Below are 144179 nucleotides of genomic sequence, written 5' to 3'. Positions count from 1 at the left end.
AGCTTTGGAATCTAAAGCACCAACCCCTCTGACCTGAAAGTCGAAAACAGGAGAGACAAACAATTGGTAACAGCGTACAATTAGAATAGCTTTGCACCTCTCTATGTTTAACAACAGCCAATAGAAAAGGACAAATAAATACTTGAACATTAACAGAATATCAGACTATTCATATGTTATGCATAAATAGTAACTGTTAGGCTGCTTGTGTGCTGAGATCATATTGAGCCATACCATTTCACTGTTACCTTATACTCTTCTGTCTGTTGTCTTGTCTTATCCTCAGACGTCAAACGCTTTGGAGCAGGGACCATCATTTTGCTCTGTGTATGTACAGGGCCTCACACAGTGGGGTCCTGGTCCATGACTGGGGCTCCTAGGTGCTATGAATATACAAATAATAAATAATAATAATTAGGTGTGTGAATACCCTGGCCGGGCCTGATCTTCGGCTGGAGCAGTGAAGTCAATGGAGTGTACTGATTTACACTAGCTGAAGATATGTCCCAGTGATTTTTGCTCACATGAACAGAGCTAAATCAACTGCCCAATATGGGTTCAGGAAGCCATTTGTATTGAGAGGGAGCTTGGTTTTCCTGCCTGCCTTTGGAATATTGGGCAGGTGTTACTTCCTACATGATTACCATCCTGTCCTGACATGAGGCTGCAATGTTGTTGGACCTCAGGAGTTTGCATCACCGAGGTATCAAATTTTAGAAAACAGAAAAGGATGTCAGAAATGTATAAAGTGTACAGAGCATGCTTGCGCACAGACAGACAGACAGACAGACAGACAGACAGACAGACAGACAGACGTCCTATTTTTACCATTCATTAAGAAAGAGTGTTTACATTTATGTGGTCAGAAAAAGATCTGAGGCCTTTCTTCTCTGCCTCTAACCATTTAACCCAGCCCATTGACCTTATCTTTCATTTACAATTAATTTTTTAAGCTGGTTCACTTCATTCGGCTCTTAGATACCAAGGTGCTTTAGAAATGGCAGACAGATAGTTGGTTTCCTTATTCCTCTTCATCTTCCAGATTATCTGGGATGCTACAGAGAACAATTTAAAAACAAATTTTTAACTGGGGCCAGCCAATTACCAGCCAACAAAATTGTGCAAATCCAGAAGGAACAACTGGGGTCAAAAGAAAAGCAAAATTGTCACTGACATTCCAGCCTAAAATGAAAAGCCTTGCACTGATTCTGGGCTCAAAGGGAAAAAGCTGAAGCTTCAGCAGAGTCCCAACACATTATGGTCCAAGATATTAACAGCAGTATACCATAGGCCTTGGATCAGCAAAGTACTTAAGCACATACCTGACTAAGTATGTGAAAGTCAGTAAGATCACTCATGTGCCTAAGTGCCTTGCTGAATGGGGGACTTTGGGGTACGTCTTCACAATTAAAAAAGACCTGCAGCAGCGAGTCTCAGAGCCCAGATCTACTGACTTGGGCTCACCCCGCCAGTGTAGACAGTCAGGCTCAGGCTGGAGCCCAGGCTCTGAGAATCACCCCTCTTGCCAGGTTTCAGAGTCCGGGCTCCACCCACAGCTCTAATGTCTAACACTGCTATTTTTTGCCCCACAGCATGAGCCCAAGTCAGTTGACTCACTGCAGTGGAGTGTTTCCACCCCTTCCCCCCATATATAGCTCCTACATAGCCCTTTTCAGTCACAGATCTCAAAACACTTTACAAGGTGGTTGGTAACACTATCCTCATTTTACAGATAGGGAAACTGAGGCACAGAGTTGCTGTGACTTGCCCAAGGTCATTCAGCAGGCCTGTGGCAGACCTGAGAATGGAACCCAGTTCTCCTGACTCCCAGTCCAGTGCTTTAACAGGCCATCCTGCCAGAATTATTTTACAGTGTCCTACCTGTGTGTAGCACTAAATTTGAATGTTTAAGGTGGATTTTTAAAAAAAAATCAAAATGCATATGATGGTGTATATGAAATGAAAAAGCTACATGTGTGATTTGGGGTTTATTTAAGGTTTTCCAAGTTCTCTGATGCATCAGCTGCAAAATGCACAAATCGCCACTAGGTCTCTGTCTCCAAATCACTATTCATATTAGTTGTTTCTGCTACCTCTGAAATTTTTCTATGAAGTGATGTCAGATATAATCTATCACTTTAGTGTTATATAAAATTATATGCAAATATACAAGATAGAAACTTACTTGTGTAAGCTTGAAGCAGTTGTTTCTCCACAATAGGCTTAGTTTATATATTCTTCCCATCTGAGTAGAATAGAAATGCAATTCATCTTCAGTCTGGTCCAGAGTTTGTGAGGCATTTAGTAGTCAGCATTATACTTTGATGTAAGCCCATGTCATTTTACCTTATGGTATAAAAGAGCACAGTGGAAAAGGCTGGATTTGTATTAAATGTGATTATGAACTTAAAATGGGCAATTACTCCCATCTGCTGGGAAAACAGCTACAAATTCATTCATCAATTGTACTGAAGAGACAATGAGCAATGTTGCTGTAGTCTAAAAGCTGCCTAGCCCACTCAGTTATCGCTCTGTTCAAGTGGAATCCTTGAGTATCATTTGATGTCAGTGGAGTTGTACATGTGTTGTTGAGGGCATACTCTGGCTTGCAGTATATCTACTATTGGTGATGATGACAATTAAAATGAAGATTTGGGGGGAAATTTTTCTTTTGGGCCAACACTTTCCAGTTTTTAATCAAAAACAAAAAAAAAATGATGATTTTTTTGGTAAATAATTTCAGTTCTTGGTAATAGTGTTTTAGTTTTTAATTTTCAAAACCTGAATATTTTTATGGAGAACCAAAACATTTTTTTTTTTTTAAACCAAAAATTTTTTTTTAAACCAAAAGTTTTTCTGTTTTATTTAAGGAAATGCATACATTGCATGTGTGTGTGGGAGGTCTCTGACAGAGTTCTCCACTCTGTTACCCATGCCGCTGAAGTGCAGAGGGGTCTGACTAATGCCTGCTCTGCTCTCCTCTCAAATCATGCAGGATTTTGGGTGTGGAGTTACTAGATCCTGCTCCTCGCCCATCCTGTCAGCTGCAAAATCGTGATGCCGACCCATTTCTTCTACATACTCATTCTGGTCAGCACCTGCTGTCACTATCAGGGAGCCCTAGATGTCTCATGTTCAGATATCAAAGCCAGAAATGTGGGGGGGGGGTCTTATTCCTGGTTTGGAAGGGGGAATCCCAAGGGCCCCTAAATCTCTCCCTCAGGCTTTGCCGTTCAAAAAAACACACCATGCTGGGCAATTATTAACTATCTGACTCTTACTTTTTTCAGGGGAAAAATGGAAGTCAACCATCCTTTAACAATATTATTTGTACCTGAATAATGGCAGACAGCAGCTTGTGTCAAGTGCTACATTATCCTACTAAGACATTCCTTTTATATGGTAGAGTCACCAAATTAAATTCAGCCGTACGGGCTTCTTCACAGTTTCAGACATGACAGACTCAGCCCCAGCCATGTGGCTGCTTTTACAAATACATTATTTGTGCCAGCAAAACTTTTGTCGCTCAGGAGTATGAAAAAACCCACATCCCTGAGCAACATAACTGTTGCTGGCATAAGTGCTTGTGTGCACAGTGCTTTGTTTGTGGGAGAGTATCTCCCACTGACATAGCTACCCCCGCTCGTTTAGGTGGTTTTATGATGTCGACGGGAGAGCTCTCTCCCGTTGACATAACGTGGCTACACAAACACTCAGACACCTGTGCTGCTGTTAAGCACTAGTCTACACTCAAAACTGACTGTCCTATCAAGATTAACCTCTTCCCCATTTAACTCGTTACACCCACCCACACCCCCCAGATTCTCACAAGAGTTGCAGGTGTGTAAATTTTCATTGTATTTCACTTCTAAGCTTAAATACAACCTTTGGAAAATCATTCCCTAAGTCAGGGAAAACAGCCGTCTGGCTGCCGCCTCACAGACAGATGTTTGAGTCATCATCAGAGAGGGAGAAGTCTAACAGCACATCTCTGTTTGCTGTTTACAATAATAATTCAGGTCGTGTATGCCCTGGTTTTCTCCCATGGAAAATTTGACTGTTTAATAATGATTTCTGAAACTATGGGGAAGGAGGCTGTTGTTTTAACCCCTCTGTTCCTTCAATTAAAGAGATGAGAAACTGCCAAATCCAAAGGAGACCTCCAGCAAAAATAGGCAAAAGAAGACTAGATATTCCTAATATTTCAAAGGTAAAAATCAAGTAAGAACACCCTCCTCTCTCCCTTTTTAAACTGAGTCCCATTTCACTTGCCTACCTAGCATAAACATTAGCAATTTGTTCCAGAGGGGTAGCCGTGTTAGTCTGTATACAGCAAAAACAACGAGAGTTCTGTAGCAATGTGTTAGTCTTTAAAGTGCTACAGAATTAGCAATTTGGAACACAGTGACTGGACTGGGAAAGGGAGGTGAGAGTTTCCCTTTGAAACCGCACTGCTAGCATGACATAGGGCTACATTGTGTTTCAAGATTATGGTGTTTCAAGACTATTGGATGTCTCTGAACATGATGACCCTTCTGAGGCACTTTGATAGTATGGTATAGAGCACCACGTGGGTAGATATAGTTTTAGTTGTCTGAAACCTAGACATGAACGGACTCCAAGTAACTGATAGTGAGAGTAGGGGAACAGTTTTTAAAACCCATTTCACAGAACCTGCTTCTGGGGTCGTAGAAATTTTTTAAAATCCAGCATCAAGGCTATTTTGCTGTGAAGAATCCCAAGATCCCAAGAGGAAAGACACAACAAGCAATTTCAAAGATGCAGCTACACCCTGATATAAACAAAAAGTCAGAAATCAGCACACAGAAATTAAAAGGTGACCTTCCTGGATGTCAATAAGCTTCTGTCTGTTTATACAATGCTCATCAACTATGTACCGTCCTAAAGGCTTGTCTTCCCTTGTGTGTGGGAGCTACTTGTTTACCACTTAAATTCAAGGTACTTAACTTGTTTGCAAAGGCTAGTGCAGACACCCCCATACATACGTTCCAGGATACACACAGGTATAGAGCAACTGTTTGGAGAAAAGTATATACAGTAGATAGTGATTCTAGATTTTATAAAAAATTATGTGAAGTGTACACTCCTAACAGCTTTCCTTGCTGCTGCTGTTCATTTTGATGAAGAATGTCAAGGAACTCTACAATATGTTGTTTTAAGATAGCAATAATGAATTATGCTCTGTTAATATAATTGCCATTGTTAGGGATAGATGTGCCTTTGACCCCCCTTCACTTATTCTTGTCCTTGGCACCCTTTTCCAGTGACAGGCCCAGTGCTTGCACTTCTCTCAGAGTAGAATCCCATGACTCACCCCACTTTTAGATTGGGTCTCCGAGCTATAGTCCCCATATTTAACAAATCATATTCCCCTCAGCAGATCCAACTGGATTTGTCCCCTGCTATAGACTTCTCTTTAGGACCTGTAATCAGTAGATAAATGCCAACTCAGAACAGCCTTGTCAAAATACAATATTATGTATTTATCCATAGGAATACAGCCAACCTGCACCTCTCTTACTTCTGTGGTGAACATGAAATCAGTCTGACTTAAAGCTCCCAGTGGTGCCATGTTTCACCTTCCTGGGAAAGTTTATAACAAAGGATGCTCCTGAAATCACCCTCCAAAAGAACAAGTTAATTGTCATCCACAGAAAGATCTATAAATGTGTCTGGAAAGATCATGGACTTAAAGACATCAAGTTAAATGTTCATCAGACTAACCACTCTGCTTGAGATTTTCAAAATTATTATTGTTTTTGGATGCTCATTTTATGACATCTTAAAGTGCTGAGCACTTTCTGAAAATCAGGCACCTTTAAGGTATCTGAATTTGGAGGCCCAAAAATTGAGGTTCCCAAAAATCACCAGTCGCTTGGTTCTAGTTTAAATATATTAAAGACACCTTGTTGTGGGCTGGTATGCCCCGTTGTGGGCATCAGATCAATTGAGCTAGGAAGTCAGGAAAAAAATGTTGAGTTGGGGTCAACAAAGTGGCGCTCCCATTCAGGGCAGAGCGGCCTAGCAGTCAAAGTCAATAAAACAGCCCTTTAGTTGGGGTGGTGTGGCCTACTAGTCTTTTGAGGTAGTGGGGCACCACCAAGGGGGGGGGTGCAGTGCCCAGAGTAGGGAGGTTCGGGCCCTTCTTGCTCCTCCGAGCCCCAGCCCAGGACCCTGTCAGGGGAAGGGTGGGATTACAAACCAAGGGGGATCCTCCCAAAACACACTGAGTGGTATCCCGAGCCACCCACTCTGTCTTCAGTGGCAAAGGTCCATGATTTCCCAGGGTTTTTGGGGTCCCCATCTTGGTCTCTCTTTGGGGTTCATCTAGCAGCCTAGGATGCACCTGGGGCTCGGCATAGCTTAGCTCTGGGACCAGAGTCTGCAGCAGCTCCCTGGAGAGAATTGACAGTCTGAATCCTTCCCCTTCAGCAGCCAGCCCACACTGAGCTGGGTTGTTTCCTTTTATACTTGTCTTCCAGGCTGTGCATGCCCAGCAAACATGGAGGGACATGGCCTCCTTAGCTTGCAGTGCATCTTTAACCTTCTCCAGGCCAGAGCAGGGCTGGTATGCCCCATCACACACCTACCCAACTGTCTCAGCCTTCTTCAAATATTAAAAGCACAACAAAAGGAGACATTCTTACATTTTCTACAGCCCAAGCCATTTCACAACACAGCCTACTTAACATAACTGCTAAAAGCCCATAATAGTAACACACCATGATCAATCCTAGATCCTTCAAACCCTTCCGTAACAGTCTAAGAAAAATAGGTGAATCTTGTAGCATGCTCTGAAAGTTAATTATGAAATAAAGGGGGGTGGAAGTGAGTTCTGGATTAAAGGATTCTTTCTGGAAAATGCTTTTCCACTTGCCCCCTCTCTATTAAATCATGGGACTAACAGCACAAGGGCCTCCTCTAATTACAACTGCCAGATAGCCATAGAGTTTGCCAGATAACCAAAGCCCACGTCATCTGAAGCTTTATAGTTAAAAACCAAACAACCTTAATACTCTGTCTGTGTAGGTTTTTATGTTGCCCCATCACCATTTGAACTCTTCCCAAGTATTTTAAATAAAAATCAAACCCCCCGTAACACCTTTTTCTTCCGTTCGTGTAAGGAATCAACGGCTAGCTTGATGAGAGAGGGGTGAAGGAGAAGTAGTGTTTAATTTTTTTGCAAGTGAGAGACTGGTATTAGATGAGGCAGGAAGTGAGGAAACAGAAAAATGGTGGAGAAGGTAGTCTGGTACAGAAAGAGTCCTTAAGAAGTTTTTACAAACCTATGCCAGTCTCCTGTTTGGAAGGACACTCCTTTTCCATGGCACACCATCAGCAAAATCATGCTCCATAGAACTTTTCCAGACTGTAAATTGCTTCATAAACCCAGTCTTGCTTCCATTCAACTCCAGAACCTAGCATCTCTCACTGTAAGGAACTAGCTTATTTCACTGCATCTGGAAAGCTCTCATGAGTTGGGAGGGGGTGCCTTGGCCAATTGCAGTAGTCTGCTAATGGTTGTGGTGCTTCACTAAATCTTCAGCTTTTCGATCTCTTTGTTGGGCAGAGTTTACTATAAGTAAATTTTCAAGTCTAGCAGCGTCCAGGTGGATTCAATGAATGGTGATAGATTACTCTTGCTTGGCAAAGGGAAGGGAGGGTTAGATTTTCAGAAAGAAGATAGTTTTACCAAAAGGTAGGTTAATTTGTTTTAAATATATCTATATCCAGGCCAAGAAATTACTATCAGAAAGTAAAAACAACTAAAGGAGACTTTTTCACCATAAGGCACTTCTTCACCTGTGGAGAGAAACAAACCAACAGCTGAACTTAGCTATGTTCTCCTTTCTCCACAGCCTAGGGAAGAGCTCATGGCTGGCCATCATCTTGAATCTAAATTTATTTTCTTAAAAAGCATCTTATTGTGTCATCTGTGTCCAGGTTACTGTATCTACGACTGGCCTGAGGAAAACTTCCGTTTCAGGATGAATTTTCAAAATTAGGGATGAAATCTTGGCCCCAAATGAAGTCCACAGGAGTTTTGCCATTGACTTCAATGGGGCCAGGATTTAACCCTGGGTGTAAACGGCCCTCTCCTATATGCACTGAAGTCAGAGGCAACGTGCAGAGAATGTTGGATCAAGTCTGTAAACTGAACCTGCACAAATAGGTGTATATTTAAAAAGAGGCAGCCTGAGCATGCAAAATGAAAGCTGTAATCTTGGGAATTACTTCACAGCACAGCAGGGATATGAATTGCCCCAAAGATAGACACAGATATTGCACGTGTTTAACTTCATTGTGCTTCTAGAAACAGACTCACACCACAAATCTGCTCCTGTAACCAGTGATTCCATGGTCTTATAGTTTGAAGTGTGTCAGAATTTTTACTTGGCATTGGAACTCTGTGAAATTCAGCCACTTTGGTTTTCCAGGATTCATACTGACTCATTCTTGGGCTTTGGTTTATGTGGATTCTCATCACTCCAATTCTGCTTTTGAGTCTGGGGTTTGAACAAATCTTGGAGCCCAGCTGGAACTTGCCAGGCTTTGCCTGGTTTTAAAATTCAAAGAATGCAAAACCATCATGGTGCACAGTTTGAAAATTGGCTCAGGCTTAGTGAACAGTTTAACAACATAATGTGGGTTTGCAACATAACCTGAAGGGTGCAAGATTTTTGTAGTGCTTTACTATTTACATGCACTTTTTAAACTCTGCTTGGCTGTAGTGATTTTATAAAGTTTGTGGTAGGCTGACTAGTCATGAAACATACTTATCCATTGTTTAAAAGTATATTAAATTAGTTTAACCAGTTTAAAGCTATTGCAGAGGAATGTAAAATATGCATAAATCTACCAATTTAAAATGTGCTTTTTTTGGAGGATTAGAATTCTTAAGTAAGGCAGATGAAGAAAACCCCAGTTTGCTATTTTAAAAATAAAATGAAACAGAGCTAGGAGACCGGGACTTTAAAAACACACTGTGCATGTGTAGTAAGTATTTGAAAGTTAGTTTTTCAGTGAATTTTATGCTCATGACCATGGACGTATAATAGCACAGGCTAGAACACAAAGATACTGCACCAAAATGCTACAAACAGCCCCAAGCCTGCAAACACCTATGCATTCAAATTAATGAGACTACCCATGATAGTAAAGTCAAGCATGTGCTTCAGTGTTTTCAGGATCATGGTTCAAGATGCCCCATACTATTCTGCCAATACCTCTCCTTAACTAAAATGGGTCAAAACAAATTTGCAGAAAAAATTCCAATTCTGAAGTTTTAATTTTTTAGGCTCAAAATGGACCTGTTTTCCTTTTTTAAACATAGTATTTAAAATATTTTTGGTTTTTCTTTTTATAATTTTTTTCCTATTTTCCTTTTTCTTCCTTCCCCCAATCATTTTTATGAATTGATTTTAAAGGAAACAGAAAAAAATTTAAAATAGATTTTGCAAAAAAATATTACACATCTTTTAAAAAATGAAATTTTTTAGCAAAAATTCCTATTTTGAAAAAAGGCTATTTTTAATTGAAAACTTGTGTGAAAATATTTAGCAAGCTCTAGTCTGCATATCCATCCACTCTAATACAAATATAAATAATTACAACAATAAACATTACAGAACATTGCTTTTAATAAAGCAATAGAGGTAAAACAAAATCACAAAACAAACATCAAATGTTTTTGGTAATTCCCTCATGGGCATTTAATCAGCAGAGGAAGTAAATGCATAAGATAAAATTTACCTTATGAATTATTCATTTGACTTTACTACCAATACTGGATTTTCCTTTACAGTAATTTACTAGAGGTCTATCTAGCTTGGTTTTAAACGGCTCAAGCAACAGAGCTTCCACTACTTCCTTCAGAGAACAAAAATGTTCCACAAACTGATATATATGTCTTAGGAGAATTCTTGTGATGTTCAGCAAAAATTCCTATTTCCAGTACTCCCTAATACATGTTATTATACTACCCTGAATAATTAAGTCATGTTGCTGTATACACCACCTTGAAATATTGCATACTATTATGTCACACTTCAATTATCTCTTAGCTATTCTATTGCACCCTTGTATTCACACCTTGCACACTATTGTAATAATCTTTATACAAAATATACCTTGTGAGATATCATTTGAAAACTAACAACTTACTGGTCAATAATGTCATGGTGAAATGTGTTTAGCAATGTTATATGTAAAGTTATGATCATTGGAAATTATGACTGAAATGTGTTTACCAGACAAACCTTGGGAGGGATAAACCTGTTTTTCAAAGACAGAGGACGAGCTGATGCCTCTAGCCAGCTCAAAGTGATTGGCAATCACTGGTCAAGCAGCCACTCTTTGGCAGTGGAGTGGGGCAGAAACAGACTGAGCTGCATGTTAAACAACAACATGGAACTTCTTACAATGAGACTCCATGTCTCGGTCCTCAGAGTGTGAAGGAACTTTATCTACGGGTAGCACTCAGGAAAATGCATTTTAAAAGGTGACTGGACTATGAAAATGAGGGGTAAAACACCCAGAGATTCTCCCTTTTACCTAAGATTACAAAAAAAAAAACAAAAAAAAAACAAAAAAAAAAAAAACCAGCCTTTGGACTTTGGGATGGGTTTTGACCTGAGAATTTAGTCAACCCTATTGATGGGAACATGTGGTAAGAATTTTACCTTGAACCAAGTGTAGCTGGTTAAATTTTAGCTACTAGAAAGTGTTTTATCTTTCCCTGGTAACCATTTTTCATTTTATTATCTTATACTTGCACTCACTTAAAATCTCTCTTTTTGTAGTTAAATAAACTTGTTTTGTTCTTTAATCAAAATGAATCCAGTGTTGTGTTTCAACAGAATTGTATGGTAACACTAATTTAAGAAGCAAGCTGTTAAATATTGCCTCTTACATGGGCTACAGACCTCTAAATAGTTGAATTGTCCAAGAGAGGGCAGACACTGCAGAAATTACTTTTTGGGGGGAAATCCAGGATTGGGTGCATGTTGGGCTCATCAGGCAAGTGATAATAGAGGCTGGTGGAAGCCAGAGTGTTACTGGAGTGTTGCTGGCAGGCTGCAGCTATACACAGACACCCAAGGAGTGCCCTGCATGCTGTTTGGCTATTATGAGGGGCCCAGGTTGGGAGATTCAGCAGCAAAGCATTGTGAGGCAACCAAGGTTGCAGGGCAGCTGGTGACACAACCCGTCCCAAGTCTGGATTGAACCCCACAACATGATAGCTATACGTATTTATCTATTAACTTTTCCATATGTCAACATCTCTAGCTTCAAGATCTTTTGTTCTTTTCTCAACTCCTTCCAGTTTGTCAATATCTTTCTGGTAGCGAGACTGCCAGAATTGAATACAATATTTGATGCATCTGAGCTATGCTGGAGAAGTGCTATTAAGTCAACTCTACTTTTGCAAAAAAGCATCATGGAATCTTTAATGATTACAAATATTCAGGAGCTTAGGTTTGTGTGTCAAAAATGGTACCACCGGCAGCACAGTGGACCTTATTGGTTATTAGTGGAAGTCGACTTCTCTAGTTTTCACCAAAATCAGTAGGATTCTGGCTTTGATGCCTAGAACATTCCCCAAAGTTTTGTAAAGGTTCTTTTTCAAAAGTTATTGCATCACAGACAGACAAAAAGTTGAGTGCAAGACCTCACTTTCCTTGGCCAATGATGACCTGATATCCTCTGTTTCAAGTGTCATTTCTGGGGCTGCATCTGCCAAACAGCACATACAACCATTGTGGGGTTTTTTTTGGTCAATAATATATGTAGAATAATAAACGTGTTTTTAATACGATTTCTTTTGGCTTTAGCACTTCATTTTTCTAGAGGTGGAAAAGGCAAAACTTTCCTTACTTTGGAAATAATGACAGCAGCAACTTTGTTTTGAAGCTATTGCAGGCCTCTGCATCCTTTAAGCTCCAGATATCTGCAGCTTCTTCCACTCCAGGCCATGGCCTTTGAAAATCTTAATTTATCAATAATACGTTCTGTCCCTGCTGTGTGCTGCAGGGGAACAGATATCTTTCACAGTAAACTTAGCAAACTCCCATGTGCTTATCTGCCAGGAAAATTATTGGGTTTTTTTGACTGCTCTCTCCCTGTGATACAAAGTAGATCCCTGAATCTTTGAGGACGGAACACATACTTTACTTGTTTCAGAAATAATCAAGTACAATCACTCTTTATGTTTCCTAAACAGAGACCCCCTTCTTTCAAGTAAAGAGCTGGTCTTTCATTTGCTCCCAAGAGCATATGTTTAGTATCATGATGACTAAATGGCTGCCATCTTGTACAAATCTAAATACCACAGGTTTACTTAGCAGAGTTAACTCATTTCATGAAAGTGTTCCCCTTTTCCAGTTATGTCATTTATTACAAAGACTAGGGCTGACTGTTGATCACTTCGATATAAATGGATGTGTAATTAATATACATCTATGTATATGCCAGACCACTCTCCCCCATCGATTAAAAAAGGAATTTTTAAAATGATCTATCTATTTAAATAAATGTGACCAACTCAATAGTATCTAATCACTGTATCATGATTTGTCTCTAGAAAGGCTTTGCCTTTCCACCAGTCCCAATCTATGCATGTCATACAGAAATTCTCACGGTCTCATCTAACATTGTGTTCCCTTCCATTTCCCTTTTTCCCTTTGTTTTTCCAATTATCTAATCACTTATTCACAATGGATCAGAAAATGTAAACAACACTCACAAAGGCACCAGGATAATTGGGCATACCTACCAGGGCAAAACTGCAAGAGTGGTCATTTCTGACTGGGACGACAAACTAACATAACTCAAATGGTTGTACATTCTTAGGAATATTTCACAGAAGTAACTCAAGAGCAAGCACAACTTTTGTTTGTTAATACCCTAGGACGTATTTGGACCCTAAAAGAATAGCACTGACTAAACAGGAAATCTAAAAGAACGATTGGATTCAAAGTCAGTGGCTGTAGTGTGCAGCGACACTGGCACAAAACTGCACGCCCAGACATCTTTGGACTGAAAAAAAAGCCTTGTGAGATAATCAAAATGCAACATCTTTACATTTGTAGCTGCAAAAGAACAACTTCTCCCACCATCTAATATATCACCACAATGAAGCAGACCCAAGAAATTAATTTCCCTAAGCTTATATAAAACTTTACATTGTATATAGTGTCTTTAAAAATATAACCTCTAGCTCACTCCCTGCCCCACCCAACCTCACATAGTAAATACAAAACCAAACAGTCTAATGAGGAAGAAGTGAAATAAAAACTTACAACATAATCTTTAAAAGAGACTTACCCCAACCTTTTAAAAATAGCATTTGCTTGTTTTTAAAGTTTTGCCTAACTGAATTGCTCAACCTGGAAATAGTGTCAAAAACGAAAGCTTCGCTAAATGCAGTTTAGAAAGATGGAACATAATTGCATTGTGTTCTCATCATTTTTAAATTGTGAAGTGTTTCAGATTGCAGAGAACAGTATGCAACTCCCTCATTTACAAATGCCTTTTACCATTTTTTTTAATTGTAAAACGTAAGTCATAGCTTTGTAACTGCATGAAGGAGAGAGATAAAAGCTGTAGACTGACATGCCCCTTCCTCTTCTCTTCCTGACTCTCTTTCTTGATCTAAAATGGTCATCATCTTAACTTTAGCCAAAATATTCAAAGCTAGTTGGTTATAGAATGCAGAACTACTTTTTATTACCATGTCACAAACACTTAGGCATATGTTCTATATCAATGTGGCAGGGTAGTTAACATGTTAAATAATCAGCATTACTTTTCTTTTAGAGATCCAGCATGCCACACTACAAGCTTACGTATTTCAACCTGAGAGGAAGAGCAGAAATCATTCGCTACCTGTTTGCCTATTCAGACATAAAGTACGAGGATCGCAGGATAGAACAAGTAGACTGGCCCAAAATCAAACCAAGTGAGTAAAACAAATTCTTGCATCCAAAGCTTTACTAGAAATCCAGTCAGCACACAAAACAACATAGGGTGGTGCCTATTTGCTGATTTAGGATTGGAAGAATAAACAAATGCTGAAACTCCTGAGGTAAAATCTTGGCTTCATTGCCATCAGTGTGAATTTTATTTCTGACTTCAGTGGAGCAAGGATTTCACCCCTTGTCTCTCCACCAGGGAATATGAGCCCAAAGACCAGATCCTCAGTTAATGTAAACTGGCATAAATTTCCATTAACTTCATTGAATATGCTGACACCAGTTGGGGCTCATACCCCTAAGTTTTCAAATGCTGTCAGCTAGAAACTGATGGAAACAAGGTTAGTATTAACACACTAAGGCTCTTAGAAAAATTTGGTCCCAAAGGCTACACTAAAGCCCTTAAACCAATTTCAGAAACAAACTGAAAATGAAAGCAGCAAGAGGGAACTTCTCCTTGTGACCTGACAAGTTCTTTAAGAGGGGAGGCAACAAGGGAGACTAAGAAGGATCATGTGACCTGGGCAGAAAAATCAACTGAAAAGGGAAAATGATAGAACACAGCCTTCCTCTGAAAAGCAATATACAGCCTACTGAGAAGCTAACAGTGCACAGAAAGCTACAAGACTCTTTTGATGTTTACATTTAAATTAACTTGAGATTGACAGAATGAGAATAAAATGTCGAAAGCTCAAAGTAATTTCACGTATATATTTTGTGGAGAAGACACAAAGCCCTTTGTTTGCATGGCTTAATTTCTATCCTTTAAAACTGTTTAATATCTCAATTCATCAGTGAGTCTTACTCCTGATAAGACTGACCTCAGGCTGGTAGTTTGGAGATAAGCAATCAGAGGCTTTGCCAATTTCTTCAGTGTCCTCACTTGAGGAAATTGGCTTCTATTTTGTTACCTTCAGAATAGAAGGCTGTAGTGCTTTCTTCTACATGAGGCTGCACCTTAAGATTAGAGAAAAACTTCAGTGGGGGAAGAATGTGGCTCTCCATTTGTGAAGCGGTATTACCTGGTAGGAACACATTACATATCAGCACTGGCTTCCAAATTCTTTCTTGGTGCAATCAAATGTTATCTGATCATAAAAAAGCACAAATGGTTTGAATCTTGAATGCTTTAGAAGTCATTTTCTCCTGAGTGATACTGAGACACTTACCATTAACTGGCTAAAATAAGAAGGGGCATCAGGGGGGTAAGAAGGGAACAGAAATATAGACAGTTTGTTTTCAGTGAGGGGCCTTGGATTTTGGAGACTATTTCTCCACCAGAGCCTTATTCTGTTAACCATTATGGCATACAGTGTAAGTTGGGTGTCCCAAAGGCATTTTAAGGGAAGGAGGGGAGAGAAGTGGATGGTCACAAAATTGGTTTTGGAGGGATTTAGGAGGACTTTTAGGGCAGGGCTTTTGGATGTTGAATTTGTGTGTGTAAAATGAAGTTTATAGATTGTTCACATTTTCTACATGTATCTAGAATTTTGGATAAGTGATTTTTAAATAAGACTAACTAAAACAGAAAATCTAAATGGAGACTTAACTATTACAAATGCATTTACATCTTAAAATATATGAAAATCAGACTTACCCGCCAAATCCTGAGTTCAAGGTGTTGTATCTCCCATGCGGCAGTAGAAGACATCACAAATAAACCAGTTAGGCAGCAGGGCAGGAAAATACCTTCCAAGATACTTTTAGCATTCAGGACATGAAGTCATCAGTGACGAAGCTTTCACATTACCCAGTGTCTGTTTGCCACTATGCCTGACTGCTGTCCATCTGCACTACCACCACCACCATCATCGAACGATTAGGGAGGCAGGGTGTGTTAAAGAAGAAACTGGGAATCAAGATTTCTAAGCTTTTCTTCCTGGATCTGCCACTTACTCTAGGGCCTTGGGCAAATCACTTAACCTTTGTTTCTCTATCTATTAAATGAAAATAATACCTACCCAACTCACAGGGGCATTGTAGGATTTGATTCAACTTGTAACATACTTTGGGAATATATGTGATGAGAACTGCTAAATATATATAAATACATACACACCCACCCCCCCACACACACCCTCCCCCCAGTAATATTACTGTTATTACTATGACTCTTACATTGGATTCCAAGGTACATAGAACATTTGGTAAAGTGCAGGGGAAGGAAGGTTTAGCAGGTGTCCCAGCTGGCGCCAGATTCCCTTTGCTTGGAACGCCCACCGACTTCAGTGGAGGATCTATGTATGGCAGAATCAGGCACAGAGTGCTTCTCAAGGTCACATATTTATTTTAGAAATACAAGTGAGAGTAAAGAGAGCAGGGAGATTTGACAAATAGCGGTGATTGTCATGGGAAAATCTAAGCCTAGAAAAACCACCGGACAAACACCTGAAAATGCCATTTCAACCAAGAGTTGGATCCTGAATCCTTGCCTCTGGATGGTTCATGGCTCTCATTAAGGACAACTGGGTGAGGGAGAGCTCATGCAGAGATAATGGCACCATTCCACCTGCACTATGTTTAAAAAAAAAATAGTTGCATAATTTTCACTTGTATAAATGAATTTAACACTGCTCAAAATATTGTCAGGAGATCAGCCAGCTACAGAATATTTGCGCAGTATGAGAAAATTTGCTCCATGGGAAATCATAATTAATTATTCACTCTTTCAATGTTTCTAAACATAGCATGATGAAATGTGTCATGTTGTATCACAATGGTAAATAGGTGCTGATGTTTAATGGATATTTAGGTGTGCAGGCAACACAATCTTCTCTCCGCTCAAATGCAAGTGGGTATGTCAGATTCAAGATTCATCTCTCTGAAGAGAGAGTAGCTCTCTGTGTGCAGTTCTGGTCTCCCATGTTTAAGAAAGATTAACTCAAACTGGAACAGGTGCAGAGAAGGGCTAGTAGGATGATCTATGGAATGGAAAACCTGCCTTATGAGAGAAGACTCAAAAAGCTTGGCTTGTTTAGCCTAACCAAGAGAAGGCTGAGGGGAGATGTGATTGCTCTCTATAAATACATTAGAGGGATAAATACCAGGAAGGGAGAGGAATTATTTAAGTTCAGCACCAATGTGGACACAAGAACAAATGGATATAAACTGGCCATCAGGAAGTTGAGACTTGAAATTAGATGAAGCTCAGGGGGTGACGTTCTGGAACAGCCTTCCAAGAGGAGCAGTGGGGGGCAAAAAACCTAGATGGCTTGATAAGTTTATGGAAGGGATGGTATGATGGGACAGCCTAATTTGGCAATTGACTGATCTTAGATTACTAATGGTAAATATGCCCAATGGCCTGTGAAGGGATGTTAGACAGGGTAGGTTCTGAGTTACTACAGAGAATTCTTTCTTGTGTGTCTGGCTGGTGCTACCTGCCCACATGTTCAAGGTTTAACTGATCGCCATATTTGGGACTGGGAAGGAATTTTCCCCCAGGGCAGATTGGCAAAGGCCCTAGGAGTTTTTTGCCTTCCTCTGTAGCATGGGGCACAGATCACTTCCTGGTGGATTCTCTGTGCCTTGAAGTCTTAAAATGATTATTTGAGGACTTCAATAACTCAGTCTTAGGTTAGGAGTCTATTACAGGAGTTCCAGAGGGGTAGCCATGTTAGTCTGTATACAACAGCCCACAAAAGCTTATGCCTGCAGAAATTAAATTTGTTAGTCTTTAAAGTGCTACAGGACTCTCGTTATTACAGGAGTGGGTGGGTGACATTCTGTGGCCTGCGTTGTGCAGTAGGACAGACTAGATGATCATAATGGTCCCTTCTGACTTCATAGTCTATGAGTCTGATGCTGTTTAGTTGTATTTATGAAATAAATATAACCTCTAGTGAGGTGCACATATATAATTATCAAGATATACATACAGTAAAAGGTTACAAAGCTGATTGTCAAATCAAGAGAACTCTCAAGAAAACCCCAACAAAAGAAACTCAAACAGCCCTTCCAGCCAACTCCTCAGGCAAACATTCCTTCTCACTTCTCCACAGGCAAAAGCCTGACTAGACAGGTAGGTCAAATAACATCTTGGAGGTAAACAAACTTGGGCCGTGTTTGTCTAGCAGAGGAAGCAAGTGACAGACCAAGGGTCCTTCAATGTAATTGCACTGCCTCCATCCTCAACAAATAGTCTCTAGAAGAGTCTAGATTTGTATCAGAAGAACAGCTTGTGACTCACCCATGCCAAGGGTAGCCACCTGAAAATGCCAAGGTCAGGGCAGGCTGAAAAAGGAGAGCTAATTTTCCCAACACTGGTGGGTGACACTGAAGTCAGACTTCCCAACCAGCCACAAACAGTGCTTCTGATTCCCCACACTGGTTATCTAGAAGCCAAGACAAAAATACACACAGTCCCCTTTACTGCATTCCAGTCTCTGGCTTCCAATTGGCCACTACATCCAGTAAAGAGATCAGTTATTTAAACTCTATGCTCTTTACCAAAAAGATTTCTCCTGACCCCAAAGGGTCAGCCACAGTACCAGATCAATATAAGTTTGGATCTTATCCAAAATACCACGCTGCCAGCCAGTCCTTTAGTAAATAAAACTAAAGGTTTATTATAAAAAGAAAGACACAAACTATAAGAGAAATGTTAAATAATTAAAGCAATCAGACACATACAATTGATTTGAAAGTCCATATATATCAGGTTTCTAGTAGAATTGTGGAGTTTGCAGGCTTGTATAGTTCCTCTGGTATACATCCAGTACATGGATGGGTCTCAGTCCTTTGTTTCACAGCTTCAGTTCAGTTGTAGATGAGTTGATCCAGAGGTAGACTGAAGACAAAATGGATGTGGTGCAGCTGCTTTTTATGTTCTTTGGTCTTTGCCATGCTGCTTGTGGAAATTTACAGGAATAAGATGGAGTCCAGGGTCACATGAGTGACTGGTGATTCATCAGGTATATCCCTGGCTTCTCCCCCTGGGCCCATTTTACCTGTGAATTTCCTTAATGGGCCATTAAGCAGGCTAGTGCTGCAGCCATCCTGTCTGGGGTGTCACCCAGAAACAGTACAATATGAAATACAGATAAAAACATATCTGTAACTTCCATTACACACATAACACATGAACATAAACATCATCATCTTACTTAGCACATTATAGCCTTTCTAACGGTACCTGACATGGCATATCTCACAGGAATTATTATGATTCTGACGTATTGATGTTAAACAATATAAAATGTCCTCCCCCCCCCAAATCCAGCCAGCGTGACACAGCTCAGCTGATTTTAAACATCAGGATGGAGCACAAAGAAAGAGGCTGTCTCTTAGCTGGGACCTAAGAGGGCTTCATACATCAGAATGATAACTCTAACAACACACAGAATCAAAGTGGAAGCCAGTGCAGTTTTCAGAGCACAAGTGTAAAACTCTCCATGTGAGACACAACATAGCCATGTTCTGCACAAGCTGAAGTTTCTGAAGTGTATTTTGTTTGAATAATGTCAAGACATAATTAGTGAATGTAATATAATATAAATATAGTAATATAAATAAAACAAGACAGTCAAAACAAAATAGCCTTGGCATGAAACAAAATCAAAATTAAATACTCCATCTTGCTTTTCAATTGTTTCAAAACCTTTTTGTTGAAAATGTCCAAATCAACACCTACACACACAAAACATTTTGATTTAGATGCAACAGCATTTTCTGATGGAACACTGTTTTATTGAAAAATTTTCCACCAACTCTACTTAAAAGTAGTCTGCCACAGACTTCACCTACAAAGAGAATACTGACATTACCAGAAGATATGCCCATAGAAATCATATGCTGTATGTTCTTCCTATACCCTCTTCTTAAACTGCCTAGCCTAAGAGTAGAAGCAATAAAAACAGTTATATCCTGGTGTTTCAGCTAAGCATCCACAATAAATCCTGGATAAAGCAAAGTCACAATGCTATGTAACCATTAAAGACCTTCTGCTCTAAAATATCAGCTTCACAGTTGTAATGGTAAGATGACTGCATCAGCTGAAGTGAAAGGCTTTTACCAACAATTAGCAACTGCACTAGTTCTGTGGTTATCATGCAGTTTCCTCCTTCACATCTGCAATATTTTGTATCTCAGTTCAGACAGGTCTTTAAATATTAGGAGACTTTAGAAGACTACAAATGTCAGCAAAGGGAGATAGAGCAGCAGTGTGGTGCATGGCTTATTTGCAACTCTCTGAAGTATTAATTTCATTTATACCAGACAACAAATCCTACATAGATCAAAATATTTTTGTGCAGATGCCCTTTTTAATCACATAAAAATTATATCTGCAAAAAATAATCTATACAATATTGCAGACCTCTGTATTTCTGGTTGCTACAAATTATGTAATCAGATTATTGAAAAAAGGCTGGGAGAAAGCACAGAAGCTAAATTTCCATGCATGACAACATACACAAGAATGTGTGTGCATTTCTACACTTAATTATGTGCACAAATCAGGGCTCAATTGTGAATGCTGAGATCTGAAATCAGGCCTACGGTCAGTGACTCTTAAACCATTCTTTCAAGGAAAGAAAAAGGTCAAACTATCCAGGGGAAAGAACAGCATCTCTTCTCTCCTCCCATAATTGTAGACAAGGAACAGATCTTGTGATTCAGAATTTAAGGGAACTCCTCAGGAAACATTTCAGATTTTAAAAAAATGTTTGGAAAACAACAGCAGCCATGGAAGCATGAAATACCACAAAGCAGAATTTTGTTTCATTAATGAGGATGATCCAAAAAATATTACAAGACTTAAAAAAATAAAATACAAAAAACCCCAAACAAACAAACCAAGCATGTGACAAAAAAATTTACTCCCCCAGCCTCACAAGCTGAAAAATTACTGAAAAATAGCATGCACACATCTGACTAGAATAGAGTTTGAAACTGCCTTGCCCAGAGTTAGAATGCATTTTAATTCACCTAGGAAGACCAAAGCAAATGAACAGTGCAGGATGTTGGGAGTTAATCTTAACATGCAGGACAGGAATTTAGAGCACTGCAGCCTTTACTTTTGAACAGGATTAAACAATATGATGGAGCAGTTTGGCAAAAATGGCCACTCAAAAATCACAATCTTTGAGCATTTCTCTTAACTCAATATTACTTTCAGCAGCTTTGGCAGGACAATTTATTCCTTACTCTTAATGCTATTCTCTCTCTCTTTCTTTCGCTCTGATTACTGCAATGTGTTCTTAGTCATAAACATGAAAACTTTGCATGGTTTCATTTAAGTACTTTGGCAACAAAATATCTATAGTTGTACATTCCATTTCTTTCCTTTTGTCACCAGTCAGACAATCTGCTGTAGGACTTCAAAGTAGTAATTTCAGGCAAGAGTTCCTTAGCATCAATATTAAGCTAATTCAAGCAGACCAGTAAACAAGCAAAGCTATGGAAAAGCAACTCTTCAGGATTGCTTTTCAACAGAGCTGGCCAGAAATGGGAATCTCCATTTTGCAGGAAATTCCGAGTTGCCAACATTTAGTTTGGTGTGGGAATTTCTGACAAAATGGAACAATCCATCTCACTGGCCAGCACACCTGCCAAGTGGGCAGTTGAGAAACTGAGAAGACCCTAGGCTGGCAACTTGGGAACCAACAAGGCAAACCCCTGCCTGCCAGGCAAGTAAGGACCCTGACTGGTTTCCTTCCACCCCAGCCAGCAGATTGGTTTGATGGTTTCCATCAAAAGGTTCAATGGAATTGACACACACGAAATATTTCAGTTTCATCAGATTAGCATTTTCCAACCAAAAACTGTTGCATTGGAAAATCTCCAAGCAGCTCTCCTCTTCAATGTCCGTCTCAGAGCCAGTACAGACCACCTTTAGGCTAATATCCCAAAAGCGGGAAAGCGTGTGAGTGTGAGGCATTTGATCCAGAGACGCTTCCTAATCTATGCTGGAGCCCCACAACTCGTCATAAGCAAATAAAGCTTAACACTTACATAACACTTCATTTTCGACACGCTGTACAAAGTCTAATGGGCTTCTGGGCATGATGATTTAGGGACAAATCCTGAGAGAAGCTGATCCCTGCAACTCGCTTTGATCTCAATGGAATTATGGGCTGTCAGTGTCTCTCAAGATTTGGCCTGAAATCATCACACATGCAGGCTCAGCAAGCACCAGGCACCCCACCTGTCAGCCTACCTCCTCTCTTGGCTGCCACTCTCTCTTCCCTGCATGGAGACTCTCTGAGCGCCATGGTAAATCCACCCTGACAGCCTGCTGAGCTGCTTCTGAGACCTGCCTCCTCACTACTGGGGATCAACCAGGAACTTGCAGCAGCGGGAGGCATTTCACATAGGGAGTGCAAGTTATGGGAAGGGAGACAGATCCAAGACTGGGCAGACACTCCTGTGTGGCACATGCACTATCCTAGATTCTTAACCTGATTCTGCCTCCAGCAGTCAGAAATCCTTCCCATCTCCCCAAACGGTGCCTCTGGATAGCCACCAAAATCTTCCAGAGAAACTATTCACGTCCCACCTGAAAATGACCCAGTTCCCAATGGCTTACATCCACTAGGAAACTCCCTAGCTCACAAAGGGTTGAAAATACTGCCGGACAAAGCGGCAGAGGTTTGAATTGTGAATTGTGAGAATTTGAATTGTGAGAAAAGAAAACAAGAGCTGTGGTTTGGATCCAGGCTCCAGTGTATTTGAACCAACAAGGTAAAAGGATCTTATTTTGATCTGTCCCTAATTAAAATAATGTAAATTGCTAACTACTGCTAGAGAGCAACGCAGTTCAAAGTAGATGCAAAATGTGGCTAACTGCAATTACCGCCTCACAAACTATTTTAGCTTTAATCTGAAGCCATATCTAGACGGGAATTTTTTATCTGAGCTCTATCTTCATAGTTCATTGAACCAAAATCCCGGGTCCGTATACTCCCACAACTGTAGGGTATTTGCAGTCTGAAAAACCCATTTGGGTTAAACAATCTGAGCTCGCCTTGTATCATTCATGCCCTTTTAAATAGGTACAGAAATTTAAGTCTGGAGAGAGAAACTCTTCATTCTAGATCCTGCAACGCTTGAGGAGCAAAATTGAGAGGGAGGGTTCTTCAGATTTAAATGTAGCATTTAAATGATGGAATTGAAAATATTTCTATCATTAGCAGAGGTGTACTCAATTCACGACCTACATTGTCACATAAGAGATCCTTTTAAAAACATTTATAATTCTTTGGTTTGGAATACATTGTAAAGGAATGTGTGTTACCATTTCATTGAGACAAAGCTAGCCGCATTTGCGGCATGCTACATGAACAATTACAGTGCATTTGCACTTCAAGGGGAAAGTAATGAAAGTTAATAGGCACTTTCTAGAAGTAGCAAGGGATATTTTTATTTCATTCACTGCTAAATATTTACCATCTCTTCCCAGGGAATGTTCAGGGGTTGGAAATGTGCTTGAAAGGTCCAGAGGCATGTTTCTGCATGGGTCATTATTGTGATGAAAATGAATTCTGCAGCAATGAAACAGATGAATCTTCAGAGATTTAGTATCTGACAGCAGAAGGCAGGCAGGAATTCCTCAGGGGATGCTCATCCATTTTCCTGAATGACTGTTGTGGGAATGCCATAAAATAGCTTTACATAACACTCACACTGAACAGTCACCTTAAGAAAAACACTTAGTATAGTATTACTTGTATTATAGTAATATCTAGAGGATCCCAACTTCGATCAGGGCTCCATTGTGTTACAAACATATTTTAAGGGTTAGCTCCTGCCTTAAATACCTTACATTTTAGGTACACAAGACAGACAGGGTGGAGGAAAATAGTATTATCCCTTGTGAAGTACTCGCAGCACTCACCACCGGACTGGTGCCACCTGCTGGTGATCTGGGGAGTAACTCAAGCAGCTGACCCATCCATGGCCTGGGCTCCCTCACTCTTCCCCGGGGTTCCCCGGTAATCCTTCTCGCCGCTGTCAGGACCCACAGCATCTTCTTCTGGACTCAGCCCTCTGGCCGAGCCACAACCCGTGTTCCCCCCCTTCTGGGGAATTTGACAACCCTGACTCTGCCACTTACTTCAGTGGCCACTGCAGTCCACCATCACTCCATCGGCGGTCTGGAGGAGATGGGGAGGGACTCGGGCCCGCCCACTTCTCCAGGCCCCAGCCCAGGGACCCTGTGTGCAGCGACCTTGCACCACCTCTTCCCCCAACTCCTTAACAGACTTCCCTGGGCCCTAGTACCTCTTCTGCCCTTGTGTCAGGGCCTTTGGCTCGTGCAGAGCCCCAGCAGTCAGCTATTGCTCTGTCCAGGGTGCTGCCTTCCTGTAGCCTGCAGGGCAGCCAGCTTTCCCTCCTGGAGCTGCTGGGAGTGACTGCCCCTGCTTTGCTTGGCAGCTCCCTTTTATACTGGGTTCCCGGGCCCTGATTGGCTATCCTGCAGCCCCTTCCCATTGGCTGCCACTCCAAGGGTCCTCTTGACCCCTTCCTAGCCAGTGCGGGGCAGATGCCCTGCCACATCCCCTTTTTACAGAAAGAGAGCTCGAGCACAGAGAGATTAAGTGACCTTCTCAAGGTCACACAGAGAATCTATACCTAAAGGGCCAGGTAGGGAGCTGTTCTTTATCATTTGTTATGAGTGAGTTGTTGTATCTTGAGTTCCAGATTCCTTCCTTTCTGTCCCCTCCCTCGGAAATGATCCTTTCCTCGAGCCAAAGTGCTTATTGGAAGTCACCAGGTGTTAGAGCCTGTAGGAGCTAGCAGATGAAGCACCTTCACATCTTATATCTGAATTGATGCACACCCAGCTCCCAAACCCCTGTGAGGTGCACTCAATGACTTCACTGGGTGGGAACAGTTACACATCTGCATTTGTTTGTAACATGCTCATTTGTCATGCACCACACCCTGACCTCTCTTCTTGGCATCTGGCACCTAGACCTACTCACACTGTAGAAGTTACAAGTGACTAACCAAGCTGGAGCCTCTGAGGCTGTAACTTTGATGTTTTTACAAGTAAACTAATCCAAAGCTTGGAAAACATGCCCCATTCACTTGATGCAGATGCTTCAGTGTGCTCTTCCTAAAGTGATGAGAAGAGAGCGCAAAGTTCAATTGTACCATGAGTTGCACTCACGCAACCTCCTGGACTTCCAGGCTTCCCACGCTGAGACTGACTGTTAACCCAAGATTTCTCTCTGGCTCGCTGAGGCCCAGAAACCTCATCTCCAGCCTACGGAGGCTTTCCTCACCTCACACTATCACTTACCAGCCCTGCCCCTCATATTATAGCTGGCCAGCTAGCCTGATCCATAAAAAAGTTGATGGTTAGTGGGAGGGACTCAACTTGAGTAGCAACATTTTCATAAAGCTTCTGCACAAGCCCAGGCAGTACAAGTATAAATTTTAACATGCTCCTTGCATTTTCATCTGTTTTGTGAATTCAGCAGAGCTATTGTGAGGGTCATGCGAGGCCTGGAAAGGTCTCACGGTTGGCCATTAAGAGCTATCTACACTGATGTAACAGTAACTTTTAAAACTCTTTCAAGCAGTGCTTAAACTCATTTGCCGTTGGATCATATTCTATCATGTTTTGGCCTGGCCCTGAGAACGGGGTCCAGTCGTGTTTGGACCGGTGCTCAAAAAACATGCACTAGCTGCAGTGCCTCTGGAAAGCCGTTGTACCATGCCTGGGCTAGGTCTTCAGCAGCCCATTAAACTGTGACAGCACCTGAGTAAGCTATTGCTGATTTTAAACTGTGTTTAATCACAGTTTAGAAAGTCCATTATTCCAGCCCTGTAGATGGGGCCTTAGTCCATGGCCTTGCTCGTTTGCAGGGTTGCTGTGTTCTAGAGTAAGGTGTGACGCTGTCCGGAATAGAAGTGATCATTTATAACATTACTGATATCAATATTGCAAAATTACAATCAGTCTTACAAAATATGCTGTGTCAGGTACCACTGGAAATGTCCATATAATAATATTGTTTACGTGTATGTATCAGTTTTGTATTACAAGTTCTAAATGTGCATGGCATATTTGTATTTCAAACTTGTGCTGTGTTTCTGGGTGAACCCCCCCCCCACAGGATGGCAGCAGCATTAAGCCTGCTTAACGGCCCATCAAGGGAGCTCAAAATGTGCAATGAATCCAGTGAAAGAACCCAGGGGCTTATAAGTCACAGGACATGTCAGAACATGCCTAGGGACAGGGGACTCTGAGGCTTTTCCATGCCATGTGCTGTGTGGTTGTGTTTGGGACAAAGGAAGTACAAGCCCCATGGCAGAAACTATAAAATGCAGCTGCACCATCTCCATCTTGTCTTCATTCCTGCGTCCTACCTCTGGATCAACTCATCTACAACTGAAGCTGTGAAACAAAGGCTGAGACCTATCCAGGTATTGGATGTACACCAGAAGGACTACCCAAGCCTGCAAACCGCACAATTCTACTGAAAATCTGATATAGATGGATTTTCAAATATTTTGTATGTATCTGATTGCTTTAATCATAACACCTCTCACCTTGTTTGTTTCTTTCCTTTGATAATAAATCTTTAATTTTCATTACTAAAGGACTGGTTGGCAGTGTGATATTTTGGGTAAGATCCAAACTTATACTGATCTGGTATGTGGCTGACCCTTTGGGGATCAGGAGAACATTTTTGGTAAAGGGAATACTTTTAATAATGTATCTCTTTACTGGACCCGTTGCTGATTGGAAGCCAGAGACTGAAATGCAATAAACGGGGCTGTGTACTTCTTGTTTTTAGCTTCTTGATAACCAGTGTGGCAGATCAGAAGCACTGTTTGTGACGGGTTGGTGAATATAATTTAAGTGTTACCCAGTACTGGGAGAATCTGCCCTTCTTTTGCATTTTACCTTTTACCTTTTGCATTTGACCTTAGCATTTTCAGGTGGGTTACCCTAGGCACAGATGGGTCACATAAGGACCTGTCTACACTGTAAAAACATGCAAGTGGGATAGATCAGGGCATGGTCACAGGACACCGACAAACATCACAAGGTTCCATGCATGCTAGTTTTTTAATCATGTTGGGGAACACTTGTATTGCAATCAGGTTCCCTGACAACTGCTTTTACAAAGAGAATGGCCCTGAGACAGCTAAAATGAAAACTTTGAAAGCAGGGTCGAGAACGTTTCTTTTTATTTCAATCACTTTTGAAAAAAGATCCCTTTATGGAAAGGAGGAAGAACAGAGAGGCAAAAGTGAGGGAAGGGTGAGTGCAATAACCAGGGGCGGGTAGGTTGGAAAAGTCTGACACCAGGAAGGAGGGGAAACAGCTGTTGTACAGAAGGCAAGTGGTGGAAAGAGAGAAGGAAGGGTTTTTTTTGTTGTTTTTTTAAGGACCAAATTTGGCCCTCTGGTACCACTCCTATTTAACATCAATGGGAAAAGTGTCTGCATACCTGACAGCTGAATTCTGCCCAAGCTGCAGGTGATAAGAGACATGAGAGAGAGAGAGAGAGAGAGAGAGAGAAGGATGTCAGAAGGAGACAAGCCAACTCAGTAGAAGCAGGGCTCTTGTCAAACAGGCAGGAATTGTTGCTTCCAGAAAATCTAATTCAAGCAGCAAAATAGTCACTTGACTGAGAAGAAAGAAAACTTATAACAAAGGAAAAAGTTCAAAGGAAGCTGCAATAGGAGTAAAACAGAGTTGGCAGCAACTCCATAGGAGATGTCTCCATCTTTCTGTAGCTTTAGAGCATTAATGCTGGGTTTACTGAAGAGTAAGGTGCATTTTTAAAACATCTTCTAGTAGTTTTGGCTTGGTCTGCTCTGCTTCTTTGGACTGTAGAATCACAGCAGAAACCATTCTGGAGCGACCGAGGCAGTTTTGGGTGTGCTGTGGGGAGGCAGCTAATGCTGAGGGGCTTTTTGTTTGTTTGTTTCTTTTTACATTTGCCTCTTGTTTTCCTGAGGATGGAAATGCCATCAGATTTCCCCATCCCATCCCAGCTGAAGTGGGACCAAGGGGAAGCCATGTTGATAGAGCTAACAGTGTTAAAATGCCATTTGCCCTGTCTATGCTAGGGCTTTCAAATATGTTAGTTAAAACATGTTAACTTATGTGTTCTTTAAAACCACCTTTTCTCTTAGTGTGGACAGGCTCTGTGAGGGCAGCAGAAGGAGAAACAAGATCCTAGGATGGAGAGGTTGAGCAGTTAATACTTCACTTGTGGGGGAAGGGCACGAGAGCCTGCTAAAGCAGAACTTACCCTAAGTGCTGAGGACAATGGTGCTGGTGAAGTGTAGCTGCCATAAAGATCCCCTAGAAGCAGGCTGCCTGAGGGAAGTTTCTGGGTCAGAGGCACGAACAGAGGCAGCAACAGAGCCGGCCATCTTGTTAGTGCGTAATGGCTCTCAAAGATAGGAGAGAGATTCCTTTTCTCTTCCTGTGGATGGAGGGGAGAGGAGATCTGAAAAACCCTGTCTTGGAGCCCTAAGATATGGAAGGAGGAGGATTAGCTCTATTTGTCTGGACCCTGGGAGTGACGGTGGCAGAGAACTCAAAGGCAGAGATACTATCCTGTTACCAAATCTCTCCATCTGCTTCTCTCCTTTATTCTTCCTCTTCTCTTCTCCCAGGAGTGGGGAGGGATGGGGAAGAGGCAGAGTTAGAAAAGGAGAGAGCTGGGTAAGAAGACTAAGGCCACAGACTCCATCCTTCTAATCACAAGGAAGCAAAAGAGTTGGAGGGAAATGGATGCATTGTGTGGTATTGGGGACTGTCTTTAAGGAACTTCCCAAACACAGTCTGGATGGGGTGCAGTGAAGCTATTGTTATGCACAGCCATTTGGTAGCGGTCACAGAATAAAGCAGACCTCTTGCAAGTTCCTAAAGCACTGAGTGATCACTGAACACTAGGATCCAGGAATAAAAAGGGACTAAAATTCCCTACATGGAAGAACAAAGCAGATAAAAGCTCCAGCCAGACTCAAAACTAGTGGAAGACAACTGGAGAAGGTTTAAATAGTGCTTCATCCTGCATCGTCAAGCAATTTGTGCCAGCAAAAAGACAGTCCCAAGGTCGCCTGATTTCTGACCATAGCTGGTTCTGAAGCACTTAATATGTTCAACAGTTTTCAGTTAACTCAGGCAGAGGAGGATAACTATGAAATTGTATTACAGGGCTTGATTGACAGATCTCTGGTCTCCTTGCTTCCTGGTAGGTGGAGGCATAACTGGAGGCACTGTGTTCCAATGGGTAGGTCACTGGATTACTAATCAGAACTACTGGGTTCTGCTCTTGGGTCTGATCTTATCTGCTGTGTAAACTTAGTCCATTCATCTAACTTCTGTACGTCAGTTTACCCATCTGTAAAATGGGGGTGATGATGCTTAGTCACGTTGGAACATTTTGAGACTACTGATGATGAGCTATGAATACTGCCTGCCCTTTGCAATCTCTTAGGAGGGTAAAAGAAGAGGGACACATCTTTACTAGTGATTTATCATTCCGCATATAGGTCACCACACTTTTACAATCAACTGTCTAATAAAAATATACTACAGGGGAGAGAGTGGAGCAATTGCATAGTTTAAAAAGGGGGTCCAGGATGTGGGCCAAAGAATTTGGGGTGCTCAAATGATTTTTGCTCAGGCTGCTTATATCCCAAGAAGCTGAAAAATATGAAAAAAGCCTCCACATTAGTTCTCAAATATAAGTTCAGTGAATCTCTCTCAGGACTGAGAATTTTGAAGTGTCCCAGGATATATTTAACTCATAGATAAAGGAAGTGCTTTCAGATTCAAGTGAATACTCAGCCAGCAGGGAAAGTTTCCTTCCTCTTTCCCAGCAGTGAACTATATTGCTTCAACTCACTTTTCCTCACTGGTAAATGGTGATTTAAGACTCCACATGGCGCCAATCTCTGCCCACAAAATTCAGCTTTACATTTAAAACTATTCTCCGGTGACGTCTGGATTTTATCTGGACCAGAAGTACCCTGTACAATTAGCAAGAGAGAAAATGTGTGTGTTATTTCAGGTGTTTAAAAGCTCTGGCATTTCCGGTTTTATCTTAGGTCATGACACTTCAAAGGAAAAAGATGTTTAATTTTTCCAACATGAAGTTGAAAATATACCAGAGAAATTTGAACTTTTATAGGTCTACCTGTGCCAAATTATTTGAAATAATTGCATGTATTGTTGATATTTTATGGCCCTTACCAAGTCCCTGTTATTCTGAGGGAGAAAACTGTAAAGCAATTGAAGTATCTGCCACAAACTCTGGCTTGATACACTACACAGGGAAGGATCACTGACGAAATGCCAGACCTTTACAATGGTTTATAGCATGAACGTGTTTGTCTTCAGATGTATCAAATTAGTTCCTAAATGTGTGGATTAGAAGAGAATAGATTGGTTATCCCTACCAAACATATATAGTGCATAATTCATATTTTTGTCATACATACACATACTAGAATCACAGACAGGAAAAATTTAATGTTTTCTGCTTTTTCCTCTTTCCCATTGTTTACACAAAATCACATTTTGAAGAATATAATATGCTGCTGATTCAGACAAATCCCTTATATTTAAGGGTTAGATGTTAATATTTTCTGTTTTCTTTTTTTTTTTTTTTGGAAGTTCTTAATTCATATTTGCTCATTTTAGGAGGGTCTGTCATCCTGTTTATGTCCTTAGATAGTTGATTTTTACTGATGGCGACGTTATCTGTAACATATCCTGTACAAAGATCTACTCCTCTTAAATTCTGATTTTCAAAATGGTAAAAACATTTACAACAAAACTATTCAGAAGTGATGGCTTTTGTATTTGCACTACTAAAAAAAATGGTCCATTTCCCATATACGAAAGAGCCATATTTAAACAAATATAGAGCTCCAAAATGCACGTTTTTCCAAGAAAAATTAGCTGATATCTAAGCAAAGGTGCTTTACAAATGTGAAGCTTGACATTCCTCATGTTTTCAATGTGAAAATAACCAGTTCATGGAAATCTGTGCGTAAACAAAATTTGAGGCTCTATGAATTGCCTGAAACCAGCAAAACAACAGAACTTCAGTACTTACCAGCTTTGCTTATCTCAAGAATTCCAGTGATAAACTGCATTTCCTGTATCTCAGTCTACATTCTCCAACTGTCAAGAAGATAATGCTTGTATGAATCATGTTCTTTTGTACCAACTGACATAATTTCAAAAGTGATTGACCCTTGTTTGTAATTTGTGGCATAGAACAATTTTTTCAACCTTTTTTTATTTGCAGACCTTTAAAAAATTTCGAAGAGAGGTACGGACCCCTTTGGAAATCTTAGACAGTCTGCCAACCCCCAAGGATCTGCAGAACAAAGGTTGAAAACCATCATTCTATGGTAGCCGACAACCTTTCATGGACCCCTTATACATAGCCTGTGGAACCCTAAGGTCCAAAACTTTCATACTGTGCTATGCAGAAAACAGGAAAATCATTCTTTTCTCAATTCAGTTTCCAGATTAATCAACTCTGGTTTCATAATTGCCAGAAGCTGGGGCTGCACAACAGGAGAGGACTGCTCAATAACTGCCCTGTTCTGTTTGTTCCCTCTGAAGCATTCAGCCTTGGCCACTGTCAGAAGACAGGGTACTGGGCTAGATGGACCATTGGTCTGACCCAGTGTGGTCTCTCTTAATATTCTTAGGATTTAAATTAAAAAAAGATCAGTTCCACTGTATTTTGTGGCTTTTTTTTTTTTAAAAAACATCAACTGCTAAAACTTAGTCACACTGATCCACTCATGTACTGCATGATTTCAGACACGTCAGCTGAAATCTTGTGCCTCTATCATTTCTTCTGTTAACTCCTTCGCTGCTGATCATCCCCTGCACCCGATCTGGTACTGCTGTACTATTAACACCATCAAACATTTTTGAATGTAACCACTTCCTCAGGGCAGGGAAGTATTGTACAGTGCTGGTCACTAAGTACACAACAACAATGAATAATAGCGGCCTTGTTCCACTGCCTGCAGCACGCTCTGCCTGGATTTACTTGGAAGGTTCAACAGCTGGTACTACTTTTCCAGTTTATCTCACTGACACAAAGAGCTTTCTCTTTGTTATTCCTTGTAGATAAATCTGTTACTTGAATATCACACAGCTTTAAACATATTGGCAGTTAGGGAACATTGCATTGCTAGTGCTCATCACAAGGCCAAGCACTCTGTCAGCTTCACAATCATGGGGTTTTTCAATTTAATATGCAAGGATATGGCTTTCTCTATGATTCTAAATTCAGTAACACATTGTTTTTGCCTGGAGGAGCTTGCTGCTCTCTAGCTAATAAACATAGGAAATCCTGTTAGCAGAACAACTCTATTACTGCTTCAGTAGTAACTAACAGCATGTGCTTCCTCAGCGAGACAAAGCAATTCTAATTTTCTCTTGGCCCTCCTCTTTCTGTCAACAACATCATCATCAAAATTTGTCCTGGCACCCTGCGATGCTGCATTCAAAAAAAATTGCGGTCATTGGTACTGTGTACCTGAAAACTCTTGATGTACCTTGTAAAAGTGCATACAGGAGCCCTTGAAGTTCTGTGCAGCTGCCAGCTGGGTCATGCAGAGGTAGATTTGACATTCTCTTACCCAATGTGATTTGTGCACTACATGCTAAAAACAGAGCCATGAGGTAAATGTTAATCAATTTTCATATCGATTGAATCTTTGGTTCTTTTCCAAAGTTGGAACAGTAGTTCTGAGTTGTCTTCCCATCAGGAGTTATGCTGAACTACATCCAGCAGCTGCTCTTGGTTTGATCTGTAACTCAGAAGAGCAAGGAATGGATCTTCTTGCTTGTCTGTACAGCTCTCTTAGCCTTTCCATTCACTTGTGGATAATATGGGCTGCTAGTAATAGGATCAAAATCATATTTTGTTCGGAATGACAAATTCTGTTGCAGTGAATTGTGGTCTGTTGTCCACCACTAGTTGTTCTGGAACACTCAAGTGAGCAAAAGTGCACTTTAGTTTCTTGTTAACGGTTCAATGTGTTATTTCCTTCAAGTATCTTATTTCTATATTCCTGAAAAAATAGGGCACGACAAGCAAGTAATGATGTTCTTTTAATTAGCATAAAATAGCAGCTAGTCTCTTCCAAGGTCTGTCTGGTAGAGGCGCTGTTATTAAAGGTTCTTTGTGTTGTGTTGGTCTGTTAGTTCGACAATGGTCACACGCAGGTACTTTATTCTTAATGTCCTTGCTGATGCATGGCCACTCCACTGACTAGTTGGCCCGTTCATGGTATTTAGTCCATCAGGGATGCGGTTTAGGATTTCTCCTCCCATTTCATTTGGAATTATGATGCATCGACCTTTAATCATGAGTCCATTTGACTTGTTTAAATTGTCCACGCACCTCAAGCTAGTCTCTTGTCACTACCTTAGTGTCCTTTGGATACTTGGGCCAACCATCTGTAATGTAACTTAGAACTTCTTGAAGTTGCATGTCTTTTGAGATTGCTTTTCGTAGCTGGAGTAGTCTCTTGTCTGACACTGGTCTGTATGTGTCAGCAGCATCCATTTACACCCTTATGTCATATTTGAGCTCATGGGTGCAGTTGAATGTGTGCTGGACTCTGTGACAGAATGTATGCTACCACTAGATTTTTCTCAGGAATTTATTTAGCAATTCGGTTAAATCACATTAATCTTAGCAATAGACATTGGAAGCTCAGTGGTGCTTGATCCAGGCAGATTATGGTCTGTTATCACGGTAAATGAATCCAGTCTACACAGATATCTGTAAAAATTCTCATGTGCCCATACACTTGACAGGCACTCCCTTTCAATCTCTACATATTGTTTTTCAGCTGATGGAAGCATATAAGAGAAAAATGCAGTTGGCTTCCACTCAAAGCCATGTTGTTGCAACAATACACCACGGAGGCCATAGCTGCTTGCATCTGCACTGACTATTGTGGGTTTGTGCATATCGTCGTACTTGAGAACTGGAGCTGTTGAGATAATATCTTTTATCTTTTTAAAAGCAATTTCTTGATTTGGCTCCCATAGCCAAGTTGTGTCTGACTTTAACAATTCACTCAATGGTTTTGTCACTAAGTATCAACCAAGGTCATATACCACCCCCAATCTACCTATCAGCTCTGGTACATTAGTTGGTGCCTTCAATTCTTGAATTGCTTTTACTTTCTCAGGGCTAGGACTGATTCCATATTTGTTTATTCTTTCTCCCAGAAACTCAATTTGGGCTAGGCAGAAAATGCATTTTTCCTTGTTTAGCTTCAGTTCAGACTGACTGATTAGGCTTTGGACTTTGTTGCACTCTTCCATCAAAGATCCATATAGCAGAATATTGTCCACAAAAACTACAACTGCATTTGTGTTCAACAAGAGTTTTGCGATCTTTCTTTGGAAAATTTCAGGTACATTGATAATCCCAAAATGTAATCTTCGAAAGCAAAATGTCCCAGAGGCTGTGATGTATATAGTCAGTTTAGCACTTTCTTTGTCTAAAAGAATTTACCAGAATCAGATTGAGGCATCCAGCTTGAAGAATACCGTAGCTCTTTTCTCTTTGTGAAGCAAGTCATCCAGGTTGGGAGGATATATTTTTCTCTCGCTTCATTAAGCCTTTTAAGATCCACACATATTTGTATTTTCCCATTTTTCTTTGTAGCTGGTACCATTGGGGCACAACACGCTGTAAGCTTAGAGGTTTTCTCAGTTATGTCAGTCCGCTCCATTCTCTTCAACTCAGTTTCCACTTTATGAAGCTTTATGAAGCAATGGGATAGAAATCCTGCAAGGTTTGTATACACTATACAGTTCAGCAATGTCTCTTAAGGTTATTTGTACTAGTTCTGCTGTCAAAAGTCCTCTGTCACCAAATATTCCATTGAGTTCTTCCACCTTTCACTAGGTCCATCATGGCTGCCACTCTGTGGCTGAGAAAGTTGTTCTCTGTGGTCCTCTAATCTGTGGTCCTTTGATCACATATGCTCTGAATGCATAGCTTTTGTCTTTGTAAATTATTTCTGTGGTGAACTGGCCCATGCAGTTCAGATTACCTCCATGGCTAGTCAGAGTTGTGTCAGGTGACTTCAGCTCTGGGAGGGCAATTTTAAATCCCTTCTGAGTTGACTGTGACTTCCACTCCTAAGTCAACTTTAAAGTCAACAGTCTCGCCATGAATATTCAATTTCACTTTCCAGGCTTGCTCTTATGTCATCACAAGTGATAGATCCCTGAAACAATGGCTCTTGATTGTCTGTAAGATGAGTCAACTCCCTGGGCTGGTTCACACTGACCGCGCGAGTCAGCGGCAGTCGACGGGAGTTATGCAAACTACACAGAGTAGTCTGCGTAACTGACATCGACTGCTCAGCTTCCCTTCTGTGCGCTGTTTTCACTGCGCTGAGCCGATGGGAACAGCGTTCCTGTTGACTCAGCGCTACACTTCTTGAGGGGGTGACTTACTCAGTCGACTTCCTGATCGATTGAGTGGGTCTCACTGACCACTCAGTCGATCCTGAAAGATCGATCTGGCAGCGGCAATTTTGCCGCCGTCAGTGTAAACGTAGCCCCGACTGCTTTGGCGTGACAAACAGCAGCAAAATTTCATGCATGTATTACACTCTGTGCTTCTGTCTGGACATGAATAGTCTCTTGGGAAATAACTTCTTCTGCACAGCATGCAGATCAGCTGAAATTTTTCCCTCTTAGCCCAGGGGGTTCTCTTTCCTGGCCTCAAGGGTTTTATATAAAGACTTACCCCTCAAGTGTCTGTTTACAGCTTCTACACTAGTTTCAGGTTTTTCAAGTTGCTCCTGCCATTTGTTCTGTTGTTTGACTAATTTCAATTGCTTTGCTATCTGTGTAGCTGGAGCTAGGGTTCAATCTCTCTTCAACTGGAGTTGCTGTGAAAGGTTTTTTTCTGTTACCCCAATAACCCGTCTCTGATATTTTCATGTTTTGCATTCACAAAAAAACCCAAAAAAAACCCAAACAAACCACCACACTTTTGAGCCAAGTATGCAGAGCTCTTATAAAACAGTCAACATTTTCTCCTGGTTTTTGAATTCCCTGGTGAAAATGTGCTCGTTCATAAACCATGTTTTTCTGGGGTATAAAGTATGCATCAAACATAGCCAGATCCTTTTTGTAGTCATCTTTGTGAGCGTCTTCAGTAAAGTCAAAGGATTTAAAGATATGCTCTGCTTGCTTTCCCATAGCATAAATTAAAGAAGATACCTATATATCTCCAGTTGCTTTGTGGAGTTTGTTTGCAGGGCAAAATCTTCTTCCCAGTCTGTGCATTCTGAAGGGTTCTCAAAGCTGAAGTTCTCTGGGGGCATGGAAGAGTGGCATGCTGATGAATCCAGTAACCTTTGTTGCTTTGTTCTCCTTCTGTTTCTGTTCTTAGTTTGCTCCAGACACCACATCCTGTCCTTCTGTACCAAATATAGACTGCTCACAGAGCTTGCTTATACTCACTAGATGCCCTTTAAATGCTGTGCCATGGATGGCTGGGGTTAGTTTAAATATGGCACTTTATACACAGAGCCACCTAGTGGCTCAATATTATAATACAGTTTAGTATTCCATTCCATTATTATTTACATGATGATCTCTTTACATTGTTCTGACAAGGCAAAGAGGCTGTAAAATGAGCATATATTATGTTTACACTCACTTTAAGGATCCCTAGTGTAAGTGAGAATCAGACCTAATGTCTTTTGCTATTATGAACACTGATGTAAACTTGTAGTTTACCTGAACAGCATTTTCTGTAGTGCTTGAAATTTAAAATTCCTTTGGTAGGTGAGCTGAGAGAATGGTGTTTAGATCCCCACAGGCAGATTCTTGCCAGCTTAAATGCTTAGATCCTTGTTTTAAATATTGACACCCACACTACTGTGTAGGAGCAGGGTTTCCCTCAACTTTACATCATGTAGATAGAGCATTTCAGGAGATCCTCTCAAGGACCATCTCTCCACATCTCTAGTTCCTCAAATTTTGGTCCTCAAAACATTTTATTCTGTGGCTCAGAGTTTGACAACCTGCACCTCAGAGCACTGAAGGCTACTATAGTGGTCAGTATAGGCCAGGAGAGTACACACTACCAGTATCTCCTCCTCCCTCTCCTAAAGAGAAGAAATCCATCTCAACTCCTTAGACCCTTCACTCAAAGCCAAAAGGTAGGGGGCCCGCCTCCTCTGGACTGCCTCATCTTATACTTCAGTCTCCTTCCTTCTCTTATCCACCCAGCTACATCCTAATTCTTCCCCATTCCCAGCTTAACTGAATCTCCAAGCTTTTCTATCAAACAGGTTGAGTCTTCTGGATACAACAAAAAGAGCCCGAGTTTCTAGGTACATTACACTACTGGACCAGTGACATTTTTATTTAATTATTTTTAAACACTGGTCTCATCTAAGTATGAGTTGCACTGTTGATGGGGTCAGAGAATAACCCCTACCACCCTTCATAATAGCCACATTAATTTTGTTTTGGTTACAACTTTGCTCCCTCCCAATTTCCTAGACTTTGTGGTTGTCCTGTAGTTGCCTCTGTTTTTTCCAACAGTTTCTGGAATGGAAGCCAGGTCATAATGTACTGCATTAGACTTGGTATTTGTGTCTCCGTGTCAGAAGCAGCTTGCCCTTAACCCCTTTCTGCATCCGTTATTCCTCTGTTGGTGGACTGTCAGCTGAAATGCTTGATATATTTCCTACTGCAATGTATTTTTTGGAGGAAAAAAAAAAAGTCTGAGTCAGTGCCTCTGAATATGATTTTTTAATCAGTAACAGCATAACAAAACCATCTGTGTTAAGCCCTTGCCCTCTTCCCCACTGGCCCCTCATCTTCCCCAGAGTTATAAAGCCTAGACTGGCATTTTGTCTAACATCCAGACTCTGTCTTATTAGAAGGGGAAAATATTAGAAAATTAAACCCTACTGAAAGGTCTTCTTGCATGCTAGTGCATCTGCAGAATTTCAGACGTGGTAGCATGGCTAGTTATAAGAGGAAAAAAACAGGCGCTTTTCCCTGCTCTACCATTACTTCACAGAGTGACCTTGGGAAAGTCACTTAACCTTGTACCTTTGTTTATCCATTTGTAAAACAGAACTTTATGGGGTCCTGTGAAACAGTTAAGTGCTTTGAGATTCTCAGAGGGAAGGCACTATTATTATAAGTGCAAACTATTACACGGGTGTTAAGTTTAACATTGTTCTAATGTTTTCCATTTGTGATTTTTTTTTTTTTAAAGCTATCCCATTTGGAAAAATTCCCATTTTAGAAGTGGATGGCGTTACCATTCATCAGAGTCTTGCCATAGCCAGATACCTAGCCAAAGAAACAGGTAATTTAAAACTGCTACTCTCTTCCTACTTTTGACTGCTCCTTTGTTTAATGCTATCTACTAGTGCATGTTGAGTCATAACAAAGCCCAGCCTGACAAACTGAAATTAACAGAAATTGATGTGAACAGGACAATATAGACACAAGTGATCTTCACAGAATGTACCTGTTGTCAACCTCTCCTACTGCAGCTTCATTTCATCTATCACAGAAATTTTATGGACATGCTGCAGGTCCTGATGTGGTGTAGCTGTGTCAGACCCTATACTAGATCCTACAGTTGATAGTGATGGTTTAAACCAGTGGCTCCCAACACGTGGGCCAGTAAGTGGCCCATGGGGTTTTTCAAAATGGCCTGCCGCTCCCCTCCTGCTGGTGGCAGAAGGGAGCCGCTGCCTAAGGACCTAGGTGCCATGCATAGCCACAGGGCTACAAGACTAGTGCAGGCTCCTTGATGCAGCCAAGGGGACAGGAGATCAGCGCTCCCTCCCCCTGACTGTAGCAGGGAGCATGGCAAAGTGCTCCACCTGGGTCCATAGGCGCTGGGGTCCCTGCTGGAGCCAGAAGGAGGGGAGAACTGATCTCCTGTCCCTCTGGCTGAAGAAGGGAGACACTACCTATGGATCCACGTGGAGCACACGGGGCTACAAGATGCATGCGGTTTCCTTGCTGCAGGCTGCAGTGGGGGGAGGGGCCTGCTGGCAGAGACTGGTGGCCCTTCAGGGTTGTAAAAATTATGTCTGTGGACCTCCAGCCAAAAAGGTTGGGAACCACTGGTTTAAGCTAAAGTACCTTTGCACCCAGAAATGCCATGTGTATTTGGCAGGATATGCTTCTATAATTGTCCTATAGGATGCTAATCAATGTTAATCAACTCATCAGCTCAGTACCAATACTGAGTTTACTTACTTTATTGGAGTTGCCATGGCATTTCAATGTGGCCTCAAATAGCATCTGCTGCACTCCTGAGATCTGAAAGAGAAGAAAAACAGACAGAAGGACATTAGTTATAGGATACACAGCAAAACTGTAGCCCCCCTCTCCCGCACATGCCTCCATTGCTCCCAATCCATTTGTCTTGCCATTATGCTCAAGCACCCATTCTTCACCTGTCCTCCAAGGAGCAGTAAATTATTTGTGTGGACAAGGGGATGTTAGTGGAACCATGTGTAGGGGGCCTGGAGGGATGTCTTCCTCCTGGATCTGGGCATGGACCATTCCCATATCTGGATCTCAGAGGGAAACAGGAGAAGAAAATTGCTACCTTGACTACCAGTAAATAAAAAAAGCACTAAACCAGAATAGGAAAAATCATTAAAAACCTACAAAGCTTATAGACAAGGTGCTCATCCAAAGAGACCTAGAGTGGGGCAGCTCTGCCATGTCTGCTGCATTGATAAGAAGAGAGCATAGATCCTGCCCCTCACGATGCACATGTGGTAACTTGTGTTGGATAGAATCATTTGCAGCATCCATTGGAACAAACTAAACATCGTGACCAAGTGCAAAAAGGTACTCTTATACTACAGAGGATAAAGATCTGCTCCAGAGTTAATACAGCCAATGGTTCAAACAATAGGGAGATTTATGTATGATTGTTACTAGCACAGCTCCAGAATAGTTTCCTGACCAATGCAGATAGGATAGATTGCTTTCTATTAGATGTGTTAGACTAGTCTAAGGCACATTTTTACTACACAAATATCAGAAGAAATCCCAAGTGTTGCCAGCCAGGAGAACTATGCTAGAACTCTGGTATTAAATCAAGCTTAACTACAGGGGTGTGCTAGGTGGATTTAGTGCGGGTAAGGTTAAAAAGATATATATACTCACAGACTTCTTACACTGGTTTCTATCTTGCATAGAATTTAGAGAAAGTACAATCCCATTACCCAGCTCCCAGATAATGCCAGTTTTCTCTCCCACTTATTATAACAGAGTACTATGTCTGCTATAAGTAAGGTTAAATTTGCTAGTGTTTTATCCAGTCTAACTTTAAAATTCCCAAGCAATCTGACTTCCACAACTTGCCATGCGAGTCTAGAACTATCAGAATCCAGTCCAGTTAGAAATCAGTGCACAATAAATGAGTGTGAGATTTTCTCACCAACGTCAAGATAGGCTGATGCAATTTGGAGAAAACTAGAGTAAACTATACTAAATTAAGATGGTAAACTCTTCAAGTCAGGGACTTATACAATACCTAGCACAATGGACTTGCCAATCCTGACTAGGGCACGTAGGCACTAAATAATACAAATAACTTCCTTCCTTTCTGCTGATCATTGTTCCATCTGCAATGCAGACACATCCCATCTGAAATTCCAACCTTCTCCCCTTTACAGCAATCAGAAGATATAAAATTTGTAAATTCTCCACAGTTAAATTGCTTAAGGAATTCAGAACAACTGCAGCTGTCACCCAGCCAAGTGGTATTGCCTCTGTTTTTCAAAAGCAACATCACCAAAGCATCCTCTGACAAGATCAAGCTGTACATCATCTATAAATTACAGCTACACAGTGAAGATCAATGAGATTATTAAAACAGTGTTTAGTGGCCATGCAAATACTACAGGAATTAACAAGTGCCTGACAGCAGTGTCAAAATGTTGCTGTACTTGGTGTATAAACTCTATGCCAGTGGTACGCACTTTTTATGTCAATCTAGATAGCTCCAAATTTGCATATAAATTTACATGAAAAAAAAATCAATTATAAATGATACCCAACTTAATATCTGCTTGACCTTGTATCTCCTTCAGAGATAAGTACAGTGCTTATTGTCTGAGTTTCCCAGAAATACAAATCTTACAGCTTTTTGTCCTCAATTTTGCTTTTTTAAGATGTTGTGGGCTGTATTCCATCAGGCTAGTCTTTTGGGTTCTCATGCTGTTAGTATTGGGGGTTAGATTGGGTACCCCTAAGTGCATAGTAGTGTGGAACTGTCTTTCAGGCTAGAAAGTCTTGTCTGTGGAAACTGTTAAATTAAACTAGATAGAGCATTTAGAAAAATGCTTGGGGCAAAAATCCCACTCTGGCTAGATCACCTGATAAGATCACTCTTAACTCTAAATTTTATGTTCTATGAAAGAGATTACTCAGCTGCCTAGATAATGTGAAATAAAGTGCTTGAGTAATATCAGTAATAATGAGAGTTACAATAGCCAGGGTTTGTTTTAGGAGTTATCCATTTATCATCATTCAAATCTATTTGCAAGACTAACATGAATGAAAGAGGATATTCTCAGCGTGCACTGAATTTATGCAAACAGATAATGGGAGCTTGAAAACAAGTAATACATTTCTGTTGCCTCTTTCATATTGTGAGCAACCATATGTAATCTTCCTTTTTAAATATTTCCAAACACTGTTACATTTTTAATCTGGAAAAAATGTACAATAAACTCTTTAAAATATAGTAAAATATTCTTACCCATGTCTGCTTTCTTGAGAATGCCTACAGACCCCTACAGAATTCCTTTTTGATTGATAAAATTGGATCATTTTGAGAGAAGCACTAGCATAATCCATAAAATACACCAAAAATGCTAAAAGATTAGACACAATACAAGTGTTATAATAAAAAGATAGTAATCTTGTATTTTAATGGTTAATACAAACAGGAAAAGGAAAGTAATATGATTGCAGAATGGAAAAGCAAATAGGATTATAGATTCTACCTAGATTATCTATAAATCATTACAAATTAGACAGAAGAAATTAAATAATCCACCTGATCTGGTAAGAATTTTAGCTCTATGTAGGCATCTATGTCATACAGCACCAACCATGGCTCATTTTCTTTACAAACTGCCACTAAACCCCATACAGGACTTCTAAAAGGCATACATGGCATGCTTTGCATATGGTATCAAATAATTCAGAAGCGAAGAGGATAACAGTAGATGGGATGGAAGAAACCAAGTGACCTAAAGGGCTGATAATGAATCAGTAAATACAGTTCAAGGGACCTAACCTCTATGAGTCATTTTAAAATAACTTTTATAACCGCAGTAAGATCCCCAAATCTGTGTTGATTGCACTTAACCCTTTCACCTGGTACCTAATCTCATTCTCAGCATCAACAAACAATCAATGCCCTGCCATTTCTTATTGCTTAAAATGTCAAGGGCAAATCTCTTTATACATAAATAATATTAGAACTCTTCAAAATGTTCATCGCAAAACCCCAAACATCCCACATGTCTGGGCCAGCCCAGAACTCTCCTTCCTCCCTTTCAATCACCCCCTTTCCTTCCAAAAAGCCCAAGGTTTCCCCTCAATTTGAGCAGTTTTAAGGAGAGCACGAGAGGTCATTTGGCCTTCTACGTCTCTCACCTCCAAATATCTTCAGAAGATGGCCCCCTTCCAGATCCTGTGACGCAAATGTGGCAATTTCCTTAGCCTCAGTGCACTTAGAGATCTCTTAACCCCAAAGCTGAAAAACAATGCTACAGCAAAAACAGTATGCCTAGGACTGTTTCCAGTGCTGATATTTTGGAACAGACTGCTGGAAGACTGCATATGCCTGAGACTGACATATGAAATTGGTCTAAAACCGTCTCTGCTCCCTGCAAAAACATGTACCGGAGAGAAGACTGGACCAACTAGCTATCATCTGAAAGTTGAAGGCCACTGGCTTCTTCCTTCTCTCCTACAATTGAGGAGCTAAAAGTAAAGAGAGAGTCTGTGCTTTTCAGGAGAAGGGAGGATGTCCTTAAGAGTTTTGCTGTATGATTCCAGCTGCGTTTCTCATTTACTTTTTGAGTTGATTGGAACCCAAAACTCAAAGTGAAACTTGCGGGGGCTGGAACTGCATTAATCCAACCTATCAGTAAGGTTTGCTGACACCTGTGAACCTGAAAGTAGCAGGAATCAGGCAGAAGAGAGGATTTTCACAGGAGCAAGTCTAGGTTATGGAATTCAGGATCAGAAGAAATAAGGATGACCTGACCATGGCCAGAATGAAATAGAACTGCTTTCTTAAACCTATTTCTTCCACAGTAAGTATTGTATGCCTGTCACCCCCCCTCCGATTCCACACACCAACGTCAATCTTAATTCTATTCCAGCATTTAAGTCTTACCTGCTGGGAAATAAGAGCAGCCAGTTGTCGTCTTTTTAATGCTCAGACACTGCAATAATGGCATCAGTATGAAAGCAGACAGGATAAACACACAAAAGAGTACACTTAAAAGTACTGCTAGGATTTTCAAAGCAACCCCAAAGAATTAGGTGTCCTAACCATTATCAATTCAATAATGTTTTCAATGTTGCCAAGCTGTGGTTTGGTGTTTTTCATAAAGCCCCTGCTCCTGGACTCAGCTTTCATTAATGCAGTAAGTTTCTAGACCTCAAGGATGCAGAGATAAGCTTCAAAATGTAATTCCTAACGGCTTCAACAACAGGAGGCAGATAGAAAGAACACAAAATGTATTATTTTAAAACATCATGATATTTTGGGGGTCTAACCCAGAAAGTCTGAATGCTTGGGGTGGCAATAAACTCCTTCAGAAACCCCAGCCTGCACGTAAATGTACATCTTAACATTATTTCATATCAGTTTCTCCTTCACTTACCTACTGGGTCCTGTGTTCAGGAGTCTAAAAGTTTTCTCTGCTACAGCTGTTGACCTAGCTCACTCCAAGCAGAGAGAGGGATGCAGTTTCCAGCTCAGACTGGGGTTCTAATGATGCTGTTAGCTCTGGCAGAAAAACACATGGAAAGTTTTTTTTGTTTTGTTTTTTTAAAAAGCCTTTCAGTTCATATTGAAAATACATCACCAGTACCTGTTAAGTTTACATTAATCATTTTTAATGTAGGAAACAGCATTTCATGTCCCTTTTATTGCTGAGATTCATTTATGTCATGATGTAGGTTTACAAGGCTTTACAAACAAAGAAAGAGGCATGTCCCTGCCCCGAAGAGCATGAAATCTAAATAAGGCAAGAGAATAATTCAGCAGAGGGAGGATGTGATGTGAGGGCTATGGGTGGAGAGAAAAGGGGAAAAGAGGTTGCTTGAAGAGAAATTTTCAGAAGGAATTGGGAAAAAGCAAGATGAAACTGGGAAGTCTGTACCGGGCAGCCTGAGTGAGGGCATAAGGCTGGCAAACAGGAAAAGAAGACAAAGGGAAGAGTAAGGTGAAAGGGTTGGAAAGACCACAGGTGGCAGGAAGACAATGGGGGACAAGGAGAGCAGAGCTGGAGAAGGGGACACGGTTAACCTAAGGAGCTTAAATATAATGCATTAAGACACAGGAAGCAGGTTTCAACCAGGAGGTGACATCAAAATGAACGGGAAGGACATGGACTTGAACGGAGGAACTTTGGGGGGAGGCAAGAGCCAGGAGAGTATGAGAGTACTGGCAGTTGGGACAGGAACGGGTGGAGTCTGATGATAGTAAAAAAAAGTCATATCAAGGCTTTGTGAAGGTCTAGTGGGATGGTAGGAGGAGAGGAAAGACTCAAAGTTTACAACAAGATCGTGGGGCTGGGGGACAGGAAGGACAGACTTTTCAGTGAGTGAAGATGGAGCAGAGAGGCAGGAAGAGGCAAGATAACGAGTTCAATTATGGAACAAGGGAGCTGAGGTAGCTACTGGCTGTGAGGGCTCAGACGTTTGAAGGATTGAAGCTAGGAAGACTGAAAAAGGTCTAGAGCATTTGAATTTACATTGGCATGTGCACAAACACCTTGTTTTTAGAAATAATCTATTTGGGCAGATAGTGCCTCTACACCCTCCCTTTCTCAATTTGAATCCCGTAGGTCTGGCTGGTCAGACGCTTCTGGAACAAGCTCTGGTGGATGCCATTGTGGACACCATTGATGACTTCATGTCAACCTTTCCCTGGGGAGAGAAAAATCAGGATGTGAAAGTAATGTGATCACTGATTTAAATCCAAGAGAAAAATATAAAGGGTGGTTGTATAATTGCCAAAGTGTCTCATCTGCAGTGACAGCTACACACTGGTCTCTGATGTCACACTGTCACTCACCCAGCTCAAATGCCATTCAGTAAGTGAGGTTTCCTCTGCAGTTCTACCTCCAGACTACTGAGCCAAGGATTTCTGCTTCCTCCCACTTCCTCTCGCCATATAACACTGCGGGAAGGATGATGCGGCCACACCTTGGCTTATCTTGGATGGAAGATGTTATCTAGACAAATGCCAAATATTATTAATACATTATTATTAAACAGGGAAAGACAGTGTGAAGCAGAAAATGCTCCTTCACTTCACGGACTACTCAGGAGCTGTATTTTGGTGCAAGCTAGTAGCTAGAAATAAATTGGATTCTTTTTTAAAACTAACTCAAAAAGCATAACAGCTTTATACCATCTGATTCTTTCTGTACTTCTGACTTGCTACTACTTCTGGTGTTCGTAAGTATGTATTGTATTCCCTCACTCCTGCTCTGGTCAGCTAACTTTAATGACAATATAGGTTTTTAATTACAAGTGCATGTTAAAAAGACAATTAGATATGATCAAGTTCTATATCCACAATGTAGTTTAGTGGCCATGGATGTATTTAGTACCATTTCCATTAGCTTCTAACTATATTCAATTTTTGGTTTGTTCAAATTTACAAAATAAATAGCATTCCAGCTCCCTCAAAGAGAGCAGGAAACAAAATCCACACCTTAGCCAAAACTCTGGAAATAAGACAATTGAGGGATACTCCCTAGTTAAAGTTGGTCTCTAACCTCTGTTCTTCCTAAAGCTGTAATGACTGGCATAATACAATGCTGTGTCAAGGGTAGTTATTAACAGCAATAACTGACACAGGACGACAGATCTTGATAGGTGCTATATAACTTTTAAAGATGTCCTCATGACATTTCCAAGGAAATGAAGCAACATTTTATATATCCCTTTTGTTCTAGGAATTAACTGAGCCTAGAGAGGGTTAACGGCTGGACACTGAACTGAACAGATACGTTGGGAGGAAGTTGAACTGACTGGAATGAATGGTGGAAGGAATGTCTGAAAAATAAGTGGGACAGAAGGGATGTTCCAAATTATTTCAGACAGCAAGCATTATGGTGGAAGCAAAGTATAAAGTGTCTTCTAATCAGTATTTAACCCGCAACTCTATCCCTCCAGTCCCCATCAGTTGGGAAGTCATCTTAATGTGAAGAATCACAGGTCAAAGATGATGGTAGGGAAGACTGTAGGATGGATAAAAGGAGAAGAGTTTATGAAGCAGTTACCTTTTAAGTTTACACTTTAACACTTGCTTTCCTGTAATGCTTGGAGATCGTTTAAAACATCCCTATAGTATCTACCGCCATTAAGTTACTAATGTGTACTGAAAACCTTATCTCCATTTTACCATGATTTTTATCTGGTAATTTCCTTTTTTTTTTTTTAAATTAAAAAAAGGAATTTGTGAACACCAAATAAGAAAACCAGAGAAAATTTTACCACATGAAATTTCTAACCATTTGATGAGAAGCATCAACCTTAAGTCATGTGTTTTATTTTCCCATAAGGGACCAGATTCAACATACTGGTCTAGCTGATGAACACCATGCTGGAACAGGGCAAAACATTCCCAGCATACTGGCTGGTTAAACTGGGTTTACAGTTGCTTTTCAAAACAGTTCAAAACAGCCAAAGTGAACTGGTGAACCCAAAGAGATGGAATGTTCCCAAGTTTCAACGTTTAAGGGCCCCTCTGCCTTGCCACAGCTCATCTGGCAGTGCTGCCTCAAGCACTGATGCCCAAACTAACATGGAGCCAGGGAAACTTTAAGAAGCAGTCACAGTTGGGTCAAATCCTCCACCAAGGAGAACCTCTTGACAATTCCAGTCTAGCTCATACCATTGACTCATTACAACCAGAACTGTAGCATACAAATTAGCTGTAGAGGAAGGGTGATGAATTTATAAGCCATCTGTGGCGTCACAATAGCTCTAGTTAAGAATGACCCAAGCTCTTGATCTGGTTGGGTAAATTTCAGAGGAGGGGAGCACTGTATTCTTTGTATGTTAAGAGGTTGAATCCCTCCTGGAAGTGCAAAGCTTTACCTCAGTGTTGTCAGCTATCATGATTTTTTACTATAAGTCTCATATTTGTGCTTTCCTCAAAAGCCCCAACTGGGAGTCCCATGATTATGTGAGAATGGCAGCTTTCAGTTGAAAGAAAAAGTTTCTAGCAGAGAAATGCTTGAAAACATGAACCCCACAGGCTCAAATTCCAGAAGGCAGAACATCCTCAATCCCAAATTCATTCTTTTAAAACATTATTTTGGAGGGGGGATAACATGTTTTTTAAAAACCTTTGGGTTAGCAGTAGTCTTGCCTGAACTACTGAACAATGACCACTGCTTCCATAATAATTGTGGGACACTTGCGTGACGCTGGCCTATACTGCATCTGTTTTGCGGCTGGAGTTTTTAGGCTTCCAGGGCTAGCTGTCATGTTTATCACCAGCACTAAATTTGCTTTAAAAAAAGAAACGCACACAGTGCTCAATTTCTGTGCGTGTAGGAGGGAATGGGGCGGTGAGTGTGAAACAGGAGAGATTGGGGGTGCCAGAATATTGTTTCTTCAGAAACTTGCTAGAAGAGCTTTTCTTCCTTCAAGGCACAGCCACTCTTCCTCCCCATTCACTTTCCAAACTTTTTTTTTTGGGTTGGACTGCTGCCACCTAATGGTAGAAACAAAGCCTAACACATACTGTTGCCAAAACAATTTTGTGCTTTCTGGAATGTCTTAGATTTGCACCATCTAAATAATTTACACTGCATGGAACAACACTCATTTTACAATGCACAAAACCAGGCAGCATTCAGACACCTGAAAAGGAACTGTAGAACAGCATACCCCTTGGAGAGCCTTATTAATGCTATAGCATGGATGTGTTAGGGAAAAACACCAGTAACTAAATACGGGCACTATGATGTAGTGAGAGGTGGCTAGGAAAAGCCCTGATTTACTGCTTGTGATTTGTGTGCACAGCTTTTTTTCAACCTGTTCTCCCACCAATGCTAATGTTACTGCAGCCGTGGTGAGGATGGCCTTGAGAATTAGGAAGAGTCCATTAGATGGTTGAGCATGCTGACTTGGTCCCTACCATCTTAGGGAGTGAAGGCATCTGGTAATCATGGGCTGGAATAAGCTCACATCCATAGGCAACCCACAGGTTTTAATGGATGTAGTGCAGGGTACTACATAGTAAACCTGTGAAATTGCTTCATCACAAGTGCACAGCTATAACTCACTATCAGCCCATAGAAGCACTCAGTTACCTAATGCAATTTTATAGTAAGTATATTAACACTGAAGACATTTCCTATCTGGAGCATAAATATGTGCAAGAGCTACTTATTTACTTATTGGCCCATTTCAAGTAAGTGAATAAATAAAAGCAAGCGGAGCTGAGGAAATGTGCATTTTATTCCACGATAATACGATATAAGCCTTCAGCATGTTTTTTTTTTAATCTAACTTTGATCTATTCTCATTACACTTCAAAGCTTTGGAAAACAAATCCATGGTAATAAAGTGGCTTATCACAGATCATTTCCCAGTCATTTCTTATGGATGATAAATAAGGAGAACTTTTTGGTAACTATATCAGTTCATTTCTTTCTTCTTCTGCCTAAACAAACATACATCCCTTCACAATTGGTAGTAGGATTTCACCTACTAGAAAGCAAGTAAACAAAAACTACCTCTCTAAATAGCCTCAACCAATGACTTGTCAGTTACATTACTTGAAAAATTAAAAAAAGGCCACCAAAATACAAAACCTTAAGGTTTCTTCAGAGGACAGCAGGAAAACAGAAGAATGGCTTGAACAAACATCATTACCAGCAAATAATTTCTCCTTGCTGTACATTCCCTTTCTTTCCCAAAGGAGAACAGTCCTTACAAATGACAAAGACAGCAAGCAATATTATATGAAAATGAGCCTAACTAGCAGCTTATAAAGCTGGTAAAGTCTGCATCAGAGAATGAAAGAATTCCAGGAGTGTAACACCATAAGCAACGCTGAGCAGGACTCATGTCTTTACTTTTTATGTGAAATGCCAGGCACAATCAGGGTGCTACTTAACAAGGATCAAAGAAGAATAAATGAATACAAGTAATAAGAATTTATCCTTCAAAGCATGTATTATCAACACCTCAACCCTCTTTGGCAAGGAAATATGAAAATGCCTAGTAAACACAAATGATAGCTTGAGCCAGATTTTTTCCTCTGACAGCTTCTGAAAATCCAAGTTACCAGCCCTTTTCTTGTCAGACAGTAATGGAAGGTTAGACTCACTGACTGCTCCGTTTATCAATGGCCTGGGCTGTTAGTGTTATGGCTCCATCTCTCAGGATCTCCTCATGTGCAGGACTCTTAGCTAACTTTGGGTTTGAGACTGCAGACTATTGAGAAGGTTTAAGAGAAACCTTCCGCGCTCCATTCTGCAGCTAGAGCAGCTGAGCCAGTGATGTTACATCAGACCAGCAAGTTAGGGGTCCTCATTGAGTCCTCTGCCTTGATATCAGCACAGCCCGACACAGGTGCTAAGCCAATAACTGCACAAAGTTCTGTGTCTTGTCATCTGCACAGCACAATATGAAGTGACATCACCCAAGCCTGAGCCCGCAAATCTGCTCAATAAGGTGTAGCAGGGGATATGAGAGACATAAAACAAACTGGTATGGGAAAGGATTATCTAGGAAGTTGTATGGCCCAATCACCATGGTATGTGATATCCAATTAAAGTTCTTTTTTTGTTTTTGTTTTTTTGTTTTTGTTTTTAAACTGATAAAGGAAATATTTTTTACCCAACATATCATTAACCTATGAAACACTACACAAGATATTATCATAACATAACATTAAGCTCAAGAGCTCAGTAGGGCTCAAGAAAAGATTAGACATTTATGAGAATATCCACTAGTATATTAGATAGCATAACATGCAAAAGAGATACAAACCTGCATGCTTCAGGGAATAAGCCAAGTGTTAGCATGAAGAAAACTTCACTTACAAACAGGGTATTCCAAAATCATTTATTGCAGAGATTCTTGCGCCTTCTTCTGCAGCTGGTGGTTGGCCACAGGCAGAGGCAGATGACTAGACTAGCTAGACCAGCAGTTCAGCCCATTTCGCTTGCCGGTCCGACGTCAACGGATAAGCTTCTGTGACATTCCAGAGTTGTTGGTTTGATGGCAAGGTGAAGGTCTACGAAATCAAACCCCTTCTCTAGGTGTCTGGCTTGATATCAAGGCAAAGGACTCGCTGAAGCTAGATAGGCTCACTGGTCTTATGTTTAAGGAAAGGACGCAGTGCACAAACGCCCTTTTTGACATCAACGTATCAGACAGCTCATCAGTTTAGCCTTAATGAATATTGCTGTACCTCCTTGCACGCTCAAATGAAGGTACAACTACTCATTTTTCTTCCTCAGCTTTGAGACAGAGTTACTTTGCTTGCTTCACTAATCCTCAACTGTATGTTAATGTTTTTGTACTGTAAAGATTAGGTGTAGAACCACTATATAATTATCAGATTAGGAAATATCAGTGAATATTTTTCAAGCCACACTTATCAAATCAAATGAGTCCACTGCAATTAAGTTTTCCAAATCCATATTTATGCTTTATCTTTTTGTTTCATAGTGGAAAAAATCAGATTTGACGATCCTCTCTACTTTCATGTGCTTTTTTTGCAGCAACAGGCATTTGATGACCTCCTCACTAATACAGCTCCTGGACTACTACGAGATCTGAACAGTTTCTTAGGGGATAATAAGTGGTTGGTTGGGAACTCTGTGAGTATCTTTTTTTAAATTTCAAATCCAGTTGCCACTGTAGCAAAGTAACTGGAAGAAATTAAACAATTTTCACTTTCACAGCCAGAGATCGGAGAACATCCTTTGTTGTGTGTTCATTTTAATTCTTTGCTTTTCCTTATGCTTTCAGGCCTTGACAACACTCAGTTTAAATTCCCATTAGCTACAGGCCAGGACCCATGTTTGCTGAACCAGTTTTGAACCAAATCATTTTAAACATAGCTCCACCCTCACTAACCAGTGGAAGTAAGCTATGTTTGATTGGAATTTAGAATAGTTGTTCTAACCTTTGCTTAAAAGCCTCAGGATTCTACACTAGAAATTTCCAAAGTCAATTTGCAAAGATTGATCCTGTCCACATTGGCTGACCAAAGCATATTTAAGTTGATTATGAACCAAACTGGTTTAAAATCACATTTTAAAATCAATTCAGCAAACAATTTCTCAACAGTTCAGACTAAGACCTCTATCTATAGCTACAACCAAGTCAGTGGATCAAGTTGCAACACGGTTACAATTTATAGCATGGATAGGATCTAAACATATCATCTTAGGCTAAAAGCATTGGACTGTACCCTAATCAGGAGATAACTGTTTAAACTAGATATAACTGGCTGATGTAGAAGGGGCCAAACCAAAAGTTAAAGTGTGGTTCTCTATCATCATTTTAGATCCATTATAGACCAGGTCTTGGATGTTAATGCTTCCGCTATTTGATTGTATATACTAATTTAGTTATTTTGTTTTTACCTTTTTCATTTTCACCAGGTAACCTGGGCTGATTTCTACTGGGACGTGTGCAGTACTACACTTCTGTTCCTTAAACCTGGCCTGATAAACAACCACCCTAAACTTTTAGCTCTGAAAGAGAGAGTACAAGCCCTTCCTGCTATCACAGCCTGGATTAAACAAAGACCAGAGACTACGCTGTAGATCAGATTTTCTGGTTCTGAAGAACATGTGCATGTGTATTTTTTCAGCATAACTCAGCACCTCTAATTTCTTCTAAAGTGACTAATTTACAAAAATTAAAAAAATACTCAATGCCCATTTTGATTCAGTCTGTCATACCTGCTTAGAAAATGTTTGTGGACAGATTACATTCTTTCGCTTCTCTGCGTTTCATTAAGTTTCAAGGGTAAGGAAAACAGTTGTCAATACAGAACAAGTTTAAGAGTACTTGGCATTTAATTTTCTTATGCAAGTGTGATATTGTAAGATGCAGATCAAATTAAATACGGCTGTAATTGATTATAAAATGGACTAAAAAGACAGACTATTTTTCCTCTATGACTGTAACATGGAAATATATACTTTGAATGCATTTCATATTTGTTTAAGCATATACTGATTTACTATATCTCAGTGATTGATTATGCTACACGCTGTACAAAAGCAACATGATCAACAAATTAGCTCTGCTTACAAAAGATGCATGAAAAAGTCAACATGGTAGACTGGGAATGCTATGGTGAGTTTGGCAACTACCAGCACTTTACATCCCTTCCCCCCACATCCAAAGATTTAAAATACAGCAATTCTGAAATTGATCAGTCCAACTTTGCATTTATTGCACTTTGCAGAGAAACATGTCGGGGTGGGGGAAAAGGCACTGAGGAAAGTTTCATAGAACGAAATCATTTTGGCAGTACTATTCTACATCTTTATGAGTAGCTCAACACGTGGAGTATTAAACTAGTTCAAAGAGAGGGAGAAAAGTGAAGGGAGGTAGGACTACACAGACCATCAGTGTGGATAGTGAAAACTTCAAGAACCCAGAGCCCTGTGCATACACAGAGCACACACTATTTGGTCCGTAGGTAAAGCAGGTTACTCTTTAAAAAGCAGCCAATTTTACACATCTCTCCTTCCACAGGAGAAACTCATATACAATGCTGCAAGCTGAAGGTGCAGCAGCCAAGATTCTTTTTAGCACTGGGTGGCACCAACAGACACCTCTCCTCCCCCCCCCCCCCCCAAGGGCACACCATGTACCTGTCTGATGAGTGGGGGAAGTGGAGCTGTAAAAGGAGGGGCAGAGCAGCGAGGAGAGAGAAAAGCCAGTAAAAGAAAGGAAGAAAAATAAGGGAAAAAAATTATGGAGAGAGAGAGAGAGAGAGAAGGAAAAGGATAGAAATGAAAGACATACAAAATAAAATGGCAGCAATCACTGGGAAGAAGGGGCACACTGATTTGTCAATCCAATCCAAGATGGGGCTGCAAAAGAAGCCGTGAAACTGATATACACAATGCCTTTTACTTGGAGATTCTTAAAGCACTTTACAAAGATGAGCTATATCCTCATTCTACAGAGGGGGAAACAGAGCTCTGAGGTAAATGACTTAATCTGAGGCTACACATTCAGCATTTGGCAGAGCGGGGAACAGAATCCAGATCTCCTGACATTCAAATCCCCTGCTTTAACCCTATGTTCCCAATTTGGTCTCACTAGCACCAGTAACTTTTCTGAAGATAACCAGAGGACCAATTATCCCTCGCTGTTCTTCCATCCTTCTGCCAGTTTAACACTGCAGGCCACAAGTAATGAGGCATGTTTTCCCCAGGATCCTCAATATGTTTATTTATAACATCTACAGGATCACCACTTCACAGTATTCAACAAAAAACAGAAGCAACAAAAACTACAGCTTTGAGCCTGTCTACAACTAGTCTGATGCAATAGGCAGTATTAAGTTAACCAAAGAGATAGGTAAAAGATAGCTTGAATGAAAGCCTTACTTCTCTCACATATCAGCTGTGGCACCAAACTGGACTAGAGCTGAATTCTCCTTCAAAGCTAAGGATTTCCTCAGTACCTGTTAACCATTCATTCTGGAATCTGGTAAATTAGGTTCAAATAACTATTCTGGAGCTGTTTTAGAGATTCCTTAATCTAAGATGTTTCTTTTAGATTACTACAGATGGGGGAGCCAGCTCCTTCTGGGAAAACCTCATTTGTACTACTTCTGGACTCCCACTCTAGTCTTTTCCTAAACAATATGAAGCTCAGTTTTTCCTTTCAGTGGCAGGTTTTTTGTTCTTGTTTAATTCCAAGATTAAAGGAAAGACACAGTAGATGTCAGAATAGGTTAGGGCAGCCCCTCCTATTGCAGGTAGGAAACAAACCATACACCTGCCTCAGTTTCCCCTACATCCACCTATGCAAAGGAATATTGTCTCTATTAGCAGCAAATCACAGATTCAAACCCTTCTGATCACATACAGGGCTACAGTCCATATGTCCCTTGCAGTAAAAAAAACAAACACCAAAAAAACCACAGAACAATTCCTCTCAAACCCTCAAAGTAAAACAAGGTTACCACACAGCAGCTCTTCAATCCCATTCAGAGGTCACTGTCCCAGGGCACCAGCCTGAGTTGTGAATCGCTCTTTCACAGTTCCTTTAGTCCCTGTTCCAGGGCACCGCTCTCCAGGTCCCGCTTCTCTCCCACAAGTCTTCTTCCATAGCCCCAAGTCAGCTTTTCTGCAATTTAATTCCCCCAGGCCTCCCTGTTCCTCCTGGGCTCCTCTTATAGCCCTTCACTCCAGGTCTTCTGCCAAAAGGATCCCTGCAGTGTTACACTTCCCGGATGTCCTTGCCTGTGAATCCTACTCCTGCTCCTCTGGACCTCCCTCTAAAGTCACCCTTACTTCTGGACCTGGCTTACACTGACCAGGCTGGTTTTTCCTCCTCATTCCTAGGGGCAATTGCACCAACCTTCCTTCAATGTGGCAGGGTTCCCCAGCTCTAATCCATCTTTTAGCAGTTTCCTTTGAACTCATCTCCAGCACTTCTCTCAGTTACTGCTCTCCTTAAGCTTTCCTGCAGCTCTTTCCCTTAAGCAACTTTCTGCTGCTCTTTCTGTCTCTTCTGTTCTCAGGCTTCTCATCTGCTCTTTTCTGTCTTCTCCCAGGTGTCTTCTCTTAAATCCAATTGTGAGGCAGCTGTTGAGACACTGGTGCACTGCACCTCATTCCCTCAGGCTCGCCACCCAAGCACATACCCAGGAGGTCAGATGGGGTTGCACTTGAGTGGCTAGCGCAAGATACTGTTCATACATCTGCAGCTACATGGCTGTTTTTGGCATGCTAGCTTGTGCAGAGGTATCCTGTGTATGTCTTCCCTGACCTGGCAATCACACTGCCCAGCTCCTGTATAGACATACACTTACAGACTAGCACTAATGGACTAGTAACTATAAGGCAAGACTAGGAATTAAGGGAGTTTGGATCAAAATGCTATGAGTTTCCCTGGACATGGAGAGGTCAATGGTGGCAAGTTCCAGCCTCAAACTACAGCAAGGAAGGAAGTGAAGTGGCATAACGTTTTTTTTAAATACTTCCTCCAAAGAGCACTGTTTTCCAGAAGGTTCCCAAAATTTAAGGTCATCTCAGATGCCACTTAAAAAACCAACCTTATTCTTGTAATCCTATTAGGATTCCTTTGTTCTCTTTAGCTTTGGTTGTTTATCTCACTTGTACCGTTTATAATCAAGTCTTTGCAGAATCTGGGCCTTACATGCATCATTTTACACAGAGCTGTCCCACTGAAATCAATAGAACTACTCTGTACTCACAGTGCATAAAGTCTTTACAGGAGTATGGCCTTAGGTTGAAACCTCTATAGGGCAGGAACCCAATCTTTACATCCATGTTTCTCAGCACAATTTTGAGTGCTGTATAAATGAAATATTAGCAATAATATTTCATTTAGGAAAGATCAGTTAGAGTAGAATGTCTGAAATAGTTTGAAAGCTGCTACCTTTTATTTTTTATTTTGTTCCTAGTGGTAAAGTAGAACATTGTTTCAAATAACAAAAAAGACCCTGTTCATCTAGACAATTTTATTTGAACAAGTTGATACAAAAACAGTACGGTACTTCAAATGAACAAAACAAGCATAAACAGACATGAGCATTGTCAAATAAGGCACATGTAAAAAAAAATCTACACACATTATCCAGTGAAACAGACAGTTCTTATATATATTTGGAGGTAGAAATAATTACAAAAATACTGACAAATCTTAAGCATTAGCAGATCTGGTAAAATGATCACTAACTAAGTCCCCATTTTCAAAACTGCTTTGTAAAATATGGAATATTCAACATTTTATGCACTACATATTTTTGTGGCATTTGCATCTTTTGTTGTCAAGCATCTGGAGAATTCTATCAGTGTTAAAAATCTTCAATACCATGAGAAATACAGTAAAGGAATTACAAAAAGTTATAAATGTTCATAAAACTTATGGTCACCAGTAATGGAAAAAATCATGGGTGTACCACATTGCCTTTTTCTCCCCAATAAAATCCATAGCTAATTTTATTTACATTTTACAGACCTAACAAAGCTTTTAGTAATGTGGCTATATCTGCTGGAATGGTTCCTTCTTCTCCTGCAGAATAAAAACAATGTGTTAGTGATGCATTAATGAAAACATTTCACATGAATAAACACTGTTCATCCATGCAGATAAGGCCCTGTCTAGTTTTTCACTTCAACAAGAAGTCCCCCCTCTTGACTTGGCTGAAGCTCTTTCAATATGTATAACACCATGGTTTTTCACTACTAATATTATCATCAATTAATCACCCATCATCAGGTTCAAGGCCCAGTGTATTCTGAAGCGAGCTCGATTTCCATCCCCAGCATAGTCCCTGCATTTATGACATTCTAGTATTGACTTCGGGGGCAGCTTTCAGTGAAATAAAAATTACTATTTTTATTGAACTAACTAGGGAAGCAAATATAACCAGTACAGTACATCTTGTAGTATTTTTAATATTAATTACTATTTTCCATAAGTGCATTGCAGAAGTTAAGAGAAAGCTAGATGACAATGAGATAGGGAACATAGGAAGGAGTTTGCATTTTTAACACCAAGGACTCAGTTTTCAAAGTAAAATTGCACTTTAAGGAGAAGTACTCATTTATTTAATTCTATACAGAGGACAGCTATGAAGTATGAAATGAACTAGTATGAGTAAAAAAAGACTTACCTGAATCTACTGCAGTCATATCTTGTTCTAGCTTTAACTTCTGCTGACTGATTTTGAGCATAGATTCCTCAATAGTTCCTTTACTGATTAGCTTTATGACTTGTACTTCTCTAAAAACCACAAAAGAAGAGTATGGAGTCAATTTCTATCACTAGTACGAATTAAGAGTTAGTGCAGTGGTATTATAGGTGAGACTTGTTACTTTCCACAACAGTTGTTTTTTTTTTTTTTTTTTTTTTTAAAGGAGGAAATGATGCCACTGGATATTGTAAGTTCTTTGTTTGGAATTATTTAGCTTGACACCTCCCAGAAAGCTATCCTGTCTAACCAAGGCCTCCCAAAATCTCTCTAAAATGTTTAGAGAGCCTCAAAAAATTGTAATTTGATAAAACAAACAAACAAACAAACAAAAAAAACCATATGCAAAGTCATACTGCACATGCATGAAAAACTGATTTTAAAAACAGGTCAACAATTGTTTTCATGCTTGCTTATTCCTCCTTGAGATTTACAACGCAAGTCAATTAGTTACTTTCTAGCCTGAGATGTTGGTGTTTACCGGTGCACAAAGTTTCTGATCAGAACATAGAGGAAAGAGTCCTTTCCTGCTGCTTTCCCCCCCTCCCGTCCCTGGTCATGCACAGCTCAAACTGTCCCAAATGGTTTCACATTTTGTCGGAAACAAATCACGCTATTAACAAATAGCGTATTTCAACCCAAAAGCAATTTGAGAAAGTTATGAACTGAAAAAAGAAAACGAGCTTAAATTCAGCTTTACCAACAACATATGTCATGTCCATTATACTTATTAATTGGTACAACATAGATTTGGTATAGAAAAAATGATTGAAGATTCAAGAATTTGCTTGGCACAATTTCTTAGGTCTTGGAATGCCAGTCTTTTTCTCTTAAAACTTCTCTTGACAGAGTCCTTCCGTCAGATCCTCAGTCTTCCACAGCTCTTCTTGTCATCTTCCTCCCATGCTTGGCTGATCACCCTTCTCCCATTTTTATCACATGTTCAGTCCATCTCAAACCTGCTTTCTCCCTAATTTATTCCATGCTCACTCTGTCTACCCTCTGCTTGCCTGCCATTCTCCTCAGCATGTTATTTTCTACGATCTGTATCTTCTTTTCTTCCATCTGCCTAAGACCCATCATTTCCAAACCACAGAACAGGCAGAGACAAACACAGGCTGCATACACTTCTTTCAGTTTATGTTTTAATATAAACTAGTGTATTAATTAAAAAAAAAACCTTACCTGGTCTGACCTACTCTATGGCATCGATCTTCTGCTTGCTTGTCATTGTAGGGGTTGCAGTCAATGTCATGAAGAATGACAATATTTGCTGAGGTCAAATTTATTCCTAGGCCACCAGCTTTGGTCGAAAGCAGGAATACAAAAATACCCATATCTGTATTGAATTCATCTATCAGATGTATCCTACAAAATTAAAGCACAAATCATGCCTTGGGAAAAACAATATTTTTAATTACAATAGCTGTTTTCCAGACAGAGGAAGGAAGGGGGAGCGGGGGGGAAAATCAGCATACAACCAAAGCAGTCAGGATGAAGAGTGACATCTTTTCAGTTCCACTTTTTAAATATAAATACACTCCTCCTGCCCCCATTTAAAAATACATCATTCCCAAAAATCTCACATCCTAACCAATTTTAGATGGCTGAAGACTAAGGGAAGAGAGGTTATTGGCCTTGCAAATCATCTCAGAAAGGGCATTCTACAAATAGGAGGTGACAGAAGAAGGAATAGAGAAGATTGTGGAAGAAGCCAAGGAGGGCTTTGACTAGCATCAGTGAAAGGATGATGCTTAAAGAGACAAAAGGTTAGATAGGAAAGAAGAGTATATCAGGGGACCAGATGGTAAAGACAAGAAACTTGAATTTGGTTTAGTGGAGAAAGGGGAGCCATTGGAGGGACAGAGAGGTGAGTGATATGGTCAGATCCACGGCAAGGAAGATTATCTTAGGCCAGGTCTACACTCAAAAGTTAAGTCGTCCCAGCTATGTCACTCAGGGTCGTGAAAAATCATCATCCCTGAGCAACTAATCCCCCAGTGTAGACAGTACTAGGTTGACCAAACAATTTTTCCATCAACCTACCTACCATCTCTTAAAGGGAGTGGATTAACCCTGCTTACTGCTGCAGTGAGTGGAGTGTCTACACTTGAAATTCTAAATGTTGTGGGAAAAAAAAGTTGCCCATGTGCATTAACTTCCTCTCACACCCTGCTAAGAAAGTTTCACTTACCTTTCAGAAATCTGTGTCTTTCCATCCAACCTAATATATCGGTGCTGCTGCTGTTTTAGGAGAACTTCTAAAATGTCCAGCATCATAGTAAACTGGCTAAACAATATAACTCTATCACCCTGGGGAAGGAGAAAAAAAATTAGCTAGGGAAGATATTAACTACATACGTGCTTTATTAGAAAATCACTTACTTGCCTGTGGGCCTGAATTTTCCAACTTAGATGCCTAGGTCAGGCACCTAAGTCCATATTTAAGCACTTAAATACACACGGTCTCATTTTCAATAGGAGGTGGGGTGTCCAGCACCACTGAATAGCTCACTTTTATTTAGGTGCCTACATATCTATTTAGATTACTAATTTTAGACACCCAAATTTGAAAAATGATGTTCTTTGGGCACTAGCAGTTAAACGCAGAGATTTTACTGTAACTGCAAACACACAAAGAAAACACAAATAATACTTTTAGTATAAAAGAATTATTTTGAAATGGTCTTCTTTGTAACAGAGACATAGCCTTGTTGGTCATTCCTGTCTGAGGCTCACGTACAAAGGTCTAAAGTAATGAAGAGCATAATCTTGTCTTTGTAATCCATCATCTTCTTCACCCCTCCTTCCTAGCTCCATGACCACTGGGGCACAGGTAGTAACTAGAGCTAGCCCCTCAAGTACAATGCTGCCTGACATCGTGTGCACACTTGGCAGGTAGTCTGAGCTGTCACCCGTGCTACCATGGTCATGCTGCTATGTTTAGTGAGCTAGCTCGAGGACAGCTAGCACAGGTATGGCTACCCATGCTAGGAATTACACCTCCCAGTTAATGTTTAGACATACTCTAAGAGGCTATGCTAGTGTTCCAGTATGAATATTCTAATTATGAGAGAAAACAGGGAAAATATTTTAGTTTCTCCTAAGTTTTAAGTATTATTTTAGCACAGTTTTAGATGCACTATAATATATAATTCCATTTATTATTACAGTGGTAAAAACAGCTTTTCAAGAAAAGCAACATGATTCACTACTGCTAGCACCGGACATTTAGCAACCTAAACACACTTGTTTCAACATGTCTGCAGGACTGCACATTGAAATAGGCATTGCAAGCTTCCCTATCCAACCAACTGCATATGTGACACTGCATAGCAGTGCAGTTGTATCAAATATGTGCCACAAAGTCATAAGATACACTGTAGTATTCTACAGAAAAATCAAGTTAGCATGTAAAAGCCGCTTGTAAACAAGGATTCAGTAAATCAGTTTTTTAATGGTGGTAAACTAAGTTGTGAACAGTAGAAGACATTTAAACCAGAATATTCTTTTAGTGCAAACCTTTTCTTTAAGGTCAGAGAGGATGCGCTCTAGTGTTCTAAATTTTCCAGAATCCAAAATTTTATCCATCTCTAAGGTAAAGTCACTGATACTAGCATATTGTTTACTAAGCAAATGCAGCTCAAAATCTGTCATCACGGACATATCTTCGAAGATGAGGTCAGGATTGGCATCACAATGTGTGGGTTCCTAAAAGCAAAAAAGGTAAAAAAAAAAAAAAAAAAAAAAAAAAGTAATATAATGCATTTCACTATTCCAGGCATATTCATATTTACATTAAGAGCTAGTAAGACTATGCAACTATAATTGCATCCTATAGTTTTGCAGAGAATGAAAGTTCCAGAAACTCCAGACATTAATTTGGTTCACAGAGGTGTAATAAAAAATGAACTCTGCAAGTTCTGCTCATAGAAGATGGTGAAGGATTGATGTCTCTCATCTGAGGTAAGGTTCTACAGAAACCTGAATTGTGAAGAACTTCTGAGCATACCTTTTACTTCACTAGTCACCAGTCACTCACCCTCAAACCCTGTAACTCTTTATCAGACCTTTTCCCTTGAAGAAATATTTCCTCATGGGGAGTCCAATCCTTGGATGAATGATAGCAAACTTGGGAAGCTCTGCCCAGGATGCAGTGCGGATAGAGGTATGTTGTGCTTGGACAGAAGGAGGAAAGGAAAAGAGCCATATCTATAATGTGGGAAGGAGAGACTGGGGGAGGAGAAAAGGGACAAACAGCTTCATACCCCTAGAGCCATCTCCCGACATTAGGCTCTAGGTGTAGCTGACGTGCACATTCAAATCTGGTTACAGTCATACTTTTATTATGACAGCTATTATATTTTCAGATTGGTTCTTAACTTTGTTTTAGAAAGGCATCTAATCCAAACACTGTGTGAGTTAATCAAAGCCAAGTTAGGAAAAAGACAGTTCATATTATATGTATATATATATATATATATATATATATATATATATATATATATATATATATATATATATATATATATATATATATATATATATATATATATATGCTGTCCCCACTTCGGTTTTCCACAGCCCACATTTGGTGACCTTCGGGAAATGCTGGTAGACCTATCTGTTCTCCCAAGTTTTTCAAGTGTAAGGAGAAGGGTCAATTGAGAAAATGAGGGGGATGATGAAAAATAATCTAATGTGGGGCCACAAATGTCTTCTCCTAAGCAAGTCTGTTCTCAGCCCTGGGCTACACTTACCTGGAAATTCAGCGGCAGTAGCTTGCGTAACTCCCGTCGACTACTGTGCTTCCCCCTTCTGCATGCCATCTTCAGTGCACTGTGCCGACAAGAACACAGCGCTATGCTACTTGAGGGGGTGGTTTTACTCAGTTGACTTCCTGATTGAAGGACTGGGTCTACACTGACCGCTCAATCGATCCAGAAAGATCAATCTGGCAGTGGCGACTTTGCCGCCGTCAATACAGACATACCCTCAGAGCTGATTTGGAAGTTTATTTTCAAATTTTAAATGCTTACAACACAATTTGGACATTGGATAGATTCAATTGGAAAAATCTAAAGAAATAAAAAGTTTTACAAATACGTACTTTTGATCAAGTGATTGGCACCCAAACCTTTTTATTCAAAAAGCTGAAATGAAGAATTCAGAGAAGTTACAGTGTGTTTGTGAATCCTATGAGCTTACCTTGAGCATAAGTGTTGACATCATCTTCAGTTTGTCAGCTGTGTAATACTGGCGGTGTAAGAGAGGATGATTAGCCATTTTTCGAAGCTGCATCATGACATTGCGCATTTCTGAGTTCTTTTCTATGACCAAAAAACATATTGCAATAATCATTTCCACATATTTGACTTAATGAAACAAATCACAAAATTAAACATTTAATCTCTATAACTATGACCTGAGCCTGTAAATTTTTCTCAAAACGAATATGTTTATTTTTAATAAGTAGTGGATGTTTCCACAAATCAAAAACTTAGTACAATTTAAGAGACAATTTGGGGAAAACAACCAAACCCTCACATACCTTGGCTGTCAATAGATTTCTTTAGTTTGTTGAAGAGGTCATAGTATAGCTGTTCCTGTCTCTCTGACATATCACACAGCTCAATAATATCTTTTTTGGGGGGTAGTTGTTTAAGGACCTGATGAGACAAGATAAAAATTTAAAGTGACGAACGATTACTATGAATTGTTTGAAATTGTGCATTGCCACAAGATGAACTGCAATGACATGTATTTTAAAAACTACTCTTTAATTGGCTATGGATCAGGACCCTAAAGACCATTAAGACTTTTTCACTGGCCACAATGGACTTTGGATCAGGCCGTAAGAATTCAAGTCACAAACCGTAGACTTCAAAGTTGAAAAAATATTGTAAACAATACTTGGAAAGTATTTTTCTCCCTATTGGACAAATATCTGCTGAGGGTTCATTGATTAACTAGTAAAAGAAGACACTAAGCCGTGAAAGGAGCACTCTAACACACAGGGAAAGAAGAAATATCAGCAAAATTAAGTTCAAATTTCTATAATTTAGAGTGCTAATGCTGTTGCAAATTTGTCCATTTATTACATGCAGGCAACCCTACATGGAAGGGGTCAGCGAGAAGCTACTTTTACCAGGAACAGAACCAAGCAGTCTAATAATCTTTGGGTTTTTAAACAGAACAAAAAAAGCCTTGAGGACACCAAGGTATTTTAAATCCACATTTGCAGCTATACTATATATATACGCAGTTAGTCTTTTGATGAAAATGGTGTTCCTGTGAAGCTGAATAGGTATTTGTGATAAGCACGCTTAGCACAGCAAATCTCAGAGATGCCATCCAGACCATTATTTACAATGCTGTAAACAGACAGAAGCAGAAAGCAATGAGCATCAGAAGCAGAAGCAGCAAAAAGTAAATTTCTCACAGGAAGAGAAGAGTGACAGGAGACTCAAGGAAAAAGAGAAGCAGCTGAAGCCTAATTATTTTTGGAGACAAGCTTTTGAGTTTCACAATGACCTGAGGAAAAGCTCTGTGAAGTTCAAAAACTTGCCCTTCAACCAACAGAAGCTGGTCCAATGAAAGATATTGCCTCATCCACCTTGTCTTTCATATCCTGGGAGCTACACAGCTATTATACCACTTCATGTTCATTAGCATAGCTGTAAATTAACAGAGATTTACCTCATCCTTTACTCTTCTCAAGATAAATGGCTTTATTATCTGCTTTGCATGAGCAATCCTCTCCTTTTCATATATACTGTGTTCTTCAGCGGTTTTCTAAGAAAAAATATTTGAAAAAATTTCCAAGTTTTAGAAGGTGAGAATTCTCAACTCTATTAATACCATTATTAATACTTCATTTACTTGCTGTAACCCTGCAACACAATTACCCAGGAGCTAGAGAGGGGGGAAAAATGTCCTCCTTTGGTCTAATGTAACCAAAAATAACAACAGTTTTGGGACCCCAAGATAAAATATAACCTCACCCCCATTTGGTTTTCTTTGTACCGATGTTTTCAGAGGTGTACCAAGTTCCCATAACAGGTTAATAACTAAACCAAACCTCATTTAAAACAAAACAAAACAAAACAAAACAGTAGGACCACAATAAAAGTATGCTTTTGAAAGGAAGAGTATTTTATTGCTTACTGTTTTTGAAGAGAACATCCTCCGGATTTCACTGGTGCTACTACTGAACATATGTGGCATGATAAAATTCAATAGAGACATTAATTCCAACAGGTTATTTTGGACTGGAGTTCCTGTTAGCAGCAGACGATTCTTTGCCTATTCAGCCAATATGAAAAAAGTCAGAAATACTAGTTATTAAAAATAAAATGAAATAAATACTAGAAGGAAATTCTTTTCCTTCTAAAGAACAGCTTAGGGAACTTTTGTGCTGAAAAGTCACAGAAGATAGGAATTTAACATTCAGTTCTATCTCTTTTTTTCAACTATATATTTAATGCCCACAATATGCATCAAATAAATTAACCTCCCTTGGAAACTAGTCTATCAACAAAGTAAGCAGAGCATGCCAAGTGGATGTTTTCACAATGGCCCATCCTAGTAACATGTCACAATTTTTCTGAATGGGTTATCTTTCTTACAGCCACATTTTGCTTCTTCTTCAAGAAATGCTGGGTAGACAAGAACTTTTAAAAAGGGTTATGTTGCAAATTTACCTCATGAGCTTTGCTGTATACACCTTATCTACTGATTCCACTACCTTGCTTAGTTATAAATTATGTACTTTCTCAGTTGCAGCAGTAATGCCAATTAGACAACAGATTCAAATAAAAAGGAGAAAAGAAGGTGTATGCGTTTGTTGAGACTCTCAACTGTAGTAACAAGTGGCGCTCAGTGGCACAGCTCTACCTAGTGCTTCAGTGAAGATGCTACCTATGCTGATAAGAGGGCTACTCCCATTGGCCAAGGTACTCCACCTCTGCAAGGGGCAGACGCTATGCCAACAGGATATGGCGCTGTCTACACTAGGGTTATGTCAGTTTAACTGCATTGCTAAGTGGTGTGGATTTTTCACATCTGAATGACAGTTATACTGACCTAATTTTCTAGTGTAGACCTGGCCTTACCAACCCAGATACCTCTCATTGACAAGAGTGAGCGAAGAAGAGGATATTATTTAAGCTTCACCCACTTGACTCAAATCCGTCCTTAATCTCACAGTAACTGAATGTTTCTGCTAAAATGATCAGAAAAAACATTTAATAGTGTTGGCATTTGAATAATCATTAGGCCTTAGAACAAACATTTCAAGATGAATAGAAAAAGTTTACACTTTTAATAGCTATCATTTCAGGCTGTCTACAGGAGCAGGCAACTGCTTGGCATAAGTTGATATTCATAACATTGTTTTTGCACAGAAAGGATCACAAACCATGCAAAAATTAAAGCTTAAACTCTGCAGAAACCCATGCGGTCACTCCAGCATATCACCTCATATCTACTTCTAGATATTTCCAACCTGAGAAGTGAAGTGCTGTTTTCTAAAGCACCTTAATGACTTAGAAGCACAAGTACCGCTGGCTTTCAAGACACTTAGCCACTAAACTTGAGTGCTTTTTTGAAAAATCCCACCCCAGGTCACTAAATTCCAGTACTAGATTTAATCCCCCCCACCAAATTGCTACAAACATGCCAAACAGCACTAGACACAAGTTCTGAGTTGTAAAAGACCCATGATAATGCTTTAAATTAAAAACCAATTTTTTATTTTTCAAGTCACATTTGAGCAGAATATAAACATGAGAAATTAAGGGCTAATAATTTAAGTCAGTGTTTCTCAACGACCGGTCTATGGATCCGCACCAGTCCCAGGGTGGATTGATTTAAATCAAGGTGAAAAATCATTGAGAAAATCATTGATTTAAATCACCAAAATAAAATCATTGATTTAAATCAAGTTTCCCACTGATACTTCTTCACATATTTCTTAAAACAATGGTGCAAATCTGATCACTAAAACATTTATTTACAACTCAATACGGCATTTTACAACATCTGGGAGGGTATATACTTTGTGTAATTTTTTAGATAAAAATCAAGTTATTAATTTAGGAAATAGTATATAATACTCATTACCTGTGTCAAGCTGCAGATGCAACAGTGGTACATTAGAAATGGTAAGAACTAAATCACACACACGAACACAATAGCACTTATATTTTATTAAGCTAAATCTTAAATGTTACATAAATGTTTCAATTTGCAATTGCAGCAGTCTCCTGAGTTGTCAGCTGATGGCTGTCCTTTAACTCTTTTAATTTTCAAATTTTAACAACTCTAACAGACAAGTCATCACAACACTAAACGCATGCTGTCCTTAAAACTTCTACAACTAACTCATCTTCCCCACTCTCACTATCATTTTTATCATAGACTGAAACAGAAATATGAGTTTTCCTGCTTTTTCAACTCCCCATCCATTTCTCAGCTTTGAGTGAATAATACCAAACGATGAAAATATACTCTCTGCCTACAGAGGAAGCTGCTGCTGTGAAAAGTTGGCTTAGCAACTGAGGGAACTCTGTTTCAAGGTGCCTGGCTAATGATTTCCACCAATTCAGGGGAGTGACTTTGTTCAAAATGTCATCGGTAAACATATACTGTTTAAATGGTTCTGCTCCAGCCCGGAAATTTATTATGACTGGCATAACTGAGATGCCCAGGCCATGGCCGCATCATCATCTTCAGAAATTAGGCATCTACCTTTATATCTGGGGTCGAGAATGTTCGCAAGAAAATGAGGTGGAGTTAGTGCCTGATCCATTCACTTCTTTATTGCCTGCTGTTTCACTTTCTGGTGAGGTATTTCTTTTTTTCAGTGTCTCTTGAAGCGCTTTCCAAATTTTGACAGCACCAGCAATGCAGCAACAGTTTATCTGAAGTTTGTTTAAGGCTATGGATATAGGCTTCAGTATACTGAGAATATCCTCTATATTCCTCTTTAATCCAATGTTAGATACTTTGGATGAGATACTGCTATCTATTTTATCATGGTTTTCTTCAATGTTTTATGCGAATAGGCCAGTTCTTAATAAATTGTTCAAAACAATCAACCACAGAATTCCATCGAACCTCTTGAGGGAGAATTAGTTTGGATCCTCCTGCTCTCTTCAGGGAAGCTGAAGCAAAACGGTTGTTATGGAAGTATTTTGTGACTTCAACAACATTTTCTTTTATTCCTGGAGAAGACGTATTTAAGTCTTTGGCTGAAAGATGCATTAAATGGGCACTGCAGCCATATGTTGTTAAGGAGCATCCTTCCATTTCTTCTTGTTTGCGCGTTTGCAGCACTGTCTGTGACAAAACTGCACACGTGACAGTTGAATTTTTGTTCACAGTTTATTACAGCTTTCACTGCCACTTCTTTTAAATATTCCGTTGTGTGGGCATTTCCCGATGTATCTATTGTTTCTGAAAGATATGCAACCCCATCTTCTGTTGTCACATATTACTGGATCATTGTGTACATTGCTCCACCCATCAAAGCTTAAACTGGCAAATTTCCCCTCAGTATTTCTTGCACACTGTTCATGTTTCTTCTCATACACTGTATCTAGCAACCTTCCAGCAATGTCTGCTCTACCAGGTCGAGTGTAGCCTGGTTATAAGGACTCAACCATGTCAATGAAGTGTTATTGTTAACAATGCGAAAAGGAGAATTTGTGGCACAAATGAACCAAGCAATCTTTTCAGCTATGGTGTCTTGTTGGTATTTGCTGGTCCTTACTATAAACCCATCCATGGTGGTGGTTTTACTGGATGATTGAAATCTTTTGCTTGCTACTGATACTTTGTTGTCTGAAATGCGTTTAGTTGCAGCATTGCTGCTAAAAGTACCAAGGGATGAATCTGAAGTTGTTGCAGATAGACAGTCACAATCAAAGTGTCTTATGCTTAAATGGGATCCTGAAACAAAATTCAAAAATGATTTTGAATAGTCGTTCTTCTCACCTCTATTATTCAGTTAATCATTTACATTTTTCAGCAAGGATGCAGATCCGATTCCAAATTACCAAAAAAGCTAAGAGTGACTGCACTTAGGGTGCTCTTAATTTTGGAGTAAGCCCAACAGAACTCACTGGCACTTCTGTTTTTTGAGAAAACAGGTATAGGATGGGGTTCCCTCTTGGGGAAGCTGAGTTATGCTGAAATAAAATAGGGAATAGACTTATGGCATCATCATTATGGTCTGTGGCCATGATATTCCAAAATAAGGGGCATGTATTATGTAATATAAAAAAAGAAAATGACATCCAGTGACAACTGGCAACTCTAGATTTCTCTTACTGCAGCTTTCTGTACCGTATACTTGGGTGATAGATTCTAAACCTAGTTAACTAATTAAACAAGCCATAAGGATTATTTAAGCTGAACTTTTTTTTCTAGCAACATCCAACATAGCAAGCAGCTTGGGAATTTACTTGTTAAAAATCACACTTATACTAAAAGGTATAGCAAGAGTCTTGAAGAATGATGCATTGAAAAATGAATTATTTAGTTACTAACAGTTGATCCACATTGTTCTTCTGACATATCCACATCTTCATCCACATCATTTTCTCCCAATAAGCAGTTTTCATTATGATGTTTCATTCTTGCAGCTAGGCCCTGCATCTCCTCCTTGCACTACTTACACTTGACACGTTTTCCTTTTTTGCCCAGAGAAGGAATTTCTTCAATACGTTCCCAGATAGGGTCTCTTACGCCCAGAAACCATGACAGTTTTACTGTGGTAAAAGTGTAGGGGAATACATAAAGTTGTATGTGTACTGAATAATGTCTTCCCTTTTTCTTTCCAGTCCACTTCACTGTTCCTTTCTACTGTGCCTCCATCCTGTGTCTCGGTCTTTATTTAAGACAGTGTCTTAACTAACTCCTCTGTCTTGCTTGGCCCAGTTCCACCACCACATAAGCACAGAACAATAATCCTATCCAGACTCTGTCTTTCTTTGCACGTGACTTTAGTCTGCTGAGAAACAAACTGAAACAGAAACTGAAAGCCCAGAATTTTCAAGAAGCAAGAGATGGTAGTTAGGCTGGACAGACTAGAGCCATTAATTCATTTTTATGAGACTAAGAATAGGTTTGGCATGTTTGTGATGAGATGTAATTGTAACTTATTTTTTAAACGAGAGAAAAGTGGTATTCTACTGATGATTTTAAAAAATATTCAGTATAAATAAAAATATTCTATTAAAAAAAAAAAAAAAAAAACCATTGATTTTTATCCACCCTGCCGGTCCCTGAGATCTCCCGGACACAGTATAGGAAGCCAGTCCCTGGTATAAAAAAGGTTGAGAAACACTGGTTGAAGTGACTTCTGAACCATAAGTATATTGTTGCTATAGAAACTCTATAATATTAATCAAAGAAACTAGGTAGCGATAGTCTTCATCTATCTTTTTTTTCCCCAGAAAAGATTCTTCAGTCATGTCCTAATGTGTACCAAAATATATAATCAATTTAAGATGTTTTTAGTTTGTTCAAATCAATCTTTGTTTCTTTGAAAACCACAAATCTTCAATAGAAACCATATTATCAGGGACTAGCAGTGATTAGTAACCAACAAGAATTTGGCAGTCTAGGCCACTGTGAAATAAGTTTAGTTTAAACATTTACTTTAAATAATTTCATGTAGCCTAACCTTAGATCAGCAAAGGGATGGATCTGCTTAAAACTGTCGCTTCCAGAATTTCTGTCTAGTCTTACCTGAATTCAGATATTCTGTGTCAAACTAAATATATAGACTGCAAAATTTTAGGGCAAGCTTTGTGAAAAACTAAAACAAAAAACATTTCTTTTCAAGTCAATGGTAGTTGAAAAGTGATGCCTGAAATCCTCATTTGTTTATTTCTACACCAACTTTAGCCCATGACTTGTTTTCAAATAGTTTAACAAACAGCTCATCATCATAATTATTGTTTATTTTCGGAATTATACACACACTCTTCTTACACGGCTTAACTGGTATGATTTCTATTAACCAGCGTAGTAAGCCCTTCACACAGACCCTATGCCAAAATGATATGGTAACTATCTCTTTTCTACAGTTTGAGAACTACTTACAGGTTATTGCATCTTAGACCATTTATATTTCAGTGTAATACTTTGAGATTAATTTTAGAATTTTGCTCAAACTACTATATTAGAGATATCCCATAAGAATAAGATTCAGAGACTTTCTGTTTATTTGGGAAATAAATCACCACTTACAGGAGGAATCAGTTCTAGATCCAGACTATCATTAAGTTACATGTTCCTTCATGTTACACGTAATACCTTATATAAAGAATTGTATTTCTTGTTTCAGCCCAAAATTTTACCACACCCCCAGGAGAAAACAGAAGGTAGGATTATTCTTAAAAAAAACAAAAACAAAAAACAAAATAAAACAAAAACAAAAACACCACTCTCTCACATTAATTGTCATTAGGTGCTGGTAGCGTACAGAACCCATGTTCTTTAACATGTGACCTTCATCAAAGATTGCATAGTTAAGCTTCAGCCGGCGAAACAGACTACGGTCATCTGGACTGCTAATTGCAGAGTTATACCTGTCAGAGGAATATGTAATAACTAAACGTTAATACTTCTGTTAGCACATGGTATATTTAATTTAATTTTAAATTCAGTTAAATTATAAACTCTAAAAGTATGACAAATATTTAAACAAAATGTCCCAATAAACAGTATTTTGAAAGAGATGAACCATTACAGTGTGGGGCTGACAATTATAATGTACCAAACAAGCAGCTGTATTTTCCATGGTCACTTCTAAATATAGAATTTTAATGTTTACTGCAGCAAATATAGGGTAGTATCTATTACATTCTGAGCAAAATCCTTCGGGCCATCAGAATTCTGAGCAGGTGAAATACACACACACACACACACACACCTTACCTCAAAACATTTAAATTACTTTGTTAGTTAATTTTTTCTTTTTCTTTTTTTTAAAAAAACAGGGCTATAACATTTGAGGTTTTAAACTCAATAGTCTTTATTGAGAATGTCGCAAGGCATAAAGAAATTGAGAGAACCAAGTTATGAATGTTTACAAATTACTGAGCATGTGCAGATATTTAAGTTTTAAATATGTACTTAAACACTGTACACTAGTTAAATTAAAAACAGGTTGAATGACTCTTTCCCATCTCCAACAGCACGACGGATAACTGGTCTTGCATTTGCACATTCCTCCATCTAGCTAGGGGATGGTTGTTGGTCCTGTCTGACACCAGAACCTCTGCCATCCACCAACTGAAAAGCCCCAATTTGTCTGTCTGGTGAGTAGTCCCCATCTTTAACTCTTCATTCCTAAAGTGAGTCACTGACAGGTGTCTTTTTGAGGAAGAGGAAGTGAGACCAAGAAGTAGTAATCAGGAAAGGAGTCACATAAGAAGGAAGAATGAAAGAGAATAGAAGTGAAAGGAGGTTTAGATTAAGGAAAGAAAAATCTAACCAGCTGGAAATAGGAAGCAAAGTAAATGGCAGAGTCAAACAAGAAATGGAAGAAGGAAAAAAAGGTAGAAAACCCATGAGATTGAAAAATATTTAATGGAAAGTTTACTGGAAAAATACTAAAGACAAGACACAGGACTGTTTGATTTTCCACCTGGAAGCATGTTTCTGCAGAACAAAGGGGCTTGAGAGACAAGACAAACAGACACACACATCCCAATATTTTTTAAATAGATGGGATAACCAACTTTGGGCTTTTTACCTCATTCATGCTTGCATTTTACAAATTTTGTGTTTCCAAGGGGCACATGAAGAACTCTATGACACAGTGATGTTGGTGACTTTAGGGTAAAGCAACTTTTTGTTTTTCGTTGTAGGACATAACTTGACTCTGGCAAATTACAGATGAATGTGAGTTTACTTTTTTTAGTAAAATCTTCATTTTGAAATGTCTAACTTCCAAACAGGAAGGAAATTGGACAGGATATTTCAAAACTTTCCAAAGGAAGAGACTTCCTAGGCCTTTTATTTTAATTTGTATTTTCAATCATTGAAAATTATCCATAATAGTCAAATCTAGATGGTGGCATGTACAGGATCGTATGCACACACAATTTTCCTCACTCAACTCCCCTTTAGCTGTCATCCATTTAAGGAGAAATGCCTCTGATACATTTCTTTCAGTAGCCTTCCCTTCCCTGTGCTGTTAGTCACCATAAGACAATATCTTGCAGTACTTTGTGACGTTAATATTCAACATCACAGTGGTCCAAGTGTTAGAGCTCCTCCCACCTACCTTGAGCTACCAGTGATGAGGGCATTCCTTGAGTAGCTCCCACAGCTCTTAGTTGTATTCTAAACTGTTCCTTCTGTATTGACTAAAGGCAAAGAAAGCAGTAGAAGCTTCTACAGTACCATGCTGTGGGTCAGAGTGGTTTTACATATCCACTACAAAAAAGGTGCTAAAGCACCACCATAAGCTTTGACAATGGTCATGTAAACAGATAGATTGAAAAAAATCAACTGGCAGTACTCTCTGCTCCCTCAATTTAACTCCTTGTTTGAGAGCTGAAATACGATTCTATATTCCAGAACTCGATGATGTTCTGTAATACCACTAGAGATCAGTAGAGCAACATTTTTATTTCATGTACTGGTTTCTTTTAATGACAGTACTTACGTGGTCAGAATCACATTGAAATGTACAACTTTACTATTAATGTCAATTCTGAGATGTTTACGATCCTCTTGGGATCCTACAAGGGAAAAAAATGGATACATTAGTGCAATATTTTCTGTGCAACTATCAGTATTTAAACTATTGGACAGCTTTCAAGATAATGTCTATTTCATGTTTTATGATGTTGCACATGCAGTCTACCACATTATCAGATTAGCCTTAAAACTTGTTTTTGCTACAGTATTTCGAGACTAATGGATTTCTTACCATAATAAAAAAGGACATCAAGAGCAGGACACCAGAAATTAACCTCTCTTATCCAGTTATCTATAAAAAAAATTAGAAAGCAATATGTTAATCTTATATAAATTAATACAGATCGCAATGCATTTTAGCCTACTTCAGCACTAGACCAAAAACACAGTTAAAAAAAATCAAATAAAATCATACTGAAGCAAAAATCTGATGTTTCACAAATATCAGGTATTTACCCATGTTATAAAATCTTGCAGTGTTAAAAACGGGTGACAAAGCAGGGGACAGCTGATGCTAAAGATTTCCCACATTCACTGGAAGCTACTACACAGGAGCTTGGGGACTCAGAAAAGATCAGGTTTTTTTAACATAATTCAAGGCAACACTTTTAAAGAGGTTTTTCCATTATTACTGTACAGCTCACTTTTTAGACATACATTTAAGAGGATTCAAATTATTTCTGCTCATTAACATCATGGTGTTTAGTTCCAGAAGGGTAGCCGTGTTAGTCTGTATACAGCAAAGACAACGAGAGTTGTGTGGCACTTTAAAGACTAACAAATTTAATATTTGTAGACATAAGCTTTCGAGAGACTTAGCTCTCTTCTTCAGATGCAGTAATACAGAAAATAGGTAACACAGAGGTATCTTATAGGCATTCTCAATGCACCTGGATACTTATAAGATACCTCTGTGTTACCTATTTTCTGTATTACTGCATCCGAAGAAGAGAGCTAAGTCTCTCGAAAGCTTATGTCTACAATATTAAATTTGTTAGTCTTTAAAGTGCCACACAACTCTCATTGTCCCCATCATGGTGTTTGATATCAAATAGCATTAGTCAAAAGCTCAACCTTTCAGTGCCAAATACTTGGACTCTAGGATGAATGGACACTTATTTCTCTAAAAAGATTATTTCTAGAATCCTTTATTTACAAGTGCTTCATAACAAAACTTGTGTGAATTGAAGGAAGGATAGAAATTCTTTCACATCTGAAGTCTAGACTGATCATGATCAAAAGTTGTAGCTGACAACTTTACTGAGTCAAACTGACATCTGTTTGGTTGGATGTGACACATGGGTTGATCTCAATGGACAGACGCCAAAATCACAAACCATCACAACCAGCATCTCTGCATACAGACTTAAGGACCAAATGGGTATGGAAACTGATCTAACCTATAGCCCCTGTAAGTGACACCTTTAGGACAGGATTGAGGCATCTTGATAACGTAACTATAGGTAGCTTGCACTTGCACTACCTGTTTTTTGGCAAAGGACTGCAGTCTCCAGGGCTGTCAATTTGGCACCTTTCACAAGTTTTAAAAATCACTTAAAAATCCAGAGAAGATCTTTCACTGTACATCTTTCAGGTGTAAAGAAAATGTATCCTTTTAATTATTAGAATAGATGGACTCCACTGTATTTTAAAATGCACATTTAAATAAAAATATTTTAAGACAAACAAGTAAGTGGGTACAGATTTTAGAAACACTTACCAGGAAGTCACAGCGCATTATCCCACTTACATTTCAGACAAAGTATCAGCTTTGTGATCATTAGTGCTTATGCACCAACACTCAAATCCAGCCCCAAGGAGAAAGATAAATTTAATGACTCTTTGTATCAAGTTGTCAAAAGAATACCATCAATTGAGCAACTTTTCCTACTCTGTGACTTCAATGCAACAGTCAGCACAGATAACTCACGGCCAGTTTGCCTAGGACATTTTGGCACTGGCAAAATGAAGGAGAATGGCCTACGACTTCTTGAATTCTGCGTCCACAACCAGATGTGTATTACCAATTCATATTTTGCAGGAAAAGACCACCACGAAGTGTCATGGCGACATCCACTGGCACCAATTAGCAGCACATTGGCACCAATTAGACTTTGTCATCATCAGGAGGAAAGACCTACCCTCAGTGCAGAACACTGGCATGTTTCACAATGCTGATTGTGAAACTGACTCCTCTTTAATCATTAGCAAAGTGAAGACTACAGCGAAGAAACTATATAGAGCAAAACTTGGGAACAAGCTGAAAATCAATGCTACTAACAAAAAAAACAGAAGAAATGCCAGGAGTTTGTGAAGGCTTTTGAACTTAGCATGCACAGGAAGTCACTACCTTGGGACAATCTAAGAAGGACAATTCATTAAACAGTTTTAGTTCTATTTGGAGGAAAGATATAATCAAAAAAGGATTGGTTTGAAAAAAATGAAATGGAACTATTATCCTTTTATTAACACTAAGAACACAGCCCATCTGGAACACAAGGCCCCATTATCAATAAGGTAGCCTCTCAAATTCCAAAGTGGTGAAATTATTACAGATAAAATAAAGTAGCTGTCTCACCGGGTTGAACATTGTTCTGAGCTATATGCACAAAAAAGGATCATCATCAGTGAATCACTGGATCAAATACCAACTCTACAGATCATACCAGAGCTATATGTGGAGACCACTCTGGAAGAGCTAAGCAAGGTGACTGATTTGTCATCAAGTGGCTAGGCTCCTGGAAAAGATGGCATCCCAGCAGAAATTATCATCAAGTGCAGGAAAAAAAGCCTACTACCATATCATTGTCAGTTGCTACTTCAACACTGGAAAGAGGGTGAGGTGCCACAAGAGATGTGTGACACGAACATCATCTGTATAAAAACAAAGGCGAAAAAGACGACTATCAATTACAGGGGTCTCTTTCTACTAAGTGTAGCAGGAAACGCTTTTACAAAAGTAATCTTACCACACCTACAATAAATGGCAAATTGTGTCTACCCCGAAACACAGTATGGATTCCGGGCTGAAAGGTAACTATAGACATGATATTTTCTCTGTGTCAACTTCAAGAAAAGTGCAGACACCAAAACCGACCGTTGTACATTGCCTTTGTGGACCTAACCAAAGCATTTGACACAGTCAGCAGACCAGGTCTATTTGCAGTACTAGAACAAGATTGATGGACATCCTTTCTTTTAAGTCTTATAAGTTCATTTCATGACAACATGAGAATAAATATCTAGTTTGATGGATCTACTTCAGACAGCTTTGTGATGAAAAGCAGAACGAAGCCAGGATGTGCTCTTGCCCCTACACCCTTTGGAATCTTCTTCTCTATACTCCTGAAATGTGCGTTTAAGGATGTGAAAAATGGAGCATACCGCAACACAAGATCGGACAGGAAACTCTTCACTCTCTCACGACTTAAGGCAAAGACTAAAGTAAAGAAGATGCTAATCAGGGAACTTCTATTTGTTGCTGCTGCTTTATATCCCATGATGAAGATCTAATACAAGAAAACAGGGTTACTTACCAATAACTGCTGTTCTTTGAGATGTATTGATCATATCCATTCCAAAATAGGTGAATGCGCGCCACCGTGCACTGGTTCCCAGAACTTTTTTCCCCTGAGCAGACCCCGTAGGGTCGGCTCAGGCACCCCCTGGAGTACCGCGCTCATGCCGCGGAACATAGGGCACCGCTGACCTGCGGGCCCTCAGTCCCTTCTTTCTGCCGACTCCAACAGCGGGGACAGAGTGCGGGTGTGGAATGGATATGAGCAACACATCTCGAAGAACAACAGTTACTGGTAAGTAACCCTGTTTTCTACTTCGAGTAATTGCTCATATCCATTCCAATATAGGTGATTAAATAGCCATACCTTGGAGATGGGTAGGAGTTACCGGTGAGCCGTCCTCAGCACGGCATGTCCAAATCCCGCGTCCACTCTCGCCTGCTGCACGATGGCGTAGTGGGACATGAAGGTGTGTATTGACAACCAGGTGGCAGCTTTGCAGGTGTCCTGCAGGGGCACCCTCTCCAGGAAGGCCACAGACGAGGCCTGGGCTCTGGTTGAGTGCGCTGAAACAGCCCCTGGAAGTGGTACATTCGCCTGCTCGTACTTGATGCAGGCGGTGATCCAGGTGGAGATGTGCTGGGTGGAGACAGGTGAGCCCTTCATCTGGTCTGCGACCGCCACAAACAGCTGTGTAGACTTCCAGAACAGCCGCGTCCTCTCAATATAGTAGGCCAGGGCCCGTCTCACGTCCAGTGAATGCCATCTCCGCTCCTCCTCCAACCTGTGCGGTTTTGGGAAAAACACGGGAAGGAAGATATCTTGATTACAGTGAAACTGGGAGACCACCTTAGGCAGGAAAGCTGGATGGATCTCAACCGCACTTTATCCTTATAAAAGACGGAATAGGGGGGCTCTGAGGTCAGAGCTCTTATCTCGGAGACCCTCCTAGCCAACGTAATGGCCACCTTCCATGAGAGGACGAGCAGTGTGCATGTAGCCATGGGCTCGAAAGGAGGTCTGTTAATCTGGCGAGGACCAGGTTCAAGTCCCAGGGAGGCACCGGGTCACGGACCTACAGGTATGGCCTCTCCACCCCCTTGAGGAACCTCACTGACATGGGGTGGGAAAACAACAACCGTCCCTCCATCGGCTGGTGGAAGGCCGAGATGGCCGCCAGGTGCACCCTCAGAAATGCCAGTGCTAAACCCTGAAACTTCAGGTGAAGCAAATACTCCAGGATCGCCTGTATAGGCAAGCCACTAGGTAGGATGCCCCAGGACTCCGCCCAACAGGTAAACCATTTCCACTTGGCCCAGTGCACAACCTGAGTGGAAGGTTTTCTGCTGCTGAGCACAACCTGTTGGACCTGCGCTGAACAGGCTCTCTCCCCGTATGTCAGCCACAGAGTCTCCAGGCCGTCAGGTGGAGTGAGTTCAGGTCCGGGTGCAGCAAATGACCCTGGTTCTGGGTCCTCGGGAGTTCCACGGGCTAGGCAATAGACAGGTCCAGCAGCATACTGAACCAATCCGGTCTTGGCCAGGCTGGGGCGATCAGTATCACGTACGCTCTGTCCCTCTTGATTTTCAAGAGGACCTTGGGCAGGAGCGGAACGGGGGGAAAACGCATACATGAGGGTCCCCGTCCAGTCTATAAGGAACACGTCAGAGATGGAGCCCAACTCGCGACCCCGGAGCGAGCAGAACCTCGGGCGCTTCCTGTTCCAGGACAACGCGAACAGGTCCAGTTGGAGAACACCCCACTTGCGGAAAATAAAAGTTATCACCTCTGGGTGTAGTGACCAGTCGTGTTGGAGTAGAAACGACCTGCTGAGGCGGCCCGCCTCATCGTTCCTGATCTCCGGGAGGTGAGAGGCAGATATATGGAAGTTGTGCCTCACCGCAAAGTCCCAAAGTCAAATGGCCCCCTGGCAAAGGGCTGAGGGGCGTGCTCCCCCCTGCCTGTTCATATAGAACATGGCCACTGTGTTGTCCATGAGGACCTGCACCATCCTGCCTCTCAGAAACCTGAGGAATACTTTGCAGGCCAGCCGTACTGTCCTGAGCTCCCAGACGTTGATATGGAGGCTTTTTTCCTCCTCCGACCAGAGCCCCTGGATGCTCAGGTCAGTGCTGATGTGGGTCCCCCACCCCACATCCGAAGCAACCGTGATTAGAGTGACAGATGGGGCCAGATCCCGGAATGGGACCCCTCTCAGTACTTCCCCGGGGATCCTCCACCAGTTCAGGGAGGTCAGGACCTGTGGGTGAACCGTGACCACCCTGTTTAAGGAATGGCAGGCTGGTGCATACATCAAGGCTAACCACGCCTGGAGAGGCCTGAGTTTGAGGCGAGCCAGCCTCACCACATATGTACATGCCGCCATGTGTCCCAACAGTTGCAGGCAGTGCCTGGCTGTCGTCATGGGGGACCTGAGGAGTTGGTCGATTATGGCGGCCATTGCCTGGAAGCGAGGCTGTGGGACGAAGGCTCTGGCCTGAGTGGCATTCAGGGTGGCCCCGATTAAATCTATGCGCTGCACCGGGATGAGAGTAGATTTCTGCTCGTTTATGAGCAGCCCCAGTCTGGTGCATGTCGTGCAGGTGAGGGCTAGGCTGTTCTGAACGTGGGTCCTGGATCTATCCCGCATCAACCAGTCATCCAGGTAGGGGAAGATCTGTACTCCTCTGCGGCGCAAGTGGGCCGCTACCACCGCCATGCATTTTGTAAAGACACTGGGGGGTGGACAAGAGCCCAAAGGGGAGGGACGAGAACTGGTAATGGCAGCCATAAACCTGAGGAAGCTCCTGTGGCTGGGAAGGATGGAAATGTGGAAGTATGCATCCCTGAGATGCCTGATAAACTTGTTTAGTCGGCGGAGATTTAATATGGGTCTCAGGCCCCCTTTTGCTTTGGGAACGAGAAAATACCTGGAGTAAAATCCCCTCCCTATTTCCTGTGGAGGAACCACTTCCACCACCACAAGGCAGAGGAGGGAAACGACCTCCTGCGAAAGGAGTTGCTCGTGAGAGGGGTCTCTGAAGAGGGATGGGGTAGGGGGAAAATCTGGGGGGAAAGCCGTAAATTGGAGGGCATATCCCCTGAGGACTACACCGAGGACCCAAAGGTCTGATGTAATAGCTTGCCACTTGGTATAGTAGGGTCTGAGCCTCTCTGCAAATGGGAGGTGCGGATCCAGGAGAGAGGTCTCAGTGCCACCCTCAGGTGTACCCTCAAAACTGTTTCCCCAGGGTTTGGCCCCTTATAGGGGGCCTCACTGGGGGGGGGGGGAGGGGCCCCGGATCCCGGGAGGTCGTGGCGTCCAAACCCCGTTTCTATCACGGTCTCTACGGAGCTGCAATGGTCTGGGTGATTGTCTAGGGGGCGGTTGGGCCTGGCGCTGAGGCTGTGGCCAAGACTGGCACCTCGAGGCCTGGGGGGCTGTAAAGGCCCAAAGAACGGAGGGTTGCCCTAGAGTCTTTCAGGGCGTGCAGCTTCTCATCCATTCTGTCCGAGAACAGACCTGCCCCATCAAAGGGCAGGTCTTGGATGGATTGCTGCACCTCTTGGGATAGCCCTTAAGACAGCAGCCACGAGCAGCGGCGCATGGCAATCGCGGAGGCCATGGCTCTGCTGGCGTTATCCGCAGCGTCGCTAGCAGTGTGTAAGGCCGCTGCTGCCACCGTGGCGCCCTCTTCCAGTACCGTAGCAAAGGAGTTCCACAGGTTCAGGTTATAGCGACCCATGAGTGCCTGGTGGTTTGTTATTCGCAACTGCATGGCCCGTGGAGTAGACCTTGTGGCCAAACAGGTCTAGTTTCTTGTTCTCCTTATTTTTAGGCATGGTGCCCTGTCCACCTTGCCTATCCCTTTGTTTGGCTGCATCAACCACCAGGGTCCCGGGTGCTGGGTGTGTGTACAAAAACTCAAACCCCTCCTGTGGCACATAATATTTTTTCTCGGCACCCTTAGATGTAGGGGCAACCGAGGCAGGGATTTGCCAGAGAGCCTTGGCCAACTTCAGGACTCTCTTATGGACAGGCAGGGCCACCCTGGATGGACCTGCTGACCCAGCCACCCCAAAGAGGGGGTCCTCCTCCTCAGAGAGCTCCCTCAGTTCCAGGCTGATGTTGCTCGCCACCCTCTTTAGGAGCTCCTGGTGAGCTCTAAAATCTGGCAGGGATGCCCTATGGTCCCTGGCGGTCACCTCGTCAGGAGAGGAGGAGGATTGTGGAAGGGCCCCAGTAGAGGGTCCCTCCTCAGGGTCCGATTCCTCCTCGGAGGAATGGCCCTTGTCTGGCTAAGTAGGGGGATGACGGGACCGAGACCGTGCCCTGCCCCATCTGGGCCCCCCATGACCCCCAGCATGGCCACTGCCACGGTCCCCATGGCCATCCCGGTGCCGGTATGGGTGTCGGCTGTGACGCGTCCTGTCGGCGAGCACAGGACCCCTAGCCGCTGGAGCAGTGCCGGTGGTGTCTATGGCTCCTGCCTGCCCTTGTCGACGATCTGCTGCGCGAGGACCCTGACGACGATGAGGAGTGCCCGTGTGGTGCTGGCAGGGAGGCGTGCGGCTGAACCAAGTTGAGTGCGACCTCCGTCTTGGTACCGAGGTTTTGCGGTGGCGCTTCCCCTTCGGGGACTGGGAGTGGTGCCGGCCGTGCCTCCGCGGTGCCAAGTCTGAGGAGCTCGAGCGGTGGCGTGGAGCTGTCGGTGCCATTTCCTCCGGCACCGGGATCTGCACCGGACTGCGATCCGGGGATCGGGACCAGTGCCGTGGTGAGGGACTCGGTGCCGAGGAGCTGCATGAGGTGGGACTAACGACTTCGACTCAAGTGGGACTTTTCCGGTGCCGCAGCTCCTCGACGGTGCCGCGGTGCGGAGGACCTTGACGACCCGGAGTCGGAGCTGAGAGGGGAGCCTGCACGCTCTACCCTCTCTGACCGTCTGGGGGGAGACTTCGACTCCTGTCTCTGCCACCCACCGGGGCCACCCAGTGTGGGTTTACCCTGAGATGCCAGTCCCTTCACCCTTGGTCAAGGGGGGGACGGAGGCGTGGGCATGCCCATGAGGGCACATGCCGCAGCGAACACCTCCGGCACTGACGGCCCTTGCAGGGGTGCACCCCCAGGAATTGGGGGAGGCTCCCTGAGTGCAGATGCAGGTGCCTGAGTAACTTCAACAGCTCGTGGCTGGTGTATCTCCTGACTCCCCACAGACCGCGGCCACGGTGTGGGGGAGCCCTGGCGCTCGGTGACCTGGCTCTTCTTCTTCGGCACCGGTGATTTGCGACGGGTCGACTCCAGTACCGGTGGAGCGCTCCACACCGAGGAGATGCTCAGTGCCGTGGACGAACGCATTGGTTCGGAGTCCGGGTGGACTGCGGACTCCATCAGAATAGCCTTCAAGCACGAGTCCCGTTCTTTTTGCATGCATGGCTTGAAGGCTTTGCAAATCCTACACTTGTCCTTACGGTGCTGCTCTCCCGAACAGCGGAGGCAGCGGTTGTGAGGGTCGCTCACGGGGATGGGTTTGCTGTAAGCGGCGCAGGACTTGAATCCTGTTGTGTCAGGCATGGCCCAACAGTAAACCCCTAAGGGCTTCTTATCTGATCTAACGCTAACTAACTATACTTTAACACTACTTAACAACTAACTCACTCACTCTAAATGTTCAATTATAAAGAACAGTTCAAATGGGGAAAAGCTACTTGCTGTTGTCAGGCAAGAGGCAAGACGTTCCAGTAACCGTCACGGGCGGAAAGAAGGAACTGAGGGCCCGAAAGGTCGGCGGTGCCCTATGTACCGCGGCATGAGTGCGGTACTCCAGGGGGCGCCTGGAGCCAGTGCAGGGTGGCACACACTCACCTATATTGGAATGGATATGAGCAATCACTTGAAGTAGAACTCCAGGATTACTTTTCAAGTGCTTGTCAGGCATTTGCTCTCACCATAAGCATTAAGAAAATGGCTATGTTAGGACAAGGGGTCCACAAGATCCTTTAATCACAACCATCTAGAAGTAGTCCAAAAGTTGAGCTATTTAGGTTCTACAGTGACTACCAAACTCTCATTGGATGAAGAGGTAAGTGTTCACCTTGGAAAGGCTGCCAACACCTTTAGTAGATTAATTAAAAGAGCATGGGACAACTCAAAGCTTACCATCACAACCAAAATGCTGGTGTACCAAGCTTGTGTCCTCAGCACTCTCACAGATGGTGGGGAGAACTTATGCTCATCAGGAGAAAAGGTTAAGCAGTTCCCACTTATGTTGTATACTTAATATCAGGTGGCAAGATAAAGTTACCAATGCAGAGGTTCTTCAAAAGGCAAATGTACCAAGTGTGACAGCCCTGATAAAGCAAAGATGACTGCGCTGGCTGGATTATCTGAGCAGGTTGAAAAATGGATGCATACCTAAGGACATATTATAGGGGGAGCTATCCAGAGGGAACAAGAACAACAGGACATCCCAAGTTTCGCTATAAAGATACATGCAAGCGAGATATGAAAGAATTTGGAATTGACCCTGACTGATGGGAAACCTTGGAAAATGATCGTAACAAGTAGCGTCATCATCTCCGTCAGGGAGATCAAAGTCCATGACAGGAACTGACTCCTATAGCTTGGGAAAAAAAAAAAAAAAAAAAACGAACTTGTAGGAAGCAAGCAGCTTCCAACCAAGACACACATTTGCAATAACTGCCAAAGATTATTCAAATCTTGGATTGGACTATTTAGTCACAGGAGACATTGCAAACCATCTACAATCAGACTGCAATTTCCAGTCTCTCACAGATAAAAGTATGCCAATCTACAGATTCAATTCAGTTTAACAGCTTTAGTTTCAATCATTGAGGGTATGTCTATACTGCAATTAGACACCAACGGTAGGTCCATGCCAGCTAATTTGAGATCACAGGGCTTGGACTGTGGGGCTGTAGCTGCAGTGTAGGCATTTGGGCTCAGGCTGGAGCCTGGACTACAGGATCCTGTGAGGTCGGAGGGTCCCAGAGCTCGGGCTGTGGCCCAAGCTGGAAAGTCTACACTGAAATGAAACTGCCCTGCAGACCAAGTCAGCTGGCATGGGCCAGTCATGGGTGTCCAATTGCAGTGTAAACATACCCTTAGAAATCTCAACATTATCATAAAGAAATTACACCACCAACTTTCCACTGTAGTAAAATTTATTATATATATCCACGGGTATGATTTTAAAATTTGAGTTTGCTTATCTTTTGATGAGTGAATCAGGATTGTTTTGTTCTATTATAAATACTTGTGAAATACTTAGCTTACCTAAAGTTGAAGCTGGCACAACAATCAAATGAGGACCTTTATTACCCTCTTGGTAGAGGTATGCCAGGAATGCAATAGCTTGAATGGTCTTTCCTAAACCCTAGGAAGAAACATTAACAGTTTAAACTAAAATTAATGCAGTCATCGGAAAAGTAAGACTAGTTGGGACTAATGAGTTGATGATAAATATTAAGCTGAGTGTTTACACATTTCTGGAGGAAGGGTGTAACAAAAATAAAAAAACGTTAGTGTTTATCAGCTATATTTTAGAAAATATACTTCCGGGAACTCACTTGAATATGAGAGTAATCATCCTCAAATCATTTAACGACTCTCTTCCCCTTAACCCCTACTTTAGAACATTACAGATTAATCTGTCTTTTCATTCATTTAGAATGTTTTCATTTTAGTTTAAATTTTACTCTGTCCCCCCCCCACACACACACGCAGCCTGCGGTACTGATGTGCAGACCATTATTTGGAAACTAGAGAATTCCTTTCAGTGCCCAATATAAGAAGCACCATCTTTATAAAGTGTATTCCAGATATTCATAGGTATTTAAGTCAAGAGTGATATGAACTAGGATTCTAGAGAGAAATTTGGTAGAAAGCTGTTTGCAAATGGAGTACGCTTTCTAGCAACTTTTACTGTACTTTCTTTTTGTGTTTCTATTTAAAATACTTATCTACCACACACACACACACACACACACACACACACACAGGTAGTAGTAGTATTAATGACAAGTGTTGGGTAAAGTACTTGGAAATCAAGGAACATTATTTGAGTCCCAACGAAATATCCACAGATTTTTAGCAGTAGCATCCATCATACCACTTGAAAATTTAACCGAGAGAGCATCAGAATTACAGGTGACAACCACTTAAGAAATCCATAACCGTCTCTCACAAATCATTTCAAACCCAACCAGGAACACAGGGAGAAGGGAGTTCACAGCTGACAGCCAAATGCTGTGGGGGAAGGTGGGAAAGAGAGGGGAGAAGTTAGGTAGAGGGAATTCTGCTATTCTATCTCAATCTTCTGGCTTTTTTAGAAGTGGTGAAGAGGATTTGAAAGATTTTTTATGGATTAAATTACAACCTGGTACTAGACACCTGAAATGTATGATGTCACTGCAGTGAGAAACATCCACTTGTTCAAGAAAATTGTTTGCTATGTCAAGTGGCTTCCACTACCCAAAACCATCAACTGATCCCCAATTGTCAGGGGCTATGAAATTCAATCCTTTCTCTGGCAAAAGGATATTGCAACTGAGTAACTCTAAGCAAAAGTAAAGAAATTTGTGGTTTCCAAATGAATTTTAATTTTACAATACAGTAGGAACAAAACTGTCAATCAATCTCATTTCTAGTTCTGACTTACAGTAGGTATTAATGGTACAACCCTCAGAGTATTTAGTGCCACTTTTTATTGTGAGATTGCAAGTAATAGTTCAGTAGTTATTGATACAACTCACAATTTATTTAAGTAAAAAATTTGAAAGCAACAGTTAAGTGATTTTCTACTGGTGAAGTGTTTCACTCAAATTAACATCAAGTCACTAATTTGTGGTTATGGAACACAATTTAAGCACAGTATATGAGCTATTTATACACAGTAGGTCAGACCAGCCATTTAAAATGTCTTAAATCTTCAGTTTTCTCCTTACCATTTCATCAGCTAAAATACCGTTCAATCCATGTTTATGCAGCAGTGCTAGCCATTTCAAGCCTATCTTCTGATATGGCTTGAGCTCCATACTGGAAAAAAAACAATAGTTTACAATTTTAGCTCCTTCTAATTGTTTCCATATGAAAGACTGACAAAAAATAATAAATTTTTACAGTTATTACACTAACAGATTATTGTCGTGTTTTGAACCTTTTATTCCATCCAAGGCCCACTTGGGAGCCAAGAACTCACTTTCAGGACTCCTGAAGTCTCACCAGACCACGATTACAAACAAAACAAAAATCACTTTGGTTTAAATTTTGTTTTTTAGTTGTTTGAATCCATTATACATTTCAATGATTATTTAAAAACAATGGAACTACAATGTTTTCCTTTAGCCCGTTTATATTTTGTCTGTTTTTCTTTTTTAATCATTAACTGACTTACAATAGTTATTTAAAAAAATATGGAAAAAACATTTTAATTCTAATATAGAATCTGTGATGCAGCTGCAGTATTGGTAAAGCAGAAAAACTTATCAGTAAACCTTTCATGCAGTTTATTTTAACAAGTAAAAGCTGAAGATGACAGCCTGCTTTTCTTCTGCATGTAATCAAGAAGAATAATCTATTTTTCAGACCTGAACCAATCCATGGAAGTGTTAGCTCTTGACTATTTTTAATACCAAAACCAATTAAACAAAAATATTTATTTTTATCACAGGTGTTAATAGTCCATTCAAAGTTATAACTATAAACTAGCCAGGGGATTTTTTTGATGACCCTACAGAGCAACGGCTCCCAACCCGGGCGGGACCCCATTAGGGGGGCACTAAATATTACAGAGGGTCCATGAGGCTTCAGTAATAGAGGTAATTTAGCCCCCCGAGCTCCACGCCAGGTGCAGCAGCCTCAAGTTCTGCACCGGCCGGAGCGCAGGAGTAGCCCCCTCACCTCCATACTGGCCCAGGTGCCTGGCCAGAGAGGAGCAGCCACCAGTCCGTGGGGGCCTGGAGCCAGAGCCCACCTCCATTACCTTCAATCCACGAGGGATGGGAAGAGGCAGGGCCACACAGGGCATGTAGTTGCGGCTGAGCCAGGGAAGGCTTAGCTTCTTATTCAGGTAAGAGTAATTATTATTTATGTAATTTAGTGTTATCATCATCATGTGTTTATATGGGTTGTGTGTGTTTATGGCTGGTGAGAGGACAGGTTGGAAGGTGCACGTGTTTTACCTAGTGTTAACCAGTGAGGCATTCACTCAAAAAGGTTAGGAACCACTAGCGCACACAAGACCTCTGGCCCAATTCCTGAAAATTGCTCCCTAGGGGCGAGCCCCTCTGCCACATACAGCACTGAGGCCAACAGAGGCTCCTTGGTGGGTTTAGGCATCAAGCTGTGCAGAGTAGCTTGTAGGATCCAGGCCTCAGTTCACAAGATCTCATCCAAAATAGAGTCATGCAGCAAACTGCACAGAAGTGCCTTGGAAAATTGAAGAGGTGAGTCAATTTTCAATGGGGGAGCATTTAGGTGTTTCGACTGGGTAGTGCAGAATAACCACCAATGGCTGAAACTCTAACAACATTTCAATAAAACTTTTTATTCATAATACGCAGAGCAAGTTCTCTTATTTACTTCTGTCATTCCTTTAACTTTTTTATTTCATCCAGTGTATGAAAACGTTTGGGGTTACCACCAGTTGATGCATGAGCAAGTCTCCCTCACACTTGAATGGCAGAAACACCCATTTTTACCTTCTTTTATGTCCCTCCCACACATTTTTTGGGGGAAATTTATGACAGCCTAGTGCATGTAATTTTTAAAGCATGAAGGAAATCCTTTTGGGTCAGATGTCCAAAAATGGGTTCCTAACCACTCAACTCTGTTCAGTAACCTAAGGTAAGTAGGGACTGATTCCCAAAAGTGCTGAGCACAAAGCAATTCCTATTTAAGTCCAGAGGGCCTGCCGGGTGTTGAACAATTTTGAAAAATCAGTCCATTTATTTAGGTGTCTAAATATGGACTTGAGTGCCTAATTTCAGGTTCACATTTTTGAAAATCTCTGCCTTCACATGTACATAGTATCAAACTTTTTTTCTGTATATCAAAATATTAAGATGTACCTTTGATTTAAAATAGAAGGTTGCTCTATGTTCCATCCGCATCCTCCATCTTCAGTGATCCCAGTTACTTGCTTTGTCAATTTATTTGAAATGTCTCCACATTTGTTCATAAGTTTTAGAACCACCTCTCGCTCTTTGAGCAATGTTTTGCAGTTCCATATAACATCTTCTGACAATCCATTTGTCTTAGTCATTTTTGTAAACTATTAAAAAAAAAAAACCAAAAACTAATTGACACTGACACCAAACTTAAAATAGACAGCCAAGTAGCTTAAACGTTCCTTTGCATCTCTAATCTTTCATAAACATTGTACTAGACTTTTTTTTTTTTTTAAAAGAATAATGAATATAAAGGTTATTACATCACGGCCAGCATGTACCTTTTCTTTCCGATGCTAAATGAGCTGAGTGAGCTTTATTTTATCCCTGTTGGGAACTGAAGGAAAAATCCATAAACCTGTTTCAAAGAAGGGGCTGTTTTTGTTATCCTTTATTAATACTGTAATGTTTTGCAAAATTCAGCTCACGTTCCCCAATTTCTTAAGTGGTTTTGAGAGTACAGATGATGGTGTTAATGGTAAGAATTATGGTATCATGTGAGCAATCTGGCTCCTATCCTTTATACCCAAAAAATTGTACGAAGAGCATTCTTAGACCAGAGAAACAAATACTAAAAAACGAATCTTTTCTTCAATATTTCATACTGACACTATATAGGGCCACTACATTAATTTGCTTAGGGACCTCATTTTCTTCATGGCTTCCAGATTGGAGGTGTCAAACTTGTGCTCTTCAGGTGCTATTTTTATTAAGAAAAAGATTACTTATTTATTGAAATTTGGTTGATAAAAGAAATAGTGACATAATATACTTGGACTTCAGTAAGGTGTTTGACTTTGCACCCCATGATATTTTGATATAAAACTAGAATGATATAAAATTAATATGGAAGACATTAAATGATTTAGAAATTGATAGGTCTCCAAAAGTATCTGTATTCAGGGAATCATCATAGAATAAGTGTGTTTATCGGGGGTGACATAGGGATCAGTTCTTGGCCCTACACTCTAACATATTTATCAATGACCTAGAAGAAAACAAAATCATAACTGATAAAGTTTGCAGATGACACAAATTGAGAGACTAGTAAATAATGAAGAGGACAGGTTACTGATTCAGAGTGATCTGGATCACTCGGTAAACTGGGCGCAAGCAAACGTGTTTTAATACAGCTAAATTTATCCATCTAGGAACAAAGAATGTAGGTCATAATTACACGATGAGGGACTCTGTCCTGGGAAGCAGTGATTCTGAAAAAGATTTGGGGGTCATGGCGGATAATCAGCTGTATATGAGCTCCCAGTGGAACACTGTGGGCAAGAGAGCTAATGCAATCCTGGGATGTACAAACTGCGGATTCTAAAGGATGAGTGGAAAGGTTATTTTACCTCTGTATTTGGCACTAACGTTACAACTGCTAGAATACTGAATCCAGGTCTCATATCCACAATTCAAGAAGGACGTTGATAAATTGGAGAGGGTTCAGAGAAATGGTTCGAGAATAATTTAAGGATTAGAAAACATGCCTTAGTGATTGAGCTCTTTGAGTCTATTTAGCTTAACAAATAGACTAATTATTCTATTAGTACCTATTTGGGGAACAAATATTTAATAATGGGCTCTTCTACCTACCAGAGAAAGGTATAACACAATTCAAAGGCTGGAGGTTGAAGCTATATGAATTCAGACCAGAAAGAAGATTTAATTAACCACTGGAGCAATTTACCCAGAATGGTGATGGACTGACCATTTTTAAATCAAAACTGGATGTTTTTCTAAATAATGTGCTCTAGAAATTACTTTGGGGAAGTTCTATGGCCTATGTTATCCAGGTGGCAAGACTAGATGATCACAATAGTCTCTTATGTCTTTGGAATCTATCAAATAGAAACATACAAAAATATTAAATATGAAAATATAATGAAAGCTAGCAGAATCTGAAGACATTTTTGTTCCTTTCAGATTTTAAACACTGGATATTGTAACAAATGAGGATTATTTAATATACTTACACATTAAACTGAGCAAGTAAAAATTACAAGCAACTATAATACTAACTACCAAAAGAAAATGCTATAAAATTGGGGGTAATATACTATGGTTTCCCCAAGCAGAATTTATAAAAAAAGATTACATTAATAACATGACAATTTAGCAGGTAGTTCCCATTCTCCAAATGTAACATTTTTAGTTTTAGATACTAAGTGGATTTGAGACACTAGCAAAATTAGACTAATTTTCACTTTTCTCCAACCATTTCCTCACTTGAGCCGTGGGCCTGACTACTACTTTCACCATCTATTGGGCAGCATATATTTGAACAGCACCAGTGAACTTAGAACTCAAAGTCCCAGCATGTGACTTTTTTTTTTTTTTTTTTTTTTTTTTTGTGTGTAAAAGGAAATCTATTCCCCCTCCATTAGGAAGCCAGGATTATTTTGTGCTTGGTTTTGTGGGGAGCAAACAGAGGAATTGGGTAGAGGGTTCCATGAAGTCTAACCATGCTGGCAGGAGTGGCAAGAGATGGGGTGCCACCATGACAATGGAACTGCTGTAGGCAGCCAGGAATTTATTTTAAAGAGTTCCACAGGGGGAAAGGCTTTTCCATGAATGTCTCCTGACCAGCTGCTGGGGCAGCCTCCTTACTCTGCATTGGTGTGCTGTTTTTAATAAGAGTTTTAGGGATCATGTAGAAATGTTGAACTAACAGCAGCACTACATGCTGCTCTCAGAAAATTTATTTCAATTGTTTATTACTAATTTATAAGTTATAAATAATTACTTTATTACCAATAAACAGAAGTGTAACAGTAATGCACAAAGGTCTCTACCAGGATTGTGACCCCACTGTCCTGGGCACTGTACAATCACATGCACAATCTGTGCAGTAGAGGTCTTACAATCTGGGAGATAATAGTAGCACGTTTTAAGCCAAGTCACAAGTGAAATGTGGCAAAGCCAGGTGCTGGGGCACAGTACTACAAATAAAATGCATCCATAAACTGAAGAATAAGTGTAAGAGGTACAAAAATAGTTATTCTACTATATAAAGCTCTTGCTGGACCTCATTTGCAATACATGCAGTTCTGCATAATATATTTCTAGAAGGACAGTGTGCTTTGGAAAAGGTTTACAAGTGGCTAAAGAATAAAATTGTGTGTGTGAAGATGCAGGAAATGTCTTCAAGAGTTTTAAGAAATTAACACATTCAATAGTTTCATCACCTTTTATAAAGCCACCCAATTTAACTGTGCACATCTGGTCTATACAGACACATGTTCCTATTCCTCTTTCCTCATACTCACTGCTATGTTTTTGATTATTTTAGACATCTACAAGCTCTTTGGAGCAGAGACCATAACTTACTGTGTGTTTGTACAGTTGTGACCCAAGGATCTTGGCAGAGGACACAGGAGTGCATAAAGGTAGTTAAAGGCAGATCACCCAGAGTTAGTGTGCCTTGAGACAGACTCCTCCAGACAGGAGGTGGGAGACAACTCTGTAGCTGACCATTGTGTATTGCACATCTTAAAACAGAAATCTATTAGCATTCTGCATGAAATGCCATGAAGATATTACAGGGACTTCACAAGAAAAATTAACAGGAAGATGTAAACAGTATGTATGGGTGGCGGAGAGCGGGGGGTGTCCCTGTTTGACAGGTGAAGAATGAAGGACTGATCTGATACATCTAAAACTGCAGAAAGATACCCCTGATAACCTCCATCTGGGGAGACAAGTTGCCAATGGGCTTGATCTTATGAAAAGATGGTTTCGGCCATCATGGTTAGAAATGCTGTGTGAAGCATTTTGGGGTAAGCAGAACATCATTAGAGAAGAAGGCATCTTGTTAGCGAAACGTAAGTGCTAAAATGTGTGTTATAATTTGATTTTATATATAACCTTTGTTTTCATTAATCCCATTTGCTATCATTTAAATCTCCATTCTTTGTTTAGTAAATTTATTCTTGTTTTCACTATAAACATATTCTTATCAGCAAGTTAAAGAAGTAGAGGTTGGATGAATGGACTATAAAATGGATAGAGAACTGGCTAGATCACCAGGCTCAAAGGATAGTGATCAATGGCTCCATGTCTAGCTGGCAGCCGGTCACAAGCGGAGTGCCCCAGGGGTCAGTCTTGGGGCCGGTTTTGTTCAACATCTTCATTAATGATTTGGAGGATGGGTAGATAGTGTCATCTGCAAACTTGTTGAGGGCACAAAGTAAGTGGGAGTGGTAGACACCCTGGAAGGTAGGGATAGGATACAGAGGACAAATTGGAGGATTTGGCCAAAAGAAATCTGATGGAGTTCAAGAAGGACAAGTACAGAGTCCTTCACTTAGGACAGAAGAATCCCATGCACAGCTATAGACTGGGGACTGACTGGCTAGGCAGCAGTTCTGCAGAAAAGGACCTGGGGGTTATAGTGGATAAGAAGCTGGATATGAGTCAGCAGTGTGCCCTGGTTGCCAAGAAAGCTAATAGCACATTGGGCTGCATTAGTAGCATTGCCAGCAGATCGCAGGAAGTGATTATTCCCCTCTATTCAGCATTGGTGAGGCCACATTTGGAGTATTGTGTCCAGTTTTAGGCCCCCCACTAGAGAAAGGCTGTGGACAAGTTGGAGAGAGTCCAGCGGAGGGCAACAAAATGATTAGAAGGCTGGAGCACAAGACTTATGAGGAGAGGCTGAGGGAACTAGGCTTGTTTAGTCTGCAAAAGAGAAGAATGAGGAGGGATTTGATATCAGCCTTTAACTATCTGAAAGGGGGTTCCAGGGAGGATGGAGCTAGGCTGTTCTCAATGGTAGCAGATGAAAGAACAAAGAGCAATGGTCTCAAGTTGCAGTGGGGGAGGACTAGGTTGGATATTAGGAAATAGTTTTTGACTAGGAGGGTGGTGAAGCACTGGAATGGGTTACCTAGGGAGGAGGTGGAATCTCCATCTTTAGAGGTTTTTAAGCTGCGGCTTGACAAAGCCCTGGCTAGGATGATTTAGCTGAGGTTAGTCCTGCTTTGAGCAGGGGGTTGGACTAGATGACCTCCTGAGGTCCCTTCCAACTCTAATACTCAATGATTCTATGATATCTAAGTGCTGTGTGTTAAGCAGAGCTAGAACCTTAAGGTATAACCAGTAAGCTGTACTGGTGTACCATTCCTTTGGGAATGGCAGGTCTGGTAATTCTGTGAGTATCCCATGGATAAGGAGCTTGACACTCCAGGGAATGGTCAGAGGATTTGGGGCTGATGCATATCTATTACTCACCTGCAGAAGGACAATGGAACACACTTGGGCTGAGAGGAGAGTGCTTGTGTTGCCCATGACTAGGGGTGTCAGAGAACTAACCGCTGGCAGGCATGGACAAAGCTCCCTCACGCTAAGGGCAAGAAGTAGAAACCTGCCTCACAACCCTGGTATCCCCAGGGAATACCACAACAGTACCTAGCACAATGGGACTCCTAGTAGCCACCCTAAGATAGTACCCTAACTATGGTATGTTAGTACAGTATCTGAAGTGGATAAATTGAGATAATTCCCGCCACAGGCTATATCAAGTTTTTGCAGTTGCCAAATAACTGACCTTTCCAAAGCATCTGCAAAACATTGGTTCCTTTATCTCAGCTTTGACTTTCCTTCACATTTCAGCTTTAGAAATCCTCAGTCATGCAGGTGCTTGCCTAATCTTACTTTCTGCTGTGATAATAACTTCATCCTCTAAGTGAGTCTTCTCATCAGCACCCTTATACACGAAAGCTCAATTTTCTAGTCCTTGCCTGAACTTTTTCATTAAGGTCACACTGCTTTATACTAGAGACATTTCATAACATACCTTCTTCGGAGTGGCTTTCATATTCTCCAATTACTGCTACTAGAACAGTTTTTCCATCTATAATTCTAGACCATGTTTCCAACTTCACAGTGCTACGCAACCTCATTTAATTTTATTACTGTTATTACCACTACTGAACATTTATAGCCCCTTTCAGCAGATGCTCTCAGAGTATTTTGCAAAGTTAGTAATACTCCATTTTACAGAGGTGTGAAATGCGACACAGGTTACCTTTCCAGGTGTCACACCAAATTAGTTGGAAGAACACAAGTCAGAATTCCAAAACTATACTCTAAAAGCTATACAATATACTTTCTTTCACCAAAGTGCATTTCCTTTGTCATCTTTTGTTTTTCTGGAGTTTACCATACATTCAAGATATAATCTTGGTCTGGGTGCCTGAAGCATGCTCTAAGTTAGACAAATAGAAGCCAAGCAAGAACAGCATTTCCTAGTCAAGGGGTTCTCAACATGTTCAAAAACAAAAATGCTTTAGGACCTCCTTGCCATCTATCCATTAAAGAAAGGAAGGGTGGTCACAATCCCCCAGATCTACTTGTGACCACCAGGTTCAGAATCCATGTTCTAGCCTCTGTCACACTGATTCTTTTCAATGTCTAATTTTCATTGCCTTATTCTGAACTTGAAGTTAATGAAATGGAATCAAGTGAGTAACCAATTACAGCCAAAAGGAACCCTATTATAATTTCACACTATATTTCTACCTTTAATCAAAGCACAAAACGGTTTACCTGGGAATAGTTCTTTGGTCAGTCAGGCACTATTTAGTGCAACATGTAAGCCTCATTTCTTCTGTTACACGCCTGCTTAAAAATTTACAAAAGCCACATAAAACACCTTCATTTATTTCCATTTCCTCAGCACTTTGTATAGTATCAGAGAGAAAAGATACTAAAACACTATTCTTAGGGTTTTAAATAATATGTTTAATTGCCTACCAGCAGAAAAAAAATGGTTATTAACAATAAACCTTGGCATGTGTCACTATCCAGACTCGTATGCAAAGACAGACTTGAAGTAATGACTGGCAATCAGGAGAGGTGGATTCTGTTCAGTTCTGCCACTTGCACTGTGTTTGACTGTGCACAATACTTACTTCGTGCATTAGCTTCCTTAACTGTAAAACTCATAAGGCTAATCTGCTGAACAGGGGTGTTGAAAGGCTTAATAAAGCCACAACCCTGATTTTTCAGAGAAATTGGAGGAGGACCTTTGCATCTGCATGAAGCAGAGCACTGCAGTCAACCAACACACCAATCACTGTTGGGGGCCATGTTTGCAATCAGTGAATTCTCAGACAGAAAACACTAAGTGCAAAATGTATTTCAGTTTAAAAAGGGAAGAAAGGAGGTTTTTGGTTTTTTTTAACTTAAATATTGTAAAATTTAGAATGCCTAAGAACACTTAGATTTGCCAGTTGTTAGTATTACTACTACTATGTTAACTTTTCAACAGGTTCTTCATAAAATTATAGGTAATGGGGTACCGTCGTAAATCTTGGTATATTACCCTTACTTAAAACAAGTAGCATCTCAACATTCTCTACAACTATTCCTTCCTTATACAAGATACCCAGTGATCATACAACAAAAAATCTGACCGTCCCCCCGCCTCCCCATCAAGGCAGAGTTTATCCATAAAGAACTTATATGAAGCCTGGTTTGGTAACATCAATTCAACAGTCAGATCTCACTTTAATTTAGTGAAAGTTCCCATAAAAGGATCTCTTTCAATGGCAGTTGGCGTGTTTGAGGATTTTTTTTTTTTTAAAGAAAAAAGTGGGAAAAAAATCTTACTGCATCCCTCTAATTTAAGCAATACTAGGATCTGCATGTAGATACCTGCAAGTAAGTTTTCTGAAAAATATCTTTTATTAAAAACAGCCATGAAGAACATGATTTTTAATAAGAGATTAAAAATTTCAACATTTGCTCTAATGCCTAAAGCTCTGGTTGGCATGAATATAAATCCTGTAATCTATAAATAAATGCACTGAAATTGAAGCCATCTGTTATAAAACCACACATTTTATTTCATGTCAGCATTCATCTCCAAGTTACAACAAGAAGTACTTTAGCTGCTGTTCTAAATTATTTTACTGTGTTGTTTGTTCATTTCAATAAACAAATCTGAACTCTTGTATGTGGAGTTTCTACTTCTACCTCTTCATTTGCCCCTTCCATTTTGCTAACAAGATTTGTGTTGGGACAAGTGGGTTTTCTTTTAGTACCTCTAGTCAGCCAAGGAGATCAGATTATATTACAAAAATATCAATAAAAAGACTAACAACTCAATTTTAATAGTTTCTCTCTCACTCAAGCACTTTAATAGCCTTGCATTGAAAGCCTGAGGGTGCAGAAAGTAAGCAATACATAAAAAGGAATATTGCACAGCCAAACACTCAAAAGAAAATGCCAGAATTAAGGTTGCCTGAATGTGTTATGACACAATCAAATACTATTTTTTCCACAGGATCCCAATCTTATTCAGTGCACAGGATGAATGATACTCACCTAATGACCAGTTATTCAGTATTTTGTTTTCTCCTCATTGTTCAATGTTTGGCCCCATGTCTCATTTCCTGTACATTATTCAAACCGTACTCAAAAGACAGTATTATTAATTTCCTCGTGGGCTTTTCTAGGGTACTCATCGCTGTAGTCTCTAAACTCTTCACAAATATTAATAAATGTATCTGCACAACACCCGTCAGATGAGGGAGTGCTGTTCCCATTTTACAGGAGAAAAACTGAGACAAAGAGATTAATGTAAAAAAGATCCACTTTGTATGCCCAACTTGAGATTTCTACGATTTGATTTTTTTAAAGAATATTCACATTAAATAGCAATTTATATATTTAATGTACAGCTCCCACCGAGTTTAGTTGCACTTGTTCGTGTTTGGCATTTTTGCAAATTAAACCACAGTCTCACATCAGGCACCCTGAAAATGAGCAACGCAAAATGAGTGATCACCTATGAAAAGGTCAGTTAAAGTGATTTGACTAGCATTGCACAGCAATTCTGTGGCAGAGACAAGGAGAGAATCCAGTTTTCCAGGGCAACACCAAATTGCCTTAACTATCAGACAATATTTCTCTTCCTGCAATCCCCTGCCTCATTCAATTCATGCCTTCTAACTTCTGCAACCAATGATGCATGGGTACTTTATATCACAGTCTCCTTCACCACATGACCCTGATTCGTTTTGAGTAGATTAATCCCATGCTCTGAATGAGACAGAAATCATGTGGAAAAAAATATTATGTGATCATGTAATTCAAGACCATCATAATACACACAGACAAGGGGGGCTAAAATGGTAGACAAGATAGGAAATGTTAGAATGAAGGTTGCCTAAGTGCTTGACTTTGCACCTTTCATAATGTTCTTTTAACATTTTCATGGTGTGTAGCTTACTAAGTTTTTTTAAAAAAAGCAAACATTCCATCATACTGGTCACCCATATGATTCATTAGCAATATTGGAACCCTTAGAGCACTGCACAGACCTCTGCAATTTGAGATGAAGTCGTACCTGATACAAGTAGCAGGTTATCATCCTCTATATAGATCAGCATTAGAATGGGATGGGACATTTTGCCAGTGGGTTTCAGGTATTTGTTGACAGCAGAGGAATGGTGAGACTCAGGAATCTTGGACTCCATTCCAAGCTCTGGAGGGGTGTGTATTCTAGTGGACCCAGACATCTGCTCATTCCACCCAAGTGTGACCTTTCTGTTCTATCCCCTCCAACCTGCCACTTCCTCACCCCTGGCTCCTTGTCCCAGGCCCATTCTCCTTACCTAGCCAGTCCCAGTCCTCACTTATCTGGCTTTTTGATCCCAATCCTCCCATCCCAGCTTTCCCTCCTTTATCCTGGCCTCCTCTTACTGCCCCCTCTCTTTGGGCGCCTCGTACAGTCTGGGGGTATGTCTATACTGCAGTTAGACCTCTACAGCTGCCCATGCCAGCTGACTTGGGCTTGTGGTGCTCAGGCTAAGGGACTTGTTTAATTGCTATGTAGACATTTGGGCTCGGGCTGCAGTCCACGCTCTGGGATCCTGCGAGGGGGCAAGGTCCCAGGGTTTGGGCTGCAGTCTGAGCCCAAATGTCTACAGAGATGAATTCACAGATTGATAGATTCTAAGGCCAGAAGTTACCATTGTGATCATGCAGTCTCACCTCCTGCACAGGCCATAGAACTTCCCCGAAATAATTCCTAGGTCAGGTCAGTGATGAAGAATCCACACAACCCTTGGTAAATTGTTCCAATTGTTAATTATTCTCTCAGTTAAATATTTAAACCTTATTTCCAGCCTGATTCCAGATGCCTCCAGCTTCCAGCCATTGGATCATGTTATACCTTTCTCTGCTAGATTGAATAGCTCATTATTAAATATTTATTCCCCATGTAGGTATTTATAGACTATAATCAAGTCACCCCATAGCCTTTTCTTAGTTAAGATCAATAGACTGAGCTCCTGGAGTCTATCACCAAAAGGTATATTTTCTAATCCTTTAATCACTTTCGGGGCTCTTCTCTGAACTCTCTCCGATTCATAAACATCTTTCTTGAACTGTGGGCACCAGAACTGGACACAGTATTCTAGCAGTGGTCATACGAGTGCCAAACAGAGAGATGAAATAACCTTTCTGCTGCTACTCAGGATTCCTGTTTCCACATTCCAGGATCTCATTAGCTCTTTTGGCCACAGCGTCACAACAGGAACTCAGGTTCAGCTGATGATCCACCATGACCACACATCTTTTTCAAAATCACTGCTTCCCAGAATAGAGTCCCCCATTCTTTAAGCATGGCTTACTTTCTTTGTTCCTAAATGGATACATTGACATTTAACCGTACTGAAACGCATAGTTTGCTTGTGCCCAAATTTCCAAGAGATACAGATTGCTCTGAATCAGTGACCTGTCCTCTTCATTACCTATCACTCCCTCAATTTTTTGTATCACCTGCAAATTTTATCAGTTATGATTTTAAAAGCATATTGAAAGACTATGAAAGCTTAATTTATTCTAATGACTATTAATGATATTTAGAAAAAATAAGTTGTGAGCAGAGTGACAAAAAGCATTATATTTTTTAACAGGGAGCAAAATATAGAACAATGGATTTTGATACTGTGTAAACATTTGGATTTGAACCAAATTTCAATCAGCTACATTTTGAAAGAGCAATAGTAACATAAAAGACATCGTTAAGAGACAAACATATTGTCCTTACCTAGAAAGCCAGTATACTACCACAGAAACACGAAGAAACACAGAAACACATTAAAAAAACCCTGAATTTGGAGAGAAAGTGGTGTAATTCCTGTAACTTTCTGAATTACTGGAAAAATAAATTATATTAAGTTTTATGCAGTTTTCTTTCACCCTGACTTAAACTAAAGCGTACACTATCACAGGTTTGAATAAAATAATCAGAAACAAGGAACAATATTGAATATACAGTAAGATTAAAATTAATAGGGAGAAAGTTCTCATTTAGCAGTTAGCTGGGTTTCTGAGAATAATTTATAAAACCTCCAAAAATCTGTAACAGGAAAAAAAGAAACGAATCCACAGACTACAAAAATCCTGCATTTCCTACAATTAAAGAATAAAGTAACTTTACCAACAATCTCAATATTTGTAAGTACTAGGTGACCCCAACACATGCTCCTTGATTAGAAAACTGCATCCCAATGTATTTCATTACCCACTATTTTCACTATGTGAATGTTCTTACACTCTAAAAAACCACAAGGACTTTAATGTGAGAGTATCAACTACATGAATGAAAGTAGGTACACCTAATTAAAATTCCAAGGAAAACATTCAAGTTGTAACTAGGCAAGATAAGTAGCTGAACGAAAATCCATCTTGACAGTTATCCATATTATCCAAAAAGTACTATTAAATGGTTTCTTTTAAAATCTGTAACTATACCCCTGTAGATGTAATTGAATTAGTATGTGCGCACTTAATTGTTTCCACAGAAGGAAAGCCTTGTTTTTATGACCAGGGACATGGACTTTTTTTTTTTAGGTTTAATGCAACTGTTCTACTGTTGTACTCCATATACTTTTACATATTTAACTTCACCATGTTTACCATTTAACTGCCTATACTTTCCTTTACATGTTTAACCACCTCCCCTTTAATGAATGACAATTATTATTCCAGCATGTTTTTCACTATTATATCCTTATACTTTCTAACTTTTATCATGAGAAACAGCTACATAATTTGCCTCAGCTATTAAAAGTTTCTATTTTAAATAATTTCAAAAATATTCCTAATAGTTACAGGAATCTGCAGTTCCTTAGACAAACTACATTTAAAGACTATTTCCCAGTACAGTGCAATTAAGATGCTGATTTTTCAGAACAGAAAAGAATATGCCCTTCAATTCAATTTCCAGAAAATTAACTTTTCCACCTATCCCTAATACAGCACTACTCCTGGTAACTCAACTGTAAGCCTTTCTATATTATGAAGCTTTTACTACAGTTTGAGGATGTCTATTTTAATGCACTACTAGCCCTGAAGTGTAGCAGTTTTGGATTATAAGTATTTTAACTAATATTGATAATTTCTAATAGCGTGTTAAATGTGATAAAGCTTGGAAAAACAAAACTCTAAAAAAATATTTGGCTTAGTTTTAAATTGCTATTAAAATGAAACTATCCAAATTGTTATATTATTCCAATTTATTAGTTAGTAGAGAAAGTGTTGGGTTGCTGAATACTTGATCTTTTAAAAAACAATTAAAACTATATCCCTATTAAACATCTGCTAAAAACTTGTTTGCTGTATGTTAGTTACCTTTTGGGCATGTGGCTACAGCAACTACATAAACATGTGGGTGATGACAAAGGCAATCCATATGAAAGAAAGATTTTGAATTCAAACAAGCCCATACAACTTGATTCTGTAAAAATATTTTAGCAAATAGAAAGGGAGAAGGTAGCCCTTTAGCAAATACTTTCACAAAGAATCAGCTCAGGCAAAACCCAACAAGTTTGGAAAGGAACTGCCTTATGACAGATGTTCTTTAAGAAGCCAAAAGCTTCAGGCAAAACGGATTTCTTTTGCTGCATATTTGTAAAGCAGTACTTCTATATTTTTTGAAAACTTATGACTTGTGATTATTAATTTATTTTTCTTATAAACCCAATCCAGATCTCATATTCTTGTGGTATGTAAGATTTGCGCACACAGTACTGCAAGGTTACATTATATTACTTTCGTTCTTTAAGTATAAAAAGATAAAAAAAAAAGCTAACAGAACTCATTAAAAGCATGCACAGAATAGACTTTAAAAAAAAAACAAAAAACCACCACATACTGATGAAAAATCATCATCTGTCTTTAAAAGGGCCTGTAAACTTATTTGCTCCAAAAAGCCTGTGCCGTCAAAGTAGATTTAGAAAAACTTTTGAAATCCACATTTCCTGTCTGAGTGCTTCGAATTTCCTATCACACTGCTGCGCTGATCAAGTTTGATGTCTTTCACTTTGTTGAAACACACAAAACTCTAAGAAAACAGACACATTATGAAACACATTTCAAAATAAATAAAACCCAGTAAGTGACAGTACATTGTGTACTTACCAGTGACTGATGCTTTCCTTTTCAGTTATAGTATGTGTTTTAGGTTTCCTGATGCTTTACTTTTATTTAAAATACAGCTGATTACTACACTCCTTAAAATGGCCGCACAGCTTAGCCAGCAAAACCATGTTAGTGACTGAGTTGCAATATTAAAATAAAAATAAAACAAAACAATTGCTTCTCCTATGGTGAAGCATAAAAAAAAAATCCATGCTGGCATCTTCAATCATGGAGCTACCTTGGAAGTTGCTGCTGCTCTTAAAGTAGCTGCAGTAAAAGTTCTGCTACATTCTTGCCTTCTGCATGGTTTTTCAGCTAAAGCAGATCAGAACAGGCTAGCAAACAACTCCTTCCTAAATGAAAGCTCTAATTTCTTCTTCTGCAGTGAAATGAACCAAGTTTCTATGCTAAAGAATGAGTGACAGTATTGCCAGCCAATCAGCTTGGGTTTTTCAAAAAAATCACCCCTTAATTCATTCAAAATTAGGTCATATGACACTATTTGAAATGCTATTGGCTTAAAATTAATATAGTGTTTTAGCCTAATCAGGATAAGGCCACCCATCTATGCCTCCCTAGGCTGAAGACACCTTGACTATAAACATACTAAGAATATTAAAAAAAGAATGCAGACTTACCAGAGCTTCCCAACTATTAAAGGGCCGGAGCTCCGTTATCTTCTGAGCCTTTTTCTGAGAACACTGAGGCATCAAAATGAGTTCGCCTAGTGAAGCATCTTGCAGGAAGCTAAGTATTTTAGATTTGTAACCATCCTCCATCACTTCATCACCACTGCTGTAGTCCTCATCAAGGCAGCTCCCACCTTCTGAAGCTGACTCGTATTCTGAATCTTCTGTTTCTCTTTTAGTGCTCCAAACACCTTTTTTACCTTTATATTTTTTCCTAAAGCCATTCTGAGCTTTTGCAGAAGATTTCTGTTTCAGCTTCACTCTAGTATAATCATTATTATGGTGCTTTTTGCTATTTGTGGTGACTTCGTTCCAATTAGAAACTTCACTTTTGGAAGGATATTGCACATCTGTGTATGTAATGTAAAAAAGTAAATGACAAATAAGATGTATTGATCAAGAGCGTAAATCTTCGTAACTCCTTCCTTTCAAAATAAAGGCTTCTGAACACCCACACTCTTTTCTGCTTTATATACAACATGAAACAAATTTCAGTTTCCTAACTGTAAAACTTCATTCAAGCTGTGTTTGGAACTTTTCCCTGTATATTTGGAAAGATATCATAATCATCATTTTAAGTACAAAATTATCAAGTAACTGGAATCACAATGAAAAGATTTAAAATGTTCTAATCTTACGATTTATACAATGCTAAGTAAAAGCCAGGTAATTTCAAATATGTTAACTATCATTAATTCAGAGTATAATTGTAGCTAAATTAGGAGGATTTAAGCTACACTGCCAGTCACAGCAGTTGTCTAACTGCATCAAGGCAAAAATGGTCAAAATTGTAATATGTATAAGGTAACCTTTGATACTCTAAGCATTCTGCCATAAAAGTTTAGTTTTGATGGACTAGTTCCCACCCCCAAGCCTTTTATGTTAATAGATTAGCACGATTTTATCACAAAAAGCATGAACCTAATCTTATTTTACTGCATCTCTCTGCAGCACTATGGGTGGGAGAACAAAAGCATGCACCTGTTACAATAACTTGAACTAGAGCTTTTAAAATAAAACAAAATATGTTTGGTCCAGTTATGAATGTCTGATTTGTTAAAACCCTAATCATGTTTTAAAATAATGTAGCTCTTTCTTTTGTTTAAATAAATTAGTAACTTTTTCCTAAAAGAGAATGTGTATCTTTTTTATCTCTTAATTTAAAAATGTACTTTAATACAATGCATGAATATTGTAATTTTTTTCCCTCCTGCCTAACCCTGCTTTAGGTTCAAGAATCCTAAGCAGCTTTTTTTCCTCATAAGGAAAGGCAATATGCACCTTTTGCCAAGCATCAAATGGAAATCTTCTCTATGGAGGAGATCACATAAAGGGCACTATTCTATCCAAATGATTCTTTGAGAAGCACACTTAAGTATAAGTTATTACATTCATGCACAAACCTATTATAGATAGTTTTCATAAGATATATAGCACATTTCTCCACCTACCAGACTACAGCAACCAAACTGCCCATTATATATGGTCTAAAAAATGTATTTTGTTGTGTTGATACACCCAGAGATACAGCCTCTGTGATGCTGGGAGTAAGTTCTCACCACTCTTCCTGGAAGCAAGTGCACAGCTCTGCACAATAATATGCCCCTAATCTAGAATTTTGATTCCTTTTTTTCCTCATGTTTTACCAACATTTTCTGCTAACAAGTCTATGAAAACATAAAAATTCTTTAACAGAGAAATTATAGAAACGAGAACTAGAGTTAATAAAAAATGCTGGTAAAACAGCATTTTGCATATATAAAGTCTTGTTGCTGCAGCTGTGCCTTGCCTTTTAGATGATCAGATTACGGAAACTCAGTTTGGAGATTTTTAATCACATCTCCATACTACAACTTGATTTGTTTATGTACTTGTGACATGAAATCTAATTTCAATTAGGATATGTATTTTGTTAGTTCTTTGGAGCAGGAATTCTCTCTACGTTTGCACAGTAGCGTGCATAATGCAATTCTGGATTTTAATTAGTGCTTCCTTGCACTATTGCAATATTAAAGAAATAGGATATCTGCTCATATTAAATATGGTGTATTTCCACTGTAATAGTCTGCAGATTTGTCAGTGATGTAATAATGGTTATTTCATCAAATGTCATGTACTGTTATTTCTCTGGATTTAAGACTATTGTTTGTACTATTTCACCCTAAATATATTCTAAATATTATTTCTATACTAAAAGATTTCTTACGTAGGATAAGCTGATTTACTGAGGCCACTTATTAATCACTTGCAATTAGCACTTTTTAACTACTCAGTTCAAAGAGACTCATGCTTGATTTTTTCTTTTCAGTTAGAATATGTTTTCATATTAACAAATTTGCACTTAACAAAAGAATATATTTGCCTTAACTTCCATATAAAAGACATGCTATTACATAGAAATAGGATGGAAACTCAGCATATATATTTTCTTTTTAAACATTAAAAGCCAGTTTCTTTTACATTCTTTTCCTTTTTTCCCCCCTTAAACATCTTTTTGCACATCACTACAACTTTTAAGACGTTATCTTAAACCCTGTCAGGACTATCTTATTCAGACATTAGGGAAAATTTACACTTCTTACAGCTGTTATTTTATTACAGAATAAAATGGACTATAAATCTGTTTTTACCCTGTTGGTCTTCTGCAAATACTTTTAAAGACTCCAGTGCTTCATGAAACACCCAGTTATGCTCTTGAAGTACATCTCTCAGTTCCTAGTAAAACAACATTTACATTATCACACCATTATGCAAAAAAAAAAAAAAAAAAAAAAAAAAAATCTTTTAACAATTGAAAACAAGAGCAGCACTTCTCAAACAATTAACTCATAAAACTTTTGATTATCCATGCACTGGATGCAGGATGCATACTACATATATTGTAAATAAGCACCTGATTCCTTAAAACTATTCCTAATTTTAATTATCTCCCTATGATGCAACAGGTCTTCTAATTAAAGTTAACAGTATTTCAGATGAAAACACAAGGAAACCCTATATACAAACTTCAGAATACTAAACATTAGCTTACCACTCTCCTAACAGGTAATATACTTGGCCTTCCACTTTTAAAATATAAAACCAGTAAAAGCTCACTGAATTCTCTGCTTGACTGCTGATCTACTTCAGCTCTTTATATGCCCAGTTTCTAATAATTCTTCTAAAAACCAAGCATGCCAGATAATGACCTACAGAAATAAGTCAGCTCCTGTTTTATTCAATAAGATAAAATGAGTTGAATTCTACAAACAAAATGAATATTTCAATGATAAAATAATGTAATATGCCTGAATAATTTCCACACACATTCATACTGTGGGCCAGCCTCTGGTCTGGCCAAGCCATGCTTAGTGCAGGACCAGAAGATGGGGCAATAGGATTTATTTGTGTCTTACTGCTCAGGGTCTCAAGAGACCATGTCAACAGCAGCACCAGCAATGTGTTCCTGCCATTTACCCTTTCCCTGAAAACACTGCTTGTGCTGGGGTTACTTGACTGGCTCCAGGCCACCTAGTAATTCCCCATAGCCAGGAGGGGGTTGAGCACCTGGACTTGTGTCTAAAATCTGGTCCTAGGTACTGATCCCATTTTTACATGTAAACTTGTATAAACTGTAGGTTTGCCCCCAAGAGACACATACTAGCTTACCTCTTTATCCAAACTGGGGAATTTATTTTGCAGTTTCTTTACAAGTGCTTCTTGGTTTTCCCATTCTTTTTCAGTTTCTGGCCCTTCTAGCTATGGTTCAGAAAAGATGCAGCAATTTTAGAGTTCATTTAACTTAATGCATCATAATACTACTACACAAACCATAAAGAAATAACACGCCTAACTTTGCTTACCTGTTAGTCACCCTTTGACCCTTTGATAACGATTTGCAGAAATATCTGAGCTGTGCAGATAGAAATTAATGACTTATACTGTTTTCTTCATTTATAACTCTGTTCAAAATGAGACAAAACCCTCCAAGAATGGTAGAAAATTCTTAGAGTACTGAAAGAGGAAAAAGTTTTTTACCCAATAAGAAAGACGACAAATTTTAGGTTCTTTTCCAAAATAATACAAATGGATCTTTGCCAACTTAAAATCATTTAAGCTGCTCTAAAAAAATAGAGTGGCTTTAGATGAGTCATGTGATCCTTTACTAATAGTGTTCAATCAGGTTTTTGGGTTGTTTTGTTTTGTTTTAAACATGACATTTTGGAGAATATAATTCAGTTTTAAACAACTTGTCTTGTGGGGAGGAGAAAGGATGGCAGACATGCTTAAAGAACCGAAACAGCCAATTACTTAAGTGAGAAAGATTTTATGCAACCCATATCATCAACAATGGAATTTTGCACATTAAAAAGCCATTATGCCCTTTAAAAGCCATCATGAAGCCTTGTATCAGAATTTTGGCAAATGGAAAATCCTAGGAAATGGAATATTGTGTTATGGCACAAAAAAATTATACTAAATCTTGATAAAAGATTTCCTGACAAAAGATTTCCAACAGTTTTGTATAACTAAGGCTCCTACTGGTTCACAGGAAATGGAGAGTGTGGTCTAGCGGTTAAATCTCATAAATGGGAGCCAGGATTTCCAGGTTTTAGTCACAGTTCAGATATGGACCCACAATATGCTAATAGGCAAATCACCATACTTCTCACTTTCTCTCTCTCATCTGTAAAATGGTTATACTACTACTTACCTATGCGTCAGAGGTGTTATGAGGCTTAATTAATGTTCATGAAGCCCTCTCAGATGTTTAGCTGCATGATGCTAGAAGCTATTGAATTGCCCAAGAGTAGCTGTCAGCTCACCCGCTAGCACTCCTGCCTATGGAGCACATGGGTCCCAGGTTAATAACTACAACAACATTTAAAATGAACACTTAGCAAGTCCAGGCACTACATCTAGTTTCTAGTCACCAATTAGCAAACCAAGGTGAAGTGGCAGCCCTTAATTTGTAATTCTCTCACCTCTGTTCATTTAAGTTGAACATAAATATTTTATGAAGGCATTTTGTGAAGTTGGTTAGAAAAATTCCAACCAACTTTTTTTTGGTGGAATATGATTTATTTAAAATCAAAATGTTTCAGAGAGATTATTCAATTTCTAGGTTCTGACAGAAGCCTGCCTGCCACGCAGTTTTCAAAACTTGGCTGCCAGGTTTCCTTTGGAAGCCTGCCCTATTTCCTGCCAGCTCACCAACCCAGCTCCTCAGTAGCCTGCACTTCCAGGTTCATGGCTACCCAGCAGCCTACCTGACAGGCTGAGAAGAAACCAGGAGCCTGGAAAGTTGGAGTTCCAGCTCCCAGGCTTGTAGCTCCTTGGGAGCCTCCGTGGTTCCAGGGCAGTCAGGAGCCAGGGCTCCATTCCCTTTTGTGGAGGAAATTTGTGGTTTTGTTCCAAATCAGAACTAAACCCAATTTCGAAGTACAGTAGATTCCACTTATTTGCAACCTCTCAGCTCCCAGCAAAAAGTTGCTGTTTTCCAGAAGTTGCCAATAAGCAGAAGGTATTATTTTCAAGGGGTTACATAGAAACATGACTGTGGAACAGTGATGCATTGTAAAACAAATTGTTTATTAACTTTCAGTTTGATACATCTTAAAGAAGAAAACCAAACATGACATACAGAAATGGATGTACTTTATAGCGTATCACAATGATTAGCGCAGATTTAGGAAATCTTAGTTTGCTATATGTCACAGACTACAGCAGCACACAATTCTATCAAGGCAAGCATGTAAAAAGCACCAAAGAAAACTGACAATATACTTACAGTATCATGTATAAGCTGAACAGCATTGTATTTACAGCTAGTGCTCCTCATGTGTCACACAAAGTAAGATAGTACAAAATTTTACTATATTTGAAATGTAAAATATACAAAAGTGTTTTTCAGAACATAGTTTGTCCATTGTTATTTTCTTTTTATTGTTTGCCACTTCCACTTGTAAATCCTTCTCAATTTTGCGTGCAGCCTCATAATCTTTCTCAAAGCCACGATATTCTGCAGAAAACGTCCACCGCCTGTAGCTGTTCCGAAAACTCTGCCAGCCATCATCCAATGCACTATCTTCTTGTGCCTCTGCCTGTAGGAGCTTGACAACTGCTATCATCTCCAAAAGTTCAGTACCAGTGAACTCATTTTCTGTCTCCAAATGACTGTCAAACTCAACAATGGCCTCAAAACCCTCTGCTGTTAGATTGTCAGGAACTAAAACATAGGCCAGCACATCGATGTCCATCAGGCCAGCATTTTCTGTTGATACAAAACCTGCCCTTCTGAAGCAGTTTAGGACAGTCTTGGGGCCACAACTCCCAAGCAAGATGAACTGCATCAATCAGAGTTGGTTTTTTTGGCAACATCCACCGTTCATAGGTTGGCTGCATGATAGAAGCTGTGTTCTGAGGCAAAAATTTTAACACAATATGCGATAGCTCTATATTAATTGAATGAACTGGGCAATTGTCCATCAATAGCACACAGGACAGTCATGTAGCTGCAACTCCCTATTCCAGTTCTTTAGCTACTCTTCAAACACACTTGTCACCCAGATATTGGCTGAGCTTCTCTGTAGATCACGGGCAGCTTTGAGTGGTCCTTAGGAAAACAACAAGGGTACTTGCTCTCCCAATCACCGTAAGAGGCAGTTTCTCTGTCCCACCTATGTTTGCACAACATAGCAATGTGATGCGGTCCATAGCTTTTTTTCTTCCTGCAAACACTTTTTTCAGCATGTCAAGGCCTCTCCCAGGAAAGCCTTGGTAGAAGAAACCAGGATCATCAGCACTGAAAACATCACACAACTGGAACTCCTCTAGAGTGATGCGTAAGGCATCCTATCACCATTCATTAGCCTCCAGCATCTTGTTTCTTGCTGTGCTCCTTGTGCTGAATGCCATTGTGCTCGACTTTCCACCGACTGAGTCGGTCATCTAAAGGGTTAAACTCCTTCCTCTGCTCTGCTGCCAGCTGACTTGGTTCCTGTTTCAGCATCACCCCAGGGTGTAGAGCACCTTGGCCAAGCTTATGCTGAAACCAGAGTCCCAGAGCTTCGCCAACATTTGTCTCCTTTCCATTGCCTTGACGCTTGCGGCCTCTGTTTGTGCTGGTCCTGTAAAATGTTATGGCTGCTCTTCAGAATGCATGAAACAGCCAACTTTGAGATAAACTTCTCAGCTACTTGCACTTGCTTAGCATCAGGCTCACGTAGGGCCTACAGAACCCAAACTTTCATCGGTGAGAAATAGATCCATGCATTTGGAAGCCATGGCACATATCATAAGTCCTCAGCTGTGCATGCTCAGAGCAAGGAAATTGATTACAGATAAGACCTCTCCTCTAAAAAATTGTTAATAAGCAGCATGCCTCTTACGAGTACCTGAATCCCATTAACATTGATGTTGGTAGGCTGGGATTTCCTTGCTGGTAATATGTTGCCATTAACCAGAAGTTGATAATGATCAGGATTGCCATTAAACGGAATCTACTGTAACAAAATCCTGAAATATAATGGCTCTCTACACCCAACTCTACTTTTGACAAAACAATTCTCATCCTTGCTACGCAACAGTCTATTGTTATCCTTTTGCCATGACACCTAGTGCTTTTCCAGGGATTATAGAACTGTGCATCAAATACATCAGATACAAGACTGAGTGGGTCACCTTAAGAATATAGTTCTGCTTTATTAGCTAAGGTCATCAAAATTTCCTAAAATTTGACTTACTGTTCCAACTTCCTTGTAAACATTTCCCCAAAACACAAATAAAATTACCATTTTATTTAATATATCATTGTCCTTTCTCAGATAAATTATACAGAAAAACTTACGCAATTTCTTGCCCTAACTTAGGATCTGATGCTGACAGACTCCGCACACCCAACAGCTTCCACTGACTTTAATGGGAACTGATGGTGCTCAGCACATCATGGGATCATGTCCTTAAAGACTGTTCCCTTTCTCCTATGACAATACTGCAGTTGGCACTAGGATATAATTCAATATACATAGAACATTGTAGCATATAACCTTTAAAAATTACCAAGAAATAATGAAAAAAGGAAGTCAGTAGTGTTGTCAGAGAGGGGGAAGTGGAGCTATTAACTCCAAAAATGAGAGTTGGGATTTCCTGACATAAGTCACTAATTCAGAAGGCTACTATGTTCCCAAAGACAATGGGGATCAATTTATTTGGTGGCTGTAAGACAGAAAGGATAACACTTACAGAGTTAGTTTTTTGCTTTTTTGAAATTTGGTCACCACTGTCTTCAGAGTTGTTTGTGGGTGATTGGCCTAGTTTCCTTTTTCGGGAAGCAGCTTTAAAAAATATATAAAAAAAGCAGAATTGTAAATTACATCAGTTAGAAATTCATCCTGAAATAACATAATTATTCAAATTAACGTTACAGAAGCTACCAATTATACAAACTTTGAGAAACACCAGAGTTTAACAAATGTGAAAATTTGTTTGGTTATAACAAACACACTCCATCCTTTTCATACAAAATAGTATAGGAATAAATTATTTTTAGGCGATAAAGAATTAATAGGGTTTTTACAACAGAATTTTAAGCATGTGGGAGCAGAAGCAATGAAGCATTCTATTCTAGAATGGTGACAAATTTAAAAAACGTGCTCCATTTGAATTATGCTTTTCATCTCTATTAATGTTAATGGGTAGAATCAAATACTGCATGAAGTTTAAGAATATGCAGTTACTCTTTTACTATTGTAACAGATGCTTTAAAGGAAACCTGAAAATAGCTCAATTCATGTTTATGTTCACAATGTGTCTTTTGTGTGACACTTCAAGAACCCAAAAAGGACAGGCAGCTCGTGTAGGACTCCAAATTTATGTTTTGTAAAGAGGAATGTTTTAAAAAATGTAATATCAAAAGATTGTAATATTAACAGCAAACAAGATGGCAATGAAAAATAAATGTTTCTCTCAGTAATAACAGTTGGGTGTTACAAAAATAGTATGTTCAAAGTACCAGGATGACAGTGTCCCATGAACACATAACTGTTACATAATCTGACTCTTAGCAGCTATTTTGTATACAAAATGAAGAGTGTGTTTCAAATACATGCTAAGTTTTTATTTATAACTTTTTCTGAATTTAATCAATAATTATCCTATTTATATAACACAATTAGAACACATTTTAACATCCATCAGGCATATTTTATATATGTCTTATGAAAGTATATATAAGCATATACTATGGTCTCTCTCTAAAAAGAGTTTTCAGATTTGAACCCTTTTTAAGCCATCCATTTTGGAAATCTGCTGCTGCTTTTTACTTTGGCAAGAACCTTGCGCTTAGTTTGAAACATATGTATATTTTTTGCAGTTGTAAAAATTCAAAAAGCTAAATATTTTTGGTTCTGATGTACACTCAGAAATCTTAAGTCAAATACAATTTCCAAAATAAATGAAAAGTTCATAAAAGATTCAAATTATCCATATTAAATAGTCAGAGATAACTAAACATGCACAATCAATTATAAAAAGTTTAAATGAACTAGCAAACCCAAGGTTATGGGCCATTGGTGGTCTTCTTCATAGACTACCAGCAAGTTCTCAGAAGTGCCTGGTCATGTGATGCCAGTTTTGTTTTTCAACAGCTACACTTCATTAAGTGAAGCTAGAAAAACAGTCCTAATATTACTTTCCCGTGAAATGACTTTTTGCTGTTAGAGAGAAGTGACTGCAAATGGGAATGGACGTGTCCATTAGACAATTGTTTAACTGAAGAAATTGGCTATAACTAAATTTCTGGCTATAAATACAAACTCATCAGCTAAAGAGAAAGAGTCTGAAAAACCTAGGTTATTACCCAACTAAGCTATTCTCCAGAAAAAAAGATCAATTCCATTTTGCCTATTCTCTCTCTCACCCAATCAACTGTAAACTTCCACAGAAAGAAAAAAAAAAAAGTGTGTTGAGGCAGGAAAGCAGGTGTTCAGTGATGTCTCCTCTTCTAGAAACGGGCCCAAAGTCAGATGATTTATGCCATTACATTCAGGCATGCTTACTCCTGCCTAAATCTTTTAAATGGGAGCAACAGCCGTCATTTATGTCAGAATTTTGCTGCCTAGAACACCTGTTTCTGTGGGCTTGTAGGCAAGGACATGAAATTGCATTTTTACATTAAAAAAATGGCTAAAAGGCAAAGCCCATACACTAGATTTCAAACTTGGCATGAGCTCATAGCAAATATTTTGGTACAAACATTTTTAAAATGTGATACTGACGTTTATAAAGTTATTTTAATTTAAAATCAATTTGGTGGTAATAATAAAACCCATTTAATTTAGGATTAATTTTTTTTCAGGTGGGACTTCACTTATTTCTTGAAACAGGTCTCAGATAAGCATTCCATTTTCAATTTCTCTCCAAGTTTTATCTTACAATTACCAGCATCACAATTCTCATCCTCAACATATCATACATATAATAGTAATTTCAAATGCTTTTTGAGATCAGAAAGCATAAACCTGCAATCAAACATCATAATATAGAAAGTATTAAAACCATATGATAGTACTAAGCATGTCATAGCTATATTAACAGATAAAAGTCTCAAGATGCACTGAGGATCACTGTACAAAATAATTTACTTCCTAATGTAAGCAAGCACAGTGCATGGGAGAAATGAAAAACTAGGATTTTTTTAGGGCATAGGGACACTGAGTTGTTGCTCTGCTGATGTCACAAAACACCATGAAAATCTTTATCATGAAAGGACAGATTAATCATTTAAATTAATCTCCAGAGAATAAACTGAAAATGATCTTATTACTTCTCACTGTCAACCTCCAATTCATTAAGAACTCTGGGTATAGTTCCTGCAACTAGATGGAAACTGCATAACTAAAACTTGTTATTTCATCTCTCCTATTATTTGATCTTGCCAACTCATACTCTTCAATTTTTGCATAAGCAGTAACCAATAAAATGAATATGATTTAATACTGGGGGAAACAGTTCGACTCTGGATTTATGGTGAGGACACCAAGAAAGCCAGGAAGTAAAAGCTTCATATGTTCGCTGCTCTGTACCATTCAACATCCTGGGATTTTCCATCATATTCCTAGGAGTCTCAAATGCCCATAAGGCTACATTAAAAAACCTCTAGGGCCTAAAGGCAGAGTTTGCTAGAGCTTCCACAAATCTATGGAGATTTGCAAGATGGCTAACAGTCCAACAATTATGACTCAGTATATTTCAAACATTCATCCTAAGTAAACTCAATTTCACAGGATGAATTTACTCACAAAAAAGCCTTGAAGGAAATAACTTCTTCATGCTCCTTTTAATAAAAAATTATCTGAATCAAGAGATATTTATGCTGCTTCCCTTGTATCATTGGCAAAAACTGCTGAGCTAACGCTTCAAGATGCCCTTTGAGGAAAACTTTAGGTCTTAATTCACAGCAAGCCATGAATATATAATACTATAGTTTGAACAGGATCTAGAGGTAGAAAGCTATGGTACTTCATTACGGTTCTCTTGAGTATGACATTTAAAAACTGGCCAACAAGATCTCTACCCCAATCTGCAACTCAGATGCCAGAAATGACGTATATAATTTTGGGTTCATAAAATAAAGCAATCCTGAGCTACAGAAAAGACCAAACTCTCCTTTTATTGTGAGACCATGGAAAGAATCAAAAACAGTTTAAAGTGCAAGGAAAAACTAGATGATGTAAATATTTCTCTTTCGATGCATGTCTTATTGCACTTTAGTTTAAATATCCTCCCCTCAAGTTTGCTGCAGTGTGAAAAATCTTCCAGAATAATGCACAATTGGTATAACATGCCAGTAGTAAAGATTACTGAATACCTTCATCATTAAACTTCAGACCAGCAGCTATAGCTTCATCCATTGTGCTCGTTGATTCTATCAACTAACAAGAGAAAAATTAAGTCACCAGTGATTAGAATTTAATCAAACAAATTGAACAGAAGAAAGCTGCTAAGTAATGGTTGAAACTATTAATTCACCGTTTTAAAACATTTAAATTTCCTCAGTATACAAGTAAAAAGGAAGATTTCTTACTATTAACTAACATCCTTCACAATGATGCTCAGCATATTCACACTATTGAGAACATGCACCTATAGCTGAGCAGAGTGGCACCTGATCCACTTGGAAAGATACTGGGCAGTGAGGACCAAGATAAGTTTCAGGAAGGACCAAGGAGGCTATGGTAAAAGGATATTCAGTTTGGCTGACTTAAATGCCAAAGCTTTAAAAACTAAAACTAGCAGAGTTATTCCCTAAAATTAAACTCAAACAAGTAAAAAGAATAAAATGCAACCGCATACAGGCATTAAAAGTTAATTTTTGTTTTAGACCTAAGTTTGAGTTAAGACCAGTCAGAATTTCCAGGTTCATACACTATCACACTTGGAAAAAACTAAGGTGACTGAAGCACCTTGCCCCCTTTATAGCACTGCCTGAAATATTCAGAGCTATGGGGTGGGACATGCAGTACCTGTTGGAGTACCTACTTCTAGAGGGTTTCACTAGTTCTACTGTACCATAAGACATATCCCCAACAGTGGCAATGTGCAGACGCTATTCCAAGAACTACCCCTGCCTCAAACAACCAACTCTGAACATTCACTGACATCTGAAGTCAAGACGAGTGCCTTCCTATCTACACATCACCAGTTACACCTGTGCCATCTTCCAATTAAGCCGTCAGTTATTATTTAAAGTTCTCAGAAAGGAAGGATATCCCAGTGGTTAGTGTGTTAGCTTGGAATCAGAAAAGCACAAGTTTGATTCCGTGCTCAACTACAGCCAAATTGTGTGATCATGAGAAAGTCAATTATTTTACCTGTAAAGTGGGGATAATATTTCCCTATCTCACAGAGGTGCTATGAGGATAAATACATTAAAGATTGAGTAATGGTAATGGGGGTCATATTAAGTGCCATAAATAGATATGTGTAGCTTCACTCAAGTTGCACTGGTGTGACTGAAGCCTTAATTTGAGGAAAATGGCCCAGAATAAGTTTCAGCTAAAGGAAGGTACAGTTGTCAATCATTTTGTGGTACAGATAGGTTTCAAAACAAGCATCCATACTGTGACAACAGCAGCCGATAAACATCAGGCTGCCCAGCTGAGACTAATGAGAAATATCACAGATGCAGCATTATGTCATGAATTGAAGCTATATGGAAATTCTCTTTCATGAAGTCCCGAAGCAGCAGCCTAGGTTTTATTTTCACTGCAGAGAACTAAGGATTAGGACTAGGGGGAAAGAAAAGAAAAGTTATAGGATAGCCTCTGGGACTGAAGTCTGTGCCTTTGACCATAGCAGAAAAAACTATAGAGTGTGTGATGGTCAGCAAACATGGGTAGCTTACTCTGCATTTACTCTGTTAAAATGGGGCTGAAGAACATTTTCACTGATACAGAGCAGAGGACTAACCTCTGTTAAAAAGGTGTTTCTTTCTGTAAGTTTTTTAACAAACAGTTTGGCCTGGTTTGCACTAACATGTTTTAAATATATTTAAATTAGAATGTAAATACTTTAAAGAGGGATTTTTTTTTTTTTTTTTTTTTAAAAGAAGTGTGGTAATTACATTTTAAATCTTATCAAATGGAAATAAGCTTGTGCTAATAAGAATTAAAGTTCCTCCTCCATACATACTGAAGGCACCAAAACATATATTGCCTAGAAAATAGGCAGCAAAACCAAACAGTATTACTTGTAATAATTCCTGGTCACTTCTTTGCGGAAAGAGTTCCTTCAGCGTTTGGAGTTTAGCATCTCTGATGTCTTCCTCCTCATCCATGTTGGACGACTGGTCTGCATCATTTGTGTATGTCAATCTAGGCGGTTCATATTCAGACTCTTCTTCATCAGACTGTTCAGAGCTACCGTAGAAGGAAAAGAAATAATTAAGACGTATTTCTTCTTAGGTATTCAGTTTTAGCATCATCATAGTTTTTCAGTATATACTGAAGATGTAGTACCACATAAGCTGAGTTTTATATAAGATAGCAATTAGTATGCTACCATTCTTTGAAAGAATCTGGAAACAAATTTAAAAGAACTGAGACCACACATCACAGAGAGCACAGCAGGAAAAAATTCTCTTGGGGGGGGGGGGGGGGAACCTATTTTGGGCCTTCTTCATTCACCATAAAGCAGGAAAATAACAAACCCAATTTTTTGAAAGATATCTTTGAGACTTGGTAAGCTATTATTATCCAGCATAGCAGTGAATCTTGTTGTGTCCTACTTGTTATCTACTGTTCAGAACAAAATGAAGCATCTATAATCCACAGAAACCTACTGTACATGAGCCTTACAATACCAGTGAATCCTTTTCAGATTTGAGGGGGGCACACCAGGGCGACGAATCCAGGATAGGGCTGTTACCTATATATTGTGTCACACAGCCAGCCAACATAATGCTTTACATCAATAGGTAATGTCACTATCTGTGTCTTGTCAGAACACCATCAGAGTTCACTTTCATAAATGGAAATAGATTAGGGCATTATCAAATCTCAAATTCAAGCTCAAAAGGTCTAATATTAATTTCCCCCAGAGATCGGAAGATAGTTCGGTCTTTACAAACTCACCTCGGGCAAGGATCAAGTCCATATCCAAAATACCATCTACGTTACAAAATGAACCATGTTGAAAGACCTTACAACACTTCAAATATATTAAAACATGGCTCCATCTTGTAGTGTAGACAGAAGTTAACTTTGTTTTAACAATGTCCCTGAGATATACCAAAGCCTTGGATACACGCAAATCTATAAATCTATGAAGGCTTAGGCATAACTCACAATATATTTAGGCGCTACCAACCTTACAAAATGGAACAATTTCAATTTATATTTAGTTTTGTAGTATAGGCAGGACCCAAGTGCAAGTCTCCTACTTTACTGTCTTATTTAGCTACATAGATGCCTAGTTTCTGCTTTGCTGTGCTAAAGTTGACTGTAAAAGTAAGTCATTTTTAACAGAGGATAACACCACAGCAACTTAATTTAGGTAAGGGTCTGCATAGAGGTGGGGACTGGGGAGAGTAAAATTACTGTTTTTCATTGACTCTGGCTATATACTTTTCTATTAGACTGCAATATGTGAATAACCATCATGCTAAAAAAGTGTAATAAAATACCATCTCTAAAAGATGCATGCAAAAATTTGGGAAAATATTTTCATTTTTCACCGAATACTACCCTGTTCTTGTCTACAACTAGTGCTTAAAAAGCAAAGCACACCTAAATTGCACCTGGCCAACAGGAAAAGGTGTAACAAAAGCAAAAAATTCCTTTCCAACTTCAACTGGGGATCAGTTTATTCCCTTAAGCAGAAGGATAAGTAGCACTTGTAACATTTAAAAACAGTGAAACTGCAAATGATAATTCTATTAATACTTAAATCCTTTTCCTTCAGTCCTGCAGGAAAAGAATATTTGTGTTAATTCCAAAGACAAAACTTGAAAGGTTACATTTACTAAATCACAAGGTGCTTACCAATCCTATGTATAAAATCCAAATACTTGACAATATTTAAGAATACCATAAAATCTTACATTGCCCACATAATCATTCTTCTTGAGCATAAAGAAATGCATACTTCATCACAACATGGCAAGTTTAATTCTGACCCATGAACTGGATTTTTTTTTTTTTTTAAATAAACATTCTAGGCATCTCAGGTAGTGACACCTATAGCTAAGGTTGCCTGATACTTTCTATTATAAAGACTATGTTTTCAGTGGTTTACAACTTCAAACTAATACTTAAGGCTAAAATTTTCCATGCTAAGTGTTTGCTTCAAGCTGACTATGCTGACAAAGTTATAGATAAAACAATTTAGCTCTCTCAGTGAATAAGTTTAAGGAAAAATACATTTTAGCCATGATAATAAAAATTCTTACAACCATTTTGCTGCAAAATTAACACCAAAGTGCATTAGAGCAGGAATTTGAAATCTGGCAAGGGTAGGGGGATGGATCGCTCAGGTGCCAGGGTTACCATCCCTGTAAACGTTCACCCAACTTTGGTCAGGTAAGATCCCTCTGAAAAAAAATTGCAGTTTACTCAGCTAAATTCTTGAAAGACTGTTTGCACAAGCATGCTCCAACTTCAAACAGCTCCTACATACCAACCTGACTACCTGTGCTATCCCACAGCACAACTGAGCATGCTCCCAGCCCAGGAATTCAGGGACTGAGCAGAACTTTCACTGCAGTTGTTACTAGCAAAGGCCAGTATGGCATCAGACACTGGAACTGAGAGCAAAGAAAGATCCTCTCTCCTGTACGCTCAATGGTCCCCATGCTGGCACCCTGGAAAAGATCTATACAGCCTCACTCAAATGCAGAGAGAGGCATAAGGAACAGAAGAAAAGGAAGGAAAAAGGGATGAGGGATAGGAGCTTGGGGGGGAAGGAAGGAAGGATAAAAGCCTTGGGGAAGGGGAATTAAAAGCAGGAGGAGGGGCTAATAGGACAAAGCAGGTGGAGAGAGGATCACTTCTCTACCTCATACACCATACACCTTCCAACTTCTGCAAAAAATGAGGCAGGGATCCTGTACATAATAGCCTCATTCACTACATAGACCCAATTCAGTACACAAGATAAGCTGTGCTCTGGAGGACTGTGGTCCTGTGAATCATGTAATTAAAAACTGCACAGGAAACCTTACTCCTGGCATTTCCTATCTTTTGAGTGTCTGATTTTGCAACCTTCATGTTCTTTTAGCAAAGGAAATTATAAACAAAACCAAGTTTCTAAAAAAAAGGGCAAAAAGATCCATTATACAAAATCATATTAAACAAAACTACTGTCATGACCTCATCAGTAGTCTGACATCATGAAGTAATGCAAAAATTAAAATTAAAAAAAAAAATTAAAAACAAAATTTCTAAATTCAATAAAGAGATTTTTCCAACACAGAAGACAAATTTCAAAATTTTTCACAGTAAATGAGAATTCAGAGAAAAACTCGGTTAGTCAAAACAGAAAACTTTTGGCAAGTTTTCTGACAAGCTTTAGTTGTACCCTTTAAATCCCCAGCACACCTCTGCCACTTGAACTAATGGAGTACCCAAAAGCAACAATAGGTTGTCACCCTCTATGTGGCTTCACAGCTATATAATGGACAGAAAAGAAATGTTGAGACTCAGGAATCCTGGCCTCTATTCCATGGTCTGGAGGGGCCTGTGTTCTCATGGCTACAGACCTTTCTGCCTTTGTCTCTTTTCTCTGTCTGCTTCTGTTCCTATCCACCCAAGAGCTGAAAGCAGAAACGTCCTATGTAATCTCTCTGATCACCTGAAAGAGTGTTTTGAGATGGTGTAACAGCATCCCCAGTTTCACTGCAGATGGAAAAGGCAGCAACAGTAGAGGGAAAGAACAGGCACCATTCTGCTCAGGCTTTTCCATTCCCCTTTTTGACATATTCTTGATCTAATTTTCAACAGCACTGAAAACCAAGCAGTTTCCACTGATTACAATAGGACCTATGCAATCCAGTTGTAGCCATATTGGTCCCAGGATATTAGAGAGACTAAGTGGGTGAAGTAATCTCTTTTATTAGACCAACCTCTGTTGGTGAGAGAGACAAGCTTTCCAGCCAGACACAGCTCTTCTTTAGATCTAGGAAAGTAAAGCCGAATATTACAGCTAAAAGGCAAGATAGAACAGATTGTTTAGCGTAAGTAGTTAACACATATTCTATGAGACCGTTCAAGGTAGAGCATCCCTGTGTGCTAACTACTTAAGCTAACAATCTGCTCCATCTTGCATTTAGCTGTGATGCTCACAGTACCTTTCCCAGATCTGAAGAAGAAGAGCTGTGTGGGGCTCGAACGCTTGTCTCTCACCAAATAGACATTGGTCCAATTAAAGATATTACCTCACCCACCTTGTCTCTACAATAGACCTGTCATACATTCAACACTTCTGAAAATCAAGTCATGTATGCGTAAGTATTTTTGTGCTGAACTCTTTTCATTATATAAAAAGTTTATTACATATATTATGCCCTGAAGGAACACCTGTCCTCCTGCCAACAGTGCTTCCTCAGGGGCAGAGGAACAGAAAAGGATTGTGCAATTCTGAAGATTTCCAAAAAATATAGTAAAGGAATAACTTCCATTAACTTCAGGCCTCTGGGTCACTCGACAATTTTGGCACTACATAAAAACTAATCTTTCCATAAAACCAGGATGAAAGCAAGCAAGCTAAAGCAAAAGCCAATATATAAACACTTTAGCTAACCTTTTAAAATTGAATTTTGTGAAATCCTCTTGGTGATGCTTGAATTCACTGAAAACTGCCCATAATTTGACAAATAGCAGAAGTACCATTGAAATTCATGTATTCTGGGATTTCTCCAGTGAACTAGGTAGTATTCAGAGGAAGACAACTCTTTAAAGAGGTGAAGCTTTCTGAGATGAAAGCTCAATACAGCCTGGTTAGTGGAGACATTCAAAACCAAGATGGCATTTAGTCAGCACACATGAAATTAACATTTTTAAGTAGGACATTAAAATTCATAAATTCGCAAATGACAATAATTAATATACAGAAGATTGGTATGATAAAGACTTACATTACAATCACGTCACTCAGGCAACTACTGTCTTGTTTTGTACTGGAATGATTTGGTGGTCTTTGATCCTCACTATCAGAAGACACATCAATGTACTGTATCCCTCTTTGATTCTTGAATGATACATTCATTTTCCTCTCTGCTTCTGGGGTTTCTGGGACGCTGGAATCTTCTGTAGAAGCCATTTGGAGGATGGAGAGAAGAATATAAATTATGAATTCAAAACGTTTCATTACAACTAAAGCCTCACCACAAAAGTTATGATTTTTCATTGAAAAAAACAATGACTATTCAAATAAAGTTCACACCATTATGTGTGGGCGACTCCCCAGAATCCATGGGTTGGAAACTTCTCAGTTAAGTTCTCTAGTTGACCAAATTCCTGTTTGAATACCTAATAGCTTTAAATACAAAGCCATTCAAAATTATTAATATGGATGTTGACGTGAACAACTGTAGGGTTAAAAGCCAAACTTGTATAATCCACTTTGTGACACTTGTGACTTCATGATTAAGCTGACCAATTAATTACTTGACTACCCTGGTCTTGGATTTGCTGAGACTTACAGCAGACTTCAATTTCCACATGAACAATGACTCTGAATCAAACTCAAGATCTCATGACCAACCAAGAAGTCATGAAACTATTCCAAGTGGCTTTTCACTCTACTCAACGATGTCCAGACCACTTTATTCTTGGTTTGGAAATCAAGTCCCTTTGATTTGAAAAGGAGCATGTGTAGAGAGACTGCAGCCCACAGCTCTGTTTTCCAGCTGGCTACCTATATCTCCTTTCCTCCTAAAATCTTTAGTGGTATAAGTCCAAGATGGGGTCAGAGGGAGCAAATCCCCATTCACACCATACCCCCCCACGTCTCCAGTCAGTCCTTTTTACTCATTCACTTGAATGGATGATGAAGTGATGGTAGGAGCACTATGGAATGGTAAATTTGAGATTTAATGTATATTTGGAGAGTGTGTTTACTTGCACTACAAGTATATCTATAGCTTAGATGTCATCTCTCTGTGCTATTTGTTCTCTTTCAGATATCTGTAGTCTGGAAGATGTTGCTCAGGCAGCTCCCATGCCAGTATTTCATACTCAGGCTACTGTGTAGTATGCACATTGGTCTGTTTTCCAAACTGTTTTTTTTTTAAATTTTTTGTTTACTAACAGTTAAGTTATGCTTGTTACTATTAAATAGCCTTTTTACAAAAGTTTAATATTTCAGAACTTTTATACTTCAAATAAAGTTTTAGTTAAGCTGATTTCAGGGCCTCCTACTTATTCATGATTTTTCCACCCCAGCAGATATTAGACCATCCCAGTAAACATCTCAGCTGTTCTTGGGCAGGCCAGAATGAGAACAGAGGTGGCGAATGGGGCAAGCCAGAGACCAGCCAAGAGACACATCTGCTGCCGTCACATTTGCAGAAAGGGGAGATATCAGTGGAGAGTAAAGTGCAGAGGACAAGGAAACAGCATTGCAGAACTTACCTGGGATGAGCTGCTATACCCCTTCAACTGCAATGCATTGGTTCACTTGGTGGACCAGTGCAGGATGAGCCAGTGCTGTATGTTGGCTCTCTTAAATTGGTACTTGTAACATCTGTGAAATCTGGAAACGTATCTGTGTGTTTGAGACATACGTTGCCAGAAATTTTAAACACTGCTGTGTCTCAGAGTCAGGTCCCAGCCTGAGCCCAAATGTCTGCACTACAATTTTATAGCCTAGCAGCCCAAGCCAGCTGACATGGGCCAGCCACAGTTGTTTTATCGCAGCATAGACATACCCTTGCATTCCATACCAAAATGTGCTCTTGGAAGAGGTGGGAATTTGCACATTCATTTTTCAGATGTGTTAACTAAAGAACACAGTTTAAAGTGGCTTGCCAAAGATTACAAAGGAATTGTGTTAGATCAAAAACCCTGATCTAATATAGAAGCCCCATATTTTAATCACATATTCTAAAACTGTACTGCTTCATTTATTTTAAATGAACACAACTAGAAAAAACTGAGCACAGTATGACAAGTAACTAGAATAAATTAGGACAGAAACTGTATGATTTCCTTCAATACGATAAAAATTACAGACCCTGGAGGCATGCAAAATAGGAGGAGGAACAAGAGAGTATGCAGTGGACACTATGACAGCTGCGGAAGGAGTCTGCCATACAAAAGCAACCCTGCAAGAAATAAATTTAAAAACCTGCAAGATACTGTAGCAGTGTTTGACAGAAACTTAAACAAACATTAAGTATATGACCTCAAGCAATTTACCGACACTGTGGAAACTTCTAAAAAACAGTATCAATTTTAAGACTTGAGGGGGAAAAACTGCCCACTAAATTGTAAAATATATTGCTGACACATAACAGGGCTTTGTACAACAAGACAGACACTGAAAAAAATCAAGTTAAAACTTGAACTTGGCTCCTGGCAGGGGTTGAAGGAGTGGAGTGTGGCCATAACCAAGACCCCTTCAATATTCAAGGGGAAAACTAAGTGATCAACCATTCATAAACGTAACCTTTGCACGGTCCAGGGTCAAACAGCAATTGAAAGACTTAAGATAACACTGGAAAACACTAATACGAAAAGGTTCTATAGGAAAAAAAGTTTTGGATCATTCCTGACATTTGTCCATTGAGACGAAAAAAAGCAAGAAAACTCCTAATGTGGAGGATAGCCTTCTGTAGAGCTACAACATGAGACAACAATCCACTCTTCTCACTAAATTAGAAAGTAAAAATAGAGAAGAAACTGTTTATTTCTGGGATCCTACTTCCACCAAGAAACTCTTGTTCTATCAAACTGATAAAGTCCTCTATATCCTGGAATGTTTAGACTTGTAGTGAAACTCTACTGCCAGAAGTTTGATCTTTCTACCATTTTGTGATGTACTTGTTTCCTCCAGTGACAGTATTTTTTTCTATGTGTTGAAGAGTTTTCTTCTTTTTCTATACACTGCTGTTCATTCTATAGCACCTATTAAGTGCCCATCTTATGACGCTTAATCTGATATAAAGGTACTATTAAACAGAAAGAAGCTTCGGAAATATAACCTAGTTTGTGTGGATTCAAACTAGCGCACACACATGAAGGAACCCATGCTTTCCAGCATTCTGCTGTCAAGTAACAGGCTGCAGAATCCCAACTATGCCATGAAATTTGACTGTAAAACATAAGCTTCTGTTTTTAAAGTGTCTAGACAGGATGACTGCAATATGGTACCCAAATGGGATACAAATAGAAACCAAAACAGTGGCTTCATGAATCTGCAAGCAGTTAGTCACAATACCAAAGTATGAACTGTTGCTCAATTTAGCGTTAAATCTCATCTTAATGACAGAAGTTTATATATCAATATTCTTATCTTTCACTGCTGCTGATTTTAACAGAATACAGCTATATGCCTACTCATCATTAAGGGCTGCAGTCGCAGATATTGGGAAGGCAGTGAAATGGCTGGTTGCTGCCAAAGGTTGATGTGATGGGAGACTAGAATTTAAAGTCCCCCAAAAGAATTTCTAGCCACTATAATCTGTTCACAAGGGACAAGGAGTAGGATGTATCCTCTTCCTAAAGCAAAAAAGCTTCAACTAATTCCTAATTAACACCATTCCACCTGCCCATAAGTGCAAAAGCTTAGCTGACAAAAATCAATCCCCTCTTCCTTCCCTATACACCACAGTTAATATGCATGATCAATACAAAATCCTAAAACAATGAAAAAACAAATTATGAAGGCAGCATAAAAATTAAAAAGCATTCCAAATTTGAGATCTGTATTGAGTTGAATATCAGTATCAACCACACAAGAAATATTACTTCTATAGCTCCACATATATGTATAGCACTTTTGGCAGTACGGAGCCTGTTTCTACTTTATGGAGTCTACAAAAGAAACAAAACCACAAAAGGGACTAGGAAGAATGGATTGCCAAGGGCAAAAACTTTATGATTGTGCAGAAGCTTGTAGCATATGCAATTGTTTTTTAAACATGAATGATTAAAATTATAAGCCTCTTGGAGGAGGTGAGTTTTGATGATGGACTTGCAGTGCAGTTCTGCTCTAAAAAAGGCATCATGGAGACCACGTTTGTGTCAATCTTTTTCAGATTAAAATGTGCTAACCTTCCAAATAAAGAGATACTTTTCTACTCCAAGACCTGGAAACTCAACCTGGGATCTGAAAGTAAAATTGCTTTTTTCATTTATACCTTGCAACCAGCAATAAATAGCCTACCTATCAAATAATGATTTCTATGATCCTCTCCAATCCCTGAGCTTTCAAATGTCATATTCAAGTCAATGTGGTGGGTAAAGAGTAAAGGAAGAGGAACCAGGGATGGAATTAAAGTATATTTGCACAAATAAGACATTCACTAGTCAATTCATTTCTGAAAAAGGACTATTTCTTCAACTGACCTACCCCAGGCATGAAAGAAACTAGACATTTACGTCACTTGCAAAGGATACTGTCAAGGCTGAAAAATCAATTGTTTCAAGTTACATAAAATATTCCATCTAATGCAGTATCTTAATCCCTGGAAAAAAAACACCTTTAAAACAAGCACTAAAACTGTATTTCAACCATTAGTACACTTTAGAAAGCTTAGACATCACAAATTTAGGGCACTAGCTCTCAGCACATGCATAACTGCAGCCAATGATTATGCACTGGTACTTTCCCCAGAACTCCTTCTGCCCAAGTGAATATCTATATATTTGTGAGCATACAGTCTGTTTTACTTTACATAATTGGTCTTCTATACCTTAATACCCCTATACAGACATCTACAGAGGGGAGCAAGTGAAAATACAAAAGGAAAACTCAGGCATGCCATTAAACATTCTCACTGAGTTTGTTGCAGAAAAGCAAGCAAAATGATCTGGCAATTCCACTTCAGCAAAACCAAAAGTAAACAAAAAGTTCCCTCTAGCATGGAAATGGCAGTTGATGTTTTGAACAGTCAGAGAAAGAAGAGAGAAACCTAAACAAAGTGGTAATATTAGCAGGATTACCATAAAGAGAACAGAAATAGAAATAGTCTGCGAAGGGACCTGAAAAGATCTACATGAAAGTGAGGCCACCTCTATATTGCATGCTGCTCAAACCAATTTTTGTAATAGTTACACTGTCAGGTAAAAGGCATTACAATATATTACCACAACAATACGTATCAAGACGTCCAGACTGGATAATTTTAGCAACATCAACAATCCCATAAGCTACATATCAGAAATTCTGTTAAGTGATCAAGGACAAGGAAAAAAAGTATTACCTTTTTTACCGCATAAAGGTAGAGAAAGGAAGCTAGAGTTATGAAAGGGATATTTACTGTTTATAGAAGGCTTTTTAAGTAAGGCAGGATGTTAAACTTTTATATTAAAAAATATGTAGCAATTCCTGTTCCTTTTGAAGTCTTGGAATTGATTGGAAAGGACGTCTGTCATTTATAGAAGAGAAAAATGTCCTACTTTCCTTCTCTCTCACTTTGTTCCTGATACTTTACATTCTGTGAAGTAAATTACCTCCAGAATAGAAGAGGTCCTTCCCACATATTTAGAGCAAGTTAGAACTTTGAACAGGAGTAATAATTTAAATAGCTATTACTATAGCAGTCTGCTATTCCAAGCAGAAAACTATGCTTATGAGGGATTAAAACAGGCTGCTGTGGGACACCTGTAATCAGAAAACTAATACGTTTACATGTTTACAGGATAACAACAACAATCTAAAAATTAAATATTCCTGAGTGAGTTTTAAAGCAACAAAGTGATGACTGTTTTTGACTATCATACAATAGTGAGCCAAAAGAACAGATGAAGGACCAACACCCTGTGTCCATCTCTCCATAGATACAAATTAAGGACAAACCTGCTCAAATGCAGATTTGTACTGCAAGGTTAAAACAAGCATGTTGTCTTGAGAGATCTATCATTGAATATACCAGTATAACATCAAAACTCTGAACTTACATACATTTGTACTTTTAAACTGTACCCATCACGACATTTTTTGGGATCATACACCCAGCCCTATTCCTCCCTGACTGCAATCCAACATACAGGGTGACTGTACATTATGCTGGTCATACTTAAAATCCTTCATTTAAATGGGGGCACTATCACACTTGCATAATTTTTCTTCTGCAATTTCAATAAAAAGCTATTACAAAGCTTGAGTGTTTATCATCATAGATCACTTATTCACATGTATTTTTACAATATTTTATGAACAGTCATAAGAATGGCCATACTGTTCAGACCAATGGTCTGTCTAGTCCAGCATCTTGCCTTCTGACAGTGGCTCGTTACAGATACTTCCAAGAGAACAAACATAATGATAACACAACAGTAATGGCTGGGTAACTTTCGAGTGATTCATTCCATCTTTCACTCCTAGCTTCCGGCAATCAGAGGTTTAAAAACCCAGAGCCTGGGGTTGCATCCCTGAACATTGTGGCTAATAGCCACCTTCCACAAACTTACATAATTCTTTTTTGAATGCAGTTACATTTTTGGCCTTCACAACATCCCCTGCCAATGAGTTCCACAGGTTGACTGTGCGCTGGATGCGTAAGTACTTTCTTATGTTTGTTTGAAAGCCTACTACCTATTAATTTTATTGGGTGACCCCTGGTTCTCGTGTTATGAAAAAGGGATAAACACCACCTCCCTATACACTTTCTTACTATCCATGATTTTATAGACCTCTATTATATCCTCCACTTAGTTGTCTCTTTTCTAAGATTAACAGTCCCAGGCTTTCTAATCTCTCCTCATATGGAAGATGTTTCATGTTTCTAAGCATTTTTATTGCCCTTTTCTGTACGTCTTTCAATTCTAAAATCTCTTTTTGAGATGGGGTGACTAGAACTGCACACAGTATTCAAGGAGTGGGCATAGCATGGATTTATATAGTGGCATTATATTTTCTGTCTTATTAGCTAACCCTTTCCTAACTCTTAAACATGGTTAGCTTTTTTGACTGGCAATGCACACGGAGCACATGTTTTCAGAGAACTATCCTGAGGACTCCAAGATTTCTTTCTGGAATGGTAAGAGCTAATTGAGACCCTATGTTTTGTATCCGTAGTTGGGATTATGTTTTCCAATGTATATTACCTTACATTTATAAACACTGAATTTCATCTGCCATTTTCTTTCCCAGTAACTCAGTTTTGCACGATCCCTTTGTAACTCTTCACTTAAGTCCAAAGCGACTATCTTAAATAATTTTGTATCACCTGCAAACTTTGCCATCTCATTGTTTACCCCTTTTTCTAGATCATTTATGAATATGCTCAACAGCACCGGTCCCAGTATAGATCCTTGCTGGATTTCTATTTGCCATTCTCTGTTGCTAGGGGAATTCTGCTCCAAAAAACTCTGCCAAATTCTGCATATTTTATTTGTCAAAATAACAGAATATAATCACATCAGTTTCAACTATTTTGGTAATTTATTTTAAAATACCTGTCAGTAAGTGTGTCTGGAACAATACAAACAACAAAAAACATTCAGGAAATGTTTTTTGACAAATAGATTCCTCACTAGGCATACTAATACAGAATTTTGAGTAATAATTTATTTAAACTACAATACAGAAACCTATTTCCCGCATCACTCAGAAGCAGTGCAAAGGCTTAAGGGAGTCAGTGGTAAAAGAGGAGCTGAGGTAGAGGGATGTAATTACTGGGAAGGAACCTGGGAGAGAACCTGGAGAGTTCTTGGGTGTGGGAGGGACAAGTACAAAACACTTTTGGGGTCTTTTTTTGGGGGAGTTGGGGAGCCTCTCACATGCAGACCCTGGCTGATCCCTAGCCACTCCCATTCAGCCAGACATAGTTGCCCCCATGCCCATAAGTTTCTGCACCACCACTCCCATTCAGCCCCTAGCTCAATATTGTCACCCCACTAGCTCCTGTGCCTCTACCCCAGTTTGTCTCCCCTCACTAGCCCTCCTGAACCACAGTCTGTGTGACCACCCAACTGTCCTATGTGCCCCGTTCTGTCTGTCCCCACCTCCCCTGCCTCCTCACCTGGCCCCACAGGCAGAGTGATTTGAGGAAAGCAGCCTGTACTCCCTCTCTTTCCACAGCTGGCTGCTCTGGCCCATGAGCCAGCTACCCTCTCTTCTGGCACCACACAAAGCCCTAGTAGGTGAAAGGTATAATTCCAGCTTCCCTTCTCCTCCCCACCAGAATCAATTATTCTTTTTGGGGAGGGAGGAAGGGAGAATCTCCAGGGGACATTAATTTTGTGCTTGCACAGTGGCATAGAATTACCCCAGGAATAATTCTTCACTGTGAAAACATACCCTTTGTTTGATAACTTTTAGCAAGTTACTGACCATAAGAGGACTTTTCCCCTTTTCCCCGACTGCTTATTTTGCTTAAGAGCCTTTCGTGAAGAACCTTGTGGCTCTCTTGTAGCTACCATTTGCTAACTGACACTATATCTGATTTACTTACACTATGTACAGAACTACTATCAACACTGTGGCTTAAAGTCACCAATCCTGTATTTTGATAATGAATACATGAACATACAAACATGGCCGGCATTAAAGACTGCAAAGGAGGAGAATAGATATATGAGTGCTGTGGGTGGCCAAAGGGCAGAGGCTGTGAAGGAAATAAACAACCTTTCCTCAAAGTTAGTTACGTTTTTTGTGAGAGAACAACATCAGTGACACTGGGTCTTATGGACATGTATAGTTTTGACTCTTTCTTAAGCTGACTAGATTTTATGTTGACCATATTTCTTTGTAGATTTATATTTCAAGTAAAACAGGCAGAAATTAAATCTCACATCACCATGAACTTTAAAAAAAAAAAAAAAAAAAAAAATCTTTTAAAAAAAGCTGTACCTTCCTGAAAGAGGAACAGGATTTCAAAATATTTTAATAGTACCCACGTAATTAAATTAGCAGGACCTAGATAAAAGACAAAAGGGAGGTCTCAGGCAATATTATAAATCCAGAAGTTTTACCTCCCCCCCGCCTTTAAAAAAAAAAAAAAAAAAAAGATGCGAGCAGAAACATGCCTTTCCAGAATTTTAGTTGTATGAATCAACATGCAAAAGGTTTTGCATCAATCAATTCTGCTGATGTGTGAAGAAAATACTAGACTATATGTTTTTATGCAGATTGGTTATTGAGTCTGTAAAGACAGCTATAGTTTGGTTAGTAAACAAGTATTTTACATGTCAAATTATCTTGATTATTTATAAAAAAATACTGACCACTTTTAAAAATATTTTTATTACAGAAGTGTCCTAAATGGACCATCTAGTCCTTCCCCTGGCCAGTGTACAAGTATTCCTTAGAAATCTTTTCCTAATGATCAGTCTAGTCCAGTTTTAAGTGGCCCAAAGCAAGAAGGCTTCCACATTTTCCTTTGGCGAGTTATTCCACAACCAGATACCATTGTTAAGGAATATTTCCTGCTCTTCAGACTATTTTCTTTTTCATAACTTTATCACAAGTTATAGCTTCCTGAAAACAAAACCTAGGAATCCATGTTTCTAGTTGGCAGCCCTTAGTACATTATTTACTTTAATGTAAGATAATTAACTCATTTAAACTCATGTATTTGAAAATAATATTCTGGATGATGTGCAGACAAGTGTAACTAACACATCTCACAATCTCTCTTTTTAAGAAACGTATTTTTGTGCAACAATTTAAAAATGTAAATCATTATGCAAGTGTGAAGTACGGATAATTATGTAAACCCCTTAAAACTGTTGCTAATTAAGGCCCCAGTCCTGCCACTGGATCTGTATTCATGGACATCTTCATTTTTAAATGAGTCCCACTGAAGTCAATAGGGCTTGGGGCAGGCATAAGGGTCCACCTACGCAGATCCTAATGCAAGAGCAAGGACCAAACTAGTTTTATGCATCTAGGTCAATTTATATAAAAGAAAATAGTGGTATCAGGCTTCTATTGGCTAATGCCAATATCCTTTGTATGAAGTGAAGAATGTTAACATTTGCTTTCCAGTAACTCCCACAATACATAAGGTAGTGACCAACCACATGAGAGAATTTCTGAACAACTGACAGTTTGTTATCCAACTTCTATGTAAAAGCAACCACCATCAACAGCTTACCTTTTGCTTCTCCTGCCAGCAACTGACTTGCAGTTATAAAATTTAACAGCTGCATAGCTCAGTTCTCTCCCTCGAATTAAACATCTATATGAAGCAATGCTAGTGAATGCTAGTGAGACAGCACAGGCTGAAGTGACAGTAGCGAACAGACACCCAACACTACATCTCCCTGCCAAACTATGCCATGTTGCATGGGTGGCCAAACTGTGGCTCTTTACCCACAAGCGGCTTTTACAATTCAATTGTGGCTCACAGAGCCCCTTATATCCCTACCCATTTACCAGACTGGGGTGGGGAGCTCAGAGCTTCTGCCCTGCGGCAGAGTGGTGGGGCTAAGGGATTCTGCTGAGAGAGGTCCTGGAAGGTCAGTAAGTTTGGCCACCTCTGCCATCTTGAGAAACCTGCAACGTATTGCAGAGAACACCAGGATGAAAAAGTAGCTGGCTGAGGCTGAACACAGACAAGACACATGTATTTTGAAGTACTGTCCTCCTTCATTACAACTCCATCTATCAAAGGGATCAGTTCTTGGATTGTTACAGTGGTCTGAAGCTCTGGGGCGCTTAGATGCCATACTGCACTTGCTTACCTAAAAGAAGCTAGTTACATAAATACCCACTTTCATCTGGGTCTGGTCAGAAGACTGCACCTATTTTACACCAATGTGCCTGAAGACTCATGCTTCTGTAACAACTAGGCTCAACTATTGCAATTCTCTACATCTATGAATGAAGCCTAATGCCATGAAAATATCCAACTAATTGAGAAACCAAAAGCCCATCTACTCACCAACAGAGGTCACTAGGAACACGTATCCCTATACACCACACTTGGCAAAGGCTATCCATTAAACAGAGATCAAATTAAGATTGTTGTCCTGAATTTCAAAGCCCTGCATTAGTTTAGAGTGCAGGGGGAGAAAAGGGGGAAGGGGACAAGGAGGATCCTCCAAACAAGTCTGAAGGACAGATTGGAACAGAAGAACCACCATGAAAGGACACAACCACAGAAGCCAAGGGAGAACAAGATTTCAAAAAATGAAGAGCATGGTAGACTATTAAAGGCAGCTGACACGTCAAGGAGGGTAAGGATGGAGTACTGCGTCTTAGCTTTGGTTAAGAAGATGTCATTTGAGACTTTGACAAGAGTGATCCCAGTGAAATGCAAGGCGCAGAAGCTAGACTGAAGAGGGACTAGGATGGAAATGGAAGAGAAGAATTGCAGACAGTAGTTGTAAATAGGGATGTAAAATATTAACAGTTAAACAGTTAACCAATAAGTATTAGTCTTACCAGTAAGACCACGTATGCAGTAAGACCACCAGTAAGACTAATACTTAACGGTTAACTGGCAGTGTGGTCTCTGTCTCCATGGTGATGGCATCAGGCCATGGGAGAGGCAGACAATGCTGTCAAACGCTGGGGACCATAGGTCCAAGACAGGGGGGTTCCCCATGGATCCGGGCTGGGGACACTATCTTGGGGTTGGGGAAGGGGGGGGGGGGGGATACAAAATTATATTAGTTAACCATTTAACCAACATAATTTTACTATTTTAAACAGTTACCTTTTTTAAACGAAATTTACATCCTCAATTATAAACACCATATTTAATTAGCTTAGAAAAGAAAGGAAGAAGAGAGATGGGGCAATAGTTGTTGGGGCAAGTGGAGTGAAAAGTGGGTTTTAAAATGGGAAGGCTATAAAATGCTTATATACGGAGGCGAAAAGCCATAAAGAGTGAGAGTTTATGGAGATGAGCAAATGTGAGCAGGGGGCGCTGTGGCAAGTGGAGTGGTTAGAGAAGGAGAGCAGATGACAAACTTCTGAATCAGTAATAGCAGAGATGAAGAAAGAGGTATAGGAGAAAGAGGAACTTGCATCACGTTTTGTCCATTTTCCTTGTAAGAAATCAGTGAAACCTGTGTGGAGAAGTGAAAGGAGGACGACACGAGAGTTTGAGGAGTGAGTCAAAGATGACAAAAAGGCCACTGGGATTCAATTACATTGCTGAAGTACAGTTGTTTAGCTAAGAAACTGGCATAACTGAAGAAAGAGAGAACAAATTTGTACTGAAGAAAGTCAGCCTCGTCATAGGAGTTCTGCAAGACGTGTTCCACAATGCAAGAGCAGGAGTGGAAAAAGATGACACAGAGGAATCAGAGCTGGGAATAGACAAGGCAGGCCATTTGATGGACGAGAGGAGAAAAGAGTCAAGGATAGAGGAGAGTGAAACATGGGGGAAGTGAGACTGAGAGCAAACAAAAAGTCATCACCATTAATACACTGAAGTCATGGACAGATTGCACGCCAGGTTGCTACACAGGGGTGCTGACATATGATGCTGAAAGAGATCGGGAACTGAACAGCAGAGCAATTAAGGTTTTATACAGTTCATATTAGTGAACTGTAGTGTTAAAAATATTCCATAGACAAATTAGATCTGCATAGTAATGTATATATAGGATATCACATGTTGTATTTTTTTTTTAAAAAACACAGTTCTAGGAAGCTTTCCCAGGTGTGTGTGATTACATATATGTTAAATATAAAAATACTTTCAGTTACAATGGAAATACTTATACAAAAGGGCTTGTAACGTTTTAAAAGTTGTCTAGCTTTGGATTGGTCTTTAGTCAATGAAGTGCTTTATTACTGATTCTCAGTAGGCTCCAAGCCTGACTTTTAAATCCCAGTTCAGCCCTCTATTCATTTTTATAGAAGAAAAGGTTATGGCAGAGTCTGATACTTTTAAGGTAGTTACCATAAAATAGTGGTATTTGAGAAGCGGGGAGATACTAAAGAAAAGGTAGAAGTGGGGCATACATTGTAACTGTACTTATGAGTAAAATGTGTTTGTTGTGCTAGACACAAATAAAACACGTGACTCACCAGTTTTCTCAGTCATATTTGATACTGGAGTATCTGGCCTGCTGCTGTCATCTGTAACCTCATCATCATCGTCATCATCACCACCACCATCACCTCCACCACCAGCACCCTCTGCTGCAGCAGGAGAAGGAACAGCTGGTACCTCAGCTATGTGAAGAGAAGGAGGTGGGTTTTCCTGTTCTACTTTTTTAGTCTTCTTCTCAAAGCGAAAGCGGTCCAGGTTAAAGAGACTCATAATCTCAATCTATAGCTCCTGCCACCGTCTGAAAGAGAGGAGACAAGATTAATTCTACAGTCTCTGTGGGAGAGAGAAGAGAAAACAATCAGCCATGGCTTACTCGAAAGGCACGGACAGAAAAGAAACACACAAACTGCTGCGGAAGAAGGGAAAACAAAGGGTCGCTCGCCCTCCTGCCAAGCTCTTCCCCGGACAGGCCTTGGCCCGGACACAACGTGGAAACAAGCCCATGTGGGGGAGGGGATGTAAAATACGACACGGGGAGATGGGGATGGGGAAGGGAACCCAGTCCATCCTCAATCCGGCCCCCCACCCCCAATCCCACCCCGCTCACCCAGGCCGAGCCCCCTGGCTGACAAAGACAAAAAGGAAGCGGGGCGGGTGGGGAAGCACCGACGATGCGGGCGGGAGGAGGGGAGAGGAGGAGAGTTGAAGCGGAAACCGGAAGCGGCTAAAACCCGCCGAGCCCCGGAGACGTAACCCAAACCCTAACCCAGCTACCGCAGGCGCGGCAGCGCCGGCAGCGCCCTCGCCTAAGGCTCGCCACCTACCAACCAGCGCGGGGCGGACACCAGCAGCGGCGCCGGCCCGACGGCCGAGGTCCCCTTTCCAAGGCAAACCGAAGCGCGGCGGCGGCACCTTGAGCGTGGCGCTTAATAATGACGTCACCACTTCCCAGCGGGCTGCGGGCTGGGCCCTTGCCTGCCGGGGCTGGGCCTCTCCAGAGCGCGCGCGCGCCAGAGTGATCCACCTGCCCTCTCCTTGCCCCGCCGCAAGCGCGCGCTTTCGCTCGTCCCCGCCCCCTGTCTCCGGTGAGGGGCGGGGCTTACTCCTCCCTCAGCCTAGTAATGCCCTGCTGAGCTGTGAGGATGGGATGTGAGCGCGAGCTCATTGGTCTGCCCCCTAGAGCGGGGGGAAGGGAAACTCCCACCCCCCCCCAACTACCTGACCTGACCACCTGGCGAGGCTACCACCCCTTGGCCTCTGCTTGCAGCTGGCTGCACAAAACAGGCCCTGGCTCCTGCTGCAGCAAAACTAAGTGCAACACCCCAGCTGGCCCCTTACCCCCGCTCAAGCCAGGACCCCGGTGCTGCACAGAGCATGCCCCACAGCGCTGGCAGCAGGCAGTGGCACAAGCATCAGGCCTGAAAGGAAGGGGCTGGGATTTTCTGTGCAGGTGCTTCTGGGATGGGGTCATGGAGAATTGCATTACACCCTCAGAGTAGGCCCAGGCCTGCTGTTACTAGGGGCAGAGGAGGAGACTGCAATAGCCCTTAGCTAGTAGGCAGGGCCAGGGATCCACCTACAGCAACAGCTGCCAATTATTCAAGGTGCAGGGTTCTGTAAGAATGTGGAAGCCCAACTCCCTGTCTCAAATAGCTTATAGTCTCGCTACAGACAAACAGTAGTGGATGGACCGTATGTAAGCCAAATGACAGATGTTACATGATTTCCCCTCTCCAGAATAGGCCTCTCCCAGGATGCCTGGAGACTGGTTGCTGAGGATGGCATGGAAGGAGGTGGGGAGGGGTTTCTTCCCAAATGGCAACATCTTTAAAATGTCTTCTCTGTACATCATCCACTGTTTCACTAGCAAAGCCTGTGCCTGGTAAACATAAGGCAATTTCTTCTACTATCCCATCTCTGTGTAGCAATGGAAACACATTCAGAACACCTGGAGTGCCTCAGTGTTGCTGCTGAGACTGGCCACTGCAAGCAATGTGTTTGCTCCTACCCTGTCAGCAGCGTCGCCCACCCTGACACAGGGTAAAGGAGGTATCCTTAATGGTCCATCATCTCCACAACAAGACTTAGCTAATATTGTCTAGCTTAAAAGAGATGAGCTAAAACAGGCACCAGCCACATGTAAGTCTCACCTAACAGTGAACAAGGACAGATTCAACGCTGTGGGAGTATAAACACAGGCACGACACATTTGCAGAAAAGGTATAGGATAGGATAAGAAGTATGTCAGGATTTATGGAAGGGATATTTGAAAACTTTCAGAGGATGTCAGTACAGGAATGCTTTGAGGTTATTATCTGAAGAGCATGAAATGCTGGAAGAATCAAGTTGATTAGAAGTTTTTTCAGGGGGCAAAAGAGGACTGGAAATGGAATGGATTGTACAGATCTGAGAAACAGAATCAAGTGTGGGGAATACGTAAGAGGAAGGAGGAGGCAGGAAAGTTAAAATGTAGCACAGGCTGGGGGGAGTAAGGAGTTGACAGAGCAAGGAAGAATGTGATCAGAAGTTAAAAATAGGACGGGCTGGAACTGAAACGGCTCCAGTGATACTAATGGATGATCTCCTGCTGACAATGGATAAAGACCAGATGTCAATTTTCATGATCCTAGGCCTCTCTGAGGTATTGGATGCTATCAACCATATAAAATACTGCTGTCTCACATGAAAGAGGTGGTAGGGGATGGGGCAATAAGCTACAGTGTTTTGAGTGCTTTTTGGAGGGATGCACCCAATGATTAAAGATAGGAAACTGCACCTCCACTAGTAGACCCCCGCACCTGTGGAGTCCCTCAAGGATCAATGGTCTCTCTGGTCACATTCAACATCTACATGCATCCACAAGCTGAATGTGTCAGAGAACATGAACTCAAGTGCCAGCACTATGCAGATAAAACAGTGCTCACCACTGTCATCAAGATGGCCCACTGCTTGGATGAAATCAGCTTATACATGAACCACAGTTGGTTGAACCTAAGCAAGACAGAGGTTTTGCTGGTAAGCAAAGAAAGCACTATGAAGAGTTTGCAGCCACAATGCAGTCTCCTATAGTTGAAGGTACTGTTCTACTAGAGTTTGGGTGAAACCTCACTGAAGCTGGTTGGGCATTATAGCCACCATACATTCAGGAAGAATGTAAAAGGCAGTTGAGCTTTTTGGAATAAGATAGCTGAATCTATAAGAACCACTGCCCAAAACACAGGCCACATGGAAGGCTAGTCAAAGCTGATTTATGTGGGCAGAGGAGTTTCACTGAGGGCTGAATGCAAACACAAGGGGTTAGATACCGTTTTGGTGAAGCGGTGGATATGTCTATGTCTATGCTGTAACAAAATAGTCACAGTACTGAGTCTCAGAGCCCAGGTTCATTGATGGGCTCATGAGACTTGGACAGCAGGTTTAAAAATAGCAGCATAGACATTCCTCCCACCCCAAGCTGGGGCCTAGGCTCTAAAACCTAGCAAGGGGGGAGGCTTTGAAACTCCAGCTCCAGCTTGAGCAGGAATATCTACACTTATCTTCAGCCCTCAAGCCTGAATCAGTAGACCAGATCTGTGAAACTAGATACTGCAGGTTTGTCTTTATAGTGTAGACATACCATGTCTGAAAAGAAGTAGTCAAGGAAGGCAGCAGAAAGCCAAGCAGACAGCAAGAGAAGCATTGGCTACCAGTGGCGTACCATGGGTCTCCGGCACCTGAGGGCCAATACTTACATTTGTGGGCCCCCCCGTCGGCAGCACCCCATGGGGGGGCCTGCAGGCTCATTTCCCACTCTCCCCCATTCTCACCAGCCCCCCACTGTGGGGGCGGGCAGGTGTGGTGGGAAACACAAGTGGGGGAGAGCAGAAAACGGTCCTGCAGATCTCTCCCCTGTGGGGCACTGCCACTGATGGGAGTGGGCCACCCAGCAGCAGGGGCCTGCCAGGCTCTGCCCTAAAGCCCCATCTTCGGCTGCCTGGACCCTGCGTGACTGGAATCCCTATGGCTCCCTCCTTGTGCCCAGTGTGGGGGCGGAGGGACTTGGAAGTGGAGGGGCCGTGTCAACGCAGCTCCTGGGGATGTCAGCAGGGGGCTGCCATTCTGTGGCACCTGGGATATCTAAGAGATTGAATAATGCTCCAGAACCAAGACTGGTCAACAACTTCGCTCCTCTGGTGCAATGCAACGGTCTAAAGTAAGAGTAAAGCATATCTGTGCAGAAGACACAGCTTTCTCAGCGGGTTAGCCAAAGACTGTGGAATCACCTCTGACAGGAAGTAAGGCTAGCACAAACTTAACCACACTTTCTTCTGCTCTAAGTGCAAGAGGCCTTTCTCTGACCTTGCCTTATCTACCTTACAAATGGGTGTGTAAAAAGTGTTAAAAATTCCCAAACAATTCATTGCACCCATTTCTGTACCCAGTGAGAGGATGAGAGAACAAACACGTGAGAGATGTTAGTCACTTTGCTTAATACACGACTGGTAGGTGCTCAGCTACTATAGTGATGAGCACAGTGTAAAAACACATATAGAATAGAATGAAATAAAACAGTGGCTAGTACAAGGTGAGATGCTGAAGAAGGGAAGATAAATAGGTAGTTGCAAGAGAGCAATAGGTAAGGGAAGCTGAAGCATGTGGGGAGTTCATTTGGAGACTCTGGAGGAAGCAGTTGGGTATCTCAGCAGCCAACACAGAGAATTCCATAGTTTGACTCAGTTAAATATATTGTACCACCCACAAAGGTCTGAAGCTCTGGAAAAAGATGACAGGATTTTGGAATGTAGCGGAGAAAGGAGGAGAAAGTTAAGAAAAGAGTAAAAATGCAAGTAAACCAAGTGGCCAAAAAAATACAAAACAAAAAAGGGGACCCAACCCCACAAAACATGTTTGCGCTTGAAAAATTTTGTATTAATAGTAGCTTAGAAAATCCTGCGGTAGATTAGTTAATGTTTTTACAGTATTTTGAACTTGTAAAGACTACATAATTGCTAAGTATTATTATCATAATCACCACCACCTTTAGTGAATTCCTGGCAAGCAAGGCAGGCAAAAACTTCTGTTTGAGGTGTTTATGACACCAGCTAGGCAGCCTGTGCTTACTGAAGAACAAATAGGTTGCTATCTGCTGTTACAAGGGGGTAGATTCTAGGGGTTGCAGTACTAAGGGTGAATTCTTGCAGAGGAGCCCTAAGATTTCACATAAGAAAAAGCGTTAATTCCAGATCTTAACAGCACGAATTTGAGCAAATTCTTGTACAAAGAAATGTTTTACACACCAACTTGAATCTGTATATTGTGTATTTTTACTAAGTTATGATTGTGTTGCTGAGATAGTAATACAGGTGTAATAATTGTTCACAGGACTGAGGAGATGGTTCAGAAAAGCATCAGAAAGTTAATGTAGGACCCATCCTTCTGATATGGAGATGTGGTTAATGATCATCATTACTAGTAGCCTTGTTCATACTAGGAAATGTACTCATGATGGACAATTGGTGCAAATGAAACATTGCTGAAAAGAGGTGTAAACAGGACCAAAGCATCTTCAACAGCATTTCAAAAAGCATGCCAATGAAACAGTGCTAATAGAGTTTGTTACCACTGTTACCAGATTTGCCCATCACCTTGGGGTATGCTCATTTATTAGGGTTACCTTTCTGGAAGGGGTGTGTGTGTGTGATTCTATTAATGTACTGCTTGTGTTACTTGTGTGTTTATATGGCTACAAGTCCCCTCCCAATGAAGCTATCCTGCAGGACCTAAGGTTTTCAGGGTTGTGTTCCTCCAGCCCCAGATTTAAATAACCCCCCCACACACACACACATACACGTTCCAGTTTAACCGAGTGCGTCTGAGTGGACCGGGTTATCAGCACTCTCAGCTGACCCCTTATATGTCCCTGAACTCAGCAGGCTGGGTGACACAGCACTTTCAGCAGCCACCTTTATATGCCCCTTTGCACCACACCAGAATAGAGCACACTTCTGAGCAGGCTGGGTCCAAACAGCACTTTCAGCTACCAGCCTTATATACCCCTGGACTCCATAGGCTAGGCAGAGTAGTACTTCTCAGCTGCCCCCTTTATATGCCCCTTTGCACCACACCAGAATAGAGCACACTTCTGAGGAGGGCGGGTTGAAACAGCACTTTCAGCTGCCACCCTTATATACCCTTGGACTCCGTAGGCTAGGCAGAGCAGCATTTCTCAGCTGCCTCCCTTCTCACTCTACAATTGTTCTAGTAGCAACCCCCTTGATGAGCAAACCCCATAGGATTTTTGGGCACTCCAGGGATCTTTGGCTTAGGTAAAAGAAGTGTTGCTGCAGAGCAAGATAGGGAAGCCAAGATCATAAAGGAGTAAATAAAGTTTGGAGAGAGAGACTGGCAACCAGCGTGATTATAAGAGTTATTTTATTGCCAGGTATATAAAACTTATGATACTAATAGTGATACCATACAAGGAGAGAAGAACAATCAAACGCTTACAATATTACACAATTTCAGTTGGGATATTGGAGAAGGCTAGTCCAGGTTTGATTACAAAAGTAGGAAGTTATACCTGGACTGAAAGAGAGAGAGAGTGTGTGTGTGTGTGTGTTGGGGGAAGATGGGGGATCTCACCACTCCATGCAGCTCAAAGATTCCCAGGAGACAGGCTGTTCAGCTTAGGGTCTGGAGCGCTTGAGACAGGCAAAGCCCCCAACACAATCAGTTAGGAAAAGGGGAAGTCCCAGTAGAGCTGATGCAACATTTGGATCCAGGCATCAGAATCCAGGTTTGAACTTGGGTAGGGGTTTTTGTAGGGAAGAAACAATGGTTCAAGGGAGAACACTAGGTTTGTTTATGGGTAAATAATGACTCAAGAGAGTATCCCAGAGTGGTTTTCTTTATGCTGGACAATAGGAACTGATCATTCCTGGCTATGGGCAGTGTTCCTTGAGGGAGCTCACAATGCAATCAGGCAGATTCAGTGTTTTGGATATCAATAACTAGAATGGTCTGACAACTGCGGAGCTGGGTGTGTGCAGATGTGGATTAATTTACAACAGGAGCAGAGATCTCCCATCATGCAGTGAGTCCCTGCTTTGCCAATCCCAGAGTTCAGTGCGGTTCCTGCTTTGGAGCTTGATTCTCCATTCAGTATGCTAATTCTTGTTCCATCTTCGATGTAGATGAGGCTTCTGTTCTCCATTTGATGTGCTAATTGAGATGCCTCCTTTTTACATCTTTGATGTAGATGAGGCTAGGGGAGTTGTCTTAATTCTATCACCCTTGTTTGGAGGGCTTTAGGTGTGTCTCCCACTGCCTTTTCATTGCTTTTGGTTTCTGGTTCAAGCAGAGGCTGGCGGAGGATTCAGGTGAGCGAAAGAGAGTAGGGGTTTTGCACCCTGGTTCCTTAAGAACCCAGAGCTGACAGGCAACACCACCTACACTTGTATTTGTGTTCTTGCAACAGAGGCAGCAGAAATTATACTGAAAACAGTTTTAACTGTAAGACCTTCCTTCAAGACCAATCAAATGCAGAAAAAAAAAATATACAATACAACAATATGTAATGAAGATGGCACTGCTAAATAGTTTGTGAGGACAGCCATGTAGAAAGATTGTGAAAAGTGGATTTTGAGAGGGGAACTGAAGGAAGATAGATCAGATATATCCAGCCAATTGATTTAATTTCTAGAACATCCATCACTGAAGTATATAGTTCCTAAGCACTAGTTTAAGTTTTAAAATGGATTTGTGGGTGTTGTGGAGGGTAGGGGATTGACACATTGAAAGAGAGAGAGTGTCAAAAGAATATCTAAAAATAAGTAATATTCAGATTAGACTAGATCCTGCTCCCATTAAAATAAATGCAAGTTCAAACATTGGTCCTACTCCCATTGCAGTCAATTTTAATAGATTCCTAATAGATGTTAATATTTGTCCAGCCATAGAAAAAATTCCTACTTTTAATTCTGTAATGTACTTTCTACATCAAAAAGTAAACATTATTAATGAAAATGCTGCTCATCATTTAATGACTGAAGAGAAAATATGTTCATAGCCACTGCTGACTAAGGTATTTTATTCCAATGATCATTCTTTCGTCTTTAAATCCTGTCATTTCTATGAATATTAGCACAAATACAACATTCTATAGTATTATGGTATAAGAGGGAGAAAAAAGATCTAGTTAATTCCAGTTTGAAATCATTATACTGCAGTGAGCATTGTGGTATAAAATCCACAGGGTCTTTGACAGACTCTCACAGCACATCTGTTTGGGCCTGCCCCCGAATATTGTGTAGCATTAGTGGGAGGTGTTTCTGGTTTGTTATAAATTGTGTGCAACAAGACAAGCTGTCAACTGCAGATGGGTTTGTACTTGATCATAAATAAAAAATAAATCTAATAAAATGTTTAAACTAGCTCACACATCTGCAGTTGGACAAGTGATGGGAGTCGCATGTTGTACATGACGTTGCTGTAGCAACCTCACCCTACCTTAATTCATGAGTATCCAAACTGTTTTGATGTGTGAGCTGCACGGTGATTACTGAGTAAGGCCTCAGGTCGGAACTGTCCCAGAGCTGTCTCCTTTCTTTCTTACCCAAGAGTTTGTTCCTTTTTATTGTCTGTTGAATAGACAGTGTGTTCTATTCAGGAGATGATAAAAAGGAACACCCCTTGGGTAAGAACAAGAGGATAGAACTGGTTTTGGAAAACAATATAGGTGTTATTTTAAATTATTCTCATTTTTTGTCTGAAGATATTCTCAAAGTGGCAGACCTTCACACTATCAAGTACATAAAGCAGTTCTTATTTACTAGAAATATGTTTTTGTAGGATTTTGACCATTTAAAGAAGTCAAGGTTTTGAAAAATTAAAAAAAAAAAAATCAAATTATCTAAAATTCTTGTGAGTACTATTGTATCAACATCTATTAGTCTAAATGAAGATTAGAGTAAATACATATCTCTCTAATTTTCTCCTTTATATTTCATTTGTGCATTTGACAGAACTGTGTGTGTCTACATTTCCATCTTTTCTTCTGAATTAGTTTCTGCTGTGGCTTTTATGCATCTCTAGCAAAGCAACGGGGAAGAGAAAAAACTTTTAAAAACACAGAAGTGTGATTTTTAACCCTTCCCCCCAAATTGTCAGAAGATTTCAGGGGTTGTATCTGAAATTACATTGATCTTTTAAAAATCTGACTAGATTTCAAGTCGTCAGGATCTTTTAAAATACCATTTATCTTACTTTCAGTAGATTACTTGGCATGCTGAGGTTCATTCTCATTAGGATTTCTGAAACTATGTGATCTACTGTTTGATCACAGAATGAGGAGCCAGGAACTCATGACCTCTAATTCTTGGATACTGACTTGCCCCCTCCGGGTACAGTCCACAGAAATGAGTCTCCCAGTCCAGGTCGACAGACTAGGTCTTTCAGGGCTCACAGTAGTTGTGTAGACAGCACTTGGAAGTTGTGGCTTGGGCTGGAGCTCAGACTCTGAAGCTCAGCCCTGTCCATAGGCTTCAGAGCCCAAGCCACAATGTCTGCACAGCTACTTTTAGCTCTGTAGTACAAGCCCGGCAATCCCAAATGTGTCAATCTGAGGTGAGAGGCTCATTGCCACGGGCTAGGATCTTTGGCAAATCACTTAATTTCTTTGCTTTAGTTCTACGCAGATAGCATTTTGACAGGTGACCACTCATGGGTCTACATTCCTGAACATGCCACTGATGTCAAAGGAAGTAGGATTGGGCCTTAAGAATCTATTCTTGCAAAGCTCTAAGCACTCTCCACTTCCAGAATGGAAGCTCAGCAGTTTTCAGAAGCAGGACTCGTGTGTAATGTATATGGACTTGATTCCATGCCACTAAAGCAAACGGGAGTTTCTCCATTTATTTGAATGGGAGCAGGATCAAGTCCTATGTGCATCACTGCTCTTTACCACACATGGCCCTTATCCTTCAACACATATACATCTGCTTACCTTTAAGCACATAAAGTGTCATTGAGTCCAGGGACTTATGTGTCTGGTTCTATCAGTCTCTAGCAACCGGACAAGAAAATATAAAAATTAATACTATTAACAACACCAGACATTCTCCTAGAATAAATTGCATTTTAAATTTTACAATGTAATTTGGCTTTTTACAAGACTATGCATTTACAATAATCTCAATAGAAGACAACAGCTAAAGTTTAGAGAAAACTACTGGAAAATTCAATTATTTATGCTTCTTCATATACACGTAGTATCAATGATTTTTCATTCTGAATTAAATATTTGAGATGACTGGAAACAAAAAAAAAGAAAAAGAAAAAGAAAAAGAAAGAAAGATCTGCATGAGACAGGACAGTGTGTTTCCTGTGTTACATGATGCATCAACTGTGACTCATAAAATGGGAGCTGCCACAGGTGATAAGCAGACCCATTCGCAACTTTTGAGGATTAAAACAGAGGAAACAGTTATAATAGTTACAAAGTCACATTCATTATACAACCTTATTTGGGGTGAACCCTGCTAGGTGTTGAGTGACTTCTGCATAGGACACATAGAATTTTTTTTTTGCAGGATGAAATTCACGATTCCGATTCTGCGCTGCATCCTTAGTAGGTACAGCCCAGGGACAGAGGTGATATAATCATAGCTTTATGCCACTTTTGTTCCCTCTGGGTGCCAAAAGAGCACTCTACAGAATTTATGGCAGCCTGTCTTGGGTGGCCAACAGACTGCAGTGCAGTGCAGAATCTTCATACCATCATGCATTACAGGCCTGTCTCCTCTTGACCTGCCATACTTTCTAACTTAGGGCTCACAAAGGATGCATCA

At 40.1% G+C, this 144179-nt stretch overlaps 2 protein-coding genes across 5 annotated transcripts in view; one reads left to right on the top strand and one right to left on the bottom strand.

The window, feature by feature from the left end:
• Positions 1–52463, top strand: part of HPGDS (hematopoietic prostaglandin D synthase) — a 55191-nt gene extending 2728 nt beyond the window's left edge. Inside the window, exons 2-6 of the mRNA XM_067557392.1 lie at positions 13840–13981; positions 38231–38323; positions 45090–45199; positions 51003–51101; positions 51891–52463. Coding sequence (XP_067413493.1) covers positions 13849–13981; positions 38231–38323; positions 45090–45199; positions 51003–51101; positions 51891–52055 — 600 coding nt within the window. The 5' untranslated portion in view covers positions 13840–13848 and the 3' untranslated portion in view covers positions 52056–52463. The remainder of the gene's footprint in view (positions 1–13839; positions 13982–38230; positions 38324–45089; positions 45200–51002; positions 51102–51890) is intronic.
• A 3488-nt stretch (positions 52464–55951) lies between these two features.
• On the bottom strand, positions 55952–134295 carry SMARCAD1 (SWI/SNF-related, matrix-associated actin-dependent regulator of chromatin, subfamily a, containing DEAD/H box 1). 4 transcript variants are annotated; one of them, XM_067557187.1, is made up of 24 exons: positions 134178–134295; positions 133389–133651; positions 120367–120538; positions 115486–115654; positions 113605–113668; positions 109980–110071; positions 105405–105494; positions 104387–104471; positions 101706–102106; positions 87535–87737; positions 85411–85501; positions 83741–83840; positions 73158–73217; positions 72891–72966; positions 70668–70803; positions 64370–64507; positions 63902–63997; positions 62754–62871; positions 62411–62532; positions 60725–60913; positions 59397–59515; positions 58388–58570; positions 57125–57234; positions 55952–56520 (listed from the first exon to the last, which is right to left on the bottom strand). In XM_067557187.1, exons 2-24 carry the CDS (start codon positions 133621–133623, stop codon positions 56459–56461), a joined length of 3111 nt encoding a protein of 1036 aa, XP_067413288.1. In that variant the 5' UTR covers positions 133624–133651; positions 134178–134295; the 3' UTR covers positions 55952–56458. The 4 variants fall into 4 exon arrangements, with proteins under 4 accessions (XP_067413288.1, XP_067413289.1, XP_067413290.1 ...); XM_067557188.1 differs by lacking the exon at positions 134178–134295 and having other exon boundaries at positions 133389–133661; XM_067557189.1 differs by lacking the exon at positions 134178–134295 and having other exon boundaries at positions 133531–133641.
• Between the last annotated feature and the right edge of the window lie 9884 nt (positions 134296–144179).

Source organism: Emydura macquarii, unplaced genomic scaffold (genome assembly GCF_026122565.2).
Source record: "Emydura macquarii macquarii isolate MOO-44397 ecotype Brisbane River unplaced genomic scaffold, CSIRO-AGI_Emac_v2 contig_1790, whole genome shotgun sequence".
NCBI lineage: Eukaryota > Metazoa > Chordata > Testudines > Chelidae > Emydura > Emydura macquarii.
Note: the sequence above shows the minus strand (reverse complement) of the source record. Positions and strands in the feature narration are given on the sequence as shown.

Bases quoted from the DNA above. Each gene is read 5' to 3' on its own strand.
- SMARCAD1 (XM_067557187.1), bottom strand. From the start codon at position 133,623: ATGAGTCTCTTTAACCTGGACCGCTTTCGCTTTGAGAAGAAGACTAAA. The intron at 110,072-113,604 runs GTATTCAGTAAT...TATTTTTTAAAG, and splicing joins TCTGAAGTTTAATGATGAAG to CTGCTTCCCGAAAAAGGAAA. The intron at 73,218-83,740 runs GTAAGCTAAGTA...TTTTTTTTATAG, and splicing joins TGTGCCAGCTTCAACTTTAG to ATAACTGGATAAGAGAGGTT.